This window comes from Pecten maximus, chromosome 10 (assembly GCF_902652985.1).
Source record: "Pecten maximus chromosome 10, xPecMax1.1, whole genome shotgun sequence".
Taxonomy (NCBI): Eukaryota; Metazoa; Mollusca; class Bivalvia; order Pectinida; family Pectinidae; genus Pecten; species Pecten maximus.
The window spans coordinates 42,599,472-42,728,124 of NC_047024.1; the positions used below are offsets into that span (position 1 = coordinate 42,599,472).

Sequence of the window (128,653 nt, forward strand, 5' to 3'; positions counted from 1 at the left end):
AATCACATTTGAGTATTTACCATGAAAACAAAGAAAAATTAATTATAAGCATTTATGTTAATATTTCTAGTTATCTTTGGGTATGAAACGTGGATTCATACAGTTTGCAAACAATTGTTTTAAACCCCTATAAAATTAAGAAATATTGACATAAATCCTTAAAATGAAACGCGTGTACCTTTCCATAGGAATCTAGATAGAGTATATCCCGAAAAATGAATACGAATAAAAACATAAAAACTGTTATGGACAAGTAGTGTGAAATAACAGATGTAATCACTAAGCAAGTATCAGAAATATACTGTATATTTTAACAGTGGCATTTTACCCCGAACAGCAAATGTTGTGAAAATATTAGATCTTTCGTTCTGAACAAACGTTATCGGGTGATTGACTTTAATTATACAATAGCATACATGCAGTGAAAAGCTGGGTTACATGGTCCATCGATAATGCCTTTTGTTTTCAGAAATATAAACAAATGTCAGAATTAAAAAACCATGATATCAACCATGTAATAATTTGAAATGGATTCTGCATCCATCATTGCGGCGATATATATTTCTGCATCTCAAATCTATACATCCAGGCACGTGATGTAAATTATGAACGACAGTGCCGTAAACGTATCCATGATACGCCCGCCTAACGCTATGTATTTTTTTTTTTTTTTTTTTTTGCAATTAAAGTACATGGTATAGAGTATTGAATGTTGTGTTTTCTCATTTCAAAACAATATTTCACACTTTTGGTAATAAAAGCTTGTGATTTGAAATAGTGAAAAACATAAATTTATCCTCAAACTGAAGTAATAAATGTATGATCATTCAATCCAATCAGGTAATAGAGTGTCCAATATCGATTCTACAAATGCCAGTCTAATTCAGCATCAGTATAGCCGTGAGTCACTGCATCACTCATTTAAGTATAATCCCTGCCTACCTATGTTGTTTCGAATATATACTACACAACTCTTCCTTTCAACTAAGGTCATGGGTCAAATTCAGCATCTGCAACCGTTATTCTACGCCTCTTGAAAATACTTCCCCAAAAAGGGTTTGCAAAACAAAAATAAGAGAGAAAAGAAACAAGAGATCCCAGAGGGATCTTAGCACCCACCATTGGATGATCTTTATCGGTTCCATGTCAGATTGATCTTCTCTCTATTTTCCCCTTCCTCTTACTCATCTGTGTAAATTGAGAAACATCCCTCCAGTACTTTTCAAACATGGGGAACTTATATATGAAATTTGAGATTTATTGATAATGGCTGTCTGTCTACCATGAAGTTTTCAGATTGGTCACAAAATGCAATACGATGGACCAAGGGGAACCTACATATGAAATTTGAGAAAGATCCCTCCAGTACCCTCTGTAAAATAGCGATAACAAACTCCAATGGTCAGAATCCAAAGATGGCTGCCTGTCGGCCATGTTGTTTTCCGCTTGGTCCCAAAATGCAATATGCATAACTACAGACCAAGGAAAACCTACATATGAAATTTGAGAAAGATCCCTTCTGTACTTTCTCAAAAATAGCGATAACAAACTTCAATTGTCAAAATCCAAGATGGCTGCCTGTCGGCCATGTTGTTTTCCGATCAGTCCCAAATGCAATATGCATAACTACAGACCAAGGGGAACCTACATATGAAATTTGAGAAAGATCCCTTCTGTACTTTCTCAGAAATAGCGATAACAAACTTCAATTGTCAAATTCCAAGATGGCTGCCTGTCGGCCATATTGTTTTCCGATCGGTCCCAAAATGCAATATGCATAACAACAGACCAAGGGGAACCTACATAGGAAATTTGAGAAAGATCCCTTCTGTACTTTCTCAGAAATAGCGATAACAAACTTCAATTGTCAAATTCCAAGATGGCTGCCTGTCGGCCATATTGTTTTCCGATCGGTCCCAAAATGCAATATGCATAACTACAGACCAAGGGGAACATACATATGGAATTTGAGAAAGATCCCTTTTGTACTTTATCAGAAATTGCGATAACAAGAATTGATTACGGACAGCCGTACGGACGAACTGCCGCTCGGACGTCGGACGCACATATTATACCATGATATATCGATATTCGACAGGCTTATATAATATTGAATGGTGGGCTGACACAGCTAAATGAAAAATATCCCAGTTGCAGATAAGAATCCCTAGTGGTTACATTTGACTATGAAATATTAACTAGATTTATGGCCATTTAAAAAAAATCGATATATGATCCAAAATGTTTTTTCTTTTCAAATTCCAATAGGGTAAAAACAGTCTGAATAGCTTGCGCATGCATTCATGTACCATTTGTATCAATATGAAATCTGGTTGGGATAATGTACATATGTAGAGGGGAAACACGGTCGGCCAGATGCAAACGGTATTCCACAATACATCTATCCAATTGTGGAAAATGTATGCCCTCATTGTTGAACCCACAACAACATTCATGAATGCCAAAACATTAGCACATCTTGTACCCAAACTTAAACCAATTGTTATCGCTCACTACGTATACGACGTCGATAGACAGGTTGTCGACCGTCTGACTTGTAAAGGGTATAGTGCCTAGACTCGCGTCAGTGAACAACACGTGTCTCCAATGGTACAAATGAAACTGATTTTATGCATGTGGAAGAAGCCACTGAATTCGACATTGGCGTCGCCTCTGCGTAAGTGGCGGACCAATTCAGAGATGTGTGGCATTAAATGAAACTCCCGCAACCGATGCCCTAGCCGTTCATGGACACAATGGCCGACAACTTGAGTACCATCTCCGTCGCCGCCTGACATCGATTACGGAGGTGCGCGATAGGTATGCCTCTATTTTGACGTCACTACGTAATGCGCGAGCGTTCGCTCCTGGGACATTCAGGCATTGAAAACAAGTGAAAGGAACTGATTTGAGGACACACCAATCTATAACAGGCATGTGGGTCCTTAAGAAAAAAATATCAGGTCTTCATGTCTTATGATACTTCAGATCTCCATGTCTTATGATACTTCAGATCTCTATGTCTTATGAAACTTCAGATCTCCATGTCTTATGATACTTCAGATCTCCATGTCTTATGATACTACAGATCTTCATGTCTTATGATACTTCAGATCTCCATGTCTTATGATATTCATATCTCCATGTCTTATGATACTTCAGATCTCCATGTCTTATGATACTTAACATCTCCATGTCTTATGATACTACAGATCTCCATGTCTTATGATACTTCAGATCTCCATGTCTTATGATACTTCAGATCTCCATGTCTTATGATACTACAGATCTCCATGTCTTATGATACTACAGATCTCCATGTCTTATGATACTACAGATCTCCATGTCTTATGATACTACAGATCTCCATGTCTTATGATACTTCAGATCTCCATGTCTTATGATACTACAGATCTCCATGTCTTATGATACTTCAGATCTCCATGTCTTACGATACTTCAGATCTCCATGTCTTATGATACTACAGATCTCCATGTCTTATGATACTACAGATCTCCATGTCTTATGATACTACAGATCTCCATGTCTTATGATACTACAGATCTCCATGTCTTATGATACTTCAGATCTCCATGTCTTATGATACTACAGATCTCCATGTCTTATGATACTTCAGATCTCCATGTCTTATGATACTACAGATCTCCATGTCTTATAAAACTTCAGATCTCCATGTCTTATGATACTACAGATCTCCATGTCTTATGATACTTCAGATCTCCATGTCTAATAAAACTTCAGATCTCCAGGTCTTACGATACTACAGATCTCCATGTCTTATGATACTACAGATCTCCATGTCTTATGATACTACAGATCTCCATGTCTTATGATACTACAGATCTCCATGTCTTATGATACTTCAGATCTCCATGTCTTATGATACTACAGATCTCCATGTCTTATGATACTTCAGATCTCCATGTCTTATGATACTACAGATCTCCATGTCTTATAAAACTTCAGATCTCCATGTCTTATGATACTACAGATCTCCATGTCTTATGATACTTCAGATCTCAATGTCTTATAAAACTTCAGATCTCCAGGTCTTATGATACTTCAGATCTCTATGTCTTATGAAACTTCAGAAGATCTCCATGTCTAATGAAACTTCAGAAGAAGATCTCCGTATTATGGAACTTCAGAAAATCTCCATGTCTTATGGAACTTCAGAAGATCTCCATGTCTTATGAAACTTCAGAAGAAAATCTCCATGTCTTATAAAACTTCAGAAGATCTCCACGTCTTACGATACTTCAGATCTCCATGTCTTATGATACTTCACATCTCCATGTCTTATGATTCTACAGATCTCCATGTCTTATGATACTTCAGATCTCCATGTCTTATAAAACTTCAGATCTCCAGGTCTTATGATACTTCAGATCCCTATGTCTTATGATACTTCAGATCTCTATGTCTTATAAAACTTCAGAAGATCTCCATGTCTAATGAAACTTCAGAAGAAGATCTCCGTCTTATGGAACTTCAGAAAATCTCCATGTCTTATGGAACTTCAGAAGATCTCCATGTCTTATAAAACTTCAGATCTCCATGTCTTATAAAACTTCAGAAGATCTCCATGCCTTATGGAACTTCAGAAGATTTCCATGTCTTATAAAACTTCATAAGATCTCCATGTCTTATAAAACTTCAGATCTCCATGTCTTATAAAACTTCAGAAGATCTCCATGCCTTATGAAACTTCAGAAGAAAATCTCCATGTCTTATAAAACTTCAGAAGATCTCCATGTCTTATAAAACTTCAGAAGATCTCCACGTCTTATAAAACTTCAGAAGATCTCCACGTCTTATAAAACTTCAGAAGATCTCCACGTCTTATAAAACTTCAGAAGATCTCCATGTCTTTTAAAACTTCAGAAGATCTCCATGTCTTATAAAACTTCAGAAGATCTCCATGTCTTATAAAACTTCAGAAGATCTCCATGTCTTATAAAACTTCAGAAGATCTCCATGTCTTATAAAACTTCAGAAGATCTCCATGTCTTATAAAACTTCAGAAGATCTCCATGTCTTATGAAACTTCAGAAGATCTCCACGTCTTATGAAACTTCAGAAGATCTCCATGTCTTATAAAACTTCAGAAGATCTCCATGTCTTATAAAACTTCAGAAGATCTCCATGTCTTATAAAACTTCAGAAGAAAATCTCCATGTCTTATGGAACTTCAGAAGATCTCCATGTCTTATAAAACTTCAGAAGATCTCCATGTCTTATAAAATTTCAGAAGATCTCCATGTCTTATAAAACTTCAGATCTCCATGTCTTATAAAACTTCAGAAGATCTCCATGCCTTATGAAACTTCAGAAGAAAATCTCCATGTCTTATAAAACTTCAGAAGATCTCCACGTCTTATAAAACTTCAGAAGATCTCCGCGTCTTATAAAACTTCAGAAGATCTCCACGTCTTATGAAACTTCAGAAAATCTCCATGTCTTATAAAACTTCAGAAGATCTCCATGTCTTATAAAATTTCAGAAGATCTTTGTCTTATGAAACTTCAGAAAATCTCCATGTCTTATAAAACTTCAGAAGATCTCCATGTCTTATAAAACTTCAGAAGATCTCCATGTCTTATAAAACTTCAGAAGAAAATCTCCATGTCTTTTGGAACTTCAGAAGATCTCCATGTCTTATAAAACTTCAGAAGATCTCCATGTCTTATAAAATTTCAGAAGATCTTTGTCTTATGAAACTTCAGAAAATCTCCATGTCTTATGAAAATTCAGATCTCCATGTCTTATAAAACTTCAGAAGATCTCCATGTCTTACAAAACTTCAGAAGATCTCCATGTCTTATGGAACTTCAGAAGATCTCCATGTCTTATAAAACTTCAGAAGATCTCCATGTTTTATGAAACTTCAGAGGATCTCTGTCTTATGAAACCTCAGAAGAAGATCTTCATGTCTTAGGAAACTTCAAAAGATCTATTTGACCTTGATGACCTTTAAAATAAGTGAAAATCAATTATACAAGGATACTGCACTCTGTCCCAGGTACAGTACTCCACCTAGGCAAAATTGCTGAGAGGCATCTGGGTCTTTTAGAACTTACTAAGTTTTTAATATATATGACCTTAGTGACCTTGAGCATAAGTCAAGGTCATTCTTATGAGGACTTTTTAACATACTTGGTACCTCCTAACCCAGTTTACTATAGTTTTCTAGAAGTTAAAGTTGACAGAGCCACAGATGGACAACAGCTGACCAGTCATACAAGATACCATAAGTTAGTTGGCACTTTGAGTTAATAATATGGCTGGAGGTTTCTATATGTGACACAGAAATAGATATAAGATAACACATATTAAACACAACAACATCAAATAAATTAACAATCAACTTTAATGGTTTTTGGGTAGATGTTTAACATACATACCTTTGCCTTTATGAGACTCTTCATCAGTGTTAAAAATCTAAAATTATGACGAGTGTTCACATTATATTAAAGAAAAAGTTTACCAGTTGATCTTGTATGAACCAGGCACCAGTATAAACAAGAAAAATTTACCATGCCCTTGTGTATGTACATAAAACCTGTGTAATCTGGACATCTGACCCACAAGGCCAACTGTGTAATCTGGATATACCGTATTTGACCAAATAAGGGTGCCTGCCCTAATAAGGGCGCCCCCCACTGTCAAGTACCCGTGCCCTGCGCCCTTATTAGGTCAAATGCGGTAAGTATAAACTGATATATCCTCCATGTCTCAAATTTACATGTATGTATGTCACAATAAAATCAAGCTCTAGATTAAACAGCAATATGGCCCTGGTTAAGTCGGTTGTGGTATGTATGTCACAATAAAATCAAGCTCTAGATTTCACAGCAATATGGCCCTGGTTAAGTCGGTTGTGGTATGTTTGTCAATGTACAATAAAATCAAGCTCTAGATTTCACAGCAATATGGCCCTGGTAAAGTCGGTTGTGGTATGTATGTCACAATAAAATCAAGCTCTAGATTTCACAGCAATATGGCCCTGGTTAAGTCGGTTGTGGTATGTTTGTCAATGTACAATAAAATCAAGCTCTAGATTTCACAGCAATATGGCCCTGGTAAAGTCGGTTGTGGTATGTTTGTCAATGTACAATAAAATCAAGCTCTAGTTTTGACAGCGATGTGGCCCTGGTAAAGTCGGTTGTGGTATGTTTGTCAATGTACAATAAAATCAAGCTCTAGTTTTGACAGCAATATGGCCCTGGTGAAGTCAGTTGTGGCATATTCTGCCAGGGAATATCTTACCAAATCCTTAAAGCCTATTTACCAGATACATGATCTTTGCTACGACTCTGCTACGATCACTAAAGTCATAAGTGATCACGGAACAGTCACAAAGGCGATCATGAATTGTTTTTATGTCACCTTGAGTGATCATAAAGTGACGACTCTTCTTGATGTAGTCGTGTGTTAGCAACGACTGTATGATCACTGCACAACAGTATAAATCATTCATGTTTTGGTCTATTTCAATTTCAACATGACCGCACCACAAACTTATGAAATTTTCTAGGTCATGAGTGGCCGTGGCAAAGTTCCTGTATATTGGAAGGGGCTAAAGCTTTCCATTCCATTTTGAGTCCTCTTTTTATGAGCTAATTCAGTTTTCTAGAATAGCTTGATATCTTGACCAGAACACTATGTAAAATACAACCCTTTGAATCTTATCAAGACTTTGTGGAGTAGAATACCCAAAATATTGTATAGTGAACTGTATATAGTATATAGGGAATGTTGTAACTTTTAACTCTGTCCAGTATACTAAACATTGCCATATATGGTTATATATACGAGTAATCTCTATATTAAAATCAGAACAATTTGAAATTATTCAGATCTTTAATTCCTAGAGGTGGTGGAATAAAACAGCGTTGTAAAAACCAGCTGTTTAGTAGTGATTCAGCTTGTGAGAAGAATTTCTCTGCACCTAAACAGAGCATGAAGCATTCTGGGCTAAAGCACTAGTGAATAAATAGAGGATATCTAACAGTGTCTTCAGTAATACCAAATATATTTCACGAGTGGGGCTAATATTTTGATATTTTTCACGAGTGCGCAGCACGAGTGAAAAATATCTAAATATTAGCCACACGAGTGAAATATATTTGGTTTTACTGAAGACACTGTTAGATATTCTGTTTATTACATTTTTTATCAACGAAAACCCTACCCCGTATGCTAACTAGGACTACAGCGATAATTTGTAAACAAAAAAAGTAGTTTCCCCTGTCCAGGTGCTGACATATATGTCGGGCTTTCTGATTGGTCAATTATTTTGGTATTTTCTAATCATTAATTTGATTAGTCAAATCAGCAAAAGTGATATTTTTCACTAGTGAAAAATATGATATTCTTCACTAGTGAAAAATATCACTTTTATAGAATGAATAATTTTTGATATTTCACTGGTAAAAATGTAATAAAATTATTTATCAATTAAGTTCCATTTAATTTATAAGTCAATTTCTTATAATTTTAATAAGATGAATTATAGGGTACAATGTTGGACATTTATCTAATATCCATCGAAATGTGTGGAACAACCAGACAATAATCCGAGTGTGAAAATCTCTGGTTAATCAAAACAATTATCATAAAATATTTATATTAAAACAACGCTTGTGTTAACCATATCAATGTAAACTTAACACAGAACACCTTCCTGAACAATTAAACATTTATATCCTCAAATATACTTGTATTTACATCTTTATGCTGTGTGTTAAGTACGAGACACCTCGTAACACGAACAATCATTCAGGTTAATGCAAACTACAGTTTCGTCAGAGGGTACAAATCAATGTATTACATAAAAATACCAGTTTAACCCTTTTTAACACATACATCTATGGATTCTAGGTGTCACTCATTCACAATATTAAAAAAATTCTAGGATATTTTTCTATCAATTACATACATGTATAACGTTTTACTACATTTCGAAGCTTAAAACACAGCACTGTATTCAATATTTTATCGAGAATGAACAATTCACCAATTTTTAGATCTAGAACGCATTTCTCTACTTGGATCAAGGGTCCACTTTTGAAAATAGTGACAAACCTGACTGTTGCTCAGTACCAATGTACATTTGAATATTATGAAATGATCTCAGAGATTACAGGGCTTTTTCTGGGGCTGATTTGGGGCCGAAATTCGGCCCCCATTCCCAACAGCAAAATTGGATATTTTTCCCAATCCGACCAGTTAAAATTCCCACTCAAATGATCTATAAAAAAATTGTGTCTTTAAAAATCTGAATGGTGCTGTACCGTCTACATTTTATTGGTTATTCTGGCCTGATAAAGGGAGATAATGCTCTAGAGTCTAAATAAATCTAGCATGGAGCAAATATGTGTGTCTACTTGTTATTTTTACCATTATGTCCATTTTTCCCAATTAACTTGTTCGCACACATTTTTTTCCCAATCCCAAAGCCATAGGCCCCATTCCCAAAGTAGTGAAAAAAAGGCCCTGGAGAAAGTACTCAGGAAAAATCAGCTTCCATTTCATAGACCTATAAAAAAACCAAGCGTTTTTGTATACCTCTAGGAAGATCAAACAAAATCTGAGCCTCTAGGAAGATCGAATAAAATATGAAATTTTGATGACTCATATCGAAATGGAAAACTTTTCATAGCACTTAATATGTTCTTACAAATATTAAAAACATTTTTTCAATTGACTGAAATCTAGATCATATATTAATATATATAATATGTACATGTACATGTTCATATCATTATTTAAAACCTTCCAATATGCAAATTAAGCAATGATACCCTTCAGCCAATCAGAGCTACACAAAGTGTCTGTAATGACAGGTGTTCACAATTTTTACAAGTAATGTGATGGACATTTTGACACTGCCAATTATATAAATATGTTTCTACCACAATACGCTGTGTTATTCCACTCTCAAGCCATTGTATTAATGTGCAGACTGTTGGATAAATATATATTATATACCACTAGTGGTATATGACCTTCCGGTCTTTTGATTGGTCAAGAATTCGAACTTTGACCCAAGCTGCAATTGTTATTGACGTCATCAATAATCGAATGACCTCGCATCACTGGGTCCCGGACGTCACCGGTACACTCTATTTGCATACACAAAATTATACTTATCCACGTTTCCCTTTGAATCAAGCAAATATTATTGTGGTAGAAACAGGTCACACGACTCGTGATTGTGTAACCTCTATGTACAGTGTTGGTGTCCAGTAGCACGTACATCATATGTAAACTAATGCCCTTAAATTGGCCCACAGCTCCAATACATGTTGATGAAAGACACGAAGCCTAATCCAAGACTGAAACTACTAAGTACCTAATATGGGCAGGGATCGACACTAACAGTAACCCAGTAGCCCTGGACTGCCTCAATTTTGCTGGGCTGCCAACATTTTCAGTCAAATGTATAATGTCCAGCTAAAGTTTCCTACATTTACTTCAATGATTTTATTTTCAAAACTTTTTTTTATAAAACCCTGGTGTAAGATCTAGTATTTTTATGCTCAAAATGACCTAGAACATACGAAACTGCATCAAGGATTCATTTTTTTTCTGAGAGTTTGGGTTAGTGTCAATCCCTGATGGGATCAAAGGACCTGCATTGTCATCTATCACTTATAACCGATACATAGTGTCACGCTATAAAAACAAGTCGTATGTATGACTATGAACGTGTCATACAAACATTAACATCGTTGGTGGATGGAACAAGATATTGTCCTGATAATACAGTGTTGAATGTAGATTACTTATACTTCACATCACCTTTATTTGCATAAATAGGCCTGATGTCATCATCATGATCATAACGTTTTTATCCGACATGATTAATAATTCTCCGATCAATTAGAGTAACTTTTGAGGTTAATATATATTCATATCCTCAAGCAATAGAGCAGAAAATCATCTCACGAAATGATGTACAAGAAATATAAGCAATCCACAGTGTTCTATGGAAAATTTGGTGAGGTCATCTCGAGTTTTTTGGTGTACTTGATATGCTTCTGTGGCTGGTTCTTTCACTGCTAGATGAGGAATATGACCTTGACCTCTGACTCCTCATCTCCTGTGATCGTGAGTGGCGCTTACTGCCATTAGGCGTGATGGAACGTGATCTTGACTTAGCAGTTCGGCGTCTGCAAAAAAACAAAACAAAAAATTTCATGAATATTTGGTTTGGTTTTTTTTTTTTTTTTTCAAACGTCCTATTAACACTCAGGGTCATTAAAGGACGTGCCAGGATTTGGAGGTGGAGGAAGGCCGGAGTACCCGGAGAAAAACCACTGGCCTATGGTCAGTACCTGGCAACTGCCCCACGTAGGTTTTGAACTTGCAACCCAGAGGTGGAGGGCTAGTGATTAAGTGTCAGGAACACCTTAACCACTTTGCCACAATTGAGCAAAATATCCTTAAACATCCCAATATCTGGCCTGTAGCTAAGAATAGCATTCAACATCCCATCCCCAGCACAAATATCTGATCTGATGCTAAACTTATACTTCATAACACTGTAGTTATTAATATTTCATGGAACAGGATCTTTATCATAGTTCACTATGATTCTACACCATATCAAACTTTGCTGGGAGAACAGGTGGATTCCAAACCGAGTAGTTTTTACCCTAATTCAGTTTTTGTCAAATATGATCTTTGGAATTCTGGAAATTCAGAAAAAATTCTTTAATATATTTCAAAACGTTCCCTGGATTTAATCATGAAATGTGTGGCCTCGTCATTATCTTGAATAAACATGACAGCCCTTTATCTCAGCAGCTTATTTGAAGATTTTTGGTCATAGCTGAATAATATTCTTTTGGCCCCAGATATGAAGCGACAGGTGGCGCTACTGGTCAAGATGAAGTATGTGATTGGTCAATGTAGCGGTAAATGCAAAATGCAGATATGCAGTTAAAAACGAAACAAAGTTGATGTTAGTCGACTCGTACCAGATTTTTAAAAGAACTTCACACCAAGTGTGCTGAGTGCAGACTGGCAGCAATGAAATGGGAAACATATTTTTATCCTTACATTATATTCTGTTGTATTTTCAATAATCTTAAAAGAACATACTACGGCATTAGATAACTATATAGTCATGACTGGGAAGGCAAAACTAGTTGATAAATTATTATATATTACATATGCTAAACAACAAGAGACCCAGACGGCCTGTATTGTTCAACTCTATATTTCACCAATAATACGGGAAAAACATACTCTTGTTCATAACAGTATAAAATATTTTCTCATTTAATCAGCCTCTCAAACCAAGGGGAACAACACATTTCCTTTATCAAAAATTTTCCTGCTTTGAAAGATAATTTTTGATACAACAAACTTGTATCCCCTCACTGATTCCACCACTCTACCCATGTGGGGTGGGGTGGGGATGAGAAGGGGTTTATAGGGAACAACCAACCAATTGAAAAAAAAAAGATTTTTGAAACATCCCCTGTGTATAGAAAGTTGAGCCAAGGATAAAATGTCTGGCAGCCACTGATTGGCCAGTATGTTATGAAGTAAGAAAATAGATATGTATCCTGATAGGTAACTATCAATATGAAAATTGATATAAATTTTGAAAGTGCGATTGATTTTTTTTCCAAAAGTTCACGTAATAATAATAAACAGGTAAACATTTCAGATTGTGAGAATTTTTACTGCGAAATTCACCCATTTTCAAAATGGCTACCCTGGAGAAAATTTGAACTTAAGGACCCAACTTTTTTTTTTGATTAGGTGTTATATGAGACCCTAAACTTTTGTTATAAACCATAATTGTCATATTGAATTCAAGAATTTGAATGAAATACTCCAAAAACGTTAACACTAAAGTCTATGAAAAAACAATTGGTTGGTTGGTCCCTTATACAATGCTGAGCACCCTTAAACCAAGGATAGTGCAGACCAATTGGTCCATACAGGTATTCTGGCCTAATAGTGCTTTAAAGGAAATGTACGATTTAATAAGGCAAACCTCTTTTTCTTCCTCCTCTCCGAGTCCGAACTGTCTCCTGAGGATTCTGAGCTGGAGCTGGAACTGGACGATCCTGAGCTGGAACTGTCGGAATTAAAGCCAGTCGGCTGGCTCAGATCTACTCGGTCAGCCATGGCTGCTACTGCTGGCTTCTCTTTCTATCAATATAAGGTATACATGTCACATTGTATAGATTACTTCTACTGGTGTATACTTATTTAACAGGGCATTCTTATTGTACAAACCAGCAAGCAGAAGAATCCGTAGTTCTACAGTGGGAAATTAAATTGTAAGGGGGAAAAAATTCAATATTTCTAGTGTGGGAAAATATTTCACAAGAAAAGCCGACATTTAAAACCATTTCTAAAGCACGAGGTTTTAATTGTAAGTGGCATGATCATTATCGACTTCATACCATTTGCACACTGGAATTCTAAGTCTCTCTTTCAGAATTTGTACTTGTGCTCGACAAGCTTGAATCAAAGCAGGTGTTGCCAACAGGATATCTCACCTGAAGTGTACGGTACCATTTCTTCGATAGTTTTGGCCGACCTCGCACAGTTTTGTGCCAGACAACAGGAAAGTTGGTCACGCTGCAGAAATTCTGGGTAACGGCAATGGTATCGTCCAGGTTAACGACGACATGCCACCATCCTCCAGGCACAAACACGGTCTCTCCTGGGCCCTGTAGGATCTCCAACTAGAAATAGTACCACACAACCCAAGTGTAAAATTTGTCCCTTCTAAATCAATCTCCAGTACGTACATAGCTTAATCTTAAGCTGGCTCACATACATGACTGATCATCTTAGTCAGGAAGATTGTCAGGTCTTTAAATGTAGACCTACATTGATAGGATCGCTCTAGGACAGATCTACATTGATAGGATCGCTCTAGGACGGACCTACATTGATAGGATCAATCTAGGACGGACCTACATTGATAGGATCGATCTAGGACAGACCTACATTGATAGGACCAATCTAGGACCTACATTGATAGGATCAATCTAGGACAGACCTACATTGATAGGATAAATCTAGGATGGACCTACATTGATAGGATCGCTCTAGGATGGACCTACATTGATAGGATCGATCTAGGACAGACCTACATTGATAGGATCAATCTAGGACAGACCTACATTGATAGGATCGCTCTAGGACGGACCTTCATTGATAGGATCAATCGAGGACAGACCTACATTGATAGGATCAATCTAGGACAGACATTGATAGGATCAATCTAGGACAGACATTGATAGGAACAATCTAGGACAGACCTACATTGATAGGATCAATCTAGGACAGACATACATTGATAGGATCAATCTAGGACCTACATTGATAGGATCAATCTAGGACGGACCTACATTGATAGGATCAATCTAGGAGAGACCTACATTGATAGGATCAATCTAGGAGAGACCTACATTGATAGGATCAATCTAGGACCTACATTGATAGGATCAATCTAGGACATACATTCATAGGATCAATCTAGGACAGACCTACATTGATAGGACCAATCTAGGACAGACCTACATTGATAGGATCGATCTAGGACAGACCTACATTGATAGGATCAATCTAGGACAGACCTACATTGATAGGATCAATCTAGGACAGACCTACATTGATAGGAAGGACATACCTACATTGATAGGATCAATCTAGGACGGACCTACATTGATAGGATCAATCTAGGACGGACCTACATTGATAGGATCGCTCTAGGACAGACCTACATTGATAGGACCAATCTAGGACAGACCTACATTGATAGGATCAATCTAGGATAGACCTACATTGATAGGATTAATCTAGGACAGACCTACATTGATAGGATCAATCTAGGATAGACCTACATTGATAGGATCAATCTAGGATAGACCTACATTGATAGGATCAATCTAGGATAGACCTACATTGATAGGATCAATCTAGGATAGACCTACATTGATAGGATCGCTCTATGATGGACCTACATTGATAGGATCAATCTAGGACAGACCTACATTGATAGGACCAATCTAGGACAGACCTACATTGATAGGATCAATCTAGGACAGACCTAAATTGATAGGATCAATCTAGGACAGACCTACATCGATAGGATCAATCTAGGACAGACCTAAATTGATAGGAACAATCTAGGACCTACATTGTTAAGATCAATCTAGAACCTACATTGATAGGATTAATCTAGGACGGACCTACATTGATAGGATCGCTCTAGGACAGACCTACATTGATAGGATCAATCTAGGACAGACCTACATTGATAGGATCAATCTAGGACAGACCTACATTGATAGGATCAATCTAGGACAGACCTACATTGATAGGATCAATCTAGGACAGACCTACATTGATAGGATCAATCTAGGACAGACCTACATTGATAGGATCAATCTAGGACGGACCTACATTGATAGGATCAATCTAGGACGGACCTACATTGATAGGATCAATCTAGGACGGACCTACATTGATAGGATCAATCTAGGAGAGACCTACATTGATAGGATCAATCTAGGAGAGACCTACATTGATAGGATCAATCTAGGACATACATTCATAGGATCAATCTAGGACAGACCTACATTGATAGGACCAATCTAGGACAGACCTACATTGATAGGATCGATCTAGGACAGACCTACATTGATAGGATCAATCGAGGACGAACCTACATTGATAGGATCAATCTAGGACGGACCTACATTGATAGGATCAATCGAGGACAGGAAGGAAACTGAATCTTACGTACAATCTTTTGAGATTGCAGGCGGTAGACACTGATGAACATCAGTCCACAAAGGTTTTCTGTACCCTTAATGTCACTTAACATGCCTTTTTAATTCCGACATATAAATACATTTAGCATGGTATGGAATACACATAGATTGCATGCTAGGTGTTCTTTTGAAATTCAGATCCAATACTGAAAATTACTTATACTTATTGAATTGCAGGTTAATGCACCTCCCTGTTTAGATTTTGACATTTATTTTTAAGTTTCCTCCATGACCTCCTAGGTATTAAAAAAATTAAGTCCCTTAGCATATCAGACGAGTCCTAAAAGGAGGAAACAGCTGTATAATTAATTTTAATTCATTTTGGCTCTACTGGCCTCCTGTATCTAGCTTTATTTTGCCTTTAACCTCTTAAGTGAAACTGAAAGGTTTAATTAATTAATAATTTTGTGCATCTTTTTAGAGTCCTTTAAATGTGGCTTGATACATAAGTCTGTTATTTATATCGAAATTGATGCTTCACCCCACACAGACTTACTGGTTTGAACTCCTGTGGCCAAGAAGGAAGCTGGGTTTTTGGGTACAGGAACTGGAACCAAGCGATGGCTTCATCTCGCTGTTTGCCACCTTCGTCTGCCTGAACCTTGAGGATGTCCTTTGGAGTGTTTGTGGGGAAGAGACACCACCTGTGGGGGGATATTACATTCAGTAAAGGTTTAATGTGAGAGACACCACCTGTGGGGGGGATATTACATTCAGTAAAGGTTTAATGTGAGTGTTTGTGGGGAAGAGACACCACCTGTGGGGGGGATATTACATTCAGTAAAGGTTTAATGTGAGTGTTTGTGGGGAAGAGACACCACCTGTAGGGGGGATATTACATTCAGTAAAGGTTTAATGTGAGTGTTTGTGGGGAAGAGACACCACCTGTGGGGGGATATTACATTCAGTAAAGGTTTAATGTGAGTGTTTGTGGGGAAGAGACACCACCTGTGGGGGGGGATATTACATTCAGTAAAGGTTTGATGTGAGTGTTTGTGGGGAAGAGACACCACCTGTGGGGGGGGGGGATATTACATTCAGTAAAGGTTTAATGTGAGTGTTTGTGGGGAAGAGACACCACCTGTGGGGGGGATATTACATTCAGTAAAGGTTTAATGTGAGTGTTTGTGGGGAAGAGACACCACCTGTGGGGGGGATATTACATTCAGTAAAGGTTTAATGTGAGTGTTTGTGGGGAAGAGACACCACCTGTGGGGGGGATATTATATTCAGTAAAGGTTTAATGTGAGTGTTTGTGGGGAAGAGATCTAGACACCACCTGTGGGGGGTATATTACATTCAGTACAGGTTTCATGTGGAAAATCACAGATACTATTACTGTATGTATCCTACAAAATGGCCAGGGGGACAAAACAACCTCAAAGTGTGGGTGTACATATTTCAGGACAAAGAAACATCATTTGTTTATAGTTTTACTGAACTGTAACAGCTACAATGTATTGGTGGCTTACTACCAGACAACAATGGGTAATTGTCTTAAACACGGCATGCACACACACAAATCCTGATAGTTCAGAGTGTTGTCCTTACTATCAGAGAACAATGGGTAATTGTCTTAAACACGGCATGCACACATACCAATCCTGATTGTTCAGACTGTTGTCCTCAGACTTATCTCCCCAAAAACACACCGACACATTCCCAGTGGAGTGTGTACCAGCCCTTACCGCTTGTGTCCTTCTATTAGAGCGTTCCAGGCACTGGTTCCCAAGGGGTCGATATGGATCCCTGTCCCAGATCGACCAGGTCCCATCACAAACCATCTGTACCAATAGATTTGTAGATATAGATCTATATAGGTTTATTTGGCAAATAAACTTTGATCATCATTAAACTCTGGTCAATCAATACACTCCGATCAGTCATTATTTATACACTTCGATCTATCACTAAACTCTATCAACCAATACATGCCCTAAGCTATTTCATTTACCGTATTTTACCGGGGATAAGCCCAGGGGGCTAGTGCACTGAAAATGGCCGAAAGTCCGGGGTGGGTTTATCCCCAGATAAGACACTATGCAAGAGGGGAAAAATTTGGTCGCCATCTTGGATTAAAAACTAGAAAGAGGATAGCCCGATCTACATCAATAATATATGACTGAAATGTTTTTTAAAAATAATGCAATACAAACAAAGTTGTTCCTCAAGGACAATAAAATACATCAGATAAAACAAAGAGACACTGTTTTTTTTATATTTTTGCAGTGTTTATTAATATACTTGATTCAAATTATGCATACCTATAAGGTGGCCGCCGTTCCTCACCAGCGTATTGGAACAGGTCATCACGGAAAAATCGCGGAACGGAATAATCTTCCAGAAGTCTCCGTCTTTTTGTGTGCTGTTGACAGATGTTAAAACATCAATTAGTACTGGATTCTTCTTCATTAATTAAGGAGTTGTCACCTTTTAGGAATAATGTTCCTAGTTATCTCACTAACCAGTAAGTGTTTAGGGGACAAATTGTCTCACTATCCAGTCAGTATTTTAGGGGACAGATTGTCTCACTATATATCTAGTCAGTGTTTTAGGGGACAGATTGTCTCACTGTCCAGTCTGTATTTTAGGGGACAGATTGTCTCACTATCCAGTCAGTGTTTTAGGGGACAGATTGTCTCACTATATCTAGTCAGTGTTTTCGGGGACAGATTGTCTTACTATCCAGTCAGTGTTTTAGGGGACAGATTGTCTCACTATCCAGTCAGTGTTTTAGGGGACAGATTGTCTCACTATTCAGTCAGTGTTTTAGGGGACAGATTGTCTCACTGTCCAGTCAGTGTTTTAGGGGACAGATTGTCTCACTATCCAGTCAGTGTTTTAGGGGACAGATTGTCTCACTGTCCAGTCAGTGTTTTAGGGGACAGATTGTCTCACTGTCTAGTCAGTGTTTTAGGGGACAGATTGTCTCACTGTCTAGTCCATCTTCGCTAGCCAAGGCTTCTGATTACGTTACACTCCACGAACCCTTGGCGGATATAGTCGTTAGTTCTGGCCCTCTAGCGGAGATTCGAAATTACCACCCTTTGTTCATGAAATTTTCGACCAATCAAAATGAGCGTTACCAATGTACTTCATCGGTGATGTTTACAGACACACATGAAGGCTTGTGTCAATTTCGATGAGATGTGTGATCAATGACTTATATAAATTGATCAAACACTGTGAATGTTTCCCCAATGATTGTACATCTCTGTATTTAGGTAAAATGTCATGACACAGTCGACAATGCAGTTCTGTACTGGGTGCCGCAGTTTTTGTTTAATGCGAAACCAAGCCTGAATGTAAAATGCGATTTGATTGGTTACCCTGGGATTCCAGGGCGCGACGGTTTGAACACGACTATATCCGCCAAGGGTTCGTGGAGTGTAACGTAATCAGAAGCCTTGGCTAGCGAAGATGTGTCTAGTCAGTGTTTTAGGGGACAGATTGTCTCACTATCCAGTCAGTGTTTTAGGGGACAGATTGTCTCACTATCTAGTCAGTGTTTTAGGGGACAGATTGTCTTACTATCCAGTCAGTGTTTTAGGGGACAGATTGTCTCACTATCCAGTCAATGTTTAGGGGACAGATTGTCTCACTATCCATTCAGTGTTTTAGGGGACAGATTGTCTCACTATCCAGTCAGTATTTCAGGGGACAGATTGTCCCACTGTCCAGTCAGTGTTTTAGGGGACAGATTGTCTCACTATCCAGTCAGTGTTTTAGGGGACAGATTGTCTCACTATCCAGTCAGTGTTTTAATGGACAGATTGTCTCACTATCCTGTCAATGTTTTAGGGGACAGATTGTCTCACTATCCAGTCAATGTTTTAGGGGACAAATTGTCTCACTATCCAGTCAGTGTTTCAGGGGACAGATTGTCTCACTATCCAGTCAGTGTTTTAGGGGACAGTTTGTCTCACTATCCAGTCAATGATTAGGGGACAGATTGTCTCACTGTCCAGTCAGTGTTTTAGGGGACAGATTGTCTCACTGTCCAGTCAATGTTTTAGGGGACAGATTGTCTCACTGTCCAGTCAGTGTTTTAGGGGACAGATTGTCTCACTATCCAGTCAGTGTTTTAGGGGACAGATTGTCTCACTATCCAGTCAGTGTTTTAGGGGACAGATTGTCTCACTGTCTAGTCAGTGTTTTAGGGGACAGATTGTCTCACTGTCCAGTCAATGTTTTAGGGGACAGATTGTCTCACTATCCAGTCAATGTTTTAGGGGACAGATTGTCTCACTGTCCAGTCAGTGTTTTAGGGGACAGATTGTCTCACTATCCAGTCAGTGTTTTAGGGGACAGATTGTCTCACTATCCAGTCAATGTTTTAGGGGACAGATTGTCTCACTGTCCAGTCAGTGTTTTAGGGGACAGATTGTCTCACTATCCAGTCAATGTTTTAGGGGACAGATTGTCTCACTGTCCAGTCAGTGTTTTAGGGGACAGATTGTCTCACTATCCAGTCAGTGTTTTAGGGGACAGATTGTCTCACTATTATACATATTGTCAAGTTTACACCCACCTCTCCATAGCTGCTGTCGAATATATATAATGGGCTGTCATCATCATTATTTGTCATGTAGTCAACAAAATATTTCATCTTCATCTTCACAGAGTAGCCTTCATCATCCTCACCACACTTGAATTTCTGGTTACGATATTTTTTTGCAAGCCTCTGAAAATGAAAGGATCAAATGTGTTCAAAATTACACTTTATATTATAGCATTATAAATATCCGCATCATCAACATTTAAAAAGGTACAATTAACCACTGCAGCCATCATTAAACAACAGGCCCAGAAGGCCTGAATCGCTCACCTGACAAGAAGTAGTTGTTTATTGTAGTATAGCCAAATTGCCCCTTTTTTGCCCCAGCCCTCATCGCCTGGGGGTTAGCCATACTATACAATATATACTGTACAATTTCGTAAATTGTTGATAGACAGTTGCCACTGTATGGCATTAACTCAACTTGTCATGTATTATTTTTCAACAATTTATAATACACGAGTCTCAGATATCCTGCATCTCTCACCTGGACATAATTTAAGAAATTTTAAGAATTTGCTTTATATCCCCAAATCTTATTGCATTTGGGGTCCACTCCTCAAACCCAAGGGGAGCAACACCCTCTGTTTTGAACAGGATATATTTACCCAATAATGTTCCACCCCAAGTTCCATCAAAATCCAATCAGATGTTTAAGACGAGTAGTGATTTAATGGATTTACCTCTATTTCCCCAATTGGTCCCTGTTCCTCTGGCCCTAGGTGAGCTACACCTTCCCTTAATAAACATTTGATATCCTTTGCCAAATTGTATTCCAGAACAAATTCAATCAAACTTGTAGCAATCTAAATAAAAGTTTAACAGCCGTTGGACAACGGACGCTGTGCCAGGTACTTTGGAATAGGTAAAGTTGCAGTTTTTTTAATTCAACACTTTTGCAGCACAATTCATGGTTTGTGGTTCAATCCTTACCGTGCCAGTAAACCACCCTATTGAGAGTTTGCCCCTGTGAGGTAGACTTTAGGTTCTGTCCTCTGACCGAGCTATACAGGAGTCTAAAAATGGAAGTTTTCTACTCCTGCTTACATCAACGCTCAGCATATAAGGAGCTGAGGATTGGTTCACAAATTGTCAGTATAATGTGACCAGGTGGGGTGTCCTACTAGATGTCTCCGGCAGTATACTTCAGTGAGGTTACACTATAAAGGCAGCATCAGTTCCATACTATCACAAGAGACAAACACACCACAGCCTCCCAAAACACACATGTTCGCCACACACATGTATCTCTCACTACAGAATGACCTTAGCTGTTGATAGGATGTTAAACAATACTAAACCAATATAAACAATCCAAATTTTTTAAACTAAACAATAAATAACTGAAACAGATTACAGTCAACAATCCTGGCCCCCAATAACTACCAGAACATATCTTATCATTTATATGTTTAGGTTGTGTAGATTGTGTGATTATCAAAATGAAAGCGATCCAAGGGAGACAACTTACTATATTCTGAATAATTTTTTAAAGGGAAATTTCAATTCTGTTCATTTTTATTTCATGCCATTCTGGCTGAAGAAAATGATGAAAGTTCAGAATTATGAAATTTCGTCTAAGATATGCTTCACCACGACTCTATACCAGTACCTGATTTGTCCACTTTCTAGTTGCCTGCCAATCTTTGGTTGCATTGACAAGCACAACAGGCTTGTATGGAGCTTCATAATCCCGTATGAACTCCTCTTTCGTAGTCTTGGTAACGTCAAGTCGTGGTACATTGTCCTTCACAGACTGCAGACTAAGGTCAAAGGTCTGTGCAAAGTTGTAACGACACCAGCCATTCTTGTCCGAGCCCAGCTCTGTAATAAAATATAATACACTGCTGACACAATTAGGTAATGATTTTTGGGTCTTCTGTCATTACATGATTGATGAGTCACGAGACTCACAATCAATTCTTTTTTTAACTTTTTTCTTCTTTTTCCACAGCAAAAAGAAGAAGAAGAACAAGTTATATCAACATATATCAATCACCCTGGTTGGCCCAGATAGAAGAGCACAAGGGATTGGTTTGGTTTGTTTTGTTTAACGTCGTATTAACAGCCAGGGTCATATAAGGACATGCCAGGTTTTGGAGGTGGAGAAAAGTCTGAGTAATCGGAGAAAAACCACCGGTCTATGGTCATTACCTGGCAACTACCGGTACCCCACTCAGGTTTCGAACTGGCAACCCAGAGGTGGAGGGCTAGTGATAAAGTGTCGGGACACCTTAACCACTCAGCCACCGCGGCACAAGGGATATTACAGTCAGAGGAACCTAGAGTACCTAATTAGAAAACCCATATGGTCAGGCAGGTGCCCCTATCTTAAAAAGTGTTTATGTCTGATCATAATTGGGATATTGTTGTTTAATACTCCTATATATAACATTATAGAGGCCACTAGTTCAGTCGATCTATTATTGGGTGTCATTGTGCCGACTGCATCCTGGCACCTCTCTAGGTTGCTCGCTATATAATGATGTTGAATCGTACCTCAAACATGGTCATCTAGCTACAGGTGACAGGAGAGTGTACAAGGCCGAGTCGTCACTCTGTAACCCAGCCACCTAACCACCATTGCTGATGCTGAATAATTCCCTGATAAAAACTAGCCGCAATATACCGTTCGACTCAAGAAATAACATCTCTTCAACTAAATTAATTGATCGTAAGCCTACCAATCCTGAGGTCCTGGGTTCAATTCCAAGCAGAGGCACAAATATAAATCTAATTTCTGATACTTTAATTCTCTTACATGTGTAAAAGTTCAAGGAGTAGTAGTGTTCACCAAGCCGGGATGAAACCCTGTGACCCTCGGCTTACTGGTCCGCCACTCTATCGACTGAGCTGAAGGGAAATTCCCCCTAGCCGGAAGCTAGAAGGCGACCATACAACTATGTACAGTATTTACAATTAAAACCTGGCCTGCCACACATGTACACTGGTGCCCACATTGGGAATATGTCCAGGAATTACACTTAGCGTTACTTGTGAAAGCATCGCTGTAATCTCTTGAAACTAGAGTATGTGTTCTTCCCTGGATAGGGAGTATGTAACCCTGGTATATACTAGCCACAATAGTATACATGTACCTTTCGGCCAGAGAGAACTTTGAATTATCTTTATTAGCTTAGTTGGTTGAGTGTACATGAAAGACTACAGTAATCAAGAGAGCATCGGTTTGAACTGAAGCAGAGGCATTAAAATAAATTTATTGTGCTGTACATGTCATACAAGTGAGATAACACCAGACATAAAGTATATATGTGTATGGCATAAAATATGAAATAAAAAATTGTTGACCTCGACTGCCCGTGATTCTCATATCCTAGACACTAGACGGACACTCTACCACTGAGCTACCTGGTCGCCGATGATCGACCCAGTCCAGTTCCGCTACACATGTATAATTTGCATGTGCACCAATGGAGGTTCAATCAATGATACCAATTTAACCAAGTATCACAATCATATATACTGTACCCTGTCTACAGCTGACAGTAGAGATGTACGTATCGTCAGATCGCGCCCTATAACGTTATTACAGTACGTCTTTCTGGATAGTCAAAAGTGAAACCATTTACGTGCAGTCTGGGTTTCATAGTATGGCTGCTGTTTACAAGATATGTTTACCCGGTCTAGCTCTTGACTTTGCTTCACGGACCCTCTTCCTGGTTCTGTGGTCCATATATCCTAAACGATTGACTGGAGATGTTGCGACGTCTGTCGAATGAAACCTGCCAAAGTAGTCAACAGAGGGATAACAGCTCGGGTTCTCTTGTTATTCTCCTCGCGTGCAACCTCGGAGCACAGAAAAATATTACGGATTTATTTCGTGACGCCAATTTATACGAAACGAAACAAAATATATTGTGTTTCCATTAGCAGTTTATGCGATAACATTGATAAAACTATACCATTTAACAAAACATAATTATCTTTATTAAACTACGATGAATAATTGCGCAATAATTTAAAAATTATATTAATATATAATATAGGCCTAAAGGAATCACTGTTTAAACAAGGGAGACAACTCTATCGTCCTTATACCTTCTGTTGAGAAATTTTAGTATGCTACTGATACCACAAGATATTGCTCATAAAATAAGATTATTTTGAAACTAATGATTATAAATATGGATTAATGATTGTGTTTCCTAAAGGACACCATATGGATTAATAATTATTGTGTTTTCTAAAGACTATCCGTGACATTGGGTGACGGGACACTTACTGGTGGGAAAGTTGAAAATTAAAGGCGTTTGAATGGCTCATTGAGATGATGTCATTCTTGAAATGCAACCAATACTCCTATAAACCATTTAAGGACAGTACTAGTAAGTGATGTTAATTTATATTAGATTTTAATTAATAAAAAGGTAAACTTTGGGTCCCTTTAATCTATTTATCAAGATTTTGGATCAAATTGTGAGGTTTTATTAAGTAAGTATTTGACAAATGTGGAGAAACTACGAAAAATAAAAAAGAAACTTGTAAATCACCCATGAAATCTGTCCACCTAATCTAAAACATATGACAATGATCAGGATTCTTTCAGGTAACATGATGAAATTATGTAAGCCGATAAATGTCACTGGAAGATCAAACAAAATATGTTTTCTCGCAATAACGCGAACAATCACGTTATAACGTCTCTGTTTGCGTAATAACATGATTTTGCGCAGAAAACAATTTAAGAAGCACGTGTATAACCATCTTTGAAGTGTACCTCATGTGTAATAATGGATATAAAAAAAATAACAGCATATTAAGACAAAATAAAATACAGCACAGATTTGCAATGTTTTTCAACTAGGGTAAGGGATAGAAAAAAAAATATTGATTTATCAATATGGCTTGAAACCACTTTTAACTTGATGATAATCGCTTTTATCGGTTTTTAAATGTAGAAAATAGCATTAGCTACTCTTACAAGTAAAATGACCAAATATTTTACTTCCAAAAATATTGCATTTGATGGAATTTTCGTATATGACCGATGGTACATGCACATACAAAAATAATATTGAGCATCATTTGACCATTTGCTAATTTGGTGTTATTTTTGTGAATATTGAATGATATACAAGGTGCCACCAGCAAATACTCAAAAGCTTTTGATATTAATTCATGTATGTGTATCGCTTATTCGAAATACTAGTTTTGGTAAGATCAGTTTGTGTTGAAGATCTAACAGTGAAAACATCATTTTATACAATTTTGCCTGAACAGTAAAAAAAAATTGCCAAGTCCACGATTCTGAACAACGAAAATCTTTGTTCCCAGAACAATGTTTGGTTTATTTTGTTTAACGTCCTATTAACAGCCAGAGTCAATTAAGAACTTGTCAGGGTTTGAAGGTGGAGGAAAGCCAGAGTACCCGGATAAAAACCAACGGTCTACGGTCAGTTCCAGGCAACTGCCCGTGTAGGTTTCGAACTTGTGACCCAGAGGTGGAGGGCTAGTGATAAAGTGTTGGGACACCTTTTTTTATCTTAAAAATAAAATTTCAATATTCCAGACACACACAGGGCCCCAGGGGTGGCCCCTGAGGTTTCTCACAATTTAAACAAAGATAAAATGCACAATAAGAAAGACAAAATTAAAATATCACAGAATTTTTTATCTGGCAGTATAATCACAGATATTTAGCTTTCAACATGACAATTAGGCAGGTGATATATACACGTATTACATACTCAAGTTTTGACAGTAACATCATAAAAATCGGCAGAAACCATTTTATTACCGTTTACTAACTATTTTCTAAAAAAAAAACTTCCTGTATGTTGATATAACTTCCTGAGCTTGTGTCACCACGTTTGTATAGATGTATCTGCGTTAAATGTAATTAACCCGAACTTGATTAGATACTTCTTGCGCCCTCAAAACCACAGGCGCTTGCATAGAAAATGAGAATTAAAACAAAAATGATATCAGTGGTATTTGTACTGTGTAATACGGAAGGCCGGAAACTCCGTTACGAGCGAAACGGCACCCCATCTCACTTCAATCGACTAACAAACACATTTATTCAAAATGACACGGTGCACACTATGTGCGACCGTCATCAGGAAACATTCATCTTTAACCTACCGTGTCATTCAATACGAATTGTTACATCCAAAACACAATTAGTATACTAGTCATGTAGTGGTCCATTTTTTTAAATTGAAGATAGTTCAATTTAAAAACAAAACATCAAACAACTATCAGCCATTACCCCATCCAAATTTTACGAAAAATTTCAACTGATACTGCTACATGTAGTTCATGGTATACGTATACTGCCCCGGCCCTGTCTTGAAGAAGTTATTGAACACCGTTACATGCAATCTTTCGATTTCAAAACGAATGTTCAACAACTACTGAAATGATGCAGTTGAAGAAAAGGAAAGGACGATCTCATCACTGGCATTAAAACATGCTATCTTATTAGTCCGTGATATCGCAAACGACGTCCTGTACACGCACCTGTAAAATAAAGTATGTCGAGATGACCCCAAAAAGTGCACCTGGCGGCAGCCGATTATACAACACATGACCTTTCAACTTCGTATGTAAATGAAGAATCTGGACAGGCTGAGGGAGCCGTTTGAAAAATGGCGTTCTGAGCGAGGAATTCGGCGATGTTTTCACGGATAATTGTGTTTTGGATGTAACAATTCGTATTAAGTGACACGGTAGGTTAAAGATGAATGTTTCCTGATGACGGTTGTATATAGTATGCACCGTGTCAGTTTGAATAAATGTGTTTTTTAGTCAATTGAAGTGAGATGCGGTGCCGTTTCGCTCGTGGCGGAGTTACTAACCTTGTACTTTACAGAGTACACATACCACTGTCATATAAAAAAAAAAAATGAAAATCACATTTTCTATGCAAGCGCCTGTGCTCAAAACCGACTGGTCTGATATCAGAATCCGCCCCTTACACTGTGGAGTTACCCAAGGCAGCGTGTTAGGACCGCTCATATTCCTCCTGTAAATATGGTAGATCCGTTAGGGCCAAATTTCAAATATCGCTTCTTTGCTCCTTCGACCTAAACGCGAAGAATCGAAGAAGCGAAAACACGATGGCGAAGGAGCGAAAATACGATGGCGAGCGAAAATAAGATGGCGAAGGAGCAATTTTCGATCCTTCGCCATCGTATTTTCGCTCATTCGTTTCTTCGCTTCTTCGCTCCTTTGCTATCGTGTTTTCGCTCCTTCGCGACTGTTATATATGCAACGCTTGTAAGACCTTTACTTGAATACACATGTACGTGTATGGTATGGAAACAATATAAAACTATTTTTATTTCTTCTTTTTTATTTGTAACGACATAAATAAAAATGTTTAATGATTATTTTTTTATTTGTAAAGTACAAGTGTCCCTTGATTTGGAATATGAACTTCACAGCTGTATTATTATGAGTAGTTTAGGATTTTCATAGTCTGTCAGGTATCGCTTTGTAAGAGATGATAATGTGTTTAAAATCTGATTAAATCAAGATTACTTGAGTTTAATTAAAAGAGCAATTGATACGTACTTCGGCTTTCAAGGACCAGTTGGTGTGATGATAAACTGAAAATGCATGTGTTAATGTAATAATAGTGCTGAAGTGGTCATAATAGGCATTGCTATAAAGTTTTTATAGATTTACTACTGCCTATTTCTGTGATATGGATATAGATATCCCGAATTCTGTATCATTTTATTTATTAACTTGTGCTTCAACGGTTACATTAAAATAAAATAAAGACCAATTCATACATGATTCAGCAGTTGTGATTTATTTTTTTACTAAAGTAAACTATAAGCTTGTCACAAACTAACAGAAAATACTAGTAATGAAACAGCAATGTATTTTACTTTGCTTGTTGGATTATCTCCCTTCCCTAATTTAACTGAAACAAATACCTTCCCCGTCGCGAAGTTCTGATATGTGTTGATTCCTGGTGAAAGGCTTAATGTTTGTATTTGTTCCTCTTTAGGGTATTTTCTATATATAAATAAAGATAACATATGACAAACCCTAAAAATACCTTTATTTATAAACATGTATTAAAAAACAATCAATCACTCAAAAGCGGAAAGATGAGTAATTTCAGAGACATTTATCGTTGCAATATCTATTTCTATAGCAAAATGAAAAAGAAACAAAATACAAAACAAAACTAACAAAAAAAAAATCCACATTATTTCATTAAAAGTATAATATATACATGTATGTGGAATGTTAATAATATGAGGAACGGGTCAGACCATGATAATTGTAAATTGTATGGCTTCGGTTAAGATTCCTGGACCATCATCAAATGTCTATCATTTCAGTCACTATAATACTTGAGGAGTCTGAATCCCCTCTCCTGTGAGTTTAACACTGAGTATATCCACACCACATCATCTTTTTGTATACCTACAGGTCCTTGGCGCCATTTGTTTTTGTGAAGAGTTTTTATAAACTGTCCTGCTCCACTTATCAGTTCTATTGTGTTCCTAGTTCCGTCAGCAATAACAATATTACCCTTACTGTCATACACAACTCGACAGGGATCAAACTTTTCTGGGATGATCCCCTCCCGTGCCTGTAGCCCCTCCCCCTGGGTCTGTAGCCCCTCCCCCCTGTAGTGGACCAAGGGCTGGAGAGTTGGGTTGTACACAATGATGTGACGCCTGAAGTTGTCTGGATCACTGCCGTCTCCACCGATGAATTTACTACCGACTACAGCTATATTACCTGTAACACCACATTGTGTGATGGACAGCACATACCCCATCCCTGACCGCTCCACAATGGCTGTATGTAACACCCGGCCGTTTGCTGTGTACATCACCACCTTGTACCCCTGAATACCCCATGTACCAACCACTACCCGACCCTCCATGGTCACACACAGCGCGACTGGTTCAGCCTCTGTTGTGAACCTTCTGACAGCTTTAAATGATGCCGATACGTTATATATAGTCCTTTCGTCTCCACAACAGAACCACAGACGGCCTTGGTTGGGGTCCAGACTGATGTTGCTGATTTTACTGCAGTGATGTACTGTCTCTATGACCTGACCTTTGTTGTTGGTGAGATTTATGAGGTTGGTCTCATAATCACAAACCCATGCACGTCCAAGAGGTGAAAGACAGATTGACGAGATTGGTTCCGAGTATGGAAACATGGCTATGACTGTCGGGCTATCACGAAGTTTGTATTGGGCTGATCCAGAAGATGATTGGCCCGTCGCTGGATTTTGGTTTTCGCCAAAACTTGATCTTGGTTCGAGACGATCAGTAGGAGTTTTTATTGTTGTCTTTTCCTGTTTCAGATAACGTTTTATGTTCATACTTGGAATAAATTCTGTCACGTCAAAGAAAGGCATCTGTGGAATGTCTTCACCCATTTGCCGGATTTCAAAAACCGAATCATACATTAAAACAGCTGTCCCTGTTTGAAGAGTCTGCTTATACTCTGATGAAAGTCTCCCCAAAGAGTCTAACCTCTCTTCTAGATTTTTTATGTGTGCTTGCAGCAAATCAGTGGCTGCCATCTCCATTTTATCACATGCTTTAAAGTAATTCTCAGCCATTTTGTCAAATACCAATTTACACCTATCTCTTTCTTTCCTTATTTTCTCACAAAGTATTTTGTATTTTGGTTCACAAGATGATTTTTCTTTCTTGGCTGATGCTATTGCTTTCTTGAGTTTTGGTATCTTGATCATATCCGTGTCAGTCACGAAATCCTTGACTGGGTTTTGGTAGTAGCTTTTTGCTTTTGATATATCTAGAAAACTGTCTTTATGGGATTTGTGAGAGCCTATAACACAATGTCTACAAATAAGCATGTTGCAGTCCCTACAAAGAATAATGACATCATTGTCCTTGTGGCTGGGACATCTGTTATTTCCTTTCGGTCTAACGGGGATTTGTGCGTGTCGTATAGATAGCCCGGACGTGGTTGCCATGGTATTAAAGGAGACAGGTTACTGGCGAGACTGTTATCTTTTTGATAATATCTGCGGGGGAAAAAACCGAATATTATAGTATGCTATATTTCAAAAAGAAGGAAATATCTTAAATGAGGAAAAGGTCCAATGCAAAAGACTTCATGTCATTGACCAATCGGGAAGCTTGATACAAAAGTAGACGGATCATATAAGTAGATAAGATTATCTTTTCTGCATTTGATTTGCAAACCAGTGCTTTTGTCTGTGATTGTTGTATAAAACACTACATTCACATGTTTTCAAAAGTCATCGAATATTTTTTGCTACAATTTCAATATGGCATGCTAACAAACTTTTAAAAAACATAGAAATAAAACTTACCAAAACAAAAGAAACACGATACAATAACTTTCCAACCATAGGACATTTGACGAGTTTTATCGTCGGTGCTGCCAGTTTGTCGAGGTTAACGTCACCAACGTGTGTGATATCGTATTTATATATGAGCAGTCCGAATTGTTTTTGGCCCAATGTACTGGGAAGTAATTCAAATTGGCAATCACACTTTAAATCGTGAAAATACTGGGCAACAAACTATATTGATAGATATGTCTTTTATTGAGCATTTTTGTTTTGTTTTAAGGTTGTGAAGATGTGGATGATTAACGGGAGGAGTAGGCCCTTTTGAGATACAAAGGTTTTAGATTAGTCGTAAGGAGGTTCGGTATGATTAATTAGACTCGAGCATGTACTATCAGATATAGGAGATATTAATTCATATACAGTATGTGTGATGTATTATAGAGTACATCAAACGCTTTTTTTAAATACTCCACAACCAAAAAAAAAATGATAAAAAATAAATAAAACTAAAACAAAGTTTTTTATAGGAACTAGAACTCATATCTGCAAATCTTAAATTGATTAGTTTTCAATTGAAGTAGATATCGGCGTAAAGAAACTGTTTTGTGTTATATTCTGAAATATTTTTGAAGTGTGGTGTATTACTAAAGGAATATCAAAGGGGGTTAGTCAACGAATATGGAAGAAACTTGTTAAAAGGTTAATCTGTGTGGAAGAATGATGTACAACGACACTGACTTTTCTCGTTCCATTCTTCTACATATTCATCATATACATTTACTTGTTACATGGAAACTATGCAATTTGAACTCAGATAGTTGGTGCTTAAAATGGGTATTCCTTCGTTAGAACGCCAGATGTGTGTTGTACAGTAATTTATAAGATTTATGAATAAAAGAAGCTTACACTCATATTTATGTTTAACTGTGATGGAATTTATATCAAATTTGTACAGAAAAACCGGAATACTCTGCCGCTCTGCATCCGAATTGGAATATTCAGCCACGCCTCCTACGCTTCATTTAGATATCACGTGACACCATCAGTTACTTTCTCCATAATCAACATATCTACACAGTCTCTAAATTGTGTCCATAGCAAAGTATATAGATACAGTCAAACCTGCTCTAACGACCGCCTGTATATAACGACCGTCAGTATATAGCGACCACCTGTATATAACGACCGCCTGTATATAATGACCGCCTATATATAGCGACCGCCTATATATAGCGACCACCTGTCTATAACGACCGTCTGTATATAAAGACCGCATGTACATAACGACCGCCTGTATATAACGACCGCCTGTATATAACGACCGCCCGTCTATAACGACCACCTGTATATAACGACTGCCTGTCTAAAACGACCGATATTAAGATTCCCCGTGATATTTTACTATATAGCGACCCCCTGTATATAACGACCGCCTGTCTATAACGACCCCTATATATAACGACTGCCTGTCTATAACGACCGATATTAAGATTCCCCGTGATATTTTACTATATAACGACCGCCTGTATATAACGACCACCTGTATATAACGACCGCCTGTATATAACGACCACCTGTCTATAACGACCGCCTGTCTATAACGACCCCCTGTATATAACGACCACCTGTCTATAACGACCCCTGTATATAGCGACTGCCTGTCTATAACGACCGCCTGTATATAACGACCGCCTGTATATAACGACCCCCTGTATATAACGACTGCCTGTCTATAACGACCGCCTGTATATAACGACCCTCTGTATATAACGACTGCCTGTCTATAACGACCGCCTGTCTATAACGACCGCCTGTATATAACGACTGCCTGTCTATAACGACCGCCTGTATATAACGACCGCATGTATATAACGACCGCATGTCTATAACGACCCCCTGTATATAACGACTGCCTGTATATAACGACCGCCTGTCTATAACGACCGCCTGTCTACAACGACCACCTGTATATAACGACTGCCTGTCTAAAACGACCTATATTAAGATTCCCCGTGATATTTTACTATATAGCGACCGCCTGTATATAACGACCGCCTGTCTATAACGACCCCATGTATATAACGACTGCCTGTCTATAACGACCGCCTGTATATAACGACCGCCTGTCTATAACGACCGTCTGTATATAAAGACCGCCTGTACATAACGACCGCCTGTATATAACGACCGCCTGTATATAACTACCGCCTGTATATAACGACTGCCTGTATATAAGACCCCCTGTATATAACGACTGCCTGTCTATAACGACCGATATTAAGATTTCCCGTGAGATTTCACTATATAGCGACCCCCTGTATATAACGACCGCCTGCCTATAACGACCCCCTGTATATAACGACTGCCTGTCTATAACGACCGATATTAAGATTCCCCGTGATATTTTACTATATAACGACCCTCTGTATATAACGACCGCCTGTCTATAACGACCCCCTGTATATAACGACCGCCTGTATATAACGACCGCCTGTCTATAACGACCCCTGTATATAACGACTGCCTGTCTATAACGGCCGATATTAAGATTCCCCGTGATATTTTACTATATAACGACCCCCTGTATATAACGACCACCTGTCTATAACGACCCCCTGTATATAACGACTGCCTGTCTATAACGACCGCCTGTATAAAACGACCGCCTGTCTGTAACGACCGCCTGTCTATAACGACCCCCTGTATATAACGACTGCCTGTCTATAACGACCGGTTTTAAGATTCCCCGTGATATTTTACTATATAACGACCCTCTGTATAGCGACTACCTGTCTAATGTGACTAACGACCGGTGATTTTGGTCGTTCATTTGTTTTCTATATCGACCGATTTCTGTCAGCCATTTCTGCTCTCGGCAGTCATCCCTCATAAAATCCCCGGAAAATTCAGACACATTGACCCTGGCCTTATGATATAAACAAAGGACCACCACAACCCTGGCCTGATTATATAAATATATTGTATAAGAGAATGGATTAGTGATATATTTTCTGTTCAAGAAAACATGCAACTCGTTAAGCCCTCTTGAGCATCCAATGTTTTAGGGCGGTTATTGAAAATAGAGACAAATTAAGCCTTTCCAAGACAAGACATCAGAATTATCGCCCTGTCATCATCGGGGTCTTTAGAATCATTTTTGATTTTATAGATGAGTTTAATTCAATCTAATTAAAATTAGACTTGTAATTTCCGCTCCTCTTCAATGCTTTACGATACACTTCAATGCAAGTGTGTATCGTAGAGTATCGTAGAGAAGTGGCAAGTCTAGTTTTAATTAGATTGGAGTTATTTATACCCATTTTCCATTGTTCTGAAACAATTACTATGTCTAATACATCATTAAATAGTCTAACGTTAAATAACTAAGACAAACAATGTACATTTTTAGGTATTTATTTATGATGTTATCACAGCCTCCGGCTTTAATATTAAGTCTGAATACATATATTACTTCTTCTCTCTTATCAAGTTTATCACTACATATACATTTTCATCGATCTCAGGTAAGTCAGTCAATATCCTCATCTGTATCACCTGAATTGAGATTTTCACTTTTATTGCTGAACACAGTTTTGTTAATTATTTTCCAAAATGAGTTCGGGTCATATTTTGAGGCATTTCTGATTTCATTATGCATGTTTTAATTGTATTGTTTAAAACATCGATACAACTCTTTTTACAGCTTTCACTTTTCTTTTCTTTTTTCATCAAATTTTTATTTCATACCATGTAATAGGGTTTTTTTGTATTATTTTTAATGGAATTCCTTTATTTTGTAGATATTTTCTAAAAAAAACAATTATGTCTTATGTATAGGACCACTTGTTCTAGTGACAAATGTTTCCTTTGCTACTTTTTAATGGATTCATGTGATATAAGAGATTAGCATTGATAAACATTTCATCTAAAGCATTTTTCAGTTAAAAGAGCGAACTATTTCTCCAAAACAAAGCCATGAAGCCAGGTGTTCGGTCTTTTTACATTTACATTATATTATTTGGTGATATACCGTCCGTACTAAAGTGTTACCAACGATGTACATCAGATACCAGCGGAGCTAAGTTCAATAATTGTTGTTTGTTTGTTTGTTTTTGTTTAACGTCCTATTAACAGCCAGGGTCATTTAAGGACGTGCCATGTTTTGGAGGTGGAGGAAAGCCGGAGTACCCGGAGAAAAACCACCGGCCTACAGTCAGTATCTGGCAACTGCCCCACGTAGGTTTCGAACTCGCAACCCAGAGGTGGAGGGCTAGTGATTAAAGTGTCGGGTCACCTTAACCACTCGGCCACGGCGGCCCCTAAGTCCAATACATTAAACTCTGTAAAGGGAGGTAAATCATCATACGACCAAAAATAATCAATTATGGTCTAACTGTGTGTTTTTCTTACTTATAGATTTGTCATTTCCTACATGTCCATTTACAATACATAAATTATTTAGTCCGTTTCAGAGGGACATTCATTTATATAAATTATTTAGTCCGTTTCAAAGGGACATTCACTAACATGTCCATTTGAAATATATAAATTATTTAGTCCGTTTCAAAGGGACATTCAATAACATGTCGATTTACAATATATAAGTTATTTAGTCCGTTTCAGAGGGACATTCATGTTATGTATTTGTTTTCAATGTCATATAATATGTATTATTTTTCTGCTTTTGCGTTGAAATCACCATTAAGGACAACGCCGTGATTTTATAATACTAGTAGTTAGATCATTCCAACTGAAGTCCTCCTGTGAAGCATAGGTGGAGCCGTCATGGGGTATATAACCACAAATACTACTTCCTCATTCCCATTTCAAGTACTTAATAGGTACATTTGGTTATATGATCGGCAGAAGCAACAACACTGATTTCTTGAATATAACTAATGTTAGAAAACTAATAAAAATGTGTACTTTTGTCAGACTGATTAATAACATGATCTGTCCTCCTTGATAAAAATGAAAATGTTTTGTTGTGAAACAGTGCCATGTATCAACTACGAACACTACTTAAATTGTATATACATGTATTATATTGTAAATATGTTACCTCTATACATCATGTAAGTACTGTATGTGAAAAGAGAATAAGATTAATTTGAATTTGTCAACTGTGTGGTAATAACTAAAAAAATAAAAATAGTAAATCCATGATAGGAAGATTAATACAGGCGATCCCGAGATCCCTTTTAAAAAACAAAAAGAACAAAAAAGACAACAAAAGAAAAATATGTTTACATGAAATGGACCATACATGTTTACTTACACATTTAAAGATTTTCAAGATTTCAATTTTTTCTCATCTAACTTAATGGTACAGTGATACTATATAAACACAATATATCACACATACAAAATCGTTGATGTAACTATCTAAGGACAAATTTAGGGAAGGTTATTAGGACACCTAGGAAGTACTTATACCGTCAGCCAGACACTCTAACTGACGTGTTGGTGACACATACGGATGTCAACACTTGTAAAGTCATTTTATCGTGTGTTATTCAAGATCTTTATTAATCTTAAGCCTTGCGATTCAACAGTATCATACACATATACAATACACATATTGACAAAACACTGACAATATCAAACAAGAAATGTCTTTAAAAAAAGATAAATGGCATAGTTTTAATGCTGGTAGTTATTATATGTAAAACTGCTGGTGTGATAAATCAACGAACTAATGCGTTTAAGCACGGATAACAAAATTATATAAGTTTGAATCATTTTTGGTGATAATAAGACTGCATTTGAATTAGGAATATAATTTTATTGATGTGTCATTTGAAAAGATACATCCACTTATTCAGCTTGCATTCAATCTTAACTTTGTTTCGTTTTTAACTGCAAACACTGTATCTGCATTTTGCATCTACCGCTACATTGACCAATCACATACTTCATCTTGACCAGTAACGCCACCTGTCGCGTCATATCCGGGACCAAAAGAATATTATACGGCTATGCCGAAAAATAATAGATACGCACAAGATAACATACTCGGAGAGCATAACTACGTTAATAAAATTCTTTTGGCATTAGCCGCTATAATTTATTGGGTCATTTTTTTTATTTATTTATTTCTTCTTTTCTTTTTTTTTTCTTTTTTTTTCTAATTCTTTTGTACTTTGTCCGTTAAATAACTGTATCAATTTCAACATGCTTGGTTTTTTTAAAATAGTAAATTTTCAAAAACTTATTACATATATCAAAATAACATGGGCATTTATGATTAAAATGAAATTCATTTTCGACATCATTTAGGTTACAAACAGTACAAATTATCAAGCGTCGCTGAATATTTTGATAACAACCTTTCTTTACATTTAAATCGCAAGCTCACAACCGGATTTTCCCTAATTGTTTTCTCGAATAAACCTACATACTAATGTCGTTCTTAAGACATACATGTATATAAAACAATCCCTTTGACGATGTTCTAAAAAAAATTTATCCAATCTTGTGTGGAATAATTCATCCTTGACAATTAACAGCTATTTATCGTTGTGCTCTAACATGTCTTTATAACATTGTCTAAATTACAATTATCACTATTTATCATATCTATCCAATACAGTACTTAAAAAATCTTAATTCTTTAACATTGTCAATGGATATCTTCCAAGCTCTAAAAAAAACATAGTATCACAAGTATTTTTACGCACACTGAGAAATTGTTTACAGAATTTAGTATGCAAACATTCAAAAATATTTCAATTTCTACTCAATGAAACTACCAAAATTAATCTGTTTCAATTGCTCATGAATTTGACCAGATTAACACTGATCAGTGCGTATGAATACATGATTAAAATCCTTCCGCGGAACTATTTCACTTTTTCTACATTGTTATTATAAACATGGAATAATTATTAACATTATCAAATTTATAATGTATTCTTGTATTTTATGAAAGACCAGATATGCTAGCCTAGATACTTTTATTTTGACAAAATAATGCTGTTTTTAATCCTAAAATTGCGGACTATTTTACTCGACCGACTAAAATGTAATACAGAATGCAAAAATGACTGACAAATATCTTGTGTGTTTATTTTCAAAAAAAAAAACAGATAAAAACACAACTGTGGCCTTAAAGTTGTATGTAAGGACATTTTCTAGAGATAAGTGAAGGGTATGGGCTTTTGTTAGAATTACTCTTTGGTTCAGATATCAATATCTATATTATTAAGGGCGATATATTGTTATGCATATAAGGCGCCGTTTTACCATTTATTCGCTATTTTCTGTAAAGTAAAAAATATACCCAAAATCTAATCCCTTAAAAAAATATGTTTTTTTCATACCAGTTTACATGCTAAGTGGGGTTTCAATTTTCTGACTGGGAATTTCCAGCTCGCCCCATCCTAGTGTAAATCCCTTATTAGATATAAATATATTGATGGCATGTTTTATTCGTGATTTAGCGACATGTAAAGGTGTGTTCGATCCTACTGAATACATTGTTAAATCCTGACAAAATTGACATTTTCTGGCGAGTTCGTTTACGACCAAGGACATTCCAGTCGTGGCTTTAGTCTCACGCTGACAATAACAACCTGCAACGGTGTATGTTGTCATAGTTTACCTGTGATTGATGTTTTAGATTTAGGGTTGTATGCGACCTTACACATCATACCTGTGATTTGGAATTGTTTTGTTAGAGTTAAGGCTGTATGCTACCTTACACATCATACCTGTGATTTGTGATTGTTTTGTTAGAGTTAAGGCTGTATGCTACCTTACACATCATACCTGTGATTTGTGATTGTTTTGTTAGAGTTAAGGCTGTATACTACCTTACACATTATATCTGCGATTGGTGCTGAACTTCGTGTTTTAGAGTTAAGGTTATATATTACCTTATACTTTATACCTTTGATTTGTGTGAGAGTAAGTTTAAACTGTGTTTTATTTGTAAATTTCTATGTGACCATATATATACAACATATAAACGATACAAAAGGAAGGTTATATGCTACCTTATACATTATACCTGTGATTTGTGTTAGAGTTACGGTTATATGCTACCTTACACATTATACCTGTGATTTGTGTTACCTAGCTGTGAATTGCACTAGAGTCGAGATTATACAGTGTCTTCCATTAGTGCTTCCTAGTCGTATTTTGAGTTAAACGTGTGTTACAACAAATATTTTCCCGGAAGTAATTAGATACCAATTTCAAACCGATGTTAGACAAAAGTGGAAAAAAAAGAAGAAAATTATTGTTACTATTGTTAAAGTATTTTAGTATTCTATTATTTATTGCACACTAAAACCAATAATTAAAAGTGACATTTGAATACAAGTTGTGTCATAATGACCTAGTGAGGAATGAAATCACTACAATCGGAACTAATAGCAGTAAAAACCAAACCACATGCGTCTGTTTTGGTAAGTATTTATGGGGGGTGGGGGGATTATAAAGTTGGAGTAAGGGTTATTTTTTCATTTTTTTTTTTTTAATTTCTTTTGTATAAATATTAATCAGAAGCAGACGCCTGTGTCTAAACCTAGCTTACTGCGAAGACAGAATGGCTGTAAAATCAATTTGTTCCTGATCAGTACAGTGCTCGGAATTTCATTCTGAGAAATGCATATGTTCAATTATGCGTGACCCTTTCAACTATGATGATATCACATTTTCAGAAAACACCTACTTTTATTTTTACAGTTGTAACTTATATGATTCCCGTGCGGGGAAAATTATTGCGCCGTGCCTCTGTGCATGGTATATAAATATGTGTAATTTTGTGAAGCAACAGTCAGCCCGTAGGTTCAAATTAAAAACCAAACCACGTTTTAAAGTATCGCTTACTGATTATAGAAAATCTTAACACGTTTTCCTTTCTGTTAAATCATTTGCACCTATAAGAGGTATTGAGAGACAGCTAGGGAAGCTTAAAACATCGACATTGTATTGTAACACACAGCACAGGCGTCTGCTTCTGGTTAGTATGGGTAGAAAAATAAATATCAGCCTCTACTCCTACTACATCAATGTTGATATACATATTACATAGTAGGAGTCGAGGATAATATTTCTTTTCTATAAATGCTAACTAGTAACAGATCCCTGTGCTTTCAGAGTGTACAATTTGCTTCTCTAACTGTACACGTTATGACGTAGACCCTCTCCTGGCGTGATAAGCCGGATGCAGTTGTTAAGATGTGTTGCGGAATAAATTATACACAAAATCGGAAATGAGTAGCGAATGACACTCCACTATTGACCAATTGTATGTAAATTAAGATACAAAACCGATAAAATACACTCCATTATCTTATCCTAGTGAAAGTATCGCCGCTAACAGCCGTCTCAGAACCTGATTTATAAAACACTAGAGCTAACGGGTTTTTAATACTTCGTCAGACAAACTTTACATGGAAATCCAAGTTAACACTCGCCGGATTTTTTGTCAATCGGAGTTGAATTAACTTTTTATCTTTACATAACTACACCAAGTTCGGCGAGAAGGCTTATGCTGGAGAAGTTCTCGAAAGTCACAAATTGAATTGTAGCGGGACTTCAAAGAATTTATCGTAACGAATATTACGACAAAAATGGCAGGAAATATTACGACGGATATGCCAGTGGATGTTACGACGAGAATGGTACATTTAGCGAATGGTTCGACAGATATGCCAGCAGACGGTACGACGGGAATGATGACGTACTCCACAAATACGTCATTCGTGTCCGGTCTGACACTGCAGCAACTGAACGACGAGGAGTTCTACCGTCGTCTGGCTCCAGTCATCTACCTCGTCGTTCTCATGGTGATTGGAATTCCCGGAAACCTTCTCGTCCTCGTCGTATATTCCCGGTCTTTCTCCAGGACTACGCATAGGACCTTCATCCTCGTGTTGGCCGCAGTGGACTTTGGAGTCTGCGTGGTGTCACTTCCGTTTGAAATTATAGAAATGAGATTCCAATATACATTCTACAATGTCATAGCATGCAAGTTATTTCGAGCTAACAACAACTTTTTATCTCTTGGCTCGATTTTTACTATATTCTGTATGTCGATCGATCGGTACAGACGAGTGTGTCGACCTTTACGCCAGCAGATGACCCCGCGCGTGAGTTTGTTCTACTGTTTAGGAGCCCTGATCGTAGCCCTTATATTTTCGGGGCCGAACTTAGCCATTAGCGGTATCAGAATTGTAACGTTCAAACAAAACGCCAACGTCACTGGTTCTGACTGTTCGCTCTCAGACCAGTTTGCAAAGACGATATATCCAATTGTTTACGGAGGTGTATTGTTCATTATTTTTCTCATAGTCATCGTCTTTCTCATCGTCGTCTACTCCCTCATCGCCAGAAAGATTTATAAACATAGCAAGTTCCGCGAAGGCTTCCAAACTTCCTCATACAGCAGTTCGCTAACGCAAACGTCGTCTATTTCCAAGTCTGGAAGCAAGAAAAGCGAAAACAACGGTAATGAAGTTGGTCTGGAACAAGTAAATCTTGCCATGACAGTGTCACCGGAAAAGCAGGAAGAAATACATTCTGATACAAAACTGAATTCCTCAAACGACAACACTCAACCGGAAGTGGTGAAAACTGAAGTAAAGCCATCTGTAGCACAACCGGAAGTTGCTAAATCTGCAGGAAAGAACTCTTCCAGTGGGACTTCGGGAAGAAACAGGGATCGGTCGATAAAGACAAAGACGACGATATCAAATGCTGATAGAAAAAGAACAGCGAAGATAACTAGAATCAGCTTCACGATAAGTCTTGTGTTCATCCTGAGTTATCTCCCCCACCTGGTGCTCTCGTTGATGACGGCGGTGAAGGGTGGATTTGTCGCCAAACCAGGACCAATCGTATCGGCCTTACTTCCTATTGTCACACGATCTATTTTCATTAACAATGTCGCTAACCCTCTCATCTACGGCTTCCTTGATCCAAAATTTAGAGAGAGTTGTAAGGAATTCTTCAAAATGGTGTTGCGTATGCGATGAATAACACATTCAATTTACCTAGTGGAAATACTGATGGACAACATAGTTGTAAAATTGACGTAAAATTATTGGAATTATAACAGGAACAACGCATGTCTTCCGTACCATTGTATTTTTCATCTTGGAGATGCCGGGATAAAACATGGGATTTATATTTGTATTGTTCTATTGGAAATGGTGAAATCCAATCTCGGATTAACCTATATACATGTGTCCATCCGTTATATTCTCTTTTATTTTTGTGTATATATAGAGAATGCAAGGTCAGTGTCTTAAAATACAAGCTGTATTTTGGCGAGGGTAAAGAAAGACAAAAGTGGAGAGCCTTGGCGATCCACTTTTGTCTTTCTGTACCGAGCCAAAAATACAGCTTATATTTTAAGACATTGACCATGTATTCTATTTATCCTGCAACAGTCATCAAAAATAATCATTTTGAAGTGAAACGGTATCAATAATAATCCAAATATGTTCGCCTTTTGAACGTTGTTTCACTTGAAAATAGGATAATCGAATCGACGCACGTGCTAAGATTCCAAAATACAGCTGTTTTCCGTCACTGTCGTATGCAGCAAAAATATATATGGTGGGTGTATTCCGACAATGCGGTGGCAGTTGCAGGATATACTGTATAAATATGTCGTAACAAAAATTCACATCAAAATGTTTGTTTCAAATAACCCGGGGATACGAATACGTACTTTGTAATTACAAAACTCCGGAGGAGACAGAAAAATCAACAATAGTATGAAACATCTGGTAGAAGAAACGATCGTTCAATGATAGATCCAGATTATATCGTAAGCTTCTACTGGACCCAGACTTCGCGATATCAAGCTTCCATGTGATATTGATTACGACAAGACACTATGCCAATCAATGTATTGTTTTGCTATTGGGATATGCTAATGGATTGCAGCTGTTTGCTTTGATACAAATAAAACCGCGTAAGCACTTCGATTTTAGCTTTAACCAACATTATCTACGTAACAAAGAAAAGAATTAAACGACGATGTTAAGCCATACTAATGCTTTAGGCACTTTTGAAGAAAAAGTAAACTGCTACAATCAGAGACATATATATCTATATATGTCTCTGTTACAATCCATATTAAATTAAGCCTATCTCAACGAAGTACGAGTGAAAAATATCAAAATGTTAGTCACACGAGTGAAATATATTTGGCAGTACTGTTCAAGATACTGTAGGATATTCTGTTTATTACATTAAATAGCAATTAAATTATATCGGGGCAGCTTTCAGGTTCTCCCATTGTCATTTGTTTGCAGTGCTTTGATTGGTCAAACAATGAAAAAAAGTGATATTTTTCACAAGTGAACATATAGATATATACATGTATAGGAATTAATTGTTTTAAGAACCTCATTTGATTAATTTGTTGGGGCTTTTTATGATAAAAACTATACTGTGAATAAGTGCTTATTAAAGTTTGCTTCTTTTGTTATTGAAATACTTTTGTTTTCCACTTTCATTTCATTTCTTCTATACGTACAATACGTCATCAGTTTACGTGTAGATGACGTTTGGATCTCATTATTTGGGTCATGTGACTACTAATTACATTACGCAGTGGTAGTTATCTTTGGCAGCTACTGGTAGCTGCGGAGTGTTTTATCACAAAGCTGTCGTCAGCATCTTTAAACAAATTTGAATTGTAGTATGTGTAGCAAGTACAATCAGGCCAGCTACATAAAATGTATACGTATAAAGGTCTGGTCTGAAGTCCATCAGTGACGTCATCACAGGCACTTATGTTGGCCTTCCGCCACCACTTCGTATAAGATACATGATTCAGACCAGTCAACAGTATGTCATTAGATTACAGCAGGATTGTCCCTGAGTGGACCAATCATCTTTGAGTGTTGTCTTCATATGACCCTGGCTAAATAGATAAGTGTACGACATACATTGTATGAACACTTAAAAGTGTAAGTGATACGACAATTCAGTAGATATTCTAAGTGTCGTACGTAATGTTAAACGATCACTTGAACTTTATCTTCCTGGTCTTCTCGGTTACTGGTGTTGTCATCCTAAATATCCCCCAGATGTTTTTGTGTCTCCTCGGTTCCTGGTGTTGACTAAAGAGTCCTTGTGTCTCCTCGGTTCCTGTTGTTGACTCCAGATGTCATTGTGTCTCCTCGGTTCCTGGTGTTGACTCCAGATGTCTTTGTGTCTCCTCTGTTTCTGGTGTTGACTCCAGAAGTCCTTGTGTCTCCTTGGCTCCTGGTGTTGACTCAAGATATCCTTGTGTCTCCTCGGTCCCTGGTGTTGACTCCAGATGTCACTGTGTCTCCTCGGTTCCTGGTGTTGACTCCAGATATTTTTGAGTCTCCTCGGTCCCTGGTGTTGATTCCAGATATTCTTGTGTCTCCTCGGTTCCTGGTGTTGACTCCAGATGTCATTGTGTCTCCTTGGTTCTTGGTGTTGACTCCATACGCCCTTGTGTCTCCTCTGTTCCTGGTGTTGACTTCAGATGTCATTGTGTCTCCTCTGTTCCTGATGTTGACTCCAGATGTCATTGTGTCTCCTCTGTTCCTGATGTTGACTCCAGATGTCATTGTGTCTCCTCGGTTACTGGTGTTGACTCCAGATGTCATTGTGTCTCCTTGGTTCTTGATGTTGACTCCAGATATTCCTGCGTCTCCTCGGTTCCTGTTGTTGACTTCAGATGTAAGCGTATCTCATCGGTTTCTGGTGTCAACATTGTTCACAAATGATTAATTCAAAATCCCAAAGCCAGAACACTTTCTCTCCAAAAGAACTCACAGCAGCGTGACAGTTTTGTCTGGCTAAAATTTCCATCTTACAGTGTAGTATCGACACATTTCACGAAAATACCACTGAATTCCAGAAATTATTTGATAAAGTATATATATTCCCTTGATATTCTGTTCCATCGTTTAGTCTATTTCTGTTTTTAATCTTCCTAAATAGGAATCAAGACCTTTGTCAGAAAACATAACATTTTCCCTTTTTTTCATATAAACACGGTTTATAGCCTTTTTGTTTCTATCAGTCTCCCAGGCCTCAAATAACTGACTGCCATGTTTTCCACGGCATTTCTGAAACTGGCGGTTATGTAGGTTCTTCAATTTATGCTCTGTTTCCTGCATTGCTTGATTATTTTCCTGTACTAAATCGATTGCACATGATATATATCCAAAAGGAGATGACTTTTGAGATCAAAATCAATATTAGTTTTTGTTTGTGTGAGGAGAAATTCACGACAGTTCTGTGCACAGTCCTCCATGTTGAACAGTGAAATATGAACTGAGCAAATGTTTCGATAGTAGCACCATATAGAGTACCTGTGAAACATTCACAGATTTCATGCTAAGCATGATGGATGTTTTTAAGTGAGGTTAACAAAGTGAATAGGTCTCCGAGTGTAACAGGTAATTTTTTACCTTGAACAGTGGAATAGTTGAACAATAAACCTATGTAATAGTCAAGTCGAAGTATGAAAAACACCTCAAACTTTGGAATAGCCAAGATAATGCATAGTTAGAGGCCCGTCAGGGCGAAACGAATTGGATATTTCAGGTTTTTAGTCAAAAACCTCAAAATCTAAAAACTCAAAACAGTTTTGAAATTTTAGAATTTTGGTTAAAAACTAAAAAATCTAAAGACACAAAACAGTTTTGAAAGTTGAAAATTTAGATTTTTGGTCAAAAATTTTAAAAACTAAAATTCTAAACATTTTAGAATTTTGAATTGTTAAGTGTTACACGGACCAGTGTGGAATGTCCAGTACTGGAATAAAAACATTACAGTGACACAGAAAACAGAGTGACGCAGAGTGTCAGTTAAAAAGCAGGAAGGGTTTGTCAACATCGACAAATGGTTCTATCATATATAACCTTTTAAAGAACGGAACTCGAGCTAGCAACCCTAAGCGAATGTACACCATTAGACGACTCCTCGGGGATTGATGTAGAATCAATACAGTAATTCAAACAGACAATGGAAATCTACGTCACTTCTGGTATACAATAGCATCTCCAAGAGTCGGTGCTACTCTCGCCGTGGAATTCCGAATGAGTCATGACCATTCTGAAAGGCGAATGTAAACTTTTGGAAGCTAAAGTAAATAATTATGTACTTAAGAACACGCCTAGGTATCGTCTTGTGGCGGTTACCGGAATCAACGTAATTGTTTTCCATGTAAACATTTTTGATACCATTGCATGATAACAATGAAATATAATGTGACGTCACTCATGTGAGTAACAGTAATTAGGCCTAGTGGTGATACCACTGGGTTTTCCCATGGAGAGTCCACAATATATTGCTGTTAACATACAAGTGTTCTATATTGAAACCATCAGGGTTACGCGAATGTGTGTGTCTGCTAGGATGTAATTCTTTCCTACCAGACTGAAGGTGTTCTAAAACGAAATCTGAAACAGAAATCAGGAAACACGTCTGGACTAAACAATTAAAGTGGAATATCCGCAGCTTTGGGATTCGAATTAACGAAACTCTGCAAAGATATCGTAAACGATTTCAATATTTGGCACATTATTTGTCTTTACAACTTTGAAAGCAGTAGAACAGCTTTATGCCATCTGAGAGGAGTCGAAAATCTCCATGACTGAAATTACGACTGGTATGGGGCTGAACGTTTTTGTTGGTTTGACTAACACCACGGCCATTACCAGTTTAACGATACAACAACTGAATGATGCGGAGTTCCACCGCCGCCTGGCACCAGTCATATATCTAGCCGTTCTCATGGCGCTTGGTATCCCTGGAAATCTCCTTGTTCTCGTCGTGTACTTACGAGACTTCACGAGATCTACGCATAGAACCTTCATCCTCGTTCTGGCGGCCCTGGACTTGTCGGTGAGCATTATCGCGCTCCCTTTTGAGATTACGGAGATGAGATTTCAATACATGTTTTACGCCGCTATTGCCTGTAAATTATTTAGAGCTAACAATATATTTCTGACGTGTGCCTCTATATTTACAATCTTGTGTATGTCTATCGAAAGGCACAGACGAATCTGTCACCCTTTACGATCACAAATGACGACGCGCATGTGCAGACTTTCGTGTTTGTGTATCATAGCGTTTTCTCTTATATTATCTTCTGCGAATTTTATCACCACTGGGATAAGACACGTGAGGTTGGGGGACAATCTGACCGGGTCCGACTGTTCTCTTGACGATTCCTTTGTCCATAGTGATTTCCCGCTCGCTCTGGACGCGTGCCTTTTCCTCATTGTTATAGGCGTATTTGCATCTCTCGTAATATTGTATTCCTTGATCGCTAAACAAATCTACAAGCAGAACAAATTCCGGAGTAAGTTCGCCGTGCCTTTGCCAACAGTTTCCAAACCATGCCGTATACCAGATAAAGCAAAAAGGGAAATTCAAGACGGCGAAAATGATATCAAAGTTGAACATATGACCACAAATTTGGAATTTTTGCAACAGGACGGCACCACAAACTTCGAAAAACCAAATTTGGAAGGTTCAGCAACAGTCAGAACGATATGTATGAACGTTTCACTGCCTGCAAATGGAAATGACAAACAAGTCGGTCACGATTCCGTCACATCAAACAGAAAGGGAAATGGAATTTTCTCAACTCAAACATCAAACAAAGGCACTGCTAAAATAACGAAAATAACGTTTACAATAAGTTTGGTGTTTTTCCTGAGTTACCTCCCCTACTTGTTGTTGTCTCTTGTGACGTCATTGAAGAGAGAATTCGTAGCTGAACCTGGGCCAATCGCGTCAGCTTTGTTGCCAATTGTCATACGTTCCATTTTCATCAACAATGTCGCAAATCCATTCATATACGGCTTCCTTGATCCAAAGTTTCGACGGAGTTGCAAGAAGCTTTTCAAAACGGCGTTTGGGTGTTAATGGAGACCGGCTAATTATCTCTTTGTTCCAACAAAACTCAAACAGGGATTATTTATGGTAGATTGCATTCAAGAAACTTATTGGCGTTGGTGACAGAGGCGTGATATTGGACTTTATTGCAGACTTTATATATGCCTGCTATCGAATCAATTACTACGGAAGCCATGAGGGAATATTTTGACGATTGACTTTCGGCTTTGCATTATGGAGTGAACATCGCGGGAAAAGAAGCAATTTTTGGCATGTGCGCAAAAAGTCAAAAGGCCCCCTCACAGCTTCCGTACAATGCTGTTTTCTTGTGGGTTTTTTTTTTTTTTTTTTTCATTTTGAAAATACACCACGATGTACATGTCAAACATTTAATAAATAATGCCAAAATCCACGATCGAATTTTCTTCTTGGCATTAGTATTCTGATCGATACTCCATGGGTTACGTTCACATTAAATTTCGCTATCTCATGAACTGGTATCCATCTTATGGAGAGTGGCGGGGGCAAAAACCTGTCATTCCCACGGCCAGCCGGGCGGAACACAAATGGTTTGATTTGATACGGCAGGCTAAAAATCTGAACGGTCAAACCGAAAAACCTACTGTACTTGAAGAACAAAAGGCCCATGGGCCTTAAGGGTCACCTGACTTTGAAGACACTTGTACTATAATTGTGCATTGTAGTACAGTGTATACATACTTAGTAGCAAGTTTAGTGGTACTTTTACCCATGGTGACCATCTTGGATTTCGGAACGATCGAAAAAATGACGTTTCGTCAGGACCATCTCAAGATCATTGTATAACCAAATTGGAGTTGAATGTTATTGATAGAGATTGAATAGTTTTAAATAGGTGTTGTGTTGTTCAGAAAAACCTTGATTTCGCAATCATTTTTTTTTAAAATGGCTGCCGCGACTGCCATGTCAAAGCTTTAACCTGACCGAAATATAACGACACTCTGTTGTTTCCCCTTCCTTAACAAGCTCCCCAATTTCCAACTGAATGACACTAGTGGAACAGAGGAAATTCAAAATGTGTTTTTTTCAAGATGGCTGCCATCCTGGATTTTCAGATCGACCATCTCAGGATCCTTTCTGGTAAGTTTAAGCTGAATCCCACTTGTAGAACTTGAGAAGAAGTTTGAAATAGGTGTTGTTCAAGAAAACCACGATTGTTCAATCATGTTACGAAATGGCCACCGTGGCTGCCATGTCAAAGTTTTATAAGAGCAAAAAATAACAACACTTTCTTGACTCACCTTCCTCAACATTCCTACCAAATATCAGCTCAATGGTACCAGTGGAACCGTAGAAGTTTGAAATATTTTTTTCAAGAAAGCAGACATGGCAGCCATCTCAAATTTTGAATCAACCTAAGAAATAAAAACACTTGGTCAAGACTATCTCAGGATCATTTCAGGTAATGAATTCTACTGTTGGAACCTGAGGAATTTGTAATATGTGTTGTTCAAGAAAACCATGATTTTGCAATCATTTATAAAATGGCGCTGTGGCTCCCATAAATATTTTTTTGTAAATATCGGCGCTGTGGCTCCCATCAATATTTTTTTGTAAATATTTTATAAGGCCAGAAAATAACCACACTTTTTGTACTCTCCTTCCTTAACATTTCTACCAAATTTCAGCTCTATATGGCACCAGTGAAAACAGAGAAGTTTAAAATGTGTTTTTCAAGATGGCAGCCATGTCAGCCATTTTGGATTTCGAATCGACCCTAATATATAACACTCAGTCAGGACCATCTCATTTCAGGCAAGTGATAGTGGAACTTGAGAAGAAGTTTGAAATGAAAACGACGACGGATGAAGCATGATGACTGTAGGTCATCATTGCCCTTTGGATCAGATGACCTAACAAATATGGAAGTAAGATCGATATTTAATTGTTCCCTGGACGATTAGACTTAACAAAGAAGAGTGTATATGCGGTAGCTGGTAATTGAACCCAAAACAACTCAGCACTGAGACATGTTTACTTTTCAGCAGTTTAATAAACAATAATAAAACAGAAATTTGTTGACAAACACAGTACTGAATTCCGAAGTGCCGAGGTTGACATATTTTGTTTGTCGCCCTTCCTGGTCCTTAAGTTATTGCCAATATTGGTAAATGTATGTATTAGAGAATACATGGTCAGTGTCTTAAGATATAAGCTGTATTTTGGCTGGGGACAGAAAGACAAAAGTTATGAGACTTGGCGAGCCACTTTTGTCTTTCTGTCCCGAGCCAAATGTACAGCTTATATTTTAAGACACTGACCATGTATTCTATTTATAATGCAACAGTCATTTTTTAAAAAATAAGACTTTTTCTAAAAGTATCACAAATGCCCAAAATATGTTCGCCTTTTAAATGTTTCACTTGGAAGGAGGTCAGTCAAATTGACGCATGTGCAAAAATTCTAAAATACAGCTGTTTTCTGTCACTGCCGTATACAGCCAAACTATATATGATGGGTGTATTCCGACAATGCAGTGCCAGTTGCAGGATAAATATCATTATGGTATATTTTTCAACAGATCAGTTAAGTAATACGAATGGCAACAGTTTCATTAAAACAATGTTTAATATGTTATTCAGCATTAACAAGCACTTAATTTAATTTCTCCCATGCGGAAGCAAAATATGATGTTAATTAATCAAAATAATTAAACCACAATCTCCATTGGTAATATTTGTGTAAATTACATTCCATATTAGGAAGTATAGGTGATTCTATTTTTAGAAAAACATTATCATTAGAAAACTAAGGCAGCATTTGGTGAAATATATTTATGAATGAAATATATTTATAAATGATAACAAAACAGATCATTGATGAAACAACATTCTTATAGAAAACATGAAAATCTCAAGTGAAATGTATTGGTTGAGAAATAATAAATATATATTCATATGTGTACAAGGTATTTAATCATATAAGTACGAGATGTAAGTAATATAGAATGTAAATAGAGTAGCAAAATTTGATAACTATTATTTGTAAAACAGTTTTAAAAAATGTACGAGGTAGAAAGAGGCCCAATGGGCCTGTATCACTCATCTTCTAATAAAAAGGTAGAAAGAGGCCCAATGGGCCTGTATCACTCATCTTCTAATAAAAAGGTAGAAAGAGGCCCAATGGACCTGTATCACTCATCTTCTAATAAAAAGGTAGAAAGAGGCCCAATGGACCTGTATCACTCATCTTCTAACAAAAAGGTAGAAAGAGGCCCAATGGACCTGTATCACTCATTTACTAATAAATACAACTTAAAGTTGATCTATAGCTGTATCACACATTTGGCTACAAAGCTGAATACCTCTTCATTTCAATATGAGAGAGGGCTGAGTGTATCTATTCTAATAGACTTTGTATGTTGACCTCCAACCCAACATATCTGTGGTCACTCCTCACATGTGACCTTGAAATTAGGTCACTCATTTGAACAAGCTTATATCAGTACCCCCTTCATTTCAGCACGCTATTCATACAACACCATGTTACTGTATCTGGGCCTCTTGGTGACTGAGAAGAAGTCATTTAAAGATTTAAGCATATTTGATCCCTGGGATTTGAAACTAAGTCAAGGTCATTTATTTGAACACACTTGGTACATTTGTAGCCCTTCATCCAAGCATGCTTTAGGGTGAGTAACAGGTCTCTAGGCCTCCAGGTTTGAGAAGAAGTCATTTAATTGTAGATGCTAGACGGAAGGACGATAACAGCACCATGACAAATGGTCCCTTGGTCTTTGAGGCGATGACAGTGTTTGACATACATGTAGTTATATCTGATATCAATTTTGTGTTGTCTTATATATCGGACATCAATCATACTCATGTAATATAGAGTACATGTATATGGTTTCATAATGGCAAGTTGGAAAGCCTTTCCTTTATATGCCTGACTTCACATTTTCTTATCCTTTCCTTTCTATGCCTGACTTCACATTTTCTTATCTTTTCTTTCTATGCCTGACTTCACATTTTCTTATCCTTTTCTTTCTATGCCTGACTTCACATTTTCTTATCCTTTTCTTTCTATGCCTGACTTCACATTTTCTTATCCTTTTCTTTCTATGCCTGACTTCACATTTTCTTATCCTTTCCTTTCTATGCCTGACTTCACATTTTCTTATCCTTTCTTTCTATGCCTGACTTCACATTTTCTTATCCTTTTCTTTCTATGCCTGACTTCACATTTTCTTATCCTTTTCTTTCTATGCCTGACTTCACATTTTCTTATCCTTTCCTTTCTATGCCTGACTTCACATTTTCTTATCCTTTCTTTCTATGCCTGACTTCACATTTTCTTATCCTTTTCTTTCTATGCCTGACTTCACATTTTCTTATAAAGTCAAATTATTTCTTGAACTATTATCTTATCCTTTAATTCTCATTGTTTGATCTCTTACACTTAATTTTATTATCTATTTTTGTCGCTGTGTATTTATCTTTGTAACACATTATTACTCTTCAAATTTGGAGGAATGAAGATCTGAATCTTGATTGATGAACTGAGTAAAAATTTCAATGTAGTCATAATATTTCTTTGAATAAACACACTGAAAATCTTAGAAAGTCTGCAAATAATGTCCAGGGAAATCCTTTGAAATGATTTAAGACAGGTAGGAAAATTTTAAGATTTTTTTTTTTTTTTTTTGAATTTCAGGCAAGGATCCATGAGAATTTTACAAAAAACATTAAATATTAATTCCTGACTTTTCCTGGGTCATAGCTTTATGATGTATCCTTCCCGAAGTTAGGTTTGACATTTGAGTCACGTATCTCATATGAGAATGGTTCTTTGCTGATGTTGAGGCAGCTCTCAGTCTTGTAGGGGCAGTTCTGGAGGTGAAGTAGAAGCTGCTGGGCCCCTTGGTAGTCCCACCGTCTGACAGGTTCAAACGTTTTACTAAACCTCCAGCTCTGTAACATAACGATATCAGCGATTAAAGAGGATCATGTCAAAATTAATCATATTAATTCACCGAATTAATATACATGTGTACAGTGTTGTACGGTAAAATGTCAACCATACACAGACATTTTTTTAAAAAGTTAGGTAGTCCCATCATCTGACAGATTCAAACGTTTTACTAAACCTCCAGCTCTGTAACATAACGATATCAGTGATTAAAGAGGATCATGTCACAATTAATCATTTTAATTCACTAAATTAATGCAGGGTTGTAAGATAAAATGTCAACCATACATGGATATTCTAAAATATTCTATTAATAGTTCTCACAAAACTATGATATACATTTTGTATATCCATCTCTTAAAGAGGAATTTGTCATTTGATGTGTCAATCACTTATAGACAATACCATGCATGGTAATTATACGATATTTTATTTGAATTAGCTGACCTACTTTTAAAGGTGTTTAGACATGTATTCAACTACAACTTTATAAGGTAGTGATTTTCCGTAGATATCAAGAGACATTAAAAATATTTTGTTTCACTGAGGTTGTTTGTAATAATTTTTTACTCTTATCCACAAAGGGTTGGTGCGGATCTACCCCACAGAAAAATGGCTTGTTATGGATATGTAGTCGTGAGACGGGTCATACTCGAGAGAGCTAATTTTCTTACCTGACAATTATTTTTTGTGATGTAGATCCATGCCTACCCCCTGTGCTCTTGTAACAAAGCCCAGGATTAATTAAATTTAAATCACTGCCTCTGCTAGGGATCGAACCCAGGACCTCTGGCTTACAAGTCTTACACCAACCGATTGAGCTAAAGAGAGGCTCTATCTAGCTGAGCGGTATATTGCGTCTAGTATTTACCAGGGTTATACTCCTATATACATGCATCTATTTTGTAGTGATGTAAACTTACCATATGTTTTACAACCCATTTCTTATCCTTCACACTGCCATCGGGCATTGTCCACTTTGTGTCGAGTCTTTGACCATCAGTATCCTGCGAGGTGCCTTCACTCAGACCCTTAATTGAGTCCAACTTTGTCCAGGTGGGGGACACGATGCCCTTGTCGACAAGAATGAGGCTACAGATATCACGAAAGAAGAGACAAGTGACAGAGAGATTGCAAAGACTAAAGCCGTCAAGGTAGCCAGTGATTTTCTGTATCAGCTCTGGCGGCAAGAGAAGGAGGCCTGTATACTGACCCTGCTGTTCCTGTGATAAAGATCGACAGAGGGCCAAACTCGACTGGCGGGAGAAATTTTTCACACTCTTCCTTTTGGAAGTCTTGTCTTCTCCGTCATTAATTCCCAAACTTTCCAGTCTACTTCCCACATTTTCAGTACCCACAGCATCACCTGGCAACTCTGACCTTTGACCTTTTGTATCCAAAATCTCAGCATTTGTTTCTGATGGCTGACTGTCATTGCCTGTAATTTGTAAACCTACAGCATTCAGCCAATCGCTGTATACAACTTTTCTGTTCCCCTCTGGTTCAAAATGTTTATAAGTAAAATCACAACCTGCGAATGCATACGGACATGAATTGCCATAGTTTTGCAAAGTCTTCCCTCCTAAATCTTCCAGAACATTCTTTGCATACCAGAAGTAATCGCTTCTCCTGATATCTTGATCATTGATATAAATTACACTGGCATTACAATGCGGTAGATGCTCGGACATTTTTCCACGGGGAAACTCTTGGTGGCAACCATAGGCACGATTCAAACAAGGAACTTCTACATTTCTGCAGAACTTTTTATGTTGAAATTCTTTGCATCTGTGAAATTTTAACGGACATCTGTATTTACAGTTAACGATCTGACAGCAGTTGACGTCGTCAGGAAGTACATTACAATCAGTCCGGATACAGGTCTTACAATGGCTGTGTAGAGAGATTTGTACATAGCCTTCCGACATTTTCTTCTCAATCTTTGTCTGAAAAACAGAACAAAACATTTACTTTAAAACAGAATTTTTTTTTTTAGCCCAGAGAGAGAAAGCCAAAATATCACTAGTTTGACACCCAGTGTGGACAGGCTATTGTTCAGACCTATTAAATGAATAAGGTTGCACATTTATACACTATAATTTATTTTAATTTTGTAAATCAAGAGGTTGAACTAGGAAGTCATAATACCCAACAAGAGACGTGTATATCACAATGTGATATTTATACGTCTCTGATCATGACTCAACCTTTAAATTTGAAAAGGTAAGAACTGTCGACTTTAAACTTTAAAGTTTATGAAGTTAATAGCTATATATATATAATATATGTATATATGCCTTGCAGCCAGGTGGATTACTTTTTTTATTCAATGGTTTAAAAATTAGCATTGATAACTATAGTTCAGAAGCTAATAATCCATCTTTGACAATTGAACATTTACACCATATAAATAATAGCTATAATACATAGTCTACATACACTGTACGTGAGTACAGTACTACAGTACAGTAGCTATATTAGGTCCTCGAGTTCTGCAGTAGGGCGTGTCATTATCCCAAATTTATCTACTTACATTTCTACTTTCGTTTTCAACTGCAGCGCTACCGTTGCTGTAGCGGGTGACCAATTCTTCGCCTGCCTTTTTTCAGTCACGTTTATTGCACACCAGAAATGTTTTGTGCCAACTTTTCAGGTAACATTTGGCTCAGGGTCTGTCATGTCTATTTCGGAAACATGCTTGAGTGACCAGCATCTGGTGTTAACGAGGAAAAATTACCCGAATTTTAATTCCGTGGGGGTTGGCCAAGGGACGTAACTCCTACTATAAAAATTCTCGGAGTCTGAGGTAATCTGGCGGACAAAGTGCGTGCGCCACCCCCCAAAAATACATTTGTATTATGGCACGTTATGATTATCTCATATCTGTATTAATTACAGGTAGATCTAACAAGGATGTAGAAAATGTAACAAAATATCGTAATTCACCAGAGACATACACAGGCGCTTGCATAGAAAATTAGAAAAAAAATTTTTTAAAAATGATATCAGTGGTATGTGTACTGTGTAACAGATTACACATACCACTGTCAAATAAAAAAAACTGAAAATCACATATTCTATGCAAGCGTCTGTGGAGACATATAGAGTTCTACATGTCTATGTATGTCTCTGAATTCACCAAGGACGTACATTACTACGGAAGCCAGTTAGGGTCACAGCGAAAAAATATATCATGTCGTAATAACGACATAGTATCTCGTAATAACGACTCTTTAATTATTCGACACTTCCGGACAATATGCAATACATTTGTGAATGCAGGTTCCCAGTACACGGCTTCCCCTGGCCCACGAAAGTCGATATATCGGCTAAGTTTTACATAACCTTCAAAAACTCCAGGCCTGTATAATCGATGTTTCTTTTGTAGATATTTACATTAATTTTGAATGGTATGGCCGTGGAAGTATGTGAATATGGTAATTATGTTAAAGTTCTTTCCTCATTTTTATGCAAAATAAACATGATATATATATTGAAAATACCAATTAATGTGGTCGTTTGTTGTTTTTTTTATATCAAAGTTTCATCCATCTCGGTCCTTATAAATGTACATTGTAAATCTGATCATGATGGTACATCTGAGCATGACATCTTTTTGACGTATTTTATATCTTACAATGTATCGTGTGTGACCGCGGACTTCGTCTTACTTGTATTGTCCATGTGGCTATTGTCCCCTATTTAATTTTGTTTTCATTGTACTTTATGTAAATGCGAAAGCATCCTGGCTTAATTTAATATTTTTGGGAGGTAAGTATGGCAAGCCGTTTGGGTTAATACAGATATCTGTATTCAAAATAAAGATATCATTATTAATATAAAAATTAAAGATATCTTTAATTCAAATAGAGATATCTTTATTTAAATTACAGATATCTCTAATTAAATAGAGATATCTTCATTTTAAATAGATATTTTTAATTAAATAGAGATATCTTCATTTCAATAGGTAAAACCCCAAACGGCTTTCCATACACAAGTACCGGAGACTTATAAAGTGTGCATAAGTAATTGTTCTCTTCTATATATAGCATATAAGTAATTTACCTATGTATGAGGTTGTCGAAGGCAAGCGAAATACAATTTAAAGTTTGTTAGAATATTAGGTAGGCCTACCAGTTACTTGAGTAAGATGTCTCCGGCCTTATAGTCTCATATGGACGAAGTCGGTCCGTCACAGGTAGATCGTAGCCCGAGTTTCCTCTGGCCCTGATGCCATGTCTGGTATATGGTTCCAGGGCCAGAGGAAACTCGGGTTAGGGTACATGTAGATCGTTGCGATTCGAAGCGGACTGATGGCCTTGCCTGTCCCTTCAACACACAATACTTGCACGTGATGAAACGCACGTGGGGTACCAATTCCTAATCAAGATAGTCCCTAGTACGTGTACCACGAATTATATATGTATGTCCGTAATGTTCAGTCTGCAAAGTGGACCACAAATCCTCGATCTCCAGTCGCCAATTTAAGATCACGTAATGATGTTTTATTTAGAACTTGATCAGGTTAGAAATTCTTACTCGACCACACGGAACAGTCTTTGATAACTGTAGAATATAGCCTTGAAATCAATGACATACTTAGCAATATACCAATATAAGAATAATAGTTTAGTGTTGACATTAAATTAATAATATATAAGCCAAAAACAAATAAGTATATCATCAATATTTTATTCCAAATTCATGGAAGATCATATTATATACATTGTACAAGATGGCATCAAATGACATTAAAAATGTGTGTCCATGCATTCTATTCTAAGAAATGGACCAGCGCGTCTTACAACTAGATCATCTATATCAGGAGTACAGGACACAGATCCCACAGTTTCTAAATATACATTATGTATATATCATGATTAATTTACAGACTTACGGAGAGTGGTGTTTTAGTGAACCGAGACACATCCTTGTGAGGAGGAGAGATGAATCGTATATAAGTAAATATGTGATTAAATCTTAGTTGATCAGTAATTACTGGTGCCAGGTACATCATCAAACCCATGTTTTAAGGTTGGAGATATATCATATCTATCTTTGTAGGAACCGGACACTTTTGTTTTTTGGTTTGTTTTTGTTAAACGTCCTATTAACAGCAGTGTCATGTAAGGACGTGCCAGGTTTTGGAGGTGGAGGAAAGCCGGAGCACCCGGAGAAAAACCACCGGCCTACGCTCAGTACCTGGCAAATGCCCCACGTAAGTTTCGAACTCGCAACCCAGAGGTGGAGGGCTAGTGATAAAGTGTCGCGACACCTTAACCACTCGGCCCGTACGTATACCCATTACAATACTGTTGTATGGAAAGACATTAGGCACTTGTTACTGTCATTGTCTTTTAAAAACAGTCAAATGTCAAATCCTTTCTCTGACAACAGTAGCCAGTTGCTGCTATACGCAAGCAAATTAACACCGCGAAAAACTTATGGCGGGTGCCTTGACGCAGTGGTCATTATTACGTCAGATGTTTAAAAGTTGCTCTTACATTGTGTCCTAGGCTCGGTTATAACCGGAACAAGGACGTTAAGCCCCATCAATCAATCAATCAATCAATCAAGCCTCTTACATCACAGGAGCATCTTAGATCCTGTTCTCGATACACTTAACCTTAAACAACGAGAAAGTAAAATTCAAAGAAAACGCTTACGAACACTCACCAAGCCATGAACAGATGATTTTTATCAGACTGAGGAATCAGAAGCCCGTGATTTGAGAATGAGTTGTTCCCCTTACAAGGATTTTCCATTACTTTGATTTAAAATAACACTCAAATATTCAAGTTCAATAAGATTGACATTTCACACATTTCATCCAGTTTGTTCTTGTTATAAAGCGAAGATGTCGATTTGTCAGATATCGGTGCCTGTTCTTAGTCTTACTATAGTCCCAAATAATTGAGTTCGTAATGTTGAATTTTAATTACTAGAAGCTATTTGTATTTTCATTTTTTTATCCATTACCCAGACTCATGCATGGATCTTGATGAAATTTTGTGCGTTGAAAAAGAAATGTCTTTAATTTCATCACGTAATATACAGGTGGATAATATGTTGGCAGAAATTACAATTAACAACAAAATTTCCTTGACACCATGTTCCTTCATATGCATACTAAATTATTGTCAAAATGGGGATGCAAATTGTCCCAATCTAACTAAAATATTAGACTTGTAATTTCTGCTCCTCTATGGTACACTGCAATACTTAAGATTAGATTGTATACCTAAACAAATTTTGCAAACTCACTTTTGGCCAACAGCTGTACATGTACATCACTGGTCTAAGCAAACCCCAATTTTACATTAATGCAGCTAGCAAGATAGGGCTTGATGTAAGTTCAATAAGTCCTACACAATCCCATTGTTTCATGACAATAAAACATGTTTAAACTAATGAACAAGTAAATAACTGATTAAGTTAATGACATTCAATGAAAATGATATGAATATACACATTAGCACTTTACTTACAAATTGGGTATTTCTTCTCTGACTGACTCTTAATACAATTCGGGCATTTCTTCCTGACTACCATTTTAATACATGTGTGTGGAGTAATGAATTCCCTAAATTGGTCATACAACGATATTGTTAACGTCTTGGATGTCAAAAACTGTGCTGTATAAATATAACATAGTTGTTCGATTTATCATTGGCAGACCTTAATGCAGTATATTATTATTTCTGTCAAAGAATTAAATAATCTGTTTAGGTGTAACATATATACAACACCACATACAGTAAGTAAGTTCACACGAAAGTACATGTACATAGAACAAAAATAACCAGACTGATTGTAACACATGAATGTATGCATAGACACATTACCAGTATTTTACTACACAATCTTTACTGCTGCTATCTCGTTAAACGTCATTGTAAATCAAACATCACACAAAATAACTGATGCTCATGGTGACATATAAATATATTCACAAGGATTAAAATTATTTTTTGAAAGTTTAAAAAGATCAGGAAGATATGACGTTGATTAGATTACTAATAGTATAATGCAATGTAATCATGATTATGTCATAGAATCATGATTATGTTATAGAATCGTGATTATGTTATGGCATCATGATTATGTTGTGGAATCATGATTATGTTATGGCATCATGATTATGTTGTGGAATCATGATTATGTTGTGGAATCTTGATTATGTCGTGGAATCATGATTATGTTGTGGAATCGTGATTGTGGGATCATGATTGTGGAATCGTGATTGTGGGATCATGATTGTGGAATCGTGATTATGTTGTGGAATCTTGATTATGTTGTCGAATCGTGATTATGTTGTGGAATCGTGATAGTGGGATCGTGATTATGTAGTGTAATCATGATTGTGGGATCATGATTATATGGTGGAATCGTGATTATGTAGTGGAATTGTGATTATGTCGTGGAATCGTGATAACATTGTGGAATCGTGATTATGTTTATAGAGTTTGCCAGAAAACTAGCAAGCATGAATCATAATCATGTTAGATCTACCATTAGTACAGAGCATAAATCATGATTATGATAATATTACATGTCAAAAATTAACTTCAGCCAGATTAGAAAAATTGAATTGCCTGCTTTCCTGGGCAAACGTTAATAACAAGTACATTTGCCCAGGACAAGAAGATATTCCAAGACAATTTGCCCAGGGCAAGAGATATTAACATCCCCGATACAAAACACCACTAACTGAGATACAAAATATTCTAACATTTATATCTACAACAAGAAAACCATTAATCTCATTATAACTAACATTCACAAAACCCATCTATATCAAACAATCTCATAACGAGGCATTCATTCAACTATGAACAAATTATGAAATAGTCACTTTAGCAAATGAAGGAATTAAATGTCAATTTTAACTGTCATCTATGCATATTCTATCACTGTTATATCAAAATATACAATTTTGAAAATCTCCCAAAGCAGCATGGGAAATATAGGAAAGTGACACCCAACAGACAATGACTCGTTTAAAAGTTGACATGTTCCCAGTACAATGGGATATAGTACCGAATCCTGTACAAATAACATACAAAACATCTGGATTACAACAGGTAAATCGTGTTGTCCTGGTCAAAGTCTACATGTGACAGACACTGCCACATTGAAGAGTTACAATCTTAGTGTGAACTTTAATCAAATATTCACATGAAATTTAATTTGGTTTCTCAATTTAATTTCAGCTGTTAACTCCAAGGCCCTAACAAAAATTTTGAATCCAAATACTGTTTACGTATTTGTACCTACATATTTACATACAAATGTAAATATATACAAGATCTTAATGAATTATCATTTCATAATATAAGATTTTATGAAACAAGTTTCAAATGAATGCTTTATTTTTGCAAGCCTTGGTGAGTTTCATAAATGGAAACAAATTTAAGATACTTTTTTTCACATAACTCAGGAACATACATTTTGACAGGTTTTAAATCAAAAATAAAATTTATGTGAAGGACTTTAATCAACTGTGTACAGTCCTCATGTTTTCCCATTCACAATTCATGACGTCATGTCATTATTCAGAATTTGACGTTACAAATCGAATAACTGGCGCAGCCAATTAAAAACACTACAGGGTAAATTACATGACTGACATAAGCGAAAATATGGGCGAATTCACTAGATAATGGGATGATTATGTGCTACTGTCAATAAAATAGATGGACTATGTCATATTTCATACTGGGCAGATATTTGCTTTTATTGATGCAACCAAATATGATTCAAATAATTTCAACATATGCAACAACTCTGTACATTCAAATTAATGTACATGTACTGTCTAATTGTAGCATTAACTCAAATCCAGTGTTTATAATTAAAGAATGCCAATACAAACAAAAAAGCAGAAAATTTTATAACTTTATCTAAAATTATTATACTATCTCATAGAAAAAATGTCAGGATCTTGTAAAATTCTAAAAAAATGATTAGGCAAATTGTTCTGAGTTTGACAAACATGTTTACCTGAATGCGATTATAGTGCTCACTGACAATTAAACTTGTAATTATAGAATATCCTGAGAATGTTAAGTTTGTTATTATTTATGAATAACACAGAGACAAAAAGACAAAATTAACAAACATTCTCAACCTCCCGAATGTGTCATGGTCACAATGAGAAAACATGAATGATGAATAAATATGTATATTGTACATGTTAATTAAGTCGCTCTCGCATGCTACAATGGATGATGTACGAATATCTGGACTTCAAATAATCAGATAGACGTGTGGAGGAATATTAAAGAATGAGTCACAGACTTCAACATTTTCTCATTTTGTACAATATGACAACATTATCACAAAAAAAACAAAAACAAAAAAACTCAGATGTTTATGATACTTATAAATACACAAAACTGAACATATTTTGTAATTATATCAATTACATCACATGATAATGACTTACACCTTTAAACCAGAAACCAAACTAATTTGAGAGGATAACAAAATACTGTCTCTGAAATGTGGTGTTTAGTCGATCTGGTACGACGACTGTTTACAGGAACACGTGATAGCTGCCCGTAGATTTGTAAGTGACCCTCCGGCTATTTTGAATGCCAATCCTCCAGTGAGAAACATGACGATATAGGCTGGTAACAGACTTGCCCAATAGGTTGGAGTGTGAGTCTCACTTCTCTGGTTTAATAGTGTCTGGAATAAAAACATTTGCCATCAAGTATTTCAGTTTGTTTTTGTTTAACGTCCTATTAACAGCCAGGGTCATTTAAGGACGTGCCAGGTTTTGGAGGTGGAGGAAAGCCGGAGTACCCGGAAAAAAACCACCGGATTACTGTCAGTACCTGGCAACTGCCCCACATAGGTTTCAAACTCGCAACCCAGAGGCGGAGGGCCAGTGATAAAGTGTTGGGACACCTTAACTACTGCGGCCCCTAAAAACATTTCAGTTTCAATAATTTTATTCTGAAGGTGATACAGATCTCGGGAAGACACAACCATCTATCATGATTATAGAGCCTACAAAGTTTCATTGAGATCGTTTGAAAAAAGAGAGGAAAGGGCTCAGGTCTCTAGGTAAACAATGCCATACCATAGTAATGAAAAGTTTGAATGGTGTATACAAAGTTTGTTTTTCTGGGTGCCGGGGATCAGACACAAACAATGTTTTTTCTTTGATGTAGGTCAGACTACTACACCTAACTGAACTCATGCCTTAAGTATGAAATTCCAGTTACAAGAAGTGATGGAGACAGAGCCCAGAAAAACTTTTTCTTTGATGCGGGTCAAAGGTCAAAATGTAGGTCAGAGTGACCTACTTTTGGTACATGACCCACCGCTTCACCTAGTTGTACCTATAACCAAAGTATGAAGTTCCAGTGCTACTATTAGGAGAGCAGGAAATGCAACCTGAGAAAATGCTTTCTATGATGTGGGTCAAAGGTCAAAATGTAGGTCAGGGTGCCAAAATTTTGGTTGTTAATACATGTCACACTGCTGCACCTAGGTGAAGCCATGCCCCAAGTATGTTATTTTAGTTTCACTACTAAGTAGTGATGCTTGACAAGATAAAGTGTGAAAGGACGGAAAAAGATGGAAGGACAGACAAACAAAACACAAAACTAAAGCCCCATGTCCCACACCCCAGGGAGACTTATTAGGGATTTATGTATAAAGATGTAAAATTGCTCACCAGACAGGATACAAGCATATGTGAACACACAACAATGGCCACATACTGGAACTTTCTCTTATCCCAGGCATGGAAAAATATCACACCCCAGAAAGTGTGCAGGAATACAAAGCACAGTGTCAGGAAAGCTGAAATCAAAAGAATCAGGTTTATTGACACGAAGAACTGTCAAAAATATTTAGTGATAGAGCCAGTAACCCTACTTACACCAGTGTAAGGGATTCACTGCAACTTACATGTAACATAATATACTGTAGCCAAATTACAATGAATCATATGGGCCCCAAATCGCTTGGTTCTAGAAAAGTTAGTTTAAATAGTTAGGTTTGGTTTAGGTTCAATATTGTGCAATGTGCTATCAACAGCTAAGGTCACTGTTCAAATAGCTAGATTATACAGTGGTAGATGCTACTCTGGCCGACACCAGACATAGAAGATCATTTCCTTTTAAGCTTAGGAGATTTACTAAAGGCCTGTTAAACATTAGCAGACTCAAACTGTTCCTTGCATGGAAAATGTTAAATGCATAGCTTTATCAATATGTTCTGTTTATAAAAAGTATGCTGAATATGATAATAACATCAACATTTCAATATTCCTATGTCATGAAAATTTTAATCTATATATTTAACTACTGTAGAGAAGAAAAATTTCAGATACAATTATTCACACGATTTTTAATTTGATAAAGATTTTCTGATCAGGAATAATTAAAGTGTGCAATACCAGTGACTACGAAGAAGAAATGTGAGTCGCCTTGGATGCCGACAGTTCCTGGTCCAACCATATCTGCTAAAACATTGACAATGGAGAATGCCCCGCTGATTATTCCATAGCCTAGTCCAGAAACTGAAAAGACAAGTGTGCCAAATATCATTGTACCTACAATGTAATCACATATTGTAGTTATATACCTTGAAAGGGAGATAATTCTTACATTATCGGAAATCATAGATATTACCTGGATTACCTAAGGGCCATTCCAGTAAAACATCTACCTGACCCCAGGATCCCGACATTAAATCACTTCTATACATGGTTGGATTACCTTCCTATTACTTCTATGTAATTTATTAAATTAATTCTATAGGTGGTACTCCTTAACCAAACCTGGAGTCCTGGGGTGGGGTAGATGTCTTACTGGAAAAGCCCTATTGAAATCTAAAGAAAATGAAAATTACATTGTAGAAAGGACCATTCACAGGTTGTGATGAATAAATATACTGAAACGAAAAAGAAACGCAACATGGAAAATTGTGATTAATTTTGTATTAAATATACATATCTGTATAAAAATCGCGGAAATAAACATGCACCCTGCCTAACACCCATACCAATCTTCAAAATCACCCAAGTGTGACTAGAGACCTATGCACTTCCGGCGCGGTAAAAACATCAAAAACCGTGCCTGTACAAACATATGCGTTCTTTTTTCATTCAAACCAGTATCAATTCATCACTAACATTGAGCCACATCATCGCCAATACTTTTGCAAACAATAATTCCTTTTACAATTATGCCACGGTTATCAAAGGTTGATAGAGGACGTGCTATAGCGATGCTTCTGGCAGGGAACACGCAACTTCACGTCGCTCGACAATTCAGAGTTCACAAATCGACTATTAGTCGATTAGTTTCACGTCTTAACGCAACAGGAAGAGTCGATGACCAGCCGAGATCAGGACGTCCACGCGTAACGTCGCGACGTCAAGACCGGGTTCTTAGGTTGGCACACCTGCGTAACAGGAGATTAACGGCCGCTGAAACGGCAAGGAATACGATTGGTAATCATAACCGTCGAATTCATCCCCAAACAGTGATCAACAGACTGCGTGAGGCTAATTTGCGTGCAAGGCGACAGTACGTTGGTTTACCACTAACACCGCAACGTCGAGCACGTCGTATGCAATGGGCAACGGCACATATGCCCAGACGTTTTCCTATGAGACGTTGGAGGTCTATGCTCTTCACCGATGAATCTCGATTCACGTTATTTCGAGCAGATGGCCGTCAACGTGTGTACCGGCGTCGAGGCGAACGTTTTGCTGACGCCTGTGTCTTGGAATACGACCGATTTGGGGGTGGATCAGTTATGGTTTGGGCGGGAATCTCCCATGGTTTGAAGACGCCTTTGGTGATAGTCAATGGGAATTTAACGGCCGTACGCTATCGGGATGAGATCCTTAGGCCCCATGTTGTGCCGTTTGTTAGGCAGCATCATCTAACCTTTCAGCAAGATAACGCGAGACCACACGTTGCAAGAGTCTGTAGAGACTTTCTTGCGACACAGAACATTGTTCCTATAGATTGGCCTCCATATAGCCCCGACCTGTCCCCAATCGAGCATTTGTGGGATGAATTAGACAGAAGAATTCGAAATCGCCGTAACCCCCCAAATACCCTCCCTCAGTTAGCAAATGCACTCGTCCAAGAATGGAATAACATTCCAATACGGAAAGTCAATGCCCTGATGAACTCAATGCAACAAAGAATTAGAGATGTGATAACTGTTCGAGGAGGACACACACGATATTAGGGCACGGTTTCAAAACTGCTGCCATTTCAACTTGGATTCACGTAGGGTACTACCAATCATGACCTTCTAGCAAAGTGACCTGTTCTTAAAAATCTCTAAACATTTAAAGGATGTTACATCAATATTCAATATTAACTATTACATATGAAATTTAAACATAATGCTCACAAGTATTATTTTATTAAACCTACAATTTGAAGTTGCGTTTCTTTTTCGTTTCAGTATATATATGAATGAATATGAAAAAACACAGAAATACTGGGTAAGAGAACCAATATTCTTAATGGTTTGTCAGTTTCATTATTTTGTGATTTTGTCAGTCTCCTACATTCCCAGTCCCGCCATTTTCTCTTCTTTCTCTTTCTGACACTCAACTCACTGTACATGTATGTCATGTCACTTTACACCAGTAGAAACTCACTGTATGTCATTATAAACTCACTGTACGTCAATATAAACTCACTGTACCCCATTATAAACTCACTGTATGTCATTATAAACTCACTGTATGTCATTATAAACTCACTGTATGTCATTATAAACTCACTGTATACCATTATAAACTCACTGTATACCATTATAAACTCACTGTATACCATTATAAACTCACTGTATACCATTATAAACTCACTGTATACCATTATAAACTCACTGTACACCATTATAAACTCACTGTATACCATTATAAACTCACTGTATACCATTATAAACTCACTGTACGCCATTATAAACTCACTGTACACCATTATAAACTCACTGTATACCATTATAAACTCACTGTACACAATTATAAGCTCACTGTACACCATTATAAACTCACTGTACGCCATTATAAAATCACTGTACACAATTATAAACTCACTGTACCCCATTATAAACTCACTGTATACCATTATAAACTCACTGTATGCCATTATAAACTCACTGTACACCATTATAAACTCACTGTATGCCATTATAAACTCACTGTATGCCATTATAAACTCACTGTACACCATTATAAACTCACTGTATACCATTATAAACTCACTGTATGCCATTATAAACTCACTGTATGCCATTATAAACTCACTGTACACCATTATAAACTCACTGTACAGCATTATAAACTCACTGTACGCCATTATAAACTCACTGTATGCCATTATAAACTCACTGTACGCCATTATAAACTCACTGTACACCATTATAAACTTACTGTATGCCATTATATGCCTGTTGGTGAAATCTTTTGGCTCCACATGCATCTCTTGTTCTGTCTGGCTCACCATCTTCAAACCTTCATCTGCTTTTCTGCAAAATTGAAATTGAAATAAAAATGAAAAATTATCAATTTTTTGTTAATTTGAATACTTTAGAATACATGTATATGCAAGAAGTTAAAAAATCAATCTATATATGGCTCATTTAAATTAGCCTTATAATATTATAAAATACATGATCATTTACTACAAACAGGGCTTTAACTTTACCTTGAGAGTTTTAACTCCACAAAAGTATTTCTGACATTGACTGGTGTGTTTATAAAAACATGTCTACGTACTGACACACATTTTAACCCTTCATATTTGATGTGTCACTTCTGAAATTGCAAAATATAAATCAACAGAAAGACTGATACAGCCATATTATATCCAGATATCCGTGTTAGTTCCTAAAATATTTATATAGCACCATCTTACCTTATTAGCTTGTAGAACAAAAGTCTAAAAAGTTCCTGAAAAATTACAGAAAACACAAGTCCAAAAGCCAGCTGTTCTCGTAAGGGTACAACTGCAAACCACAGAATGGACGAGGCCAGCAGTGCTAGCAGCCAGAAAAACCCACTGTCAATATAAATAACAAGAGTTGAATGATATTACTCACAAAACCAGAAAATGTTTACATCCTCTTCAATAAAAAATGTTCGAAATACACCAAGCTTATACATCAAATCAAACGAAAAAGAAATTACATGTTGTAAATGTTAACAAATGACATTGAAGTGGAAATATAGATCATATAAATATACAGTGACCTACATTTGACGTAATACAGTGACGTACATTTTATATAAAGTATTACAGTGACCTACAATTGATACAAAGTATCACACACTGACCTACATCTGATACAAGGTATCACACTGACCTATATTTGACATAAAATATCACTCTGACCTACATTTGATACAAGGTATAACACTGATCTACATTTGACACAAAGTATCACACTGACCTACATTTGATACAAGGTATAACACTGACCTACATTTGACCTTATTTATATATAAGTATCACTCTGACCTACATTTGACCTTAAGTATCACTCTGACCTACATTTGACCTAAAGTGTCACACTGACCTACATTTGACCTTAAGTATCACTCTGACCTACATTTGACCTAAAGTGTCACACTGACATACATTTGACCTTAAGTATCACTCTGACCTACATTTGATACAAGGTATCACTCTGACCTACATTTGATACAAAGTGTCACTCTGACATACCGGTACATTTGATATAAAGTAACAACATAACATATTCCTCAACTAATAATACATGTATCAGGTTTGGAGACTTTATAATATTTGAGTAATCGACTGCAATTTATGTAATGAAACACTAGTATTTGGCAGAAATTAGATAAAACTCCACTCAAAAATTACCTGTAATACACACGTACCTTGCAATGAGAACAATGATCCTGAGAGGGTCGCGGGCAACAGTAAACAGGAAAAGTGCAAATGGAGGACCGAATGCTATAAAAGTACAGCCGAAAAATTCCATCAACGTCATGGTGGCACAAAGAGATAGAGTGTCCTAAAGCACAGGAATCTGAAAGGCAGATATATACAACATCATTAAACTAGAAACATTATTAAAATATTGCCAAATAAAATTTTTCTGTGGCTCATGAGAAATATTCTTATAAGAGAACAATATTTTGCTCTTTTTTGTATACACACAAATTTTCAGAATTTAATAATGTGCAGTTTGGCTATATTTTATTTTCTGTACATAGATTTAAATAAAGAGACGTCCATGCCAGATTAAGTTAAATGGGACTGCAGTTTATAAGCATGTTCAAGGGATTCATTTCTGTACATATATATGCATACTTAAAGTTGGACATTCTGGTTTTCTATAACATCTCTGTAACAAAGTCAATGCTCACAAAGATGTCAACCACAACTTATAATTATATTAGGTTCTTTAATTAGCTCCAACAAATCAAAGCTCTAATTAATCTCCTGTAGCTTAATGTACATTAAGATTGGTCAGATGAATCTGTAGTTTAAAGGAATTATGAAAAATATCAAACTGATACTGAAGCTTGAGTTATGTAACCTTTTTTCTGTGGGCTTTTTGAAATTGTCTCTTTACTCTTATTACTGATTGAAATAATTTCATATTTGAGCCAAATTCTCAAAATTTGCAGTTTACTCAGGATCCAGAATCCTGAGAAAGTCTTTCTCAATTCACTAATTTTCTTCCCAAAATGAGACAAAAAGGTGCTTTCCCAAACCAGTGAGAAAAATCCCTGTATGAAATATAGAGCTTCATCTTAGAATAGGAACACCAAAGTCAGTGAAGCAATATCACTAACAGGCACCCCAGAAGGAAGGAGACAAATTATTATTTAAAATATATAGGCCAGCCAAAAACATGGAGAACTACCAGGAACTGTTGGGATGGAATGTATATAGTTAGGTGTCAGCAAGGGTACAGCAGCCAGAGAAGAAACAATGCAAGAGGAGGCAGTGTATCAGGGCCTTGTGCGCGCCAGAAGGCACGAATTACGAAGAATGAGATAATTAGGTGAGATGGTGTATCAGGACATTTCAAGTTAATTATCATAAGTTTCTGCTAAAATAATAAAATTCATCTACCAAACACTTACACTGCTTTTTTAATATTCATTCCCGACTATTTTAATAGTATAACGAACACGCATTGTTCAAGTAACAATCTTATAATTCATTCTTATAAATTCTACATACATAATGATAATCATTTAGAGGTAAGCAGGGGCGTAGCTAGGCTAACAAAAATGTGTAATCCCAGGCGAGGGGTCTAGGGGGGGGGGGGGGGGGGGGGGGGGTATAATTCTGAATTATACTGAACTGCAAGTTTTCCAGTATAAACATATAATTTATGTCAGGGACGTATAATAAGATCTATATATGTCCCTGTTTATGTTTATTTGTTTTTACTGAATTATAGTTTAGACAAGTATGATGTGACAGCTATTCAGAATGCACTAGACCTATATTTTATAATATATAGCACACAGTGGTACATTTTCTGGTATTATCAATAATTTGGTTATAATATTAAATCAAAACTTTGAAGTCATAATTATTATACTTTTTTTTCTGAGGCTACTTTAAATGTTGGACCATAACATAAAGGCAGTAGGCTGCCTATTGTTTTATGTGTAAGCCCGGGCTTTTTTTTCTAAAGGACGCTACGACTCTGGTAAGTTATTCATTAATCCGTTTTTTGTCCAATATTCTTTCCATTGTTATTAAAAAATAACTTTACTCAAATCGGTTGGATAACCTGCAGGACAATTAAAATATAACAAATGTTTGATGCAAGGTTAAGTGAATATTCATCAACCCGATGACATTCTCAAAAATTTTTCAATCACCATTTTCGAAAACAACTGTAATAGGGTGGGTCCGCCCGGACCGACCGTTCCGGGCCAGCATCGGCGAGACAAAACCAAGTGATCGTATAGTGTTTAAATTACCAAATCTAAAGACACTGGCCAGCGGATATGTCCGGCGAACTACCCCTGCTGTTACAGTCAGCTTCAATCCTAACCCAAGTCCCTCGGATGTGGAGGAGTTTACAAGTCACAAACCAATCAACACTTTGTATAAAGTTAACTAAGGTTTATTAAAGTAAACTTAATTAAAAGATACAGGCAAAGTTTTTACATATATGTAGAGTAGACAGATAGTAAATGGTTAGAAAGCATTGCCCCAGTAGCCTCCCATGTGGTAACAAATGAGCCTAATCTAGAACAGTAATAAACACAGCCAACACCCCATACCGTGATCCCCCAGTCAACACTAACGTAACCTACACCCTAGGTGGCACTGCTGTTCAGCACCTTGTGGCAACGTTGTCGAAGCCTGGTTTGTGGAGAGGGTATCCTCTTCTGAGGTGTTGGCCGGTTTTCCGGCCATGCAAGTCCCCGATCATCACTGTGCAGCCCCTTTTATACCCCAGCCCCCTGGTCCTACATGCAACCTGCATCCCTGCATCGCATACCCATTCTGATTGGACAAATCTATGGCATATGCATAGTAAGGTCGGAACCTCTTCCGGCAACTCAAGATCCGGTCGTCTCCAAAGTAAACACCCCTGTAAACTTAGACAGCACCAGTGGTAGCGACTAATACACAACCGGAAGTATACGCGGAATGTATAGCCCTACCGTACTGTTTGGTTGCAATTAAAGGATAGTACTATTAAAGGGACTCACAGTGATAACGGTATAACAACTTATACTGATAAGGCATAGTAAGGCTATAGTGACCTGTTCTCCCACACAACAAACACATTTTTTTCAGTAACTCTCTGCCAGAGGATGTATCGGCTCCATATATCATTACCTTCAAGGATATCGATAGACTTAATAAGTTCTGGAAAGACCATCCAAAAAGACAATTCCAACCATCACATAAGTGACTGAACTGTGTCTATTCGCGAAGAAAGTTGATATAGATATGTAAGGAGTTATATAATTACTGCACTTCCCTTTTTTATCCATATTTTATCTATAGTTATTGATAAATATAAATAATCAAAGAAAGAACATTTTGTGTATATTAATATATCCACAACCAGGAGGTGTTATATCATAAGTGTGAAATAACTTTTTGAAAAACAAACTAATCAAATGATCATGATCAGCAACCAGTTTGTTTTAAATCATGCCAATTGTCATGGAGATGTCACCATAACTACTTAAAGAAATGACGAATAAGTGTCATTATAAGCTAAACTAAGTTTTTAACGACACTATGGCTGTGATTCTGTGATTCATATAATGTTATCCAGTTCGTCTGCCAGTTGTTGTTGTCAGACTTCTGATAAAATGTCCTCGTGACTCATCTCTGACACTTTCTGTCGAATGAGTCCATTTAACGAAATACCTTTATGTGTAGTTATTCAGCATAAAATGACACCAAATCAATTCTAAATACTCACGATAAACTTGAATGTGCGTCTTCTACAGTTACATTTCTCTTTTAAAAACATGCACTCGCCAAAAGACAGAGAAGACGTCTTCTTCCGGTTTATGACAAAACTTTTGTTTTCCCCTCAGACGATCCGTGTTGCACTCCATATTAGTTTTAAAATTCCTCCAATAAAATTAATAATAAAAATGATTGAGAGTATTTCCGGTGTAAATCAATGTATTACATCTATTTATTTTTTAAATTGTATTATTTAAATAAATCATGCACTTAGCGTTTATTTAAAAACCCTATCACAAGGAGTTAAGATAAAATGATGATATGTGGACTATCATGCCTAAGTATTGATCTTCAAAACGTTTGTATGAATTCAGTGGCCAAATGAAATCTGTGTCAAAAAACTTAAGCGCCTATCTGACAGAGACAAACTGTCAAAAGTTACTGGAAGCCGATCGCGAAGGAGGAGAGAAGATAGTGTCAAAAATGTCTTTCATGCCTGGTTTGTATAAAAAAAAAGATAATAAGTCTTACTACATCGGAACATGTTCATTGTGATAAACATGTAAAAACCCAATTGTATATCTCTGAATCGTTTGATTACCTCGTACCAGTAAAGATTACGTGTTACAGCGATCAGCATCAGTTCTTTTTTGGTCAGCCAATAAGATCCCTGCTGAGAGAGTCCTCCTCGAATTACCTACAGTGTCTACACACAAAGAATTGTACATACTTATGCCAGCTTCAACAGGCAAAATTTGGCCAGATTTTATGTTTCACTTTTGTTGTATTACCAGATTTCTTTTTATAATCGGGTGATAACTTACAATTTCAGCTCCCGTGCTCGAACTGTACTGAAAATATTTATAAAAAAGTCGACTGCATGATCGGCCGAGTTATTATCTGACGTTGTTGTACCGTCTGTTACGGCTCCTGTCAAAAGTGAATTTTCAATATTGTTGAATTACTGTGCACATTTTTTAAGTGTATTCTTCCAGCTTCCAAATGACTGAAAACTTCTAAATGCACACACATATACATGTACATCAGAGGGCTACAGTAAATTACAGAGTACATGCTATAGATAAATAGATCTGCAAATATTTAGGACATTTTCCTCACTAGTACTATATGCGCTTTCCTTCTATGCAAATTATTGATTATAATTATCAGACTAGCTACTTGTAAATTTGTAGCAGTCAGCATATAGATAAAATGAATTGTTACCTGTGTACATGTGGAGAGACCGTCTGACTATCTCATATTAAGGAGAAATTCCCTTTAACCTGATTGTAGGATGTTCATTTAGAGAGTGAGTGGTCGCTAATTCAAGCCTTGCTAGCCCTCATAATAAATAGCAACAACATATTTTTCCTTAAGCTTCATGTTACACCAGTGCCTGTAATTGAAGAGATACCATACATTTATTTAGCAGAGGAACCTACTCTTATGTCATGTCAAGGGCATTGTAAAATTACAAGAATATTGAATTTGTAATAGGAACTGAATTTGGCAGTATGATATTAAATACGGTGAAGTGAATTACATTTTTGCAGTCCTAATTCCCCAGGCCGTTCTTGTTGGTAGATGTTTCCCCGCGCTATACAAATGTGCTATTATTAGTAGTATTAGTTTTCATGTATTATTTTTCAGGGCGGATAATAAAGTCTGGCCTTATGAGAACATGTCCAGCAGACGAAGAGCTAGCCTTTAGTTTGTCTATCCTCCACGCTCATTGTGAAGGATGTCATGACCGATACTGTAACGTGTCCCCTGATGAGATCAGTAGCTGTGGAATCGTCGAGTGCAGCCAGTCATGTGGACAGCGACTACATCAGTGTAAAATTGAGGATCACAAGAACATATGTTCTCTTGAGAAGGTGACAGTGAAATTTGCTTATGTTTTATCCTGGTCACATTAATCAGGACTTTATTTTGGCCAATGCCAGTACTGTGGTATGTTTGTGATGGATGCCAGCCCATTTAAATTTGCCCTAAACATGTTTCACTCAAAGTTTCACACTATATTAAATATAAATATGGAAAAGTAATTTGATAAAAATCTCTTAAATGGTTCCATAGCCATAGGTCCATTTTCACATCTTGACTTAAAACCATACCAAATAAAAAAAAATCCTTTCCTGACCTTACTTAGATAACATTCAATTTCTAAAAAACACCTTTGATTTTGCTTTATTCTACATTAGAGACAATATTATAAGTAGAGTCTGCATGTATGTATATCGGTTAACCAACAAAACCTCACTCCAAAATGCTGTTTTTTGACACTTTTTATTTCATTTCACTTCAAAACTGTTTTTAATGTAACTTTTAAGTAGATCAGTGAAAATATTCACAGGTTTCCATCTACACAAAATTCAAATATATCTGGGACCAAAATGTCTGAGAGATGACCAATGTGTTCCAGTATGTGATATATGAAAAGAAAGTATATGAGAATGATCCTTTCATTTCTAAAATGTTTCAGGTCCCCTGCACTAATCACAGTTTTGGCTGTCCAATGGAGATGACTAGAAGTAAAATAAATGCCCACATCCGAGTTTGTCCTGCTAGTGTGATACGATGTGTGATTGAATGGAATCGCTGGCCGATGCACTCCGCAGAGGAAAACATTAAGGCCCCGTTACCGCTGGACAATCCACATGTTAGATGTGGTCAACTGGATGTAGCATTGGCTCTCAGGGACCAGAGGATGTTAATGGAGTCCCTGAGGGCTCCTCAGAGGATCAGAAAGGTCCTTCAGAACACAATCACACAGCGCTACCCGGGGGTTCCATTTGAGAATCGAAGCAATTCCATAGACTCTGATTGTCTGTCAGACACCGCCTCAGTGACGGTGTCTGACGATGAGTTGGACACCCCGTGGGAAAGTACAAGATTTCCTCCGGGCCTGAAGATGAGTGTCTGTTCAAAACTCTATCGGGCAACAAAGCATATACCAGATTTAACAGTAGCTTCAAATTCTGCATCCAATTACAAGCTGGGACCAAAGCAGGAGTATTTATCAGATATCAGAGAGGAGCACGACATCAAATCTGACAACCATTCATGTGATATTGAAGAAAAAATGAAAATGAAAATGGAGTCCTTATGTATAGCATGTTCTGAAACTGAGAGCAGCTCTTCAGTGACAGAACATCCAATTAACGAGACGAACTATGATAAAACAAGTGAGGGTTACTCATACAATTCCAGTCTCTCCAACAGTAATGATACAGAAAGTTTGACCTGCTCAAGTTGCAATGCCGAATCTCTGGTCAATCATGTCAGCAGTAGTGAGTCTGACAGTGTTGACCAGCAGGAGGCTTCTGATGAACATTTAGAAATATACAACAAAGATGTCAAACTTCACGAACTGTTGGGTGTGAGTCTCAATATTGAGTGTATATCCAAGTACATTGCCAAGCATCCAAAGATGTACACTTTTCTCTGTGCCCAGGATTTCCGTCGCGAGGAATACATGTGGCACTTCAAAAATGTTCACAATGACATCCACTGTGGATTGAATGGCGTAGTGGAACAGCGATGTCCGCTAGCCTACCTGGGCTGTACATACTCGTACCAGAGGCTTGTCCCAGGGGAACCGAGAGGACGTATTGTTCATAGTTCTTTGCTTGAGAGCTTTGGTCTGCTCACTTGCGAGGATGAGGACAAAACCGGGGAAGACACAACCATCTCAAGTGCAGCATCAAGTCCTGACCGTTACCATGGTTCCCCAGACTCCAACAGTCAAGTGATCGATGTGTGTGCCGATATTCCTAGACACCGCCTACGTGAAGCCACACCAGAAATTGTTACGTCTCACAAGTTTGACTCTAGAATAAAAGTGTATCCTCGATTCCGTAAACTCTCTGGAGGGCATGACTTTGTCGCATTGTCCATGGCTCAGAAAAGCTGTGATGAGTTATCTCCCCTTCTTTGTTTACCCGTTGAAGTGTTAATACACATGGTGACCTTCCTTGACAGCTTCAGCCTGTGTAACTTATCTCTCACCTGTAAACTCCTCCGCAATGTCACCTGTTCCCTCCTCGTCAATAAAGGAATGGTGACCCCTGTCTGGGAAAAGGTCAAGACTGGGTCAAAGGTCACTTGGAAGATCTCGCACAAGGTAAAGTTCAATTTAGATGTACATATCGTAAATTCTTTTTCTTTTGACAGCCATTGTAGAAAGTGATGACTTTTTTGTTCTAGTTTATAATGAAATCCAAATTGATCTTTTTCTTTCAATTTCTTTTTAATATTAAGTACAGCAATTATTTAAGTATAAGGAATTTCTATAATAGCGCCATGTCACATGATTGGGTTTTATTTTACAGAAATGGTCATTCAGTACAAGTTTCACACCAGTTCATCGGTGGCATTACCACAATGCCATTCCACTTGCCGAACATCTCAAGGAATGTCCTTACAACCGCTTAGAAGATAAGATAGTTCCAAAAGATATGTGGACCTATACATTCAACCTAGACCACGAAGGAACTGCCACTCCCATCATAACTACCCTCCAACAACTCAAACGCATGAGTTCAGAGGTCAATCGATTTGATAGCTTCATTGTTCATGATTGACGACGTCTCTATGATAATCCTACATGGATATATGAATCATACATATTATATTGAAGATGTATCTGATGAATGATGCATTATTCAACAGGAACAGTAATAGTAAGCCTTGATACATTTGTATATCAGGGCTTTTTCTGGGAGCTTTTTGGGGCCGTCGGTGGGCCCCTATTCCCAACTGAAATTATTTCATATTGAAGACAAATTCCCCCAAAAAAATTTTTACTCCTTGAAAAATCTTTCCCAATTCACCAATTTTCTTCCCAAAATGAAACAAAAAGGCCCCATCCCAAACCAATGAGAAAAAGTCCTGTATGTACATACATGTATATGTATGTTTAGGTATGAAAAGTGCCAGTGAGAAGTTTTTATGACTAAGTTTCATAGATTGGTGACAAATTAAGAATTTTTTAAATGAGTGTTTCACTGAAATTTTTGTGTTTCCATGCAATTTTGAAATGTTTTTCCCAGTAAGTTACCAAAAAAATTGATACATGTAGGTTTAATTACAGTGATGGAAGGGGGTTATACTGGAATCAACATGGTCTGTCAGTTCATCTGCCTATATGCACAATTTGTTCCGCCTTCTCCTCCAGAAGTTATTTGTGGCTTACAACAAACTTTGTATGCATGCTATTCATGCTATGTTCTTGTGTCTCCCTAAGTTCCATCAATTTTTACTGGAGTTATGGCCCTTGATCTCACTAACTGAGACAATCCTTGTGCTAATGGCTAATCACCTTGGAAACATTATTTTGTATATACACGTATATGTACCTTGGATTATTGTAGCCTGATGTAAGACACAATTCAGTTCTGACAAGCTTCAAAGGTCATGGGTTCTAAGGTCACGGATGCGTTACCAAGCAGTACTAGCCACAAAGTGAAACTGGGCTTACGATCAGTACTCACTACTCACGAAGTGAAAGGGACCTCTTTCAAATTTGGTTGAGTGATGTTATTTATTAGTTAATGCTTATAATTTGAGACATCAGGTTTTGCCAGAACCGTTACTATGGAAACAGTGGAGGCTTCCGATTGGCCAAAATTGAGATATTGTCAGCCGATTATGCCAAGAATTGATATACATATAAAGGTTTTGAGGGATTGTGAATACAGTACAGTCATTATGGTGCTATTTTCCAAAATAGTTGATATTATTTAGTTGCCATGGTAATAAAAAGAAACCCGATGATTGTTCAGACTACTCCTCTAAAGATGTTTAACATGCCTTCTGAGACTACACAGGAATGTTTGGGAACATGCTTAGATGTGCATGCAGTTGTTTTTTTTGTGTTTTTTTTTTCAGAAATTTTGGTTGTCATGGTAATTAGGTCCTTATATGAAGGTTTTGTTTAATGGCCCATTATTACAGCTCATCAGTCATTCGATCAATTTTATTAAAATGGTCAAGTTAACTAATTAAATAATGCTTACAAGTTACAAAGACAGCAGGTGTTTCCAAAACTGTTACTATTAATAGAAACTTGAGATATTGTCAGAATGAGCTGAGAGAAATTGATATGTAATTTATAAGGATTTGAGGGATAGCAAATACTATGGTGCTTTTTGCGAAAACAATAGATGTCATTAGTGGTTGCCATGCATGCAATGGATCGGTAGCAGGGGATCGATATTAGTCATTGGCTTACAGTTCTGTAGATATAGTTTAGTTTAAAATGAATTTGATTTTGCTGATCTGTCTCTTGTTAGTATTTCTACGATATTTAAATATTGTTGAGAACTCCACTGATATTTCATCATGCATCGATTGTATGAAGATATTATATTCATCCCAAAGCCGTATTTATTCAAGACGTCTGTGATACTTTTAACCGAGTGTTAAAATATACATGTTTATGTCAGTGAGTTTATTGAAGCATAATGATACATGTATATGATAGATAACACTAAGTGTTTGTTTTTAAGAAGAGAAACACGCTGACAAATCTCATTGATTATAGTTTTATTTAAGTATGAAATAGCTTTTGCAGGAGAAAAATGTACAAAACACTATTTTTAAGAAAGCGGAAATATCCGTCAAATTATTAAACATAATTATGGTATATAATCAACTATCTGTGTACATGTACTTTTTTTTTTTGTCATTATTCCCTAAAATGCTTAGTTACCAAATGTGTTTATTTATATCTTACATGTAAGAGTTCCATATTTCTTTAATGTCATATGGCCATGTCGTAAATATTGTAAGACACATCATGTGCAATATCTTGACTTCACAAATTACTTTATGATGTCTTAATGAATCTGTGACATTGCATGATTGGCTCAGAGCCGCTCTGCAAAGAACTGTTTGAATCAAAATTTGCCTGTCTTGCGTAGAAATGGATATGTTAGATTTTTATAGTCTCATGATTATACACACTAGTGGCTTTATAATTTAAATTACTTTCCAATACATTTATCAAACTTATTAGACGATCTTATATGCCACTTGCATAAGGCTCGTGGCTTCCCAAGTTATCAACTACTAGTTTGATGAATTTCTCAATATACATGTCTCTCTGTGTAGTGAAAAACACATATTTGTTTGTATGTTTATTTGTTTGTGTCGCATTGTTTTTATCCGACTATCATCAGATGGTGGGCTGTTCAAATCGACATACGTCCATGGTCTTTCGTCCAGTGTCCACCTGTAAACAATACATGTTATGGCTGTTTCTTGAGAAGAATCCTAGAAGAACATTTCTCAAACTTCATGTGATTTTGAGGGTTGTCGTTTGTTCTTGCTAAGTACTGGAAGGATATGTCTCAATTTGAAACTTGATGTTTATATTCCCCCTTTTCCCTAGATGTGCCTGTTCAATTTTGAAATGTATGCTTCCTAGTAAGAAAATTCTCTGTACAACATGAACTTCTCTATAATAAATAGTTCTACTACATATTTTCCAATATGATATAAACCGTGCACGTTTTACACCATCAGGTATAAAGGATACGTCGCTTTACCATAAACCTGTCTGTAGTCGACATTTCATCATAGGTCTGATGTGGAAAACTTTTGGATTTTTTGGAGGAATACAGGAAGGTTATTTCTCAAGCTAATGTAGTTTTCCAATGGCAGTAGTTGCATCCATTCAATTTTGAGAGTAAACACAAAAACAAAATGGCCGACAGACGCCATCTTTGATTTTGGCAGATTTTTATTGTCATTGCTCTTGCTTGAAAAGGACTGGAGGGATATTTCTAAAGGAAAAAAATGAGTTTCTTAGGTTCCTGGCTGTGTCTGTTCAATTTTGAGTTTAATCTGGAATATGAAATTGCAAACAGACTTTGATTTTGACATTTGAAAATTGTTATTGCTATATATTTCTTGACAAGTACTGGATCAATACTACTTCTGAAACTTGATGTGAAGGTTCTACTCTGTCCCTTTTTATGGCCATATGATTTTGAAACTAATCAGAGAAATAAAATGGCGGAGAGGCAGCCATATTGGATTTATTGAATGTTAATTAATTTGTTCCTGATGGAATAGATTACATAAAATTATTTCTTGTAGGTTAAACTTGTTTTCAAATGATAATGAGGAAAGTTGAGAAAGTACAGATAAAAGATCAGTCTTACATGGACTTAATGAAGATCATTCAAATGTGGGCATATCTGTCCATGTGGGAACTCTTGTAATTTATAAATAACACTTGTTAATATATATGTATAATGAATATGGCTATTTTTCTCAAATCATTGGTATATATATGTACCCGGTATGTATGAATATATCTAACATGTGTTGTAGCAAGTTGATAACAGTTTAACATATCAGACGTTGGTAATGACAACATATTATTATATACACTTTAATACAGTAGAGAAAAGTCACTCATTCAAGTAATATTGCGTTCCTATCCTTTCACAGTCTTCCTCTAAGAAAAATTAAATTACAGTTGTGTCCGAATTGAAAATTTTTCAAAATGGACGTAATAGACGAATGCAACATACAGCTGTGACCATTTGTTTTTCAAATGAAGACTGAGAAAGGGCAGGAGCTGGGGAATTTTCTAATGAGTGACTTATCTCTGACAAGGGTTTGTCTACAGTTAATGTCAGAAAATATACCCATAGTGCCTTTTGCAAGGTGACGTTTGTTCATATCAAAAGTTGTATTTATAATTGTATATTAACACAGCTGCCAATATTAATGGAACATGAATGGATAAAAAATCATATCAAAATATAATTATATGAACTACATGCTAAATATAATTTACAGAGAAAATGTGTATTTAAAGAAAATATGACATTAGGTATAATATACATGAAAGTTATAAATTCATCTCCTATATAATTCATCCTTTATTCTCTGTCTTATTAAAACCAGATCTGAATTTACCATGTAGATAGAGTAGCTAGGGTGTGTTCCAATTAGGAATGAAAGTTAAAGGAATAATAGATTTGGGTATTGATCATCACTAAATTCAGACACAGAGACCAGGCCAGGGCCCAGTTGTTCAAAAGATGATTAGCTTAATCAGTTGATTAGTGAAAATCTCATTTCTCCTTTACTTCAAATCATATATGTGTGTATATTCTTCAAAATCAGCCGGTATGAAGAGACTGGTAGGTATTATAGTTTCAGAAAATTTTGTCAAATAAGTTTTACCAGAAATTATTTTATCAAGATTTTGATATTGTTGTTAAACTGTGATTATAGCCTAATCACCTTTTAAACAACCGGGCCCAGACCATTTGTTACTATATTAGAACTTGTTGTGTGAAGGTTATTTATTGAACAGAGAAATGTGGCGACTAAAACTCTGTAAATGAATTATACACACTAATAGTTCTAGGTATAAACAGCTATATATCGCCACAATAAGACAGAGGATCACGGTATTCACATAATCCTCTGTACAAATTGGTTAAAAAATAAATGACGTCCATTTTAAACAGGCCTAAGTAGAAGAGGAGTCGCGGTGGCCGAGTGGTTAAGGTGACCCGACACTTTATCACTCGCCCTCCACCTCTGGGTTGCGAGTTCGAAACCTACGTGAGGCAGTTGCCAGGTACTGACCGTAGGCCGGTGGTTTTACTCCGGGTACTCCGGCTTTCCTCCACCTCCAAAACCTGGCATGTTCTTAAATGACCCTGGCTGTTAATAGGACGTTAAACAAAATAAACTAAATTATATTACTAAGTAATGGTTGCTGAATGACGGATAATGGAGATGATCTGTTGATACATTATTTAGCCATAATGGATGTAGTGAGAAAGTATTTTATTGTAGAATGTAATTTGCATTTATGTTTTTCATTAATCCAATTCATGAGGACTTGTTCAGTGAAACAGTGAAAGTGTAAATTTTGACCCCAAATTATTCAAAATATATCTAGTAGTGTATGTCTGTAACGAGAATAGAAATAATTGCTTTTATATGACAATTTCTTAACATTGTACACAGAGTGTGCAGTTTTCATGCCACAGTGTACGGCTTTTGTGCAGCAAACTTATATCAAAACCAATTTGCATATGAAATCTGACAAAAATAATGATATTGCCAAATTGTAGCGGCTTTTGTGTCACAAAGTGTGTTGCTTATGTGCAGCAAACTTAAACTTAGTGTAGTTAAGCTAATTTACATGCTAAATCTGACTTAAGGCTGCAATATTGCCATAATATAGCGGCAAGGTTGCTGCAACTTTGTGCAATAGGCCATTCATTTCTGTAAGGTATTTAATTACAGTAAGATTGCTACTGATTTAAAGGTCTCTGGTTTCAGGCCATACATAATGATATTGTTTATTACTATCAGCTGAATTCATCCTTGTTATATTCGAGGAGGAAAATTTTACACAGCCATTTATTTTGTGTTCCATAAATTTGAAGTCGTCTTGGCTTGCATGCCTTGTGTTTGTTGTGATTGTTTAATGGTCTCTGCCGGTCAGACACCGATTGTTGTATTTTGTGAAAAATCTATGCAAGCAAGATTGATGGCAAAGCGCAAAGTTTTGTAATTTGAAAATGTAATAACTTTGAATACACATTGACCAATCAGAACATTTGTGTTGATTTTATGTTTAAAGGACTAAATACGTACTGTAACTCTCACCCGAGTGGCAAAGTGCGCTTACATGTACATGTATATACATGGTGCGGCGTCCATCGTAAACCTATCTACCAGTCACAAACAACAACTGTTGGTGGATTTTTACCGAATTTGGTCAGAAGCACCTCTGGGACTAGGGGACATTTTGCATTATTGAAGGGGCAAGGTCCAAAAGGGAAATGAGCAAATTCATTAAACTAGCTATTTGTTCTCTTGAAAAATCTGGGGACATTCCACCAATTCTATTGAGCTGAAACTTGCCTGAAATGATCCTGACCAAGTGTTGTTATTTCTTGGGCCGATCCGAAATCCAAGATGGCCACCATAGCAGCCATATTTAAAAACACATTTTAAACTTCTCAAGTTCCACCAGTGCTGTTGAGCCAAAAAATTGCCAGAAATGATCATGAGATGATCCTGACCAAGTGTTGTTATTTTTCGGGCTGATCCGAAATCCAAGATGGCTGTCATAGCCGCCATCTTGAAAACACATTTTCAACCAGTGCAATTGAGCTGAAACTTGCCTTAAATGATCCCAAGATGATCCCGACCAAGTGTTGTTATTTTTCGGGTCGGTCTGAAATCCAAGATGGCCACCATTGCCACCATCTTTAAAAGCACATTTTACACTTCTTCTCCAGTTCCACTGGTGTCATTGAACTGGAAATTGGTGAGGATGTTAAGGAAGGGGAACCAACAAAGTGTTGTTATTTTTGGCCTCATAAAAACTTTGACTTGGTAGCCACGGCGTCCATATTGTAATATGATTGTGCAATTATGGTTTTCCAGAACAACACCTATTTCAAACTTCTTCTCAAGTTCCACCACTGGGTCTCAGAACGAACTTTCCTGAGATGGTCCTCACCAAGTGTTTTTTATTTTTTGGTCGGTCCAAAATCCATTATGGCCACCATGGCCAATAGTGCCACTATACTTACTGCTGAGTATGTATACTACAATAGTTTTAAAGTCAGATGACCGTTAAGGCCCTTGGGCCTCTTGTTTATGTATCTATATGGTAACTACGTACAGAGACATGAATATGAGGGAATGTTTTTAATATCAATTGGAAGAATAACTCTATATTTTAATTTTAGGTCCGTGAATATTGAAGATGACAGTTAAGAAACCAGTTGGTGTTTCATTCAAATAATAAATCGCGACAAAATCTGCAAATCATCGCAGAAGTCATGCATGGAAACTGAAGTACAATGCATTGCAAAAATTGTTAATTATTTTTTTTTAAATGTCTTATTCTGTTTGAAAAAATTAAATGAAAAAATAATTAGGGCCTTTAACATGGTTCATAAACTCCTTTAATTCCAACCTTTCCCTGGAAATATCATCGGAATGATATTGATTAGGTTTTAGCAGATCTGCATACACACAAACGCTCAACTTTGTCTCATTAGGATGGTATTGCAGACTACCAAGTAGAAAAGAGAGCGTGCTAATTTTAAGAATTTTTGGTGTGTCTTTGTCAAGAGAGAGCTCTTCATTATAAACACTGCTATTTAAACAAAAGATCAAAATCTAGGTTTCGTCAGAGTGTAACGAAGCGGCACGAGTTCAAGTCATGACTACGACAAATTGATTTTGGTATTTGACGTTGTTCTAGCAATTAGGGGACAATATCTGTTGGAGTTCCCGGATTCATCGCACCTTACCGGATCTGCAGAGATTTCCCTGAGAATGGCAAAGACAAATCCGAAGAAGAGAATGGGGCGGACACTATTTCGTATATTGTGCGGTAAATCATTGAAAAACATGCTCTAGAATTTCAACATGTGGCAGATTGGTGGCCGTCCATGATTTAGTCGAATAAAAAAAATAACAATTGCATTACCTGTGGATGTGATGATTTCCACCAACAGCATTATTTTACTACCAAACGATTAAATTTGTTTTGTATAAATATTTCTGTCGTTTATCAATGTATCATATTTATACAATGTGTATGTTATACTAGTACTAGATGTTGAATCGTGATACTCAAGGTCATAAGGATTAGTTGTCATGGTGACGCTTTATAGAATGATTAATTAAGAAAAGGTCCGATGACGTTTGTGTTTATACTACTGAACGTAGTATAAACATTTGGTGACGTGTGACACAAGCATTGGTCGTCATCACGATGACTTGAACAGTCATCGTGATGACGACCAATGCTTGTGTCACACGTCACCAAATGTTTAAATGCTGTGCAAAGGAATATGAACTACACAGGCAAGATGACTTGAGGTAAATTTGACCTGAAAAAAATATTGGCCTGAAAATGAGGTTAATTTCATATGAGTAACATTTTCAGGTCAATTTCTTGACATAGATTGACTATTCTGCTCTTTTCAGGTCAATTTGACCTAAAAATAATGACCTGAAATTGACATGAATTTGACCTAATTGGACATGAAGACATTTTGCCTGTGTAGTGGGTCGTTCAGATTCCAACTACGGTTGTTGATATAATAATATAGTTCGCATGAGTTACTTAACTTCAATTCAACTATTTTCATTACTTTTGGCTGAACGGCCAATCTGTCAAATACAAACATGACCAAAAAATACAGAGTACATGGTATACAGACAGCGAGATAGCAATATTAAATGTTTTTATTGGTTATAACTTGGTTGGTTTGTTATGAAATTATGTCTACCGCATCAGCAGCAGCAGCAGCAGCATTTGGAATTCCATGGAATTTGGGTGGAAATGGTTTATCCATATACGCTCCATGCTTCAAAAAATTTAGTTTACAGGATCTTGCGGCCGCCTCGAAGCTCGAAGTCAATGAATCAATTGCCCGAATTTGCTTGATCAGAAGCTTACGTACATATACATACACTACTAAATGTAAACTTTATTTGTTTTACAACAATTGCGAACAAGTTATATCTACTTATATTAAACACGCTTGTTGGCCCGGATCGAAGCGCGCGAGGGGTCTTACTGTGGGAGGAAACCGGAGTACCCAGGGAAAACCCACGTGGTCGGGTAGGTGGCCCCATACCTTTTCACATCCGATCGGGGAATCGAACCCCAGCCGCCTAGGTAAAAGGCAAGCGTGTTACCACTGTGCCACTCGACTACCCCAAATACACTACTGTGGCTTATGGTGACGTGTTATACTTAGAAGCCGTACAAAGTTATTGCTGGTACTATTGATAAAGCGACTAGCTTGCGTTAGGATAAGAAGTTGTTTTCTTTCATCAACCCCGATCGCGCATGGTGGCACGGTTTTGTCAATATTTGAGAGCAGACGATGTTCTTTGTTATCCGTGTTGGTTAACGAGACCAGCCCAGGATGCTAGACCGACAACTAGACAATCTGAGAGAATCGCCAAAGCGGGCGATTCGTCCCGAAACTGTAGTTTAGTTGTATACAGAATGTTCCCGCGTCCATCACAACAGCAGATGAAATTGCCCCTAATAAACTCATTCCTGACAAAATAAAGAAGTCCTGACGAGGGCGCGACTTTGAGGTAGCCTCGAACAGGCTCGGTCATACTGTCAGAAATACTGATCTTCTTCACATAAACCTTCATATGGTCGTAAACTTTGATACATCTGCCCATTTTGAAGGAAGACTCGCACATGACGAAGAGTTCACCGTCCTGGTAGTCAATGCCAACACAGTTCTGGTCAGTATCTATGGAAACGGTGGACCACGATAGCGTGTTAGGTTCAAAGAACCTTACTCGTCTCTCCTTGGTGATGGTGACTGCCACTTCGCCATTATCCATCAGGGCAAGGTCAAATGGGGCACCGCCAGTATCCGCTTCTAAAAGAAGAGAACATTTGTCAGAGAACAGCTTGATTTTGTTATTATTTCGATCAGCGAGGAGCATATTGCCATTTCCCAAAATGACGGCTCCAGTAAACCAACAATGACGTTTGTCAGTTGCCGTGCGTCCGTTGAAGATTGTTTTGTATTTAAGTCCGAGTTGACCCATCACGGCGACCTGGCCGGATGTGATTCTAGCACTTTTCTCTCTAATTGTGTCCAATTCTTTCGCTTGGTCCTGAGATATCGTGATGACCTCTACAAATCCTGGCTGTAAAGTGAAGCATTCAAATCTCATTTCTCTTTCTGGACTTGTAACCGGGTTAAACGAAATTTTCACAGCCAGCTCATTAGGTTTGGCTATTCTCTTCTCTATTTCATCCTTGATATTTTCCAGTGCTGTGATATCAAGCTCTTCAGTAGCTTTTTGGGCAGCACCAATACACCGCTGATACTCCGCCCGTCGCTGCTCTAATTTTGCAACCTCAGCGTCATTTTTCTGACGAAGACTTCGGATTTGCTCCCTTTCAATAAGTTCAACCTTGTCTCGTATTTCTTTGAAGTATTTGTAGATACTGTCCTCGATTTCCTGTAAATCTTGTTTAAGTGTCTCCTCGCTTTCGCGTGCAGATCGCTCACGTCCTGTTAGAATGGTCACGTGATTCCTAATAGTTTGCAATATACTGTTTGCATTTTCCATAGTTGTTGACAGCGAGTCCAGAAAAGTTCTCTAATATCTAAATTGCTTCGTTATGGTCTCTCGCATTCATCCGGTACGTCCTGAAAGAACAATTGCTATATTAATCAAAGGTTCCAGGAAGACAGAAAAAAGTTCAACCTCTGAACTTTAGAATAATATTTATTCTACTTCTAAGGGTTTAAGTATGGGAAATGGGTACGGTATGGTGTTCCGTTAGGACCAAATTTCCAATATCGCTCCTTCGCTCCTTCGACCTAAACGCGAAGGAGCACAAATATTAAGGCGAAGGAGTGAAAATACGATGGTGAAGGAGCGAAACCACGATTGCAAAGAAGCGAAAGAGCGAAGTTCCATCGCTCCTTCGCCTTTGTGTTTTCGCTCCTTCGCCATCGTGTTTTCGCTCCTTCGCCATCGTGTTTTCGCTCCTTCGCCATCGTGTTTTCGCGTTTAAAGCGAAGGAGCGATATTGGATATTACGGAACACCATATTATGGACATATCGAACCTTTCTCCCAAACATTCATTATTGATTTTTACGAAGTAAGGACTTTATATTTGTGACTTATCTCTAATGCGACTCGCCACACATATGTCTGAATGAAGTAAATATAAACAGGCATTTTGTTGAACTTGGTGGATCGGCAACACGACCTCCCCCGTTTGCCTGCCCGTCTGAAGTATCACCCTTCCGAACGGACTCAGTGTTGTATAAAAAGTTCATGATTTCTGAAACAATCCTGAAGTAATCTCTCTGAGATCGGACAGCCCTACAATAATCCTGATGTTTTCCACTCCACTTGAAAACACATTTGCGCTTTCTTTCCTGTCCTCTAAAGGGTCTGTTTCGCTTAGGCTATTCGACCATCCGAAAATGTGAGGACGTTGCACCCCGGAATACAAACGGAATATTTTTTGTGTATTAACCAACAATGTAGATACCAAAGAGACAAAGGAACAAGGCCAAATGATGGAAATCGGTTAAGATTAGCTCTTATCTAAATTGCTTGGGTGGATACATATAGATATGTAACACTCTCTCTCTCTCTCTCTCTCTCTCTCTCTCTCTCTCTCTCTCTCTCTCTCTCTCTCTCTCTCTCTCTCTCTCTCTCAATTTAAATATGTAAATATGTAAATATGCCATCTTGTTGTAATGATTATGTATAATTATATCGGGAAAGGGCTTTATATAAGTTGTATAACTTGTGCCCAATCCCTTTGTCAAGTTCAGTTACAAATAAAAATATGTTTAAATCAAAATGGAAATCACGGTATTAAAACAAACTGCTTCTAGCTAGTGATGGAAGGAATTTCGTTTAAAAGGCGGTGACGTTGTATCAACAGCACCAGAGACGAAACGGACAGCATTATTTATCACTCAGATCCAACATAGTTCAATGTATAACATTTCCCAAATGTCGGTCCTCACCCAAAGCAGTCGGAGCAGTCTACTTGGGTATTGCCATACAAAGCTGATGGTATTCGTCAAAGTTTATATACTAATTAGAGTGATATAGGGCATGTTGGGTCAAGGAGGGTGTTGAACGTCTGATACATATATGTATTTATATATATACTTACCTAAGCCGTTGTTCACCGCCATATTACCACAGATGAAACAGAAAACAGCCCGATAGCTTTAGAGATAGTGTATGATATCGGTAGATATAAATGACACACGCTATTGTGACGTCATTTAAGGTCAAATACTGGCCACTCCTATGAAGATATGTCCAGCATTGATAGAAAGGGGCAATGGCAACTATTCTATCCGCGCTGGGGCTCGAACTTGTGACCTCTTGTCTCCGAACGGACATCATCCTACCACTTGGCCAAGCTAGCCTAAGATTTTACACAGTTGCTTCCTTAACTTTCTTGATTCTTATATCGATTGTACATTGAAGTTGATACTGTAGATAATTGCTATTCTTTATTGGAACAATCGAGATGAAATACAGGATACCAGATCCGATAGGCTATGGACATAAGACATCATTCTTGAAACATATTTTATATGTATTTAGATTCGTACATATTTTACATGTATTTGGATTCGTACATATTTTACATAAATTTACATTCGAACATATTTTACACGTATGTGAATTCATACATATTTTACATGTATTTGGATTCGTACATATTTTAGATGTATTTGGATTTGTACATATTTTAGATGTATTTGGATTTGTACATATTTTACATGTATTTGGATTCGTACACATTTTACATGTATTTGGATTCCTACATATTTTACATAAATTTACATTCGTACATATTTTACATAAATTTACATTCGTACATATTTTACATAAATTTACATTCGTACATATTTTACATGTTTTGGATTCCTACATATTTGACATGTTTGTATTTGGATTCGTACATATTTTACACGTATTTGGATTCGACGTCAAGTCGTGATAAAGGCCAATAACCTCTGTCTGAAATTAACAGTCACACTTACATTTTTTTCATGAAAGCTCCATCTGTTTTAAATTTGTGACAGTATATCGATCTTAACAGCAAACAAAAAGCTACATGAACGTTTTACTTTGAATAAATCTGATATCAATTGATCAATGTCATGTCTAACAGATACATGTGTATCCAGCGGTTTCTGATAAGTTAAATTGCCCTTATAATGCATCAATATGTACATATCATTTATCAAACTAGACATGTTCCACCAATTGTACCGAAATCTAATGATCCGTTACATTGAATCACCTCATACAGTCTCGTCATATCCGGTTGTGGTACTATCACTCTAAACACCACGTGGTCACGTGGCTGCTAAGATAACGCGACATGTAGATAATCTGTCGACACAGGGGCCAGACACATTTTGTAAGGATTATAGAACTGTCATTGTTACATTTAGTGATTAATGATTTCGTTTCTTAATTCAGCTAACGAAAAAAAGTATTAGGATATACCATGTTTGTTGCAAATTTAAAAGTACCGGGGTGGGGGGGATCCTGTCGATTGCCCAACAGGAATCGAACTTGGGTCCCCGGCGTGATATCTATTAACTCCTAAGCCGAATAAGTATGTACAGATCACACAGACCAGTTTCTTTTCACACAAGAACACTACATTATTCAATCGTCTCTAGTGGTCGGTAGACGTCACGTGACTGTTATGTCTAGCCCCCTCTGGTCTGTAAAGAAACCACATGACCGAAGACTAATGAACGTATGTCCCCTGTGGTGGATAGACAAATCACGTGACTGTAATTTGTATCCCTTGTGGTCGATATACAGGTCACGTGACTGTAATGTATGTCCCCTGTGGTCGATAGACAAGTCATGTGACTGTAAAGTCTGTCCTCTGTGGTCGATAGACAAGTCACATGACTGTAATTTGTGTCCCCTGTGGTCGATATAGAGGTCACGTGACTATAATTTGTGTCGCCTGTGGTCGATATACAGGTCACGTGACTGTAATGTCTGTCCCCTGTGGTCGATATACAGGTCACGTTACTGTAATGTCTGTCCCCTGTGGTCGATATACAGGTTACGTGACTAATGTGTTTCCCCTGTGTTTAATAGACAAGTCACATGACTGTAATTTGTGTCCCCTGTGGTCGATAGACATTTCACATGACTGTAATTTGTGTCCCCTGTTGTCGATATACAGGCCACGTGCCTGTCATGTCTGTCCCCTGTGGTCGATAGACAAGTCACGTGGTTGTAATTTGTGCCCCCTGTGGTCGATATACAGGTCACGTGACTGTAATGTCTGTCCCATATGGTCGATAGACAAGTCACGTGACTATAATGTCTGTCCCCTGTGGTCTGTATATATATATTAGATCACAATCATGACTGCAATGTATGTAGGTCCCTGTGATACCGCATGTATACGGTCACGTGACTTTATATATCTGCACGCTATCTCAGATCTTCGAATACACAACATCACAGCCATAAATACCTCAATATGTAAATATCAATATTGACCACACTGCTATGGAGTGACCAGTTTACCTACAAATATATATAGTGATGTGCACAGACAACAGTACGACAAAATGTACTAATGGTATATATACCTACATTTCTGTAGCTGTCATTGTAAGTATAATCTTCATATATAACACAGTCGTTACTATATATTAATTAATTTTCAGGAGCATTGCTTTCGATGATTAAAAACTAGCACAGATTCATTGTATCATGAATTGACATGTCAATATTTGCCATAACCTCAAGCTGTGCTATTTCATCATAATGCTAAATCAAATTATAATGTACATCTTATAGAATTTTGTAACCTTTGTTATTTAATTCTTCTTTTAGGACATTTTCATATATATCATGTCTGAGATATAATCAAATATACGATATGTTGTAAACGGAATCAAATAAAATATCGTATGGAATATGTGGTATAGAATCTGAAAAGATTTAAGATAGCTCATAAACGTAAGATAATATATCTAATCATATATACAGGTAATAGATTAAAGCACGTTATCGTTTTAAGTGTGTTAGTCACTAGCGGACCCAGGGGGGACGAGGAAAACAATTTCATAGCCTTAAAAAACGCCTTTGCATTGTTTCATTTTCCGAAGTTTTGGCCCCCAGACCCCTCGCCAAAAAAGTTCGCCCCCCCCCCCCCCCCCCCCCCCCCTTTTTTTTTTCCAGGATCCACGCCTGGGTAGTGATTTGGCCGTTTTGTTACACATAGTGAACTTTTCCCCCTGATACCCAATTAATTTGTAATACATTATTTCCATAATTATTCATCAATAATTTGCAGTTTGAAATAAAAATAAAAAAAAGAAGTCTACATTTCTTTATTGGAGTGTCAAAACCACACTAAATGATTTACATGTCAGGTTTAAAGTTTTGCCTGCAGATGAAGCATTTATCAATTTGATCCTCGCCTGTAAACACTATGATCTTTTTATAACAAGGGTAACCCTACCTACGTTTTTTTCTAAAGACGAAAATCCAGTCATTCTTCAGTATTGAAATCCCTAAAAATCACCAATAGTGTAAGTAGATGCGGACCTTCCTCGTTTATATTGGATTCCTAAACTTCATACGAATCCTTATAAACAACGCTTTATTGCTGACTCCAGTAGTTGTTAAACTAAACCTTTATCCAAACATTACTACCGTTCTCAGCACAATTAAGTCGGTGTTGCACTCCTATTGGGATACTGTTTACTCTAGAAGTGGAATGATGGAATGTGGATTTAAAAAAAAAAAAACTCCAAACATCTTTTATTTAATCTTAAACATACAATATTCGTTCCTAAATAATATTTCTTCCATCAAAACGCTTGATTTTTCAACCCTTTACACTACCATTTCCTATTCCAAACTTAAGGAATGACTTTGTTTGAGAAATGAGAGTTTCCTATTCCAAAAACCAGAACGCCTTTAAGAATTAACAGTTGTAAAACATACTGGAGCATATTTCGTTAAACATACGATTAAGGGCTCATGAAAATAGTACGAAGATGAAATCAAGATAACGATTGAATTTCTGACCGATAGCATCTTTTGAATTTGTTGGGTTTGGTGATCAGATATAACAAACTTCATGTGTCCTTCTGTTTTTGTTTTCATACTAGCTTATATTGAAGAGCTTATCAGTACAAGGTAACAAACACTTTGCATGGTCCTCCAATTTCACCTCTAGGTATATTATCGATGTGTTATCTTGAAATTTACCCTGTATAACTTGAAATCAAGGACAGACTCTTAAACATCAATCGTTTACCTCTACCTTAACTTACGACGTAACCAACAGGGACATTTTACAATGTGATGATTTCAATTTCTCAATTGTTAATTTTCCCTTTCTAGATAGTAACATCCCTGCATCCCCTACATACGGTGTTTATATGTCTCATTTGATTCGAAAGTCAGCGGCTTGCTTCCATTAGCTCGATTTCCATGATTCTGATTTTTATTGATCACTCAGACACACGTGTGTGTTACAAGAGGTCAAACATAAACAGCAAATTTTACACATGGCGGAACACAACACATCTCATAAATATACATGGCGGAACACAACAAATCTCATAAATATACATGGCGGAACACAACAAATCTCATACACTCTGAGTAGATGTCGAATATTGACGGATAAATTAACTACACAGAATTTCGAGAGATGCATGTTGATAAAAACCACGGGGAAGTTTAATGGTCGACACCATGATCTCATTTGGAAATCTTCTATTTCCTTGTGCGATATGACGTCAGGCGTGTTTGGTATGTTTATATGTCCTGTTGTCACCGCACTAACTCTCATATAAGATTGTAACTTTACCCGGACTTGACCTAGATATGTATGGCTAGTGTTGTCGATGAAGCAGAAGACGCTTACTCTTCCAGAGCGTCTGGTCTGACTCTCCTTGTACATTTTCAGGAGTCTCCATGCGTATCTATATCTTTGTTTACCTTTTGCCCTTGTTTGATCGATTTTGAATTTAAATCATGGTTTGTCATTATGTCAGCATTCCTTATTTCTCTGTTTCTCTGTTATGTGTGTTTGTGTGTTTTTTTGGTTTTTGTTTTTGTTGTTGTTTTTTGTTGTTGTTGTTGCTGCTGGTTTCTTTTTTTCTTTTTTTTTTTTTTTTTTTTTTTTTTTTTGCGAGTGTGTGTATTTCATAGAACACTTGGTCATTTGTGGATTATATCAATCAATAAACGTTCCGGTAGGTATATGTTCATGCTCAGAAATGCAATTAAGCGAAATGATTTTCAGTGAAAATATCCAATAGACATGTAAATGTACGTGAACATGTTGTATTTGCGTGCATTCTATTAATTTACACCATGCATCGCAACTTCTAACGTGTATTTTCTGTTACAGAAAACTCCAGCAAATAAACATGTCGGCCGAGCTTCCATTGGTGACGTCATCAGAAAATGCGGGAGACTATTGCCAGTGTGAACGTCACACGAAGCGTCTGGAATATTTGTGCGACACACATGGGTATCACGTCTGCGCGGATTGTGCGGTATTCGACCACAGAGATTGTACAATTGTTTCAATAAAGACGACAAGTGAGCATGAGAAATTATCGAAGTACATTTCTCCAGTTCTGATAATGGCCTCGCATCATATCCGCGACGTGAATCCTAAACTCGGGAGATTGTTACAAAGTCGGGACGTAGTGTCACTCACACTGGACAGCCATTACCAGAAACTAAGAGATGCTATTGACGCGGCTGAAAGTGAACAATATGCCCAGCTTGATTTTCTTTTCGGTATAGAAGAGACCCGTCTCCTTGCCTGGAAGGACGAATGTCAACAATTGATAGACAAAGCAAAAAGCCGACTGGAGAGTGTCAAGAAAGGAACGACTACTTCTGTTAACAAAGTAACTAAAGAAGTAGAAACTATTAAGACACAACTAGAAGATACTCTCCAAGGAAATGACACAAATGTGTCATTTACGTTCGTGGGGGACACAGACTTTGACCAGAAAGTGGACACGTGCTCGCTGTTACCAGGCAAAATTGTGGTAAAACATGAGCCGATGGTCTCTTGTGTGCAAGCAACAGGACTGAGCGGAAAAGACTGGACTGGAATCGACCCGGAGTCGCCTGCTATTCTGTCTGAAAGTGAATCCGAAAGTTTCGTGGAAATTCCTTTAGATGGAACAACGTCGAATGTATCAACTGTTGAAAATCAAGTAAATGTCATATCGGAAGAGTCAGCTCGTGCAGAAAGGCGAGGATCAACCCTTGATCAAGTAACACAAGAAATCAAAGGTGCTGAAAGTTCCAGACCCCTCTTCTCTATCTTTGTCTATCCGTGGACGATCAATGTCGTTACTGCACGTGGGGTACTCTCTGACGTTGAAGAGTTCGATTAATGCCCGGATGCCCGGAGACAAATCCCCAAGTTGGCTGACAGGTGCGACATTTCTTGTGAACAACAGCATAGCAGTAGCGGACAAAAAGAACAAAAAGGTTAAACTCTTTTCTAGCGCTCTTCACTGCATCGCAGAAACTGTAATACCGTCACAACCTTTCGACATCGCTCAAACGGGAGACTTCAACTTGGTAGTGACCGTGCCAAGGAATAAGCGGGCGCTTTTCTTCAGTTCTGAGGATCTGAAGACGTGTCCACTGTTTATAGACACAGAACAAACATGTCTTGGCGTGTCCTGTTCGAAAGAGTTAATCGCCATCGTATGCGAGTCGTCTTGGACGAAATACATCACCATCAAACTATACGATAATTCTGGATCTTTGTATCGTAAAATCTCAAAGATCGACGGCAATCGGGAACTGGCATTTTCTTCAGACTACATTTCTGTTGTCCCTGTTTCTGGTAACATGGCTTTCAGAAATGGCGTCAATCTATTTTACACAACATCTGAGGGCGATCTTCTATGGAAGTCAATTATTCCAAACCAGCTGATGGCCAACAGTATCCGTGGCGTCTCGACATTAAATGGTGGCGTTCTTGTCGTGTTTGATGTGTCTGTGTATTACGTAACTTCCGATGGCCAAAAGTGGAAGTTGGTGACGTCATTTAGCAGGCAGAACAGCCCATGCGCAATGAGTGTAAGCAGAAGCAAAAGCAGTGTGCTAATCACCCATGCAGACCCCATCCGGAATCGCCCTGAAAACAACGTCGTGGACATCTTCACACTCTCCCAAACATTTCGAATGAGTAAACAGTTGGTCACGGGTTACCGAACATTGCATTTTAATCAGACACTAGGAAAAATTGTAACATGCTTGATTGAACAGCAAGCTGTGGGTTACCGAACACATACCATTACATTTACGTTTTAGTCGTGCAAAAGGAAAGTTTGTCACATAAGCGCGCCATGGGTGTTTTTTACGTTATGATTGTTAAAGAAAAATTCAATGCTGTCGTTTTCGACCTTTGAAAAAGGAATTTTTAATTCAGTACCATGAAATTTTAACACCGTCGCTTTCGATCTTTGAATATTGCATTATTAATCGTTCACAAGGAAAATTCAATTTTGTCTCTTTTTATGTTACCTTTTGAATTACCTTTGCATCGCAACCACGCGTTTTAATTACCAGATTATGTTTTAAACGATTGCTACACAGCAAATCTGTCCTAGTCGAGAGATGATTTAAAATTAGTATCCACAATAAATATAAGGGCTGTCACTGTCAGCGGATATTTAAGAACATTACATACTTTTTAGCTTGTATATTTGAAATGTATAAATTTTGTTTTCAAAATATGTTTTCATATTTTAGATTTCAAAATTTGACTTTTGCAAATTGTAAATATGAAGTTCAAGTGTAATATCTTGATATCATTAAGATTTTTTCTGGACAACTGAACAAGGGTTTGGTTTGTTTTTGTTTAACGTCCTATTAACAGCCAGGGCCATTTAAGGACGTGCCAGGTTTTGGAGGTGGAGGAAAGCCGGAGTACCCGGAGAAAAACCACCGGCCTACGGTCAGTACCTGGCAACTGCCCCACGTAGGTTTCGAACTCGCAACCCAGAGGTGGAGGGCTAGTGATCAAGTGTCGGTACACCTTAACCACTCGGCCACCGCGGCCCCTAAAAACTGAACAAGGGAGACGTGTTTATTTCTATATTTCTTGAAGACATTTTCTTATGATGAAAAGACTTTTAAAATTAACTTATATATATTTTCAACAACCAATTAGATTGTGTTAGTTGTCATTTGAACTGATTGATTGGATAACACCTCTTTCACACTTAACTATGATTGTGACGTCATATTGCTGATTTGCATTGCATTGCTTATCGCTTTCACAATGAAGTGTCTCTGTAAGATATCAAAGACATTATTAAATACACATTTGAAATTGCTCATTGAATGTTTGTGTTAGTAGTGGAAGTCAAAGAATGGTCCAGTTTGGAGCCTTTTACGTATCCCTAAATGAAATTGAGCTGGAGGGAGTTTTAGCTAACTGGCATTTCTGAACTTGGAATTCGCATTTAAGAACTTAAGACTCGCGATTCCACTTGACAAAAAAGGAATCGTCCCCGACAAGAGATCTTCCACACTTCCTCAATAACCGGACTGGAACATTATGAGATACTGTTATTGATCGGTGGTGTTTACGTTGAACAATCATATCTACGACATATAAGATTAGCCTTGACCTTCCAACGAGTTAAACGCCTATTGAGACCTTAAAAAAAGTAACCGTCCTCATTTCTATTGATGTGCCCTGAGCTTCCGCCTTTCTACTAACGAGACCTGACCCCCCTTACTACTATTGAGCCCAGGCTCCCTCTTACCGCTAATGAGCCCTGAGCTTCCCTTACTACTATTAAGCCCTAAGCTACTCCTTACTACTAATGAGCCCTGAATTCCCCTCATCTACTAAAGAGCCCTTAGCTCTCCCCATACTACTGTACACTAAGCTTCCTCTTTAACGCTAATGAGTACCAAACTTCCCTTTACTACTGATAATCCCTAAGCTTTCCTTTTACTCTAGTACTACTAATGAGCTCTAAGCTTCCAATTTACAACTAACGATCTCTAAGCTTCCCTGTGACCACTAACGAGCTCTAAGCTTCCCTGTGACCACTAACGATCTCTAAGCTTCCCTGTGACCACTAACGATCTCTAAGCTTCCCTGTGACCACTAACGAGCTCTAAGCTGCCCTGTGACCACTAACGAGCTCTAAGCTTCCCTATGACCACTAACGAGCTCTAAGCTTCCCTGTGACCACTAACGAGCTCTAAGCTTCCCTCTGACTACTAATCAGCTCTAGCTTCCCCTTGTGGGTCACTAATGTGTCCTAAGCTTCCCCTTACCACTAATGTGTCCTAAGCTTCCCTGTGACCACTATTGAGCTCTAAGCTTCCCTGTTACTACTAATGAGCTCTAAGCTTTCCTGTGACTACTAATGAGCTCTAAGCTTCCCTGTGACTACTAATGAGCTCTAAGCTTCCCTGTGACTACTAATGAGCTCTAAACTTTCCTGTGACTACTAATGAGCTCTAAGCTTCCCTGCGACTACTAATGAGCTCTAAGCTTTCTTGTGACTACTAATGAGCTCTAAGCTTCCCTGTGACCACTAATGAGCTCTAAGCTTCCCTGTGACCACTAATGAGCTCTAAGCTTCCCTGTGGCCATTAATGAGCTCTAAGCTTCCCTCTGACTACTAATGAGCTCTAAGCTTCCTCCTTACTACTAATGAGCCCAGAGCTTTCCCCTTATGATCCCTATAAACTCCCCCTTACCACTAATGTGCCCTACCACTAATGAGCACTGAGCTTTCCTTTTACTCTAGTACAACTAATGAGCTCTAGCTTCCCCTTACCACTAACGATCTCTAAGCTTCCCATTTACAACTAACGAGCTCTAAGCTTCCCTGTGACCACTAGTGGGCTCTAAGCTTCCCTCTGACTACTAATGAGCTCTGAGCTTCTCTGTGACCACTAACGATCTCTAAGCTTCCCATTTACAACTAACGAGCTCTAAGCTTCCCTGTGACCACTACTGGGCTCTAAGCTTCCCTCTGACTACTAATGAGCTCTAAGCTTCTCTGTGACCACTAACGATCTCTAAGCTTCCCATTTACAACTAACGAGCTCTAACCTTCTCTGTGACCACTAGTGGGCTCTAAGCTTCCCTCTGACTACTAATGAGCTCTAAAGCTTCTCTGTGACCACTAACGATCTCTAAGCTTCCCATTTACAACTAACGAGCTCTAACCTTCTCTGTGACCACTAATGGGCTCTAAGCTTCCCTCTGACTACTAATGAGCTCTAAGTTTCTTCCTTACTACTAATGATCCCTATAAGCTTCCCCTTAACATTCATGAGCCCAGAGCTTTCCCCTTATGATCCCTATAAACTTCCCCCTAAATACCACTCATGAGCCTTAAGCCAAACACTTACTCTTGGTACCACTTACAACCAGCAGCTTCTATTCACAATAATATTATGACAATGTCTGAAAATGAGATGAAATCACCAAACTTTAATCCAAATTCAATAGATTAACTTGTATTCAGATTTTGTAACATGCTAATTCTGTGCAAAATTAAAGGACTTAACAGTTTTTTTATCGTAAACAGTGTTATCTTTTAGATGGAGTATCCATGCTATTGCCAGCTGGCTATTGTCTTGGGTATAATACTGGTATTAAATGTGACTTCCATGCATAAAACATAACATGTACCTAAACAACAGATCAGAGGGATCCTGGTGCCCATCAATGAATAATCTGTTTAGGTTCTATGCAAGACTGATCTTATCTCTACTTTTCCTTTCCAACTTTTTCTCTTACTCAATTGATGGCAAAGAAAATCTTCATATAAAATCTGAGAAAGATCTCAGAACTTTCTGAGAAACAGCAATAGCAAACTTCAATTGACAAAAATAATATGGCCACCTTCAGCCAATTTGTTTTCCTCATCAGACTCAATATTGAATTAGCACAACTAGGGACCCAAGGAAATCTACATGTGAAGTTTGAGAAATATACCTTCAGTACTTCTCAAGAAATAGCAACAACAAACATTCCAAGATTGTCGTCTGTTAGCCATTTTCTTTTCCTGATCAGACTCAAAATTGAAACAGCACAAGGGATCAATGTGAAGCTACATGTTGAAGTATGAGAAATATCCTTCCAGTACTTCTAAAGAAGTAGCAATAACAAGGATAGCTTATGGACAAACAGACAATGGACCACAGACAATGGACCACAGACAATGGACAAACAGACAATGGACCACAGACAATGGACCACAGACCACGGATGACAGACAATGGAACACAGACCACGGACAAACAGACAATGGACCACAGACAATGGACCACAGACAATGGACAAACAGACAATGGACCACAGACAATGGACCACAGACAATGGACCACAGACAATGGACAAACAGACAATGGACAAACAGACAATGGACCACAGACAATGGACCACAGACAATGGACAAACAGACAATGGACCACAGACAATGGACCACAGACAATGGACCACAGACAATGGACAAACAGACAATGGACAAACAGACAATGGACCACAGACAATGGACCACAGACAATGGACAAACAGACAATGGACCACAGACAATGGACAAACAGACAATGGACCACAGACAATGGACCACAGACAACGGACAAACAGACAATGGACCACAGACAATGGACCACAGACAATGGACAAACAGACAATGGACCACAGACAATGGACCACAGACAATGGACAAACAGACAATGGACCACAGACAATGGACAAACAGACAATGGACCACAGACAATGGACCACAGACAATGGACCACAGACAATGGACAAACAGACAATGGACAAACAGACAATGGACCACAGACAATGGACCACAGACAATGGACAAACAGACAATGGACCACAGACAATGGACCACAGACAATGGACCACAGACAATGGACAAACAGACAATGGACAAACAGACAATGGACCACAGACAATGGACAAACAGACAATGGACCACAGACAATGGACAAACAGACAATGGACCACAGACAATGGACCACAGACAACGGACAAACAGACAATGGACCACAGACAATGGACCACAGACAATGGACAAACAGACAATGGACCACAGACAATGGACCACAGACAATGGACCACAGACAATGGACAAACAGACAATGGACCACAGACAATGGACCACAGACAATGGACAAACAGACAATGGACCACAAATGGACCACAGACAATGGACAAACAGACAATGGACCACAGACAATGGACCACAGACAATGGACAAACAGACAATGGACCACAGACAATGGACCACAGACCACGGACGTGGAGCAATTTTAATAGCCCACCATCTGATGATAGTGTTTCAAAGATGTACTAGAAGAAATATAAGTAAGTCTCCACTGGAAACACTGTTCTATATATATACTTTCCTGAGAGAATGGTGATGGTAAAACAAAATAAAAATACAACCAAGAACAAATCAATTTAAAAAATCAAATTGTATTTCTTTGATTCAATTTGCATTTCAAAAACAGAAGTTTAACATATAGAAAAACATCTGTTTATTCCAAAACACAACTTACATTCCACAAAAGAAGATCATTACATTCCATAGACATACCACATACTTTACTATATAAGTATGAATACCTGTGAACTTTCCCTACCTGAGATTCTGTAACATTACTTATTGATAATACATTAGATAAATTTATAAGAATTCTTTCTATTCTGTAAATATATTCCTAATTACCATCAATTTTTTGTTTTAGAATCCACAAATTTAGAAAAGACAATTTCTGACCTAGCTTATCAATCATACTACCAATTATTTTACAAATTATGAAATCTCTCCTAATAACTATTTCCTCTGTGTAGGTATATATACCATGGGACCCTTGACCCATCACCAGAAAAGAAGGATGACATATCCACAGTTTTGTACTGTGAACCAGCCCCTGGGTAAATGCTTTAGAGACTGGTTTCTATCTGTCAAGAGTTACATACCCTGGGATTGCTCCAGGAATTTTTAAAATGTTTCCTAAATAGGCCCCAAGGTAGTGGTTGTCAGTCGACTCAGTCGAGATTAATACTAAGTTTTCAACAGTTAAACCCCTGAACCATACAGTACTAACAAAGCTACACAAAGCTAATCATTAATTTTTATTAACTGAAGTTTATAAATTTGAGAGTAAAAATGTTTCATTGAAAAAAGAACCATTATGACAACGGAGCCCATTATTTCTAATTGTTCTACAAGGTATCGAACCTGAAACCCCTGAGCCCCACTCGATTTGCACCCTTCTCAGAAGAGAAGCCTTCTAAGAAGATAGCATTCCGTTATATGTAAATCGAGTAAACCGGGAGAATATAACCCAAAATAAACAAGTTTTTAAGTTTTCCCAAACACTACACAAACACGTGCATGTATGGGTCATAAATCCTTCTCTAGTGAAACTCATCACTCGCACACTTAAAACATGGTCGCCGCAATCTTGGAAACATACACCCCATCTCCGTGGCTGTCAGATGTCTAACACTCAGATTTCATGAGTTAAGTACCCTGAAACATACGCCCCATCTCAGTGGCTGTCAGATTCCGTACACTCAGATTTCATGAGTTAAGTACCCTGAAACATACGCCCCATCTCAGTGGCTGTCAGATTCCGTACACTCAGATTTCAAGACTTAAGTGCCCTGAAACATACGCCCCGGCCATCTAAGTGGCTGTCAGATTTCTAACACTCAGACTTCAAGACTTAAGTTCCCTGAAACATATGCGCCATTTCAGTGGCTGTCAGATTTCTAAACTCAGATTTCAAGACTTAAGGACCCTGAAACATATGTCCCATCTCAGTGGCTGTCAGATTTCTAACACTCAGACTTCAAGACTTAAGTACCCTGAAACATACGCCCCGGCCATCTAAGTGGCTGTCAGATTTCTAACACTCAGATTTCAAGAGTTAAGTACCCTGAAACATACGCCCCATTTCAGTGGCTGTCAGATTTCTAAACTCAGATTTCAAGACTTAAGGACCCTGAAACATATGCCCCATCTAAGTGGCTGTCAGATTTCTAACACTCAGATTTCAAGAGGTAGGTCTCCTCTTACAATGCACTTCTTCACATTGGTTGAGCAAAATCTTATTCTCAACTTTTATTTAAGTCCGAAGAATCATGCAGTTCCTGAAAGTGGAGGCCAGACATTGTTGATCTTCCATGTTGGTCCCATAAACTATCCACTTCCTCGCTGTGGTTGAGTGGATCTAAGCCACTGAGTTAAGTCCCCTGAATCACATACTTCTTCACAGTGGCTGAGTAACCTCTAAGCCTCAGAGTTATTTCCCCTGAATCACATAGTTCTTCACAGTGGCTGAGTAACCTCTAAGCCTCAGAGTTATTTCCCCTGAATCACATAGTTCTTCACAGTGGCTGAGTAACCTCTAAGCCTCAGAGTTATTTCCCCTGAATCACATAGTTCTTCACAGTGGCTGAGTAACCTCTAATCCTCAGAGTAATCTCCCCTGACCGATTCTGTTCTTTTCAGAGATGCTGGATCTCTATCCCTCAGAACTGCTTGAACTGTCATGTTTTCTGCTTTTATGCTTCTTATGCTTGTGTTTATGTTTCTGAAATTAAGAATATATTACATAAATAGATAAATCGTTACCTTATTTGGAAACTTGTGTTTTAGCAAATCAGTTGCAGAAAAATAAAACAACTTCTTAATTTCCAACTGCTAGTAAACTTTTCTTAGTCTTTACACCCTCTCATCAGTAAAGCTCACGCAGACAGTATCTCTGATGCAGATGCTGATATAAGTAGAATGACAGGTCATATTATTCTGAAACAGACTATAACTAGCCCTAAGCACCATCCATTTATAACTAAACATTGACACTGATATATGTAGAATGACAGGTCATATTATTCTGAAACAGACTATAACTAGCCCTAAGCACCATCCATTTATAACTAAACATTAAGCACTAGGGTTGTATGGCTTAAGTTTTTTTGTAATCAGGGGAGATAACCCATCATGTTACCTCATTGGCAGAAAGGTTTAAAGCCAAACACAAAAAAGGAAGGTTTTGTCAAGGACATTTTTAAGTTATAAGAAACAGATTGCCTAAGAAAACATGAATATTTTGAAATGGGAGCAGATTGATATTATCTGATCATTTTGTGTCCCGAGGTAGAGGAGACATATTAAAGGTCAGGTTCTCTATATAGCTATAGTTTCTAAAGGTACTTGGACAACCGGAAGTAATTTTTACAAACTCATGACCTTGACCTTTGACCCTGACCTACCTTCCTGTGTTTTTCCTCCTCGTTGTCTTCCGATGATGAGTGTTTCTGGTGTTTGTGCTTCTTGTGTTTTTTCTTCTCTTTCTTCTGCTTTTTCTCTTTCTATAGAACCAAAGAAAATGTGTATTCATAGTTAAAGTTACCAATTTATCATATATCTATAGTGAAACCTTGCTATGGCATTTATGATTGTTATGAATGACAAAGTTTTGATGGCAACTATATTTAAATCTCTTTACTTTTGTTGCCAGATGTAATTTCTAATTCGATTTAAACAACATTATATTTAAATCTGTTCCATTTTTTGTTGTCTGATGAAAATTCTAATTTAATTTAAAAAATAATTATTTTCGCTGTTGGATGTTGTGCCATTGTTACACATCTGTAAACAACAACAATGATCTTAGCAGTTAGGAAAACATCCTTTCTGATACTGTAATCATTTTTTCTTCAAAAAAGGCCAAACCAAAATACATGTAGCATTTCAACTTAAATGTTACCAGTTTTATTACTTTTATATGTAACTTATTCCAGAATTACCAGGGTTATAGTCCAGTATCTAGATAATTGTTCTTAATTATGACACAATTTGAAATACATACAAGGCTACAATACATGGTGTTGACACAAAGCTAATTATTAATTTTTATTAACTGATTGAGAAGTTTATAAATTTGAGAGTAAAAATGTTTCGTTGAAAAAAGGACCATTATGAAAACGGAGCCCATAATTTCTAATGGTTCTACAAGGTATCGAACCTGAAACCCCTGGTTTACTTGTCCGACACTATAAGGGAGATTATCTGTCGAAAAGTCAAAACGAAACAGCTTGTACATGTATTTACCAGAGTTACATTGTACAATGATGAAATTTAAAAGCCCGTGTAAAAACAATTATCTTGTTTCATTAACATTAAGAATAGTATCTCTGTTTAAATGAAAAGGAATTCCAGATTTACCTTCTTTTTCTTCCGTGGTGAACTGTCCTCTTCGGAAGAACCTGGAAATCCATTGTCACCGAGATCTGGTACCAACTCGTAGGATTTACCTCCCTTGGTATGGAAACAATCCTGTGCTAGATGGCCTATGGTAAAAACATGAATAACATAACATATACTCTATTCTAAGATTCAGAACTAGGTATATTGTTTACATGTATGTTATTGAGACAGTTTTTCACCTCATGTTTGATTCTCTTGTACTTTATCTACCCCTAATTTGCAACAGACAAAAGGATTTATTATAAGGCCCATTCGTCCCTCAGTGTGTCTGTCTATCTAAGGCATCACACTTTTGTTTCCCTATCACAGCCTTCCTAATGATCTGATTTACATCAAAATTGGTCAGCATCTGTATCTTAGAGTTATCACACATACCAGTACACAGAACCTTATATTTAGTCTATAAAACATCAAAAACATTCCATGGCATTTTGTATCAAAATCTTAGTAATGGAATTAATCACTGGAAACCGCAACAATTTTTCTTTTTCTTACAGTTTTGAAGTCACATGATCAATGATGATGTTGATAACTGCACTTATACACAGTCTTCATATCATAACATAAAAATTTTGTTTTCTTCCTTCCTTCCTTTTCTGTTTTCTGATTTATTTTGTTAATTCTCAAAAACAACAGAGAAGCTACTGTACGTACCATGTCCCCCACATTTGCGGCATGTCGTGTCCAGAACTGCTCCCAGTTCTATTTTTGGTCTTCCTCCTTTCACTCCTTGCTTCCTTTTCCGATCATCCAAGCTATAAGGTGAAAAGTGAGATACATTAGATACATACAGGTTCAGGAACCTGATAAACGAATTATTTACATACAGTACAGAGACCCTATATAAAATGTCTAGAATATGATTCCAGGACCAAAAATCTTACCTCTAGCCAAATAAGCTTTTCCCTAAAAAAAGCTGTCAACCACATCCTTTTCTACGAAGCATTTAAGTTGGGACATTGGGCATTCTCATTTATTCAACAGGTTTTACGTCCGCTATTATGGCCTTGCGGCCTTTCAGCTGACGAGGTGTTGGGCATACCCATGGTATCTTTATATCTAAATGGGGGTTAGAGAATACAAACATTCTAAACTTATAATGAGGACCAAAATAGCAATAATTCCTTGCACAAACATGCATTACCTGTTCATTGGTAGGGCCTAGAACTTGACATACATTGTCTGTACATCGGTAGGGCCTACAGTTTGACATACCTTGTCTGTACATCGGTAGGGCCTATAGAGTTTGACATACCTTGTCTGTACATCGGTAGGGCCTTGAGTTTGACATACCTTGTCTGTACATTGGTAGGGCCTAGAACTTGACATACCTTGTCTGTACATAAGTAGGGCCTACAGATTGACATACCTTGTCTGTACATAAGTAGGGCCTAGAACTTGACATACATTGTCTGTACATCGGTAGGGCCTACAGTTTGACATACCTTGTCTGTACATCGGTAGGGCCTATAGAGTTTGACATACCTTGTCTGTACATCGGTAGGGCCTTGAGTTTGACATACCTTGTCTGTACATTGGTATGGCCTAGAACTTGACATACCTTGTCTGTACATAAGTAGGGCCTACAGATTGACATACCTTGTCTGTACATAAGTAGGGCCTAGAAATTGACATACCTTGTCTGTACATCTGTAGGGCCTAGAGTTTGTAATACCTTGTCTGTACATAAGTAGGGCCTAGCGGTTGATATACCTTGTCTGTACATCTGTAGGGCCTACAGTTTGACATATCTTGTCTGTACATTGGTAGGGCCTAGAAATTGACATATGTTGTCTGTACATCGGTAGGGCCTACAGTTTGATATACCTTGTCTGTACATTGGTAGGGCCTACAGTTTGACATATCTTGTCTGTATATTGGTAGGGCCTAGAAATTGACATACCCTGTCTGTTCATCGGTAGGGCCTCAGAGTTTGACATACATTGTCTGTACATCGGTAGGGCCTACAGTTTGACATACCTTGTCTGTACATGGGTAGGGCCTAGAGTTTGACATACCTTGTCTTTACATTGATAGGGCCTAGAATTTGACATACCTTGTCTATACATTTGTAGGGCCTAGAGTTTGACATACCTTGTCTATACATTTGTAGGGCCTAAAGGTTGAAATACCTTGTCTATACATTGGTAGGGCCTATAATTTGACTTACCTTGCCTGTACATTAGTTGGATCCTCATCTTCCCCAGTTGTCTGGTTAACACACTTCATAGACAAAGCCACCTTATCATCCTGTCAAGGTAAAGCAATGGTTTTAAGATAAGATAATATACTTTGACCTTTATAAAGAATCCGTACAGTACATTTCTCTCGGATGCTCAAAAATAACTTACCTCAATAGAAATAACTTTACAGTAAACTTTTTCTCGGACACTTAGCATTTCGGACGGATCTTCCACTCTGGCCTTGGACATCTGAGATTTGTGAACCAAACCTGTTAAATGTTGCATTGATATCAATGAAGTTACACATGACAATTTCTACAAGGACAGATCTGTTTAAAGGCAAAACAAATATGTGTTGTTGACCTTTCCCCTTGTCCTCATAATAAGTTTTAACATAATTTTGTAAAACTGACACGAGAATTTCAGTCCCAGTCACTATGAATTAAAGATTCTGTTTAATACAAACAATGGATATTCCAGGGCCATTTTATAACAGACTTAATAAATACATGATTTTAATTTAATTCTGATGACAATATTCAGCTATAGGAGGATAAAATTATAAATAAATTGAACACATTTTGATTTAAATACATATTAAAATATCATAACCTACCTTGTTTTTTAGAATCAGGGATCTTTATAAATGCCCCATAAGCTTGGACACTAGCCACCTAGGAAACAGAGATCATCTCGCATATTATCAACTGTATTTCAATTTCAAAATTTAAATTAACAATACATATATGATACATACAAATATTTATGCATACAAATACAGTATTGTTAAAAGAATCTGACAACGGTTTAGTCTATATTTAGTCTTCTTCTAGAAAAACTAGAAAGATGCCATGTTCCCTCATCTGTACTCGTCTGGTATCCTCTTTACCTCAGGGTGACAAACGCTGAGGAAAAGAACCTCAGACTTGACTTTAGTGGGGAAAAGTGGTTGCATGCCCAATGATCAACACTTTTCAACTGAAGTTAACTATATAACGGTATAATGTTAACTTACTATACAAGGCATGCCTCTAGTATAAATATAAGATTACATCTTCTGAGTAGGCTTTTGATTTATTTGTTTATTGTACATTGTCTGGTCATACATACAGTTTACATATAGTACTGGATGGAGTGGCCACAGACTTCTATAGTGCTGTCACAATGAAATGCCATTCAGGACATAGTAACACGACATCCAGCCAGGTAATGTTATACAATGGACGAGTCCTGCAGCATGTTTCTGTTTTTATAAGTTCACCATATAGCTGAGACTAGAGCCAAACTGACCACTATAGCCAAAGTGACTACTATAGCCAAACTGACCACTATAGCCAAAGTGACCCGCTCTGTCAGCTGAGACTGTAGCCAAAGTGACCCACTCTGTCAGCTGAGACTAGAGCCAAACTGACCACTATAGCCAAAGTGACCACTATAGCCAAACTGACCACTATAGCCAAACTGACCACTATAGCCAAACTGACCCGCTCTGTCAGCTAAGACTATAGCCAAACTGATCCGCTCTGTCAGCTGAGACTATAGCCAAACTGACCACTATAGCCAAACTGATCCGCTCTGTCAGCTAAGACTATAGACAAACTGACCACTATAGCCAAACTGACCCGCTCTGTCAGCTGAGACTATAGCCAAACTGACCACTATAGCCAAACTGATCCGCTCTGTCAGCTAAGACTATAGCCAAACTGACCCGCTCTGTCAGCTAAGACTATAGCCAAACTGACCGGCTCGGTCAGCTGAGACTATAGCCAAACTGACCACTATATCCAAACTGACCCGTTCTGTCAGCTGAGTGACAGACTTATTCAATACTATAGTCATATTGACTCCCTCCGTCACATGAGATTTTCTGTTTGTCTGCATGTCACACTTTCTTTTATCATTAAATTTAATTAATATATACTGGCACTACATATTGTAAATGCGCTTTGTATATTTATTTTCATTATTTTGTTTTTACTTTTTGTCATCTTAAATGTACATGCATATATATACACCAAAAGTGTACCATGACACCTGTTTGTTGATTTGTTTGCTGGTTTTAATGCCCCATGTACAACTAGTGTCATTTTGAGGCAGGGTCATCCTGTTGTAGTTGTTGACTTGCTGCGATAACATACAATAACGTAGCTCTGGACGACAGGCGGACAATTTCTGACAGATGGTCGTTTCTTGCCATAGGACACAAGAATGACACCACAGATCAGCCTGTTTCTCAGCTTCCCGAGAAACACAAATCTGACAGGGGTAGGAACCATGCACCATGGATCTTTATCTGAGGATATGCGGCTGGTGCTCTAACAGACTGAGCTACATACAAAATGTATGTATCTTGGCCCCTGTATGATTATCATGATACACCCTCTTAGGTTTAACTACATGACACATGTACATAATGGCATCATTATTGCTTCTATAATAATTAGGATCCGGACACCTGTGCTTTAGTAAGCCTGAGTTTCCTCTGGCCCTGCATGACACGATGTCTAGTGTGGCCCCTATTTTAGCTACACCAGACATACATGTATGGTGCTCCTCCAATAAAATTGACATGTTTACACGACAGGAAACTTTTGACAAGCTGTTATGTAACATCCATCAATGTAATCAGGTGGAATCACAGGTCCTAGCCTCGTCTGTCATTACATCTAATATATAATCTTGGACGTATTGACAGACGAGGCTAGGACCTGTGGATGGAATAAGACCTCATATACGTATAGGAGTAGTATGCATGGTGTCAGAGCCAGAGGAAACTCGGGCTATGCCTTGGTATACACACTGTGTGTGCATTATAGTCAACGAACCAAATTTGTGCATACTGTCATATTGTAACCACACCAACAATGTTAGATGTTTACATTGGGAGATCGAGCAGATGTGTGCCCCTGCTCACTGGTTGTGGTGAATGTCTACTTTCAGTTTGAGCATTACCTCTCCTTGGAACACTGAGTACAGATCTGGTATGTCCTCCTTCTTAAAGAATTTGTAGCGGTCACCACGACTTCTCTCGTCTCTGTCTTCATAATTACGTTTAGACATTTTTGGTTAGGCCTAAATGATGCCGAGATCTAACACTTAAATAGGTCCCATGTAAAGACTACATGCAGGCATACTTCTTTCTTCGGAAGCCGACGTATTCGAACGTTCCGAATGCAATCGGAACCCCTCGTCATTTTCTCCGAAACTTCGCAGACGGAGGCGAGGTGTTCCGATTGGTTCCGAATGATTCAATTCTATTCGGAACACCTCTCAGTTTACATGTCATTGATTTTCCCAAATTACATTTATATAAGATATCTTGTATAATATTATATATATATCTTATATGTTTATGATATATCTTATTTGTTGATGAGATATCTTTTATGTTTATAAGTTATCTGATTTAAAGTTTTTTAAGATATGTATGATATATAGATATATCATAAAAGATATAAGATATCTTATATTTTATATGAGATATCTTGTACATGTATATTATATAAGATATATTATGAAGAAAAGTATATAAGATATCTCATTAATTATATAAGATATCTTATAAAGTTTATATCTTTATATATAATTACATAAGATATCTTAATATAATTTGGTAAAATCCTTAATCAACGTTAACGTTGCTCCGTGAATAAATGACAACTTGGCTTGCCATACACGTGTAACGAACCTCTGTGTCGCGATCGATCGTACTATGTATATCTCTAATAGAAAAAAAACCTTAGTATGCAACTTAACATTGCATGCTATCTTTATTTGCCTTATATTATTCGATCTTTCAGTAAATGAATATCTTGATGAGCCTTTTTTCGGACAAAAATGAACATATCTCGCTAAACAAAAGGAACGACAAGAAAAAAAATGTATTTGGAAAGTATAAGATATACATTAAACTGGAAAAAATGTATCTATATATAAATTTAATAGGGATACTTTTGTTTTTACGTCAATCTTTTTTCGGGCTGAATTAAAATGGCGTTTTATTGAAGTAAAAGGGCACACTATATATCGAAGCGAACATCGAAAAGCGCGATATACTCCACCGTGGAGAAGGTTAACGGACTTGGAGGGCGCAGGACTTGCGTCCCCTTGTATTAGGTGTACATTTTGTATATATAGTATATTAGATGGGGCAAAGAAGTAATTCAAACAGTGTGGACAATGAGGCTTGTTAAATTTTCGAGGCAATCCGCCCCTTTATCAAAATACAAAAAATACAAATACAATCACATAATATATATAAGAAGTACTGGAAATACAATAAAATACAATAAGAATAATGTTTTAGTAACTGGAGAAACAACAATGAACCCTTCGGCAAACGTGGGCCGAAGGCGGATTCTAGCGTGACTGTATCATGTTCAACACTGCGAATATTTATCAAGACTGAGAATATAAGAAATACGAATGCCGAAGTGTCCCTACAGGACGCTACGGGAAACAGACTGTTCGGGCCGAATCGGACCAAGATGCTGTTGATGGCGGGAGGCGACTAAATGTGAGTCTCAAAGAGCAACAATGAATAGATGCCCAAAAAAGTACAGAAATTATGAAAAAAATAACAAATTGAATAATTAACTACATGAATTGTCAAATAAAATGGTCACATGGAGAATACACCCAGAAGAGGTCCTTCAACGTTCGTTCATACCCCGAGGGTAGCAGGTTTGGAGATTGGTTATCCAGTATCTTTCTCTGGAACGACGTTTCGTTTCATACCAGGTAGGACAGTGATCAATGGCGAGCACCTGCATATCCTTCCAACTGTGACTAGGTAAATTGAAATGCCTTGCCACAGGAAAGTCTGGTCTGTTTTGCTTGATGGAGCAACGGTGATTGTTGATTCTGATGTTGAGCTTTGTGCTGGTTTCTCCAACATACTGCATTTTGCATTTTTTGCAGGAGAGGAGATATACAACATTGGCTGATGTGCATGTCAGTGTTTGTAAAATGTGATAAACACGGTTGTTTATTACACATTTAAACGTGTCTGTGGACTCAGTGTATGGGCACAATTTGCCCGGTTTTTTTTTTGCTGCATGTGTTGAAGGAGCCTGACAGAGGCAGATGAATGTAATTTGCTGCTCACCACCAGATCTCTTACATTTTTTGGTCTACGATAGGCCAATAACGGTGGTTCTGGAAAGATCCGTTTGAGTGTAGCTGACGGCTCAATGATGCGCCAATGATTATGTAAAATTGAAGAAATTGACGGCAAGTAGGATGGAACGTGACCATACAAGGGACCCTTTGTGTCGGAGTTCTGACTTTGTATTCTAGAAGGCTGGCTCTGTCAAGTACCCTGACTTTGTCTAGTTCCTGATCTATCAAAGTAGATTTATATCCTTTAGCATGAAGGTGTGATTTAAGTTCTGAGAAGTATCTTATATATATTAGATATATACCACGACAAAGTAAAACGGGTACAGTAACTCGATCGATATAACAAGAATGGGTTGTTTTTTGTTTTTTGTTTGTTTGTTTGTTTTGTTGGGTTTTTTTGTGTTTTTTGGTGTTTTTTTTTAAAAAGTGTCTTTTAAGAACAAAAGATATGACACTTAAGCAATAATGGCCCCAGACAATGCATGCAATTGGGGTTGTCAAGAGGCAGTGTCGTAGACAGTAAGGGATATCCTAAAAGTCCCACTAGGTTTAACCTATTATTTTCGATATTTCTATAAACGATATCTTCTGTTTTTACCAAAGATATATTCACAACTTTATGATAATGTTGATGACAACACTTTATTATGCATTCACACACTAGAAGGAATATGGTGAGTATGTCGCACGTACTGTCGCCGCCGCTAACCAAAGAGCAACAGATCGAGCGTCACGCGAAAAGCGGCAATGCGCCAAGCGATAAAATGAACGCGCCAGCGCGAAAAAAACCCAACAAACTGCGACGTATAAAAAATTCTGTCGCTCTGTCATATTGGCGGGGCACTTTTGTCACATGGCGCATTGTCGCTCTTCGCATGGCGTATTAAAGTGTCCGTCTTCGCATGGCGCATTATACTTTCGCTCTTAGCATGGCGCACGGTACTGTCGCTCTTCGCTTGGCGCACGGTACTGTCGCGCTCCGCTTGGCGCACGGTACTGTCGCTCTTCGCTTGGCGCACGGTACTGCATGTCGCTCTTCAAATGGCGCGTTGTACTGTCGCTCTTCGCTTGGCGCACGGTACTGTCGCTCTTCGCTTGGCGCACGGTACTGTCGCTCTTCGCTTGGCGCACGGTACTGCATGTCGCTCTTCAAATGGCGCATTGTACTGTCGCTCTTCGCATGGCGAACGGTACTGTCGCTCTTCGCTTGGCGCACGGTACTGCATGTCGCCCTTCAAATGGCGCACGGTACTGTCGCTCTTCGCTTGGCGCATGGTACTGTCGCTCTTCGCTTGGCGCACGGTACTGTCGCTCTTCGCATGGCGCACGGTACTGTCGCTCTTCGCTTGGCGCACGGTACTGCATGTCGCCCTTCAAATGGCGCACTTACTGTCGCTCTTCGCTTTGCACACGGTACTGTCGCTCTTCGCTTGGCGCACGGTACTGTCGCTCTTCAAATGGCGCACGGTACTGTCGCTCTTCAAATGGCGCACGGTACTGCATGTCGCTCTTCAAATGGCGCATTGTACTGTCGCTCTTCGCTTGGCGCACGGTACTGCATGTCGCCCTTCAAATGGCGCACGGTACTGTCGCTCTTCGCTTGGCACACGGTACTGTCGCTCTTCGCTTGGCGCACGGTACTGTCGCTCTTCGCTTGGCGCACGGTACTGTCGCTCTTCGCTTGGCGCACGGTACTGCATGTCGCTCTTCGCTTGGCGCACGGTACTGTCGCGCTCCGCTTGGCGCACGGTACTGTCGCTCTTCGCTTGGCGCACGGTACTGTCGCTCTCCGCTTGCCTGGCCATGGGGCGCCAGCGCGACAGCCACCGTGCGAAACCAAAAACGTATAACAGACCGAAAGCAATTAATCAGGCGCGGATCCGGGAATTTGAAAAGGGGGGTCCAGTAATATAGTGGTAATGCGAGCGCCATAGGCGCGAGCCGAATTTGTTTTTGGCGAGGGGTCTGGGGTCTGATAGAAAACTAACAAATTAAGTACAGTTGTCTTCAGACGAAATTAAAATTTCTGCATCGAAACTTCGATCTGAACGTTATAATAAATCATATAAAGATGATGATAGCTTCTCATAATTCCATTGTGCAAATCGATTTAAATTATAAGCAATAGAGATTTTCTAGATTTTGAAAAGTTTTAAATGATTCTATTACTGAGAAAACCTTGTGAAGTATTATAAATCTGCTGGTGTCCGAAAACACGAAAGTGTAAGTACAGTATGAGAGAAGCAGTTCTCGTTTTTCGCTGCTTCTGCATGGAACTGAATAATTTTCTTTATCTGATCTCGTCATGTCAGCATCGTCTTTCAATGAGTTAACCTATCGTCCCACTGGAATAGCGAAACAGGCCTAGATTATCGATGTGCAGATGTTTTCAAATTTAATTTTACGTGGACTTTTACTACATACACGTGTCAGGAAATACTATGTTATGACTACTTAATTCTTCCAAATGCATCCAAAAATGCCGAGTATGTTTGCGATGACAAGCAGTTCTTCATGGCCAGAGTTGATACGACAAACCCGGAGACCGATCATTTGTCAAGTCTATCAGTATTTACATATAAACGCGCCGACCAGTTTGATTATGTTAATAATGTATGTGTATTTGAACTATCTGGCATTTCATCCAAAATAATTCTTACCTTTAACAATTAACTCACACATTTGGTCTGTCAACTAATCTGAAGTGTATACCTGGAAAATATGTTCACCCTGATACGGTAAAGTAACAGTGCTATAGTGTTTTAATACTTACCTATAGTAACTTTGTGTGAGATAAGAATGCTCATTATTAACGTTTTATAAACCTCTTTTTCTACAACTGTGACCGATATGTTTATTTATAAATCAATGAATTACGTGTATAAATACAAGATGGTATAGTGACTGGCCCGACCTACAGTTGATGGTGCTCACATCTTTGTCAGTCGTCTGTAACTACATTGTCAGTCGTCTGAAACTACATTGTCAGTCGTCTGTAACTACATTGTCAGTCGTCTGTAACTACAATGTCAGTCGTCTGTAACTACATTGTCAGTCGTCTGTAACTACAATGTCAGTCGTCTGTAACTACAATGTCAGTCGTCTGTAACTACAATGTCAGTCGTCTGTAACTACAATGTCAGTCGTCTGTAACTACAATGTCAGTCGTCTGTAACTACAATGTCAGTCGTCTGTAACTACAATGTCAGTCGTCTGTAACTACAATGTCAGTCGTCTGTAACTACAATGTCAGTCGTCTGTAACTACTTTGTCAGTCGTCTGTAACTACTTTGTCAGTCGTCTGTAACTACAATGTAAGTCGTCTGTAACTACTTTGTCAGTCGTCTGTAACTACAATGTCAGTCGTCTGTAACTACAATGTCAGTCGTCTGTAACTACAATGTCAGTCGTCTGTAGCTACTTTGTCAGTCGTCTGTAACTAAAATGTCAGTCGTCTGTAACTACATTGTCAGTCGTCTGTAACTACAATGTCAGTCGTCTGTAACTACATTGTCAGTCGTCTGTAACTACAATGTCAGTCGTCTGTAACTACATTGTCAGTCGTCTGTAACTATATTGTCAGTCGTCTATAACTACAATGTCAGTCGTCTATAACTACAATGTCAGTCGTCTGTAACTACAATGTCAGTCGTCTGTAACTACATTGTGAGTGGTCTGTAACTACAATGTCAGTCGTCTGTAACTACATTGTCAGTCGTCTGTAACTACAATGTCAGTCGTTTGTAACTACAATGTCAGTCGTCTGTAACTACAATGTCAGTCGTCTGTAACTACATTGTCAGTCGTCTATAACTACATTGTCAGTCGTCTGTAACTACAATGTAAGTCGTCTGTAACTACATTGTCAGTCGTCTGTAACTACATTGTCAGTCGTCTGTAACTACATTGTCAGTCGTCTGTAACTACAATGTCAGTCGTCTGTAACAACATTGTCAGTGGTCTGTAACTACATTGTCAGTCGTCTGTAACTACATTGTCAGTCGTCTGTAACTACAATGTAAGTCGTCTGTAACTACAATGTAAGTCGTCTGTAACTACATTGTCAGTCGTCTGTAACTACATTGTCAGTCGTCTGTAACTACAATGTCAGTCGTCTGTAACTACATTGTCAGTCGTCTGTAACTACATTGTCAGTCGTCTGTAACTACAATGTCAGTCGTCTGTAACTACAATGTCAGTCGTCTGTAACTACATTGTCAGTCGTCTGTAACTACATTGTCAGTCGTCTGTAACTACAATGTCAGTCGTCTGTAACTACATTGTCAGTCGTCTGTAACTACATTGTCAGTCGTCTGTAACTACAATGTCAGTCGTCTGTAACTATGTCAGTCGTCTGTAACTACATTGTCAGTCGTCTGTAACTACATTGTCAGTCGTCTGTAACTACAATGTCAGTCGTCTGTAACTACATTGTCAGTCGTCTGTAACTACAATGTCAGTCGTCTGTAACTACAATGTCAGTCGTCTGTAACTACAATGTCAGTCGTCTGTAACTACATTGTCAGTCGTCTATAACTACAATGTCAGTCGTCTGTAACTACAATGTCAGTCGTCTGTAACTACATTGTCAGTCGTCTGTAACTACATTGTCAGTCGTCTGTAACTACATTGTCAGTCGTCTGTAACTACAATGTCAGTCGTCTGTAACTACAATGTCAGTCGTCTGTAACTACAATGTCAGTCGTCTGTAACTACAATGTCAGTCGTCTGTAACTACATTGTCAGTCGTCTATAACTACAATGTCAGTCGTCTGTAACTACAATGTCAGTCGTCTGTAACTACAATGTCAGTCGTCTGTAACTACTTTGTCAGTCGTCTGTAACTACAATGTCAGTCGTCTGTAACTACAATGTCAGTCGTCTGTAACTACAATGTCAGTCGTCTGTAACTATGTCAGTCGTCTGTAACTACAATGTCAGTCGTCTGTAACTACATTGTCAGTCGTCTGTAACTACAATGTCAGTCGTCTGTAACTACATTGTCAGTCGTCTGTAACTACAATGTCAGTCGTCTGTAACTACAATGTCAGTCGTCTGTAACTACAATGTCAGTCGTCTGTAACTACAATGTCAGTCGTCTGTAACTACAATGTCAGTCGTCTGTAACTACAATGTCAGTCGTCTGTAACTACATTGTCAGTCGTCTGTAACTACAATGTCAGTCGTCTGTAACTACAATGTCAGTCGTCTGTAACTACAATGTCAGTCGTCTGTAACTACTTTGTCAGTCGTCTGTAACTACTTTGTCAGTCGTCTGTAACTACAATGTAAGTCGTCTGTAACTACATTGTCAGTCGTCTGTAACTACAATGTTAGTCGTCTGTAACTACTTTGTCAGTCGTCTGTTACTACAATGTCAGTCGTCTGTAACTACATTGTCAGTCGTCTGTAACTACATTGTCAGTCGTCTGTAACTACAATGTAAGTCGTCTGTAACTACATTGTCAGTCGTCTGTAACTACAATGTCAGTCGTCTGTAACTACATTGTCAGTCGTCTGTAACTACATTGTCAGTCGTCTATAACTACAATGTCAGTCGTCTGTAACTACAATGTCAGTCGTCTGTAACTACATTGTCAGTGGTCTGTAGCTACATTGTCAGTCGTCTGTAACTACATTGTCAGTCGTCTGTAACTACAATGTCAGTCGTCTGTAACTACAATGTCAGTCGTCTGTAACTACAATGTCAGTCGTCTGTAACTACATTGTCAGTCGTCTATAACTACATTGTCAGTCGTCTGTAACTACAATGTCAGTCGTCTGTAACTACAATGTCAGTCGTCTGTAACTACAATGTCAGTCGTCTGTAACTACATTGTCAGTCGTCTGTAACTACATTGTCAGTCGTCTGTAACTACATTGTCAGTCGTCTGTAACTACAATGTCAGTCGTCTGTAACTACATTGTCAGTCGTCTGTAACTACAATGTCAGTCGTCTGTAACTACATTGTCAGTCGTCTATAACTACATTGTCAGTCGTCTGTAACTACAATGTAAGTCGTCTGTAACTACAATGTAAGTCGTCTGTAACTACATTGTCAGTCGTCTGTAACTACATTGTCAGTCGTCTGTAACTACAAAGTCAGTGGTCTGTAACTACAATGTCAGTCGTCTGTAACTACATTGTCAGTGGTCTGTAACTACATTGTCAGTCGTCTGTAACTACATTGTCAGTCGTCTGTAACTACAATGTAAGTCGTCTGTAACTACTTTGTCAGTCGTCTGTAACTACAATGTCAGTCGTCTGTAACTACATTGTCAGTCGTTTATAACTACATTGTCAGTCGTCTGTAACTACAATGTAAGTCGTCTGTAATTACAATGTAAGTCGTCTGTAACTACATTGTCAGTCGTCTGTAACTACAATGTCAGTCGTCTGTAACTACAATGTCAGTCGTCTGTAACTACATTGTCAGTGGTCTGTAACTACATTGTCAGTCGTCTGTAACTACATTGTCAGTCGTCTGTAACTACAATGTAAATCGTCTGTAACTACTTTGTCAGTCGTCTGTACCTACAATGTCAGTCGTCTGTAACTACATTGTCAGTCGTCTGTAACTACATTGTCAGTCGTCTGTAACTACAATGTAAGTCGTCTGTAACTACATTGTCAGTCGTCTGTAACTACAATGTCAGTCGTCTGTAACTACATTGTCAGTCGTTTGTAACTACAATGTCAGTCGTCTATAACTACAATGTCAGTCGTCTGTAACTACAATGTCAGTCGTCTGTAACTACATTGTCAGTCGTCTATAACTACAATGTCAGTCGTCTGTAACTACAATGTCAGTCGTCTGTAACTACATTGTCAGTCGTGTGTAACTACATTGTCAGTCGTGTGTAACTACATTGTCAGTCGTCTGTAACTACAATGTCAGTCGTCTGTAACTACAATGTCAGTCGTCTGTAACTACATTGTCAGTCGTCTATAACTACATTGTCAGTCGTCTGTAACTACAATGTAAGTCGTCTGTAACTACATTGTCAGTCGTCTGTAACTACATTGTCAGTCGTCTGTAACTACATTGTCAGTCGTCTGTAACTACAATGTCAGTCGTCTGTAACTACATTGTCAGTGGTCTGTAACTACATTGTCAGTCGTCTGTAACTACAATGTCAGTCGTCTGTAACTACAATGTCAGTCGTCTGTAACTACATTGTCAGTCGTCTGTAACTACATTGTCAGTCGTCTGTAACTACAATGTCAGTCGTCTGTAACTACATTGTCAGTCGTCTTTAACTACAATGTCAGTCGTCTGTAACTACATTGTCAGTCGTCTGTTACTACTTTGTCAGTCGTCTGTAACTACAATGTCAGTCGTCTGTAACTACAATGTCAGTCGTCTGTAACTACAATGTCAGTCGTCTGAAACTATGTCAGTCGTCTGTAACTACAATGTCAGTCGTCTGTAACTACAATGTCAGTCGTCTGTAACTACAATGTCAGTCGTCTGTAACTACATTGTCAGTCGTCTATAACTACAATGTCAGTCGTCTGTAACTACAATGTCAGTCGTCTGTAACTACAATGTCAGTCGTCTGTAACTACTTTGTCAGTCGTCTGTAACTACAATGTCAGTCGTCTGTAACTACAATGTCAGTCGTCTGTAACTTCAATGTCAGTCGTCTGTAACTATGTCAGTCGTCTGTAACTACAATGTCAGTCGTCTGTAACTACATTGTCAGTCGTCTGTAACTACAATGTCAGTCGTCTGTAACTACATTGTCAGTCGTCTGTAACTACATTGTCAGTCGTCTGTAACTACAATGTCAGTCGTCTGTAACTACAATGTCAGTCGTCTGTAACTACAATGTCAGTCGTCTGTAACTACTTTGTCAGTCGTCTGTAACTACAATGTCAGTCGTCTGTAACTACAATGTCAGTCGTCTGTAACTATGTCAGTCGTCTGTAACTACAATGTCAGTCGTCTGTAACTACATTGTCAGTCGTCTGTAACTACAATGTAATTTCATTACAGTTACTGAAGTTGGTGTTATATTACATTGTGCTAGAGCGCAATATTCAAATTCAAATTCATTTGATTCTCTTTTCACATACTGACATGATGTATAGAGGTAACATATTTACAATATAATATATACAATTAAAGAAGTGTTCTTAGTTGATACATGGCACTGTTTCACAACAAAATATTTTCATTCTTAATTATCAAGGAGAAATGTTATTAATTAATCTGATAAAAAACACACATTTTTATTTAGTTTTTTTTACATTATTATATTGATTAGTTTGTTGAATTTAATTATATTTGGTCTTGACCAATAGTATTTGTAACCTGACGTGTGTCTGCAAAACTCTCAATTTGATTTTACTGATCCATGTCAAGGTCAAATTTGTTAAAACATTTTGTATCTTCAACTGATGACTGGTATGATCAATGTCACAAGGTCAGAGGGCAAAGTTAATTTTTTTTCTTGATTGGTGTACAAGTTGTTACGATTTTATAGTGAAATATGTTGATTAGAATAAAATCCTGGAGTTGTGTGAACAAAGGTCAAGGTCACCGGATCAAAGGTCATTGTCCACAAATTAATGTTCCAGCCAGTTAATGACCTTTCCCTAGGATCAATCAATAACCACAAATTGGTATCAACTTTTTAAATGATAACATCCACAACAAAGCAGTGTAATGGAGTTTATTTTTGTAAATATAGAAATACTATAATATTAAGTGTACATTGTATAATTTTGATCTAGCATAACATAAACAATTAAATGATGCAGGTACAGAAACAGAATTGTGTTGATGTAAACATGTACAACCCCTAATCTCATAGGATGACAACCAGTAGGCACACAGTCTATATATTTAGGAATGATAAGGCGTGCCTCTGATTAATGAAACCAAATTACCTGTCTTTCTCCTCCGAGTACTGGCCTGATAGTACTTATTCTATTAAACCCCAACAAGCACTTAACAGTCTCTGAAATACAATTATTGATAGACATAAAATTTGATATATGTGTGCTGTTCGTTGGAATTTCAAAAAAAAAAAATTCAAGAGTCTGAAGATTAAATTGATGAGCATTTAGCATGTTGATCAGTGATTTATATGCAAAAAAAGATTATATATGATCAACAGTTATTATACAGATTAAGACATGCATGTACCTACATCAGGTAGCATCTCAATAACAACCGTAGTCTGTAGATAATTTAAAACAAACATTTATATGAACAGCAGATTTTCAACCAAATTACAAGTTCAGCATAAAAAAAATGACTTTTGAGTGTTGGATGAAAAAAGTTTATAGCTATATACAGCTGTAAATGAATTTTCTAGCTTCTGCACCAGAAATACATAGTAACATATATATGTATTCAAAACAAATATGCATTCTGCTGTGGAAATGACTGGGATACATTATACAATGAATTTAATATGATGGAGAAAACAAAAAAAAAGTCGTTCAGGTCTAACTATATCCTGCGGTGTTGTAAAATATAGATCATGGCAACCTATAAGGTAAATATCAGTTTGTGTCGCAAATAGGCTATACAACAAATCACAAGAAATTTTGAATAACATTCCAAGATTAGATATGCAGGAGCCAACGAAAGGCTTTAATGTTGTTAAAAATCCTCACATATAAATGTGATACATTGACATTCTACAGCTGATTATACAAATAGATTTGAAAATTAAATCAGATGATGAAGGTTTATTTCTCCAATCATTCACAGATTTGTCACCCATTTTACCTGTTCAAGATTTTTCTGTTAACCCTAGGGTGTGATGTCTTTGTCCTCCCTAGGGTATGATTTCTCTGTCACTCCCTAGGGTATGATTTCTCTGTCACCCCCTAGAGTGTGATTTCTGTCGCCCTCTAGGGTGTGATTTCTCTGTCGCCCCCTAGGGTAACAGATATGGCACATGGTTGACAACAACATGATGTTCCCATTGACAATTGAATCACCTTACATTAAAATTGTGTTGCATTACAATATTTTTACAAAAAATTTGACAAACTTAACCCTGCGTACATAGAAAAATATGATGGGAGTGAAAAAATCATCCTATACCTTGAAGATGTGACTAAAGAAATCTCCAACAATCGGGGTGATATTATACAATTAATGCCCTTGATCTGGGTTGACATGAATATTTGTCCACCCAAGAGGTGTTATGTCACCAGAGAGCATAAGCCAAGATTGACATAATACCTCACGATAGGGTGACATCATGATTTTCAGAGGGTGACATGATATTTCCAGAGTAACAGTTCACAAATCATGAAGGAATTTACAATTTTGGGTTGACATAAGAAATGTCTTGAATCACATGACACGATTTGGACTAATCAGAGTCCAGGAGACACCTATGAGGTATAATAATCTTGATTGTCTAATCATTGAGTTAAAAGGAATATCACCCTCAAGGTAGGAGAAGATTCTATCAATCATCAAAACAAATAGCAAAGGTAGACTTTGATCAAACTATGGTAGGACAGTTCTCGTCTCATTGACCATACTGTTCAAGTCTGTTTATAACAAACTGATCAAAAATGTATCATCTTTATTTTTGCGTACATTCAAAATATGAATAGGATTCAAAATGATCAAGAAAAGTAAGATAATTTTTTTTTTTAAATTCAAGACATTTCTAAACTTTTGTTTTGAAAATACATGTATGTAGGTGTGCATTAATGACTTCAAACAGTCAGGTTCAGATGTACAAGGTATTTAACCAAATACAGCTGTATATACAATAAAGTTAATTTCATATAACTATGTAAATTTATGCAGCAACAATTTATATCCAGAATACACACATACAGTGAGTCATTCATATGACTTCCAACAGTTACATTTATATGCCGGATATAAAACATGAGGGAGCCTCACTTGATAAATTATGTTATTTTTGATGATTTTCTACAGTATTGTAGAGGCGAACTAATTGCAATGAGATATCTTGATATTCTTTTCAAATATCAAAAGCACTGGGCGAAATCCCCTAATCTAGATTTAGAAAAATTGTAAACTTTATACATGTAAATGGCACAAACACTGTGTCTATAATATATCAACTGGGGATGTCACAGAGGAGACACAATCCCTGTTACATACCCTGTTCTGTATGACAGTCGCGATCCCGAACAGACCTCAATAAATACAATGTCGTAACCCTTACAATGCTCAATAAATACAATGTTGTAACCCTTACAATGCTCAATAAATACAATGTCGCTCTGGAGCTATACAATGTTACACTTATACCTGTCGGGGAATCTCCATCATGCAGGTTGCATCATATCAATATTAATTTTTTTATTTTATCTGTACACATCTTCAAGAGGACAGATTATATATACAAGCCTTATATATCTACAACTATATACTGTAAAATCATATTTTTTGTGGGCAATTTTTTTCTCAATGACTTTCGGGGTAATATTTATCAATGAACTTGTATTCATAAACTGTTGAAATTTGACATATTTCTTATATGATGGATTTTGTTGGTATCATTAACAAATTGAGTAAAGTGCCATAAATGAAAAAAAAAATTATTAAAGAAAACCCACGAAATTTGAGCCCCACAAAAATACATCATTTTACAGTATGCCACAGGCACATCTCTGACAGGTAAATATTATAAGTATACCATATTTATCTTGTCATAAGCCCAGGGACCAACACCTAAACTCCAACTTAAAGTGGTGGGAAGCAAGCTTATTGCTGAACAACAAAATACCATGTGTTAGCATTGGTCTACAAAAGACATGGGCTTATTGACAGATGAATATGTTATCAATAAAACAATCTATAAATAGCACTGAGTGAGGCCACATACATGTAGACTCAATACGATATACATGAAGGGCACTTTATCTTCCCTGATGGAATGATTATGAAACGAAGAAAATATTTGTCTGTTTCCCAGCAAAGTTTCTATTCAATATATTAAATTCTTTTTTTAAATAAATACAATTTGATGTACTCACAATATCTAACCCTTGCCTTCTTTACTTCATAAAACATTTAAATCAAATATTATTGAATTTGCATTCACTTGGCAGTTTCGCTTTGATGTGGATTTCAGATTTCAATATACAAGGTATACTTATAAGTCTTGTACATATTTTTCATTTTTTTTTCGTAATTTAATTTATTTGTTTATATATTAAAACACCTTTCTATAGAACAGCTGTATACCTAGTCTTTTGTCAACATGACAGGTTTAATTGTATAATTGATGGATGCAAATGTTCAATATCTAAATATGGTAACCACACTGTAGTTTAATATACAGTTAGCCCATTCTATGTTTAGAAAACAATGGAATTACATGAAGTAGAGAGACAATACTTCAAAAACAAACAAAAACAAAAATAACAGAAAAGAGTACAGGACTAGAACTTCCAAGAATTTTTCACAAAAGAAAATCACTTTCTTAGTGTTTATTTATATACAATAACTTGTTTAAATAATCATAAAAGATACATATTTGAACAGATATAGGCATATAGCCATTTAAATTGCACACATATTCCAGCTTGAATGGAATAAAGCTATAGTTTACACTTTGTAAATATAAACTTAAGTTTAATATTCATCCTTCAGCAGCTAATTAAGGTCATATGAAGTCCAGGAAGAATGATCCCACACAACAAGGAATTTCCAATCCAGTCAATATACATGTATATGACTGCATAACATAATAACATACTTCAGACATGAACTTGGGGTTTGAAATTTGTGACAAGTCCCTGTGATAGAGACATTCTTTATACCAAGTCCCTGTGATAGAGACATTCTTTATACCAAGTCCCTGTGATAGAGACATTCTTTATACCAAGTCCCTGTGATAGAGACATTCTTTATGCCAAGTCCCTGTGATAGAGACATTCTTTATACCAAGTCCCTGTGATAGAGACATTCTTTATGCCAAGTTCCTGGGATAGAGACATTGTTTATGCCAAGTCCCTGTGATAGAGACATTCTTTATACCAAGTCCCTGTGATAGAAACATTCTTTATGCCAAGTTCCTGGGATAGAGACATTGTTTATACCAAGTCCCTGTGATAGAGACATTCTTTATACCAAGTTCCTCTGTTCGAGACATTCAATTAAGTTTTTCTTTAAGTATATGTACTATCTCACCATATACATAACCTGAACAAGATGATTTGACACACAGTCCAGAGAGATAATAAGTGTTTATCAAGATAAAATATTACATTTGTATCATCATTATCATTACGCGTCAGAATGAATATTTACAACAACAAGAGGCCCAAAGGGCCTTAACGGTCACCTGAGATTTGAAATATTTCGGTCAACTAAATTGACCCTTTTTGGCCCCACCCATCAGTCCTAATGGGGTCAGTCTATGAAGAGTATTTGATTCATACATATAGTAGATAAGAAGATTTTTGAAATTTCAGTCAATTTGACCCTTTTTGGCCCCGCCCACCAGCCCCTGGGGGTCAACCAGGGCCAACATGTACATAACATCAAACTGTAATCCCATGCTGATAATTTGAACCAAGTTAGAATGAATTCCAGTACAAATCCAACAAATAATAGTCAAAAATGTGATTTCCCTATATAAACTATAGTAAAGTTTACCCCCTACCCAGGGGCAAACGTGAGACCCCAGGGTCATGAAATTCCCAATTTTGGTAAAGCACCTAAAGACCCTTCCATCTATGAAGACTATTTGATTCTAACATATCTGAGAGTAGAGAAGAAGATTTTTGAAATTTCAGTCAATTTGACCCTTTTTGGCCCCACCCACCAGCCCCTGGGGGTCAACCAGGGCCAACATGTACATAACATTAAACTGTAATCCCATGCCGATAATTTGAACCAAGTTAGAATGAATTCCAATACAAATCCAACAAATAATAGTCAAAAATGTGATTTCCCTATATAAACTATAGTAAAGTTTACCCCCTACCCAGGGGCAAACGTGAGACCCCAGGGTCATAAAATTCACAATTTTGGTAAAGCACCTGAAGACCCTTCCATCTATGAAGAGTATTTGATTCTAACATATCTGAGAGTAGAGAAGAAGATTTTTGAAATTTCAGTTAATTTGACCCTTTTTGGCCCCGCCCACCAGCCCCTGGGGGTCAACTAGGGCCAACATGTACATACCATCAAAGTGTCCTCCCATGCTGATAATTTGATACAAGTTAGAATGAATTCCAATACAAATCCAACAAGTAATAGTCAAAAATGTGATTTCCCTATATAAACTATAGTAAAGTTTACCCCCTCCCCAGGGGCAAACGTGAAACCCCAGGGTCATGCAATTCACAATTTTGGTAAAGCACCACAAGACCCTTTCATCTATAAAGAGTGTTTGACTCCACCATATCTGAGAGAAGAGAAGAAGATTTTTGAAGTTTTAGTCAATTTGACCCTTTTTGGCCCCACCCCTCAGGCCCCTGGGGGGTGGGGACCATATAATTCACAATTTTGTTTGACCTTCAGCCATAGAAACTTTCTGCCAAATTTCATTGAATTTTGTTAAGTGGTTTTGGAGAAGAAGTCGAAAATGTAAAAAGTTTACGGACGGACGACGCACACCGCACGACAGACGACGGACAAAAGGCGATTAGAATAGGTCACTTGAGACTTCGTCTCAGGTGACCTAAAAACCAAATCGATAGACGTCAATGTAAAGTATTATGGAAAAAATGCTCAGTATAAATGTTAGAAAAAATAACAAAAACTCAAACCCTTGTTTCTTACAGTAAATGTTTGTAAACGACATCCTTTCATAAAGATACGCTCATAAAGAATATCTTTAAATCACTAGCTTCAAAAACAACCTTAAAATGTTTAACTCTGACCAATTAAAACAATTTTTCTTATAATTTGTTATCAATGGCGATATTTTTATCATTACAACAATGCAGTACTGTGCATAATCTGATAGTGTACTGGACAACTGACCAATGGTCATCTAAACCATGATCCAAGACAGAGGTCATATAACCATGAACTGACATAGGTCACATGACCTTTGTATGCTGTAGTATTGTCCACTATACTGTAACAGTATCCATACACCTATTATAAAGAATTACAGAAAGGTAGAAACGTTCCCTAGGTAACAGACAAATGATGAAAAGCACTGACATGTATAATATGAAGATATTTTAAAATTTCAGTACAACAAGGAGCCAGTCCGTTGTGTAGGCCAATAGTGTGTCTATCAAATGAAATTGATCAGTTGTAGGAATGGAACTGCTCCTGAAAAGAAATCAAAGATATTAATTAATATGAATCAGATTTTTAACCTGTAAAATATATATGCCCTCAGTTCTCAGTCTACAGAAAACTTCTGTCTGTAGATTTTCTCCTCAAAATTATCAAAATAGGTGCAAAAATTTAATATTTTGATAAAACTGTAACAATTTAGCTCCATCACTGTTTCACATAAGCCCAAGACATGTCATAGCATGACAATGTTTAGAAAATAAAAGTGTCTTATGTGAAACAATATAAATGTACAAGTGTCTAATGTATAACAATAGAAATGTACAAGTGTCTAATGTAAAACAATAGAAATGTACAAGTGTCTTATGTATAACAATAGAAATGTACAAGTGTCTTATGTAAAACAATAGAAATGTACAAGTGTCTTATGTATAACAATAGAAATGTACAAGTGTCTGATGTTAAACAATAGAAATGTACAAGTGTCTTATGTATAACAATAGAAATGTACAAGTGTCTAATGTGAAACAATAGAAATGTACAAGTGTCTTATGTATAACAATAGAAACCTACTGTACAAGTGTCTTATGTATAACAATAGAAATGTACAAGTGTCTTATGTGAAACAATAGAAATGTACAAGTGTCTTATGTATAACAATAGAAACCTACTGTACAAGTGTCTTATGTAAAACAATAGAAATGTACAAGTGTCTTATGTAAAACAATAGAATGTACAAGTGTCTTTTATGTTACACAAAAAAAAGAAACATGTAAACAAAATGTAAGTATTATGGAACAAGGGCCCAATGGGCCCAAATCGCTCACCTGCAATGCAGTGATCTTTTCATATATGGATCCTGCAGTTATTTGAAAGCATGCTACAGGACCAATATAATGTCTCTCTGCACTTTGGCTTTTCACTAAAAGTCATTTAAAGATTTAAGCATACTTGATCGACGTGACCTTGAATGAAGGTCAAGGTCATTCATTTGAACAAACTTGGTAGCCCTTCACCCCAGCATGCTACAGACCCAATATCAACTCCCTGGGACTCTTGGTTATTGAGAAGAAGTTGTTTAAAGATTTTAGCCTTTTTGACCCCTGTGACCTTGAATGAAGGTCAAGGTCATTCATTTGAACAAACTTGGTAGCCCTTTACCCCAGCATGCTACAGACCCAATATCAACTCTCTGGGACTCTTGGTTATTGAGAAGAAGTCGTTTAAAGATTTTAGCCTTTTTGACTCCTGTGACCTTGAATGAAAGTCAAGGTCATTCATTTGAACAAACTTGGTAGCCCTTCACCCCAGCATGCTACAGGCCA

At 37.4% G+C, this 128,653-nt stretch overlaps 10 protein-coding genes across 15 annotated transcripts; 4 read left to right on the forward strand and 6 right to left on the reverse strand.

The window, feature by feature from the left end:
- Positions 1 to 8,708: 8,708 nt before the first annotated feature.
- Positions 8,709 to 24,217, reverse strand: LOC117336816 (bifunctional arginine demethylase and lysyl-hydroxylase JMJD6-A-like). Its single transcript, XM_033897470.1, has 9 exons — positions 24,037 to 24,217; positions 22,010 to 22,221; positions 20,371 to 20,523; positions 18,104 to 18,204; positions 17,528 to 17,623; positions 16,336 to 16,483; positions 13,551 to 13,739; positions 13,040 to 13,197; positions 8,709 to 11,198 (listed from the first exon to the last, which is right to left on the reverse strand). The coding sequence occupies exons 1-9, from the start codon at positions 24,089 to 24,091 to the stop codon at positions 11,033 to 11,035; spliced, it is 1,278 nt and encodes a 425-aa protein (XP_033753361.1). The 5' UTR covers positions 24,092 to 24,217; the 3' UTR covers positions 8,709 to 11,032.
- Positions 24,218 to 28,717: 4,500 nt separating this feature from the next.
- Positions 28,718 to 30,346, reverse strand: LOC117336722. The gene has a single exon (XM_033897336.1). It carries the CDS (start codon positions 30,344 to 30,346, stop codon positions 28,718 to 28,720), a length of 1,629 nt encoding a protein of 542 aa, XP_033753227.1.
- A 9,608-nt stretch (positions 30,347 to 39,954) lies between these two features.
- Positions 39,955 to 43,148, forward strand: LOC117336817 (tyramine receptor 1-like). Its single transcript, XM_033897471.1, has one exon. The coding sequence runs from the start codon at positions 40,273 to 40,275 to the stop codon at positions 41,674 to 41,676; it is 1,404 nt and encodes a 467-aa protein (XP_033753362.1). The 5' UTR covers positions 39,955 to 40,272; the 3' UTR covers positions 41,677 to 43,148.
- Positions 43,149 to 46,101: 2,953 nt separating this feature from the next.
- Positions 46,102 to 47,867, forward strand: LOC117335845 (type-1B angiotensin II receptor-like). Its single transcript, XM_033896088.1, has one exon. It carries the CDS (start codon positions 46,292 to 46,294, stop codon positions 47,573 to 47,575), a length of 1,284 nt encoding a protein of 427 aa, XP_033751979.1. The 5' UTR covers positions 46,102 to 46,291; the 3' UTR covers positions 47,576 to 47,867.
- A 1,690-nt stretch (positions 47,868 to 49,557) lies between these two features.
- On the reverse strand, positions 49,558 to 55,296 carry LOC117335846. Of its 4 annotated transcripts, none has more exons than XR_004534502.1 (4): positions 55,029 to 55,222; positions 53,419 to 54,441; positions 50,809 to 52,497; positions 49,558 to 50,712 (listed from the first exon to the last, which is right to left on the reverse strand). XR_004534502.1 is itself a non-coding variant. In XM_033896089.1 (3 exons), the coding sequence occupies exons 2-3, from the start codon at positions 54,421 to 54,423 to the stop codon at positions 52,309 to 52,311; spliced, it is 1,194 nt and encodes a 397-aa protein (XP_033751980.1). In that variant the 5' UTR covers positions 54,424 to 54,441; positions 55,029 to 55,222; the 3' UTR covers positions 49,558 to 52,308. The 4 variants fall into 4 exon arrangements, 2 of the variants coding, with proteins under 2 accessions (XP_033751980.1, XP_033751981.1); XR_004534501.1 differs by having other exon boundaries at positions 49,558 to 50,760; XM_033896089.1 differs by having other exon boundaries at positions 49,558 to 52,497.
- A 1,878-nt stretch (positions 55,297 to 57,174) lies between these two features.
- LOC117335566 (gamma-secretase subunit Aph-1-like) lies at positions 57,175 to 72,068 on the reverse strand. Its single transcript, XM_033895644.1, has 7 exons — positions 71,936 to 72,068; positions 68,394 to 68,545; positions 67,408 to 67,551; positions 66,924 to 67,018; positions 63,915 to 64,037; positions 63,189 to 63,316; positions 57,175 to 62,191 (listed from the first exon to the last, which is right to left on the reverse strand). Exons 2-7 carry the CDS (start codon positions 68,504 to 68,506, stop codon positions 62,012 to 62,014), a joined length of 783 nt encoding a protein of 260 aa, XP_033751535.1. The 5' UTR covers positions 68,507 to 68,545; positions 71,936 to 72,068; the 3' UTR covers positions 57,175 to 62,011.
- A 285-nt stretch (positions 72,069 to 72,353) lies between these two features.
- On the forward strand, positions 72,354 to 82,526 carry LOC117336031 (F-box only protein 30-like). The gene is made up of 4 exons (XM_033896362.1): positions 72,354 to 72,424; positions 73,576 to 73,802; positions 74,411 to 76,051; positions 76,260 to 82,526. The coding sequence occupies exons 1-4, from the start codon at positions 72,409 to 72,411 to the stop codon at positions 76,509 to 76,511; spliced, it is 2,136 nt and encodes a 711-aa protein (XP_033752253.1). The 5' UTR covers positions 72,354 to 72,408; the 3' UTR covers positions 76,512 to 82,526.
- A 2,217-nt stretch (positions 82,527 to 84,743) lies between these two features.
- On the reverse strand, positions 84,744 to 88,680 carry LOC117336877. The gene is made up of 2 exons (XM_033897612.1): positions 88,633 to 88,680; positions 84,744 to 87,134 (listed from the first exon to the last, which is right to left on the reverse strand). Exon 2 carries the CDS (start codon positions 87,052 to 87,054, stop codon positions 85,843 to 85,845), a length of 1,212 nt encoding a protein of 403 aa, XP_033753503.1. The 5' UTR covers positions 87,055 to 87,134; positions 88,633 to 88,680; the 3' UTR covers positions 84,744 to 85,842.
- Positions 88,681 to 90,939: 2,259 nt separating this feature from the next.
- LOC117336437 (E3 ubiquitin/ISG15 ligase TRIM25-like) lies at positions 90,940 to 96,362 on the forward strand. The gene is made up of 2 exons (XM_033896951.1): positions 90,940 to 91,130; positions 93,895 to 96,362. Exon 2 carries the CDS (start codon positions 93,914 to 93,916, stop codon positions 94,901 to 94,903), a length of 990 nt encoding a protein of 329 aa, XP_033752842.1. The 5' UTR covers positions 90,940 to 91,130; positions 93,895 to 93,913; the 3' UTR covers positions 94,904 to 96,362.
- Positions 96,363 to 100,975: 4,613 nt separating this feature from the next.
- LOC117336096 (nucleolar protein of 40 kDa-like) lies at positions 100,976 to 110,152 on the reverse strand. 3 transcript variants are annotated; one of them, XR_004534533.1, is made up of 9 exons: positions 109,939 to 110,152; positions 107,603 to 107,660; positions 107,155 to 107,255; positions 106,974 to 107,053; positions 105,458 to 105,558; positions 104,762 to 104,886; positions 103,807 to 103,905; positions 102,996 to 103,124; positions 100,976 to 102,877 (listed from the first exon to the last, which is right to left on the reverse strand). XR_004534533.1 is itself a non-coding variant. In XM_033896472.1 (8 exons), exons 1-8 carry the CDS (start codon positions 110,044 to 110,046, stop codon positions 103,056 to 103,058), a joined length of 741 nt encoding a protein of 246 aa, XP_033752363.1. In that variant the 5' UTR covers positions 110,047 to 110,152; the 3' UTR covers positions 100,976 to 103,055. The 3 variants fall into 3 exon arrangements, 1 of the variants encoding a protein (XP_033752363.1); XR_004534532.1 differs by having other exon boundaries at positions 100,976 to 102,936; XM_033896472.1 differs by having other exon boundaries at positions 100,976 to 103,124.
- Positions 110,153 to 128,653: the final 18,501 nt, after the last annotated feature.

Bases quoted from the DNA above. Each gene is read 5' to 3' on its own strand.
- LOC117336437 (XM_033896951.1), top strand. From the start codon at position 93,914: ATGTCGGCCGAGCTTCCATTGGTGACGTCATCAGAAAATGCGGGAGAC.
- LOC117335846 (XM_033896089.1), bottom strand. From the start codon at position 54,423: ATGTCGGAAGGCTATGTACAAATCTCTCTACACAGCCATTGTAAGACC. The intron at 52,498-53,418 runs GTAAGTTTACAT...GTTATGTTACAG, and splicing joins AATGGGTTGTAAAACATATG to AGCTGGAGGTTTAGTAAAAC.
- LOC117336096 (XM_033896472.1), bottom strand. From the start codon at position 110,046: ATGTCTAAACGTAATTATGAAGACAGAGACGAGAGAAGTCGTGGTGAC. The intron at 107,054-107,154 runs GTAAGTTATTTT...TTACCTTGACAG, and splicing joins GTAAAGTTATTTCTATTGAG to GATGATAAGGTGGCTTTGTC. The intron at 104,887-105,457 runs GTACGTACAGTA...TTTTTACCATAG, and splicing joins CCGCAAATGTGGGGGACATG to GCCATCTAGCACAGGATTGT.
- LOC117335566 (XM_033895644.1), bottom strand. From the start codon at position 68,506: ATGACGTTGATGGAATTTTTCGGCTGTACTTTTATAGCATTCGGTCCT. The intron at 67,019-67,407 runs GTAAGATGGTGC...TCAATTTTGCAG, and splicing joins TTGTTCTACAAGCTAATAAG to AAAAGCAGATGAAGGTTTGA. The intron at 63,317-63,914 runs GTATTGCACACT...TTTTGATTTCAG, and splicing joins TTTCTTCTTCGTAGTCACTG to CTTTCCTGACACTGTGCTTT.
- LOC117336816 (XM_033897470.1), bottom strand. From the start codon at position 24,091: ATGGACCACAGAACCAGGAAGAGGGTCCGTGAAGCAAAGTCAAGAGCT. The intron at 17,624-18,103 runs GTATGCATAATT...CTATTGGTACAG, and splicing joins GAACGGCGGCCACCTTATAG to ATGGTTTGTGATGGGACCTG. The intron at 11,199-13,039 runs GTTTGCCTTATT...GTTTTTTTGCAG, and splicing joins GAGAGGAGGAAGAAAAAGAG to ACGCCGAACTGCTAAGTCAA.
- LOC117336877 (XM_033897612.1), bottom strand. From the start codon at position 87,054: ATGGAAAATGCAAACAGTATATTGCAAACTATTAGGAATCACGTGACC.
- LOC117336031 (XM_033896362.1), top strand. The intron at 73,803-74,410 runs GTGACAGTGAAA...AAAATGTTTCAG, and splicing joins ACATATGTTCTCTTGAGAAG to GTCCCCTGCACTAATCACAG. The intron at 76,052-76,259 runs GTAAAGTTCAAT...TTTATTTTACAG, and splicing joins CTTGGAAGATCTCGCACAAG to AAATGGTCATTCAGTACAAG.
- LOC117335845 (XM_033896088.1), top strand. From the start codon at position 46,292: ATGACTGAAATTACGACTGGTATGGGGCTGAACGTTTTTGTTGGTTTG.
- LOC117336722 (XM_033897336.1), bottom strand. From the start codon at position 30,346: ATGGCAACCACGTCCGGGCTATCTATACGACACGCACAAATCCCCGTT.
- LOC117336817 (XM_033897471.1), top strand. From the start codon at position 40,273: ATGGCAGGAAATATTACGACGGATATGCCAGTGGATGTTACGACGAGA.